At 26.1% G+C, this 144,179-nt stretch overlaps 2 protein-coding genes, 22 non-coding genes and 1 pseudogene across 24 annotated transcripts in view; 11 read left to right on the plus strand and 14 right to left on the minus strand.

Annotated features, from left to right (window-relative positions):
• The first annotated feature begins 4,106 nt into the window (after positions 1–4,106).
• On the plus strand, positions 4,107–4,270 carry LOC145837332 (U1 spliceosomal RNA). The gene has a single exon (XR_014369968.1). It is a non-coding gene; the product is annotated as a U1 spliceosomal RNA (small nuclear RNA).
• A 521-nt stretch (positions 4,271–4,791) lies between these two features.
• Positions 4,792–4,956, plus strand: LOC145837354 (U1 spliceosomal RNA). Its single transcript, XR_014369989.1, has one exon. It is a non-coding gene; the product is annotated as a U1 spliceosomal RNA (small nuclear RNA).
• Positions 4,957–5,986: 1,030 nt separating this feature from the next.
• On the plus strand, positions 5,987–6,150 carry LOC145837303 (U1 spliceosomal RNA). The gene has a single exon (XR_014369942.1). It is a non-coding gene; the product is annotated as a U1 spliceosomal RNA (small nuclear RNA).
• A 1,418-nt stretch (positions 6,151–7,568) lies between these two features.
• On the minus strand, positions 7,569–7,732 carry LOC145837376 (U1 spliceosomal RNA). Its single transcript, XR_014370009.1, has one exon. It is a non-coding gene; the product is annotated as a U1 spliceosomal RNA (small nuclear RNA).
• A 1,951-nt stretch (positions 7,733–9,683) lies between these two features.
• LOC145837377 (U1 spliceosomal RNA) lies at positions 9,684–9,847 on the minus strand. The gene has a single exon (XR_014370010.1). It is a non-coding gene; the product is annotated as a U1 spliceosomal RNA (small nuclear RNA).
• A 1,501-nt stretch (positions 9,848–11,348) lies between these two features.
• On the plus strand, positions 11,349–11,514 carry LOC145837374 (U1 spliceosomal RNA). Its single transcript, XR_014370007.1, has one exon. It is a non-coding gene; the product is annotated as a U1 spliceosomal RNA (small nuclear RNA).
• Positions 11,515–12,666: 1,152 nt separating this feature from the next.
• LOC145837372 (U1 spliceosomal RNA) lies at positions 12,667–12,831 on the minus strand. Its single transcript, XR_014370005.1, has one exon. It is a non-coding gene; the product is annotated as a U1 spliceosomal RNA (small nuclear RNA).
• A 2,197-nt stretch (positions 12,832–15,028) lies between these two features.
• LOC145837363 (U1 spliceosomal RNA) lies at positions 15,029–15,192 on the minus strand. The gene has a single exon (XR_014369997.1). It is a non-coding gene; the product is annotated as a U1 spliceosomal RNA (small nuclear RNA).
• A 1,513-nt stretch (positions 15,193–16,705) lies between these two features.
• LOC145837302 (U1 spliceosomal RNA) lies at positions 16,706–16,869 on the plus strand. Its single transcript, XR_014369941.1, has one exon. It is a non-coding gene; the product is annotated as a U1 spliceosomal RNA (small nuclear RNA).
• An 863-nt stretch (positions 16,870–17,732) lies between these two features.
• LOC145837359 (U1 spliceosomal RNA) lies at positions 17,733–17,896 on the plus strand. Its single transcript, XR_014369993.1, has one exon. It is a non-coding gene; the product is annotated as a U1 spliceosomal RNA (small nuclear RNA).
• Positions 17,897–19,284: 1,388 nt separating this feature from the next.
• Positions 19,285–19,449, minus strand: LOC145837367 (U1 spliceosomal RNA). Its single transcript, XR_014370001.1, has one exon. It is a non-coding gene; the product is annotated as a U1 spliceosomal RNA (small nuclear RNA).
• A 1,517-nt stretch (positions 19,450–20,966) lies between these two features.
• Positions 20,967–21,130, minus strand: LOC145837366 (U1 spliceosomal RNA). The gene has a single exon (XR_014370000.1). It is a non-coding gene; the product is annotated as a U1 spliceosomal RNA (small nuclear RNA).
• A 1,275-nt stretch (positions 21,131–22,405) lies between these two features.
• On the plus strand, positions 22,406–22,569 carry LOC145837378 (U1 spliceosomal RNA). Its single transcript, XR_014370011.1, has one exon. It is a non-coding gene; the product is annotated as a U1 spliceosomal RNA (small nuclear RNA).
• An 878-nt stretch (positions 22,570–23,447) lies between these two features.
• Positions 23,448–23,611, plus strand: LOC145837370 (U1 spliceosomal RNA). Its single transcript, XR_014370004.1, has one exon. It is a non-coding gene; the product is annotated as a U1 spliceosomal RNA (small nuclear RNA).
• A 1,384-nt stretch (positions 23,612–24,995) lies between these two features.
• LOC145837353 (U1 spliceosomal RNA) lies at positions 24,996–25,160 on the minus strand. The gene has a single exon (XR_014369988.1). It is a non-coding gene; the product is annotated as a U1 spliceosomal RNA (small nuclear RNA).
• Positions 25,161–26,709: 1,549 nt separating this feature from the next.
• On the minus strand, positions 26,710–26,873 carry LOC145837365 (U1 spliceosomal RNA). Its single transcript, XR_014369999.1, has one exon. It is a non-coding gene; the product is annotated as a U1 spliceosomal RNA (small nuclear RNA).
• A 39,088-nt stretch (positions 26,874–65,961) lies between these two features.
• LOC145837358 (U1 spliceosomal RNA) lies at positions 65,962–66,126 on the minus strand. The gene has a single exon (XR_014369992.1). It is a non-coding gene; the product is annotated as a U1 spliceosomal RNA (small nuclear RNA).
• Positions 66,127–87,504: 21,378 nt separating this feature from the next.
• Positions 87,505–87,669, plus strand: LOC145837357 (U1 spliceosomal RNA). The gene has a single exon (XR_014369991.1). It is a non-coding gene; the product is annotated as a U1 spliceosomal RNA (small nuclear RNA).
• Positions 87,670–89,181: 1,512 nt separating this feature from the next.
• On the minus strand, positions 89,182–89,345 carry LOC145837348 (U1 spliceosomal RNA). Its single transcript, XR_014369983.1, has one exon. It is a non-coding gene; the product is annotated as a U1 spliceosomal RNA (small nuclear RNA).
• Positions 89,346–93,846: 4,501 nt separating this feature from the next.
• On the minus strand, positions 93,847–94,010 carry LOC145837356 (U1 spliceosomal RNA). The gene has a single exon (XR_014369990.1). It is a non-coding gene; the product is annotated as a U1 spliceosomal RNA (small nuclear RNA).
• Positions 94,011–101,271: 7,261 nt separating this feature from the next.
• Positions 101,272–101,425, plus strand: LOC145837301 (U1 spliceosomal RNA; annotated as a pseudogene).
• A 1,379-nt stretch (positions 101,426–102,804) lies between these two features.
• Positions 102,805–102,968, minus strand: LOC145837350 (U1 spliceosomal RNA). Its single transcript, XR_014369985.1, has one exon. It is a non-coding gene; the product is annotated as a U1 spliceosomal RNA (small nuclear RNA).
• Positions 102,969–107,430: 4,462 nt separating this feature from the next.
• LOC145837333 (U1 spliceosomal RNA) lies at positions 107,431–107,594 on the minus strand. Its single transcript, XR_014369969.1, has one exon. It is a non-coding gene; the product is annotated as a U1 spliceosomal RNA (small nuclear RNA).
• Positions 107,595–117,503: 9,909 nt separating this feature from the next.
• On the plus strand, positions 117,504–124,955 carry LOC145836057 (neuroguidin-like). Its single transcript, XM_082943851.1, has 8 exons — positions 117,504–117,551; positions 117,624–117,705; positions 119,441–119,667; positions 120,287–120,383; positions 122,399–122,519; positions 122,899–122,993; positions 123,380–123,512; positions 124,178–124,955. Exons 2-8 carry the CDS (start codon positions 117,686–117,688, stop codon positions 124,388–124,390), a joined length of 906 nt encoding a protein of 301 aa, XP_082799977.1. The 5' UTR covers positions 117,504–117,551; positions 117,624–117,685; the 3' UTR covers positions 124,391–124,955.
• A 17,709-nt stretch (positions 124,956–142,664) lies between these two features.
• The window catches only part of LOC145835473 (tRNA-dihydrouridine(20) synthase [NAD(P)+]-like), a 12,633-nt gene continuing 11,118 nt past the window's right edge, over positions 142,665–144,179 (minus strand). Inside the window, exons 12-13 of the mRNA XM_082943082.1 lie at positions 143,647–143,720; positions 142,665–142,856 (exon numbers count right to left, since the gene is read on the minus strand). Coding sequence (XP_082799208.1) covers positions 142,748–142,856; positions 143,647–143,720 — 183 coding nt within the window. The 3' untranslated portion in view covers positions 142,665–142,747. The remainder of the gene's footprint in view (positions 142,857–143,646; positions 143,721–144,179) is intronic.

The following is a 144,179-nucleotide window of genomic DNA, read 5'->3' on the forward strand; positions in this document are numbered from 1 at the left end:
GTTTAATCCTTTCCAAATAATCTATTTAAGTCCCTTTTTTAATTTCAAAAATAACTTTGAATTTTGTTAAGATGTAATAAATACCTAGTAGATAAGATGTAAACTCTATAAAAATACTTTTTAGCCTCTAAATTTTATAAATTACAGTTATATCAAATAAATTTATTAAATATTTAGAAGTGCTTTTATAAAAGTAAAAATAAAATTAAAGGATTCTTTGAAACTAATTGTTCAAAATTTCAGGATATTCATAATATAGTTCAAATTTCTTGAAACTTCAATGATATTTATTCTTACAAATATTGAAACTTATGATGTTTGGCTGCCCTGTATACTTAATTATAATTTTAATAACAATTGTGAAACAAAATGTTTCAGCAAGTAAAAAAGAGTCATTTGGGAAATTAGTAAAAATAAATTGTTTTATATTACAGGGATGCCACTCTTCGAGTCAAAAAATCATCTCTGAGTTTCCTGAGTTTTTATCAAATCCTTAATTTTTTTTATTAAAAAATTACCATGTTAATTCTAAGAATATTAAAGAACTTGGCGCAAAAGGCTAAAAAATTTTAAAATAAACACTTAAAAATGAATAAAATTAACTTTTTGAACAAAATATTGAAACTGGATTAACTAAATCTCATTCTAGATCTAGAAAAACTTTCCCTGAGATTTTTTAAAAAATCTTAAAATTTCTCTGAAATCTTTACCAAACCCAAAACTCCCCTGAGTTTCCCTGAGTTAAAAATGAGAGAATCAAAATTCCCTGAAATTTTCTAGAACTTAAAAATTCCCTGAGTTTCCCTGAATTCTCTGAGTTCCCTGAGTGTGTAGCAACCCTGATATTAACTCAAAAATTTGTTTCATATAAGATTTTTACTAAATTTTTACAGTAAAAATAAATCATCTTTTAGATTTTATTACTAGAAATTTCTTTCTTTCATTCTATTATTTTTCATTGAAAATTTGCATATAATTATTTCAAAAATTTAAAAAATACTTTAATTAAATTGCTAATTTAAACTTTTTTATTAAGATAACCAAATAATTTATAAGTAAAGTTGTAAAATAGTTAATTAATTCAAATTAGTTACGTAAAACTTAAAATTATTCAAATTAAAAAAAAAATTGGACAAATAGCTAGAAAGATAAACAATTTACTAAGCTTCATATTTTTTATGGTAAAAAAAAATCAGTCTAAAACTCAACCCCTTGCAACAATAATCCTTTTTTGGGGAAAAGCAAGTGTGCTACACCATGTGTTACTTTAAGTGCCCCATTAATATTAAATTTTGATTTTCCAAAATAAAATAAACAAAAATCTATCTTTAAAACGAAAAAAAAAAACCAGATTACTCAGGCAAGCATTATCTGTAAAAGATGTAAACTAAATATTTGCAGCTGAAAATTTATATTCATAAGAAACACCAACAAACCAAAACAAGAACTCTGAGGTATCCTAACATTCAAATTTTACTCTCAAATATATAAATACTTAAATACATAGTTTCACAAATTATTTGTTTTTTCAAACTATTAATTCAAAAGTTTTTTATTTAAACTGCATAACTATGTCTTAAACCACAAATATTAAACCTGCTGCAAATTTAATTTATGATTTAAACTCTTTGAATTTATGAAAATTATCTAATAAAACTAGTTTTTGTTTAATTAAAATATCTTAGATTTTAATTTGTTATTTAAAACAACTTTATAACAAAAAAAAAGCAATCATATATGCAATGAAAGTAATGAAATGAAAGAATTAAAAAGGATTGAATTCCCTAACTTTTTTTATCATGTGGAAATTTACTTATTTTGAAAACTTTTCTTAAAAAGCAGATACTTAATTTGTTAAACAATATCTAAGTTGTATTACCTTTTAGAAAACAACTAATTGTAATGTATTATCAAAAAACCAGATGAAAAAATATGCATATGAAACAATTAAACATTTTATTGACTTATCTGGTCTTGAACTACTTCATATATAATTTTATAAAACTGCATATTAACATTTACAATGTAATTCTTTAAAGAAAATTGTGACTGTACATTCAACAGGGAAAAAACCTAATCAAACACTATTTGCAGGTAGCTTTATTAATGTATTTAAAGCTGGGGTCGGCAGCTTTATGTAACTCGCGGGCCAATTTTCCTAGAAAATAAATGCTCATGGGCATCGTTATTTAAACAAACCTTTTAAAGCGGTAAATTATTTAAAAAATTCTATAAATAAATACAAAAATGTCATATAAGATGAAAAATATGATAGTTTGAGCGATATTAGAGCACTACTAAAGAGTGTTTATTGAATTAAGAGCCTAACTGTAAGTTTTCATCACAAAATATTTTATTTTTATTGTTTTTAAAATGTATATTTCTGGCTGAAAAGGAGCAGATTTTGACTTCGAGGACCGCATTTCTCCCGCGGGCCGCAGTTTGCCGACCCTTGAATTAATGCAATGTTTTGAAATCTTTTGGGATAATAACCAACTAAATGTCTGTTTAAAATATAGATTCTATAAATTTAATAAAAAACTTTAAGTAAACTTCGGATGTGAATCTTTATGCACAAACTTTTCCTTGTCTTTATATAATTATTGGATAATAAGAAAAAACAAAAACTTACTCATAAATGTTTAAAAAATTTCTGCTTGTATCTTATATTGTTTATTGAACGATAAAAAAAAAGCTCTAAAATTTTGATCTAAGGATCTGGTGAACAAAGTGACTCTTGGGTTATCGATCGTACACCAAGAATTCACGTTTTTCTAACGACCGGAAGCTTTCCTATGGTAGTTTTCTAATGTGGAAGCAATTTTTTTATATAGCTGATAGATAGACGGTTTATAATGTTTTCAGATTAAAACTAAATAATTTAGTTTTTACTTTTTATTAGAAAACAAAATTACCACTTCTTATATTACAAATAGTAAGTTTAAACTGTTGTATAGATAAAAACTAACTAGTTTAGACTTTAGATATCAGCATAAGGTAAGTTAAATTTAAGATAAATTGTAAGTCATATATATATTGAAAAAACTAAAGGTAAGCATAACATACTTAAAAATGAACTAAATCTAATCAACAAATATATGTTTTCTTATACATTTTATAAAATTTTAACTTACCGATGGTTTGTACTGATGGTAAAAACTTAAAAAATATGTTATAAGTTTTTACGTAATTTGTCTACTTATTTACTGCAAGTTTTAACTTTTAACTTTTACTGATTCTTGATTGTTTTAAATAAAACGTATGCTGTTTCTACCTGGTTATAAATAAACTTATAAAATATAGATTCTTTATAGAAAATGCTGCAGTTATGCTAAAAATTTTCGAAAAGGTCATTCTGATTTGAATATTTGCTGAGTCAGTTTTTTTTTTAAAGTTTTCATTTTAGTTTATTTTAGATTTATACCACTATCCCTAACCCACTTTACCAAGATGTATTAAAAATCAATCAAAATGCATAGTTTTAACAAATAAAAATAAAAATAACACAAAAGGCTGCTTTTTTTTGATAATCAACAAATATACAAACAAGACTGACCTTTAAGTATACTAGTCAGAGTTGTAATTTTACAGTCTAGAGAAAGTATAACTATGTAAATCCACGTATAATTTTAAGTTTACAGATTGGTACATTTTTATTCAAAGTGTTCCTAGCTAGTAATAAAACTGTTACATTCATGTTAAACGAAAATAAAATATAACAATATTTTTACTTAATTTTTAAGTTTATTTTAAGCTAAAAACATTAAAATTAAAAATCAAAAAAAAAACTTTCAACCACATGTAGCGATTAAAATAATTTGTTTTAGCAAAGCTTTTATGCTAAAAAACTTAGAACTAGTAAATAGAAAACTTTTGTATTTTATTTCTATAAACTTACCTACTAAATAATAAATAACATAAAAGAGTAACTAACAACGTTTAAGCCAATCTGTAAGCTTTATAGAAACAAGGTGAATAATCAAAATTCAACGAGCTTCAAAAAGCTCTCTCTCTTGAATTCTCTTACATTATGACGTCACAATACATCTGAAACTAGTTGCTACTTCATGTCTGTTGGTTGGATAGCAGCTAATTTCTTAATAGTTAAACTTACCTGACGGGAGTCTTAACAGCGATCAGGCAGGCTGTTGACTCAGGGCGAGGTTTCATCATTGCACATTGGTGGAACTGACCTCTGCGATTGTTCCAAATGTGAACAACTCGGCCGTACAATTTCTCCCATGGGGAACTTGCGTTCGCGCAGTCCCCTCTAACACTCACAGAAGAAAAAATACATATATTACGTTGTATTTTTTGTATTATTACATGAGTTCTAAGGTGATCAACTGTAAAAATGCAACTGAGTTTTTCAATTTAAAGCACAAACTAAAAAAATATAAATTAAATTATTTGTTTTTTTTCTAAAGATTTTTTTAAGTACCACTGTTACCCCTACCCCTTACCATTGGTCGGTAACTTTGTTTTTTTCTTCTTATTTTTTATTTTGTTTTGTTAATTTTTTTATTTACTAATATTGTTACCCTTAACCCTGGTTAATAATGTTTATATCAACATTTTTTACTTTTTGTTTTTACTATCGTGTAAAAATAACCCATCAAACAAAAATTTTCATTGGTGCATATTTGACTTTTTGTGCACACTTGACCCGTACCCGTAAAAAAAATATCTTCTCTCATTTCTTTTTTCTCTTATTATGACGTCACAATAACGCACACAGAAACAGTATATTGCACTGTTTTGATTGGTATCAGACTGTTCAACTCTTTCATTAAACTAACCTGACGGGGGTCTTAACAGCGATCAGGCAGGCTGTTGACCCAGGGTGAGGTATCATCTTTGCACACTGATGAACACTGACCTCTGCGATTACTCAAAATTGAGTAAGTCGGCCGTGTCATTTTTCACCTGGGGAAGATGCGTTCGCGCACTCCCCTAAACATGTTATACAGAACTCTACCGAACTATTTTTGAACCAATTAACAAAATAAATAAAACGTATGATAGAACTATGATATTTTGGGTAGCGTAGAAAACCTGCAGTTAATTTTGCAAAAAACCTGCAAATGCCGAGTTATCAAAATTATTGTAAGAAGCAATACCAGTGTAAGAGAATTTAAAAAAGAGAGCTTTTTAAAGCTCGTTGCATTTGAATTATATACCTTTTATGTAAAAAAATAATAAATTGACTTAAAATCTTGTTATAAATTTCTATAAATAATCCTCAAAATATTTTTACGTAAAAGTTTTTCTAAATAAGAAATTAATTAAAAAAAAGCTTTTTCATTAGATCTTAATTTTTCTTTTATTTTATTTTTTAATCAATATTCTTTATAGTTTTTTACAGAAATATCAGTGCTTATATATAAATACTTTAAGTAAGCAATTTTCAAATTTTGTACAGCAATACTAGAAAAAATATCCTTATTTCGTTTTATTTAAAGTTTTATATTTTTGATTGTTTATAAAATTCTAATGTTAGAACTTTAAAAAAAATTTTAAGAGCTTTTTCAGAAAATTTAAGGTTTATAAAAATTGTAGAATAAAACTTTAGTAAGTTCATAATTTTCATAGAAAAATTATGATTAAAATATTGCGGTCAATACATTTGTACTGAAAAATTTTTACAAAAATGACTACATCTCTAAAACTAATAAAAGTTTATGACTCTTAAAAAACTTACTCTAAAAAAAAATGTCGAACTTTAAATAAATGTCGACAACGTACAGTACGCCAAAACTACTCTTAAAAATTTGTAGTGTTGTATAAGTTTATACATTTAAAAAGTAAAAGAGATTAAACGTTGAATGATTAAATTTTAAACTAACATCTAAACTCTTACATAGTATTAATTTTATCTAAATGCGACAAGCTTATCTCATTTGGATTAATTTACATTATAATGTCACAAAACATTTCAAGCAACTTCATGTCTATTAGCTGGGTAGCAGCTGATGGCTGTAAAGTTAAACTTACTTGACGAGAGTCTTAACAGCGATCAGGCAAGCTGTTGACCCAGGGCGAGGTTTCATCATTGCACATTGGTGGAACTGACCTCTGAATTTGTTTTGAATGTGAACAACTCGGTCATGAAATTTCTCCCGCGGGGATCTTGCGTCCGCACGGTCCCTTATAAAATTAATTGAAGTGTAGGTGTCAAATATGCTAGAATAGTCACTTTAGCGCAGGTTAAAATCTTTTTTTACGAGTACATTATTAAATTCATTTATAATATCTTGTTACCCCTTACCCTTGGTCGGTAACGTGAGTTTACTTCTTTTTTTTTTAACTGTTACCATTTACCCTTGGTCTGTATTTTTTCTTACTATGTTTTTATTTAGTTTTTAACGATATTTAATTCTTATTAATCGTTTTGGGTTTTACTATTGTTTTTACCCCTAAATCTTACCCTTTTTTCAATTATCTTTTCGTTTTAATTTTACTCTATTTATTTATTTACTGTTTTGCGAAAATGACCTTTAAGGCAAAAGTGACCCCTCGTGCAAAAGTAACCCTTCATGCATATTGACCTTTCGTGCAAAAGTTTCTTCGTGCACAATTGACTCTTCCTTAATATTGAAAAAAGATAATATACAATGTATATTAATAATAAACTATATTGATTACCTTTATTTTTTAGTCTAAAACTTCATAACTAGCTTTAGATTTTTAAAACACATGAACTCAATACAAACCTACGTAGCAATTGAAAGACAAAGAATTTTTCTTGTGAAAACATTTAATTTTTCATGAAAATACTTTAAGTTAGTAATTAGTAAATGTTCTGCAGTTAGTACTACTAACTTAGCAGTAATATTATAACCGTTATTAAGTTTAATAATAAAAATGATCTTTTGACTACATATATTCTTTATATTAATAAAGAATGTTTATTGAACGACAAATAAAATAAAGCGCTCAAAGCAACTGGTTTTACGACCTGGTTTACGAAGAAATCTTTCGATTATCAGGTTTTACTTTACTTTAATACAGCTTAACGTTTTGTCCAATACTATTAGTCTATTATCTCTTTCTATTAATCAGCTTAAATTAAGCTTGTATAATCATACACTATCGTGTATTGGTTCGCAATGGATATTTAGATATTATTCCAAGTTTTTTGCACATTCTTGTTCGAAATTACCTATATATTTACATTACTGTTATCTTAAAAAAAAAAATTTGAAATTTTTGTATTGTTATCTCGACAAAAAGTGTTTTATTTATGCAATAGATATTTTAATTGCGAGATTTAATTTTTATTGATGGCTAAAAAAACAGGTTAGCTTAAAAAAACATGCAAATGCCTAGTCAGCATTCATGTTTTTTAAAAAAAAAGTCAAAATTTCTTACTTTCTTTAGCTTTTTATTTGTTTGGGTAAAGTGGGTTAAGGATAAGAATACAGATAAAAAAAGATCAATTTCAACATTTTGCTGACTAAGCATTTGCAGGTTTTTAAAGCTACCAAAAACATCGTAGTTTTCTTATATGGTTTTCTTAAGTATTTAATTAGTTCATATACGTTTTACAATATTTTCAGTTTAATTTTAGAGGAGAGCGCTAACGCATCGTCCCCCTGTGAAAAATGACACGGCCAACTTATTAAATTTTGAGTAATTGCAGAGGTCAGTATTCACTAATGTGCAATGATGAAACCTCACCCTGGGTCAACAGCCTGCCTGATCGCTGTCAAGACCCCCGTCAGGTTAGTTAAAAAAAAAGTTTAACTGTCTGATACCAATCAAAACAGTGCAGTATACTGTTTTAGTGTGCGCAATTGTGACGTCACAATAAGTGAAGTTATTAGAAAAATGAGAGTGAGCAAAGTTTTATACAATACATTAATACAACTTAAAATATCATTATCATACTAGTAAGCAATAAAAATTAATAACTGTTGCTGCTTATTCAATCGTGTTTTATTCTGTTTGTTTTATTTTAGTTAAAAACTTCAGGCTAAATATTCTCCTTAAAAATTAGAAGAAAATGTCAAACCATATATTCTGGCAACTCTAGTCACTAACTTCGCTTTATTTGTAATTTATTTCATGCATAATTGACAATAAATTTTATTTGTAAACCTTTTGTGACTTGATATTTAAAACAGAATTTTTTTAAGCTTTTCTAAGTTAAATTGACTGCTACGTTTTGGCGATTTAATCTTTTTTCTTGTTTAACAAACATTATTACGTATCTTTAAATATATTTGATAAGTATGTATAGATAATTATAACTATTATGTATTTTTATATTCTTAATCCTGGCAAATTAAACTTATTAAATTTGTGAAAAATAAAAACATTTCAAATGGTACAAAATTATTTAATCTTTTTTAACTCATTTTCAACGGATTTTGCTTAAACAAAAGGTCAAATCATGAATAAGAAATAACAAATATATTTGTAGCAATTCCATAAATTAATACTAATTTTTAATTTCCGAGATTTGACTCAGTCATTATAACTAAGTATTTTAAAGACTCATGTTTTTTATTAGTTCACAAAATCGCACTTATTGTTTTTTTTATATAGGTTTTAAAAATTAATTCTGAAAACTATTATAAATACACTATTTAAAACAGAGGTCGTCAGTTATTTGGTGATCGATGACTAAGTTTCTAAAATAAAAATACTGGTAAGAAATAGTTGATTGTTTTGTAAAACAATATTAAAGTATATAGAACAAGTTTTAGAGTTTCTCTTAAATTCTATAAATATATATTAAAAAATTTCCTTAGATATTTTTTATGCTCTTTAATTCAAACTCAAGAATATCTATTGTTAGTCTAAGCAAGGGTTTCCCTAACTTTTTTCAAATGGTCCTCTTTCAAGAAAATAAAAAAGCTTTGGCCTCCTTGTACCATGATTACTCAAAAACTACTATAAAAACACCTAAGACTTTTTTTTGTTTTGCATTTCATCAGCAACTCCAGAATATCTAGTGTAAGTTTCATATTACGACCTCACACCCGGTGATGGCTCCTATACTGCTCATGGCCCCCTGAACATCTGCCATGGTCCCAAAGGGAGCCACTTTACCCACTTTGGTAAACCCTGGTTTAGGCGAAACGGTGTTACCATATTATTAAACAAATTTTTATAAATTAAGCTATCCACTGTTTAAGTATTATACTTAATCTACTTTATTTGTGTAAGTACCTTTTTTATTTTCAATTTGCTGTTTTACCTTTGATGAGCCGCATTCCATTTAAATGAAAACTTGCTTTTGGGCCACACTTTTACCTTGCTGCAGTTACTGGTCCAAGATATAAATATTGAGAAAAAATAAATCATATACAAAAATAAAAGTAATTGTCTTTTTAAATAAGCTAAAATATATATTTTTTTTTATTATATTTTTAGTTTGTAATTTTCATTAGTGGAAACAGAGTGTTTAAAACAGTGCGTACTAGTTTAAAAAATATAAAATTAGGTTTTATTCTACTTACATGATTTTATTTTGCTTTACAAATAAAATGAAAATATTCTAAGCACAACAAAAATAAGTTTTCTACGACATTTTTATTACAAAGTATTCTAGTGATTTAAATTATTTTGCACTATTGCTTACGAGTGATTTAACTTTTTAGTACGTCTTTTAATTAAAATATTCTTATTATTTTAAATGTACTCTTTAACTTTATCACTATTTTAACTTCTAAAAGAGGAGACTGCGCGAACGCAAGTTCTCCGTTGAAAAAATTGTAGGGCCGAGTTGTTCTCATTTGGAACAATCGCAGAGGTCAGTTTTACCAATATGCAATGATGAAACTTCGCCCTGAGTTAACAGCCTGCCTGATCGCTGTTAAGACTCCCGTCAAGTAAAATTAACTGTAAAGAATTTAGCACTTATTCAACCAATAGACATCTGGTTCTAATTTGTTTTAGATTTTTGTGACATCATAGTGTAAGAGAGTTCAAATGAAAAAGCTTTTTGAAGCTTTTTTTTATATGTATAAACTTTGAAATCTTATTTAGAACTAAAACATAATTTATATTTCAAAAACTCAAAAAAATTTTATGTAGATTTACATTTAAAAAACATAATGTATCATAAAAATACAAAACATGTTTTTTAGCATAAAAGTCCTCATTAAACAAAATATTCTTGGTGGCTAGATGAGGTTATTGTTTTTATAAACGAGCGAGTAACAGACCGGAAATTTCTGTTTTGCAATTCAGACAAAGTCAATTATTTTTATAATTACAGTTGGTCATATAACCTAATGTTGTAATGTAACTAACCTTTCAGAATTTTTTATAATTTAGTCATAAATTATTTGCTTAATTTGTATTAGTTAAACTTAAAAACTTATATTTAAAGTGTTTGTCTTTAGATATTTAAATTTCTTTTGAATGCTGTTCAAAAATATTTTCATCATAGAAGTTTGTCTTTCATAAAACAATATAGTTGAAAACTAAACGAAAGTTCGTAGAGTATTGGAGTGAGTATACTATAACTACCAAAAAGATAGTAGAATTGACTATAAATTACAAATCATATATATTTTGCCAAGTCACTGGTTATAAAAAATTTATTATATAAATTTTTTAAACTTAATGTTATTTTATTTTTTGTTCAATAGTGATTAGGCCAATACAGATGAAATTTTCGTTATTTTATTAAAGATAAAGCATTAAAACATTTAAAAAGATGGCTACTATTATTGAACCCAATTAAGGACATGAAGGTAAGTATATTTTAGATGAATAGACATTTTGAGTTACATGAAAGTTAAAGTTTTAGTTTAGGTTGGTCAAATTTTTTAATTAGTAAGTTAAATTGAACGGAAAAGTTTTAAGCAAGCCAGAGATTAATAAAAAAAATTAGAATTGTTTGAAAAATTTTCTTTTTTTGAAAACCGTTTTAAATAAATATTTGCAATGAACAAATTATAATAATTCATTATATAAAAGCTCAAGTTATTTCAAATCCTAAAGGTGTTATCTACATAAAATATAATTAACGATACGCTTACTTTTTAAGTCGATTTTAGACTGCAAAATACAAACTTACAAAAAATGATTAGTTGCATTTTTTATGTTTTTAAAATAAACTTAATGATAAAAATAATAAAATATTGTAGAATAATTTTTAGGAGTTTATTTTTATAAGTTTATGCATTTAAAAAGCAAAAGGGAATAAATGTTAAATGGTTAAACTTTAAAACTAACAAATAAACTATTACAAAGTAATAAATATGTAAATGCGTCAAGCTTTAAAAAGCTCTTTCTTTTGGATTATATTACATTACGGTGTCTTTATACATCTATAACAATTTAGAAATTCAGGCCTGTTGGTTGGATAGCAGCTGGTTGCTGGAAACTTTAAACTTACCTGACGGGAGTCTTAACAGCGATCAGGCAGGCTGTTGACTCAGGGCGAGGTTTCATCATTGCACATTGCTGGAATTGACCTCTGCGATTGTTCCAAATGTGAACAACTCGGTCGTACAATTTTCTCCCACTGAGAACTTGCATTCGCACAGTCCCCTTCATGACTCTTTAAAGTGTTTGTGTTTAACATGCATGAAGGTTTACTATTGCACAGGTTGAATACATTTTAATACATTTATTAATTATCTATTTTTACTAAAACACTGTTACCCCTTACCCTTGGTCTGTAACTTGATTTTACTTCTTCTTTTATTTTTTTTTTCATTAACTGTTACCCATGGTCTGTAATTTTTCTTACTATGTTTTTTTTGTTTTTAACAAAATTTATTCTTAATCATAGTATTGGTTTTTTACTGTCGTTTTTACCCCTAAATACTTCCCTTTTGTCAATGGTTTTTTTTTGTTTTTACTTTACTATATTTTTTACTCTATTGCAGAAATGGTCTTCGTGCAAAAGTGATTCCTCGTACAAAAAGTTTCTTCGTGCACATTTGACCCTTCCTTAAAATCAAAGAAGATAAAATAAAATGTATAACAATATTTAACTTTATTGATTAGTTATATTATTTAAATTATTAATGAATGTTTATTGAACGACAAATAAAGCGCTCAAAACAATTGGTCTTGTGACCTGGTTTACGAAAAAATCTTTCAGTTATCTAGTTTCACATAACTTGAATACAGTTTAACGTCTTATACAGGACTATTAACATATTATCTCATTCTATTAATCAGCTTGTATTGAGCTTGTATAATCATAGACTATGGTGTTTTTGTTCACATTGGATTTTTAGTTTAGCCTGGTTATTCCAAGTTTTTTGCACATTCTTGTTTGTATTTACTTAAATTTTTACATTACTGTTATCTTTGAAAACAAAAATTTTGAAACTTTTATATCGTTATCTCGACGAAATGGGATTTTCTTTATGCAATAGATATATTAATTGCGAAATTTAGTTTTTATTGATGGCTTAAAAACAGGTTAGCTTATAAAACATGCAAATTCTAGTCAGCATTCTTTTATTTTCCTGTTTTAAAAAAAATAGTCAAATTTTTTTATTTTCTTCTATTTGTTTGGGTAAGGTGGGTTAAGGATAAGGTACAGATTAAAATTAAATCAATTTCAAAATTTTGCTGACTAAGCATTTGCAGGTTTTTCAAGCTACCAAAAACATCATAAATTTCTTATATAGTTTTTTGCAAGTGGTCAATCAGTTTTGAATTTTTTTTCTTAATTTTGTGTTTAAAATTTGGGGAAGAGCGCGAACGCATCTTCCCCAGGTGAAAAATTGTGCGGCCGAGTTGCTCACATTTCGAACAATCGCAAAGGTCAGTTTCATCGATGTGCAATGATGATATCTCGCCCTGGGTCAACAGCCTGCCTGATCGCTGCCAAGACCCCCGTCTAATTGGTTTAATAAAAGTGTTGAACTGTCTGATACCAATCAAAACAGTGCAGTATACTGTTTCTGTGTGCGCTATTGTGACGTTATAATAAGAGAAAGTTTAAAAAAAAGGAAAGAAAAATAAAGTTTTATACAATAAATTAATATAACTTTAAAGGTCATTATCATACAAGTCAGCAATAGAAATCTACTACTTGTTACTGTTTTTCTAACCGTGTTCTATTCTGTTTGCCTTAATTGAATCAAAAATTTCAGGCTTAGTATCCTCCTAAAATAATTAGGAGAAAATGTCAAAACGAAATGCTTTCTAGCATTTCTAGTCACTATCTTCGCTTTATTTGTAATTTCTTTCATGAATAGTAGACCAACAAAATCGGCGAAAGTCTGCAGAACAAGTCCGGACTTTCGTTTGCCGTGAGACAAGCTCAAATTTAACAAAAGGGTTGATCATGCCAATTCGATCATCAGACCACAAGTTTCGGTAGACTGAGACCGGTCTCAGTCTACCGAAACTTGTGGTCTGATGATCGAATTGGCATGATCAACCCTTTTATGAATAGTAGACAATAAACTTTTATTTGTAAACCTTTTGTGATTTAATATTTAAAACAGGAGTTTTATAAGCTTTCTAAATTAGTTTGACTGCTACGTTTTTTATTTTAAACTTTGTTAATGTTTATTAAACATTATTCCGTAACTTAAAATATATTTGATAAGTAGGTGGTAACAACACTAACTATTATGTTTTGTTGTATTTTTAAACCTCGCGAAGTTATATTTATAAGTTTGTGAAAAATAAAAACATTTTAAATTGTACAAATGCATTTAAATTTTTCAACTCATTTTCAACAGAATTTGCTTAAACAAAAGGTTAAAGCATGATAAAAATAGAACAAATACTTTTTGGAGCAATCTGTAAATTAATACTAATTTTTAATTTTCGAGATTTGACACAGACATTATTACTAAGTATTTTAATACCTTTTTTTTTTGGTTCACAAGTTCGCATTTATTGATTTCCTTATATATATTTTTGAAAGTTAGTTCTGGAAATTATTATAAATACACTATTTAAAATAGAGATCGCCATTTTTTGGGGATCAATGACTAAATTTCTAAAAATACTAGTAAGAAATAGTTGCTTGTTTTTTGAAACAATACCAAAGTATATAGCGAAAGTTTTGAGTTTTCACTTAAATTTCTGTTAATATATTTATAAACATTTCCTAAGAGACCTATTTTATGCTTTTTATCATCCGAAGAATATCTATTGTTAGTTTAGGCGAAACGGTGTTGCCATATAATTTAACAAGTTTGTATAAATTAAGCTATACATTATATAAAAATAAGTTTAGCATAATACTTTATCTACATTATATACTTATTTGTTTAAGTACCTTTTTTATTTTTAAGTTGCTGTTTTACCTTTGATTAGCCGCATTCCATTCAAAATAGAAACATGCTCTTGGGCCGCGATTTTACTCTTTACGGGTCGCAGTTGCCGACCACTGATTTAAAATATAGATCTTTAAATATTAAGAAAAAACTTAAATTGTAAACGATAATAAAAGTGATTTTATGGTAAGCTAAAAAAAATTTACTTTTAGTATTTTATTTTAACTTAACTAGTTCTAAATTACCTAGAACTATATAAAATGAGAACGAAGTTATAGTATGCATTTAAATTTAAGGAAAGAAGTGATGTGGCCTTAAAAGTAAATTAAGATTTTCATATTCATTATTGGCAACGGTGTAATTAAAAAAAGTTCTTACTAGTTTAAAGTTTTAAAGTTTAGTTTTTTATTCTACGTACATGATTTTACTTTGTTATACCGATTTAAAAAAGTTCTTTAAATGCAACAAAAATAAGTTCTCAAGGACAGTTTTATTACAAAGTAACCACTTACTTATCACTATTGCTTACAGTAATTTAACTTTTTAGTAAGTTTTTGTTTCTAGGATATAAAACTTAGCTTTATCACTAGTTTAACTTCTCAATGATACTAAAGAGGGGACTGCAGTTCTCTCTTTAGTATCATTGAGAAGTTAAACTAATGATAAAGTTTTGAATTTTCACTTAAATTTCTGTTAATATATTTATAAACACTTCCTAAGACCTATTTTATGCTCTTTATCATCCGAAGAATATCTATTGTTAGTTTAGGCGAAACGGTATTACCATATAATTGAACACTGGGCGTACACAAAGTCGACTGGGCGTACACAAGTTCCCCGTGTGAGAAATTGTACGGTCGAGTTGTTCACATTTGGAACAATCGCAGAGGTCAGTTCAACCAATGTGCAATGATGAAACCTCGCCCTGAGTCAACAGCCTGCCTGATCGCTGTTAAGACTTCCGTCAGGTAAGTTTAATTTTCCAGCAATCAGCTGCTATCAAAATAATAGACATTAAGTTCTAATTTGTTTTAGATGTATTGTGACATCATACTGTAAGATAATTCAGACAAAAAAGATTTTTAAAGTTTTTTTTATTTGCTAAGCTCTTAAATTTTACTGAGAATTAAAACCTAATTTTAATTTAAAACCTCAAAAAATTTCATGTACAATTATTATTATAAAACGTAATGTACCATATAAATACAAAACATGTTTTTAAGCATAAAAGTCCTTATGAAACAAAATATTCTTGGTGGCTACATGAGGTTATTGTTTTTAAAAACGAAGAAGTATCAGACCAGAAATTTCTGTTCTATGATTTAGACAAAATCAATTATTTTTATAATTACAGTTGGTCATATAACCTTAAGTTATAACTAGTTTATGAGACTTTTTAAAATTTAGTTTTAAATTATTATCTTTACTTTTAATAGTTTAATTTAAAAACTTTTTATAAAGTGTTTGTATACAGAAATTTAAATTTATTTTAAAAGCAGTTCAAAGTACTTTTACTTCAGAAGTTTATCTTTCAGAAAACAATAGAGTTGAAAACTACACAAAAGTTCCTACAGTATTGAGAGTTAGTACATTATAACTATCAAATAATTAGTAGAATTGTCGATAAATTACAAATCATATATATTTTGATAAGTCAATGGCTTCAAAAAATTTATTATATTAATTTTATAAAGTTAAAGTTAGTTTTTTTCTTTAATAGTGGTTAGGCCAATACAGATGAATTTTTTTGTTATTTTATTAAAGATAAAGTATTAAAACATTTAAAAAGATGGCTGCTATTATTAAACCCAATTAAGGACATAAAGGCAAGTTTATTTTAGAAAAATTAACATTTGTACATACACGAAAATTAAATTTTATAATTAGTAAGTTAAAATTGACCGAAAAAGATTTAGCAAGCCAGAAATTAAAAAAAAAATAGTGTGTGGCAAGTGTTTGAAAACTTTACTTTTTTTGAAAACTGTTTTAAAGAAAAAATTGCAATGACCATATTAATATAATTCATTATATAAAAGCTCAAGTTATTTCAAATTCAAAACGTGTTTTCAACATTAAATATAATAAACGATACGTTTACTTTTTAAGTCTATTTTAGACTGCAAAATACAAATTTACAAAAAAAGATTAGTTGCAAATTTTTTTTTTGTTTTTCGAATAAAATTAATGCTGGAAAAAATAAATATTTTGTAAAATACAATTTTTATGAGTTTATTTTTTAAAAGTTTATACATTTAAAAAGTAAAAAGGAATAAATGTTAAATGATTAAACTTTAAACTAACATATAAACTCTTACACACTGTAATTATAATAATATTACTTAAACACTAAGTAATAAATTTATGTAAATGCGACAAGCTTCAAAAAGCTCTTTCTTTTGGATCATATCATTTTATGACGTCACAATATATCTGAAACAAACTAGAACTTCATGTATGTTGGTTCGGAAGCAGCTGATTACTCTTAAATACAAATTACCTGACGGGAGTCTTAACAGCGATCGAGAGGCTGTTGACTCAGGGCGAGGTTTCATCATTTCACATTGATGAAACTAACCTTTGCGATTGTTCCATATGTGAACAACTTGGTCGAACAATTTCTCACACGGGGAATATGAGTTCGAGCACTTCCCTCGTTTAAAGTTAAACTAGTGATCAAGTTAAAAAGTCCGTTTAAAGTCAAAAGAATTAAATACAAAAGCGTACTAAAAAGTTCAATCTCTTGTAAGCAATAGTGATAAGTAAGTGGTTACTTTGTAATAAAAATGTCGTTAAAATTTATTCTTTTGTGCTTAGAATATTCTTATTTTATTTGTAAAACAAAATAAAGTTATGTAAGTAGAGTAGAAACTAATTTTAAAATATTTAAACTGGTAATCACTGTTTAAAACACACTGTTTACACTAATGAAAATTACAATCTACTATTAGTGACAATTTGATATTGATATTGTTTTATGAAAGACAAACTTCTATTGTATAAGTATTTTTGAACAGCTTTCAAAAGAAATTTAAATATGGAAATATAAACACTTTACATATAATTTTTAAGTTTTACTATAAGTTAAGCAAATGATATATGATTAAACTTTTTTTTAATCTCAAAAATTAGTTATAGCTTTAGGTTATATGACCAACTGTAATTATATAAATAATTGATTTTGTCTAAATCATAGAACAGAAACTATCGGTCTGATACTTGTTCTTTTTTAAAAACAATAACCTCATATAGCCACTAAAATTATTTTGTTTCATCAGGACTTTTATGCTAAAAAATGTTTTGTAGTTTTATAATACAGTACTTTTTTAAACATAATCGTGCATAAACTTTTCTTGAGTTTTTGAAATTTAAATTATGTTTTGTTTACACAAATGGATAAAAGCTTTAAAAAGCTTTTTCTTTTGAATTATCTTACACTATGATGTCACAATACATCTAAAACAAATTAGAACTACATGTCTATTGGTTGAATAACTGCTAAGTGCTTTAAATTTAATCAAAATTAACAGACGGGAGTCTTAACAGCGATCAGGCAGGCTGTTGACTCAGGGCGAGGTTTCATCATTGCACATTTGTGGAACTGACCTCTGCGATTGTTCCAAATGTGAACAACTCGGCCGTACAATTTTTCACACGGGGAACATGCGATCGCGCGGTCCCCTCTATAACTCTTTGAAGTGTATGTGTCTAATATGCTTGAGATTCAATATTGCACAGCTTGAATACATTTTAATACATTTATTAATTATCTATTTTTACTATCACTGTTACCCCTTACCCTTGGTCTGTAACTTTATTTTACTTGATTTTTAATTATTTTTTTTAACTGTTACCCTTGGTCTGTATTTTTTTCATACTATGTTATTATTTTGTTGTTAGCAATATTTTATTCTCTTTGATCGTACTGTTTTTTATTATCGTTTTTACCCCTATATCTTACCCTTGTTTCAATGATTTTTTCGTTTTTATTTTACTCTATTTATTTATTCTTTTGGAAAAATAACCCCCTGTGCAAAAGTAACCCTTCATGCATATTTGACCCTTCGTGAAAAAGTTTTTTCGTGCACAATTGAATCTTCCTTAATAATAGAAAAGATAATATATTATCTCTATTAATATTGAACTTTATTGTTTACCTTTATCTTTTTAGTCTAAAACTTCACAACTAATTTAAGATTGTTAAAGCACATGAACTCAATAAAAACCTACGTAGCATTTGAAAGACAAAGAGTTTTTCATAAAAATACTTTTTTTTTTTTAAGAAAATACTTTAAGTTAGTAATTAGTAAATGATCTGCAGTTAGTGCTACTAACTTAGTAGTAATATTATAACCTTTATTAAGATTAATATTAAAATAATCTTTCGATATTCCATACAATCTTTAAACTAATATTGAATATTTATTGAACGACAAAAAAAGCGCTCAAAGCAATTGGTCTTACGTCCTGGCTTACAAAAAATTTTTCGGTTATCGAGTTTTACATCACATGGTAACAGTTTATCGTCTTGTCTAGGACTATTAATATATTACCTCTTTCTATTAATTAGCTTAAATTAAGCTTGTATAATCATACACTATCGTATTTTTTTAACATTTGATTTTTAGTTAAGCCCGGTTATTCAATGTTTTTTGCGCATTCATTTTTGTATCTACTTATATTTTTACATCACTGTTATATTTCAAAACAACAATTTTAAATTTTTTGTATTGTTATCTCGACAAAATCTAATTATTTTTATGGAATAGATACATTAATTGCGAGATTTAATTTTTGTTGATGGCTAGAAAACAGATTAGCTTAAAAAAACCTGCAAATGCTGAGTCAGAATTCTTTCTTTTTTCATGTAAAAAAATAATCAGAAGTTATTTTATTTAATTTTTTCAATGTTTGGGTAAGGTGGTTTAAGGATAAGGTTAAAGTTAAAAATTCTATTTCAAAAATTTGCTGACTAAGCATTCGCAGGTTTTTCAAGCTACTAAAAACATCATAGTTTTCTTAAGTTTTACATTAATTTATAAACGTTTTTGAGTATTTTCAGTTTAAATTTTAGGGGACAGCGCAAACGCATCGCCCCACTGTGAAAATTGACACGGCCGACTTACTTAATTTTGAGTAATCGCAGAGGTCATTGTTCATCAGTGTGCAATGATGAAACCTCACTCTGGGTCAACAGCCTGCCTGATCTCTGTTAAGACCCCCGTCAGGTTAGTTTATTAAAAGAGTTGAACAGTCTGATACCAATCAAAACAGTGCAGTATACTGTTTCTGTGTGAGCTATCAAGGCGTTATGATAAGTGAAGTTATTAAAAAAATAAGAAAAACTAGAGTTGTATACATTACATTAAAATAACTTGAAAGGTCGTTAGTATACTAGTAAGCAATAATAAATAACAATTATTGCTGCTTATTCAATCGTTTTTTATTCTTTTTGCCTCATTTTAGCAAAACATTTCAGGCTTAGTATTCTCCTAAAAATATTAGGAGAAAATGTCAAAACGAAATGCTTTCTGGCAACTGTAGTCACTAACTTCGCTTTATAATTAATTTATTTCATGCACAGTTGACAATATAGTTTTATTTAAAAACCTTTTGTGACTTATTTTATATCACAGGATTTTTTTAAGCCTTTTTTAGTTAATTTGACTGCTACGTTTTGGAGATTTAAACTTTGTTCATGTTTATTAAACATTATTCTGTATCTTAAAATATTCTTGATAGGTAGGTAGTGAAAATCCTAACTATTATGTATTTTTTAATCCTTAATCCTTGCAAATTAAACTTATCAGACTTGTTGAAAATAAAAACATTTCAAATGGTACAAAGTTATTTAAAAATTTTCAAATCATTTTCAACGGATTTTGCCTCAATAAAAGGTTGTATGAAAAAAATAAAACAACAATCAATAAATTAATACTAATTTTTAACTTCCGAGAAATAACTCAGTCATTATAACTAAGTATTTTAAAAACTCATGTTCTTTTTAGTTCACAAAATCGCATTATTATATTTCTTATAAAGTATTTTGAAAGATAAATCTGAAAATTATAATAAATACACTATTTAAAACAGAGGTCGTCAGTTATTTGGTAATCAATGGCTAAATTATTTAAAAATAAGTTTAGCATTATACTTTATCTACTTAATAAATTTAATTGTGTAATTACTTTTTTTTTCAAGTTGATGTTTTACCTTTGATGAGCCGCATTCCATTTAAATAAAAACATGCTCTTGGGCCAAACTTCTACCCTGCCGCAGTTGCCGATCCTAGATATAAATATTAAGAAAAAACTTAAATCCTTTACAAAAATAAAAGCGATTGTCTTTTTAAATAAACTAAAATATATTTACTTTTAGTGTTTTATTTAAACTTTATTAGTTTTAAATTAACAGTAGCTATATAAAATGAGAATGATGTTATATTATGTATCAAAATGTCACCAATAGTAGATTGTAATTTTCCTTGTTGGAAACAGTGCATACCGGTTTAAAAATTGTAAAGTTATTTTTTATTCTAATTAAACGATTTTATTTTGCTTTACAAATAAAACAAAATTATTCTAAGCACAATAAAAATAAGTTTTCAACGACGTTTTTATTACAAAGTAACCACTTGCTTAACAGTATTGCTTACAGGTAACTTAACTTTTTAGTACGTTTTTGTATTTAAAAGTATTATTATTTTTCTTAAAATGTACTCTTTAAATTTATCACTAGTTTAACTTCTAGAAGAGGGGACTGCGCGAACGCAAGTTCCCCGTGTGAAAAATTGTACGGCCGAGTTGTTCACATTTGGAACAATCGCAGAGGTCAGTTCCACCAATGTGCAATGATGAAACTTCGCCCTGTGTCAACAGCCTGCCTGATTGCTGTTAAGACTCCCGTTAGGTAGACTAAATTTTTAAGCAATTAGCTGCTTCCTAAACAACAGACATGAAGTTCTAACTTGTTTTAGATATATTGTGACATAATAGTGTAAGATAATTCAATTGAAAAGCTTTTTAAAGTTTTTTTTATTTGTATAAACTTTGAAGTCTTATTTAGAAATAAAACATAATTTAATTTTCAAAAACTCAAGAATAAGTTTTGTACAATTATGTTTAAAATGCAATGTATTATAAAATACAAAACATTTTTTTGAGCATAAAAGTCCTGACGAAACAAAATAACCTTGGTGTCTATATGAGATTATTGTTTTTTTAAACGAACATGTATCATACCGGAAATTTCTGTTCTACAATTTACACAAAGTAAATTATTTTTGTAATAACAGTTAGCCTAATAACCTTATGTTATAAGTAACTTTTGAGATAAAAAAAAAAAGTTTTAAATTATTTGATTAACTTATAGTAGTTAAACTTGAAAACTTTTTGCTAAGTGCTTGTGTTTCGATATTTTAATTTGTTTTGAATGCTGTTCAAAAATACTTCTATCTTTGAAGTTTATCTTTCATAAAACAAAAGAGTTGAAAACTAAACGAAAGTTCGTAGAGTATTGAGAGTGAGCACATTATAACTAACAAATAGATATTTGAATTGTCGATAAATTACAAATCATAAATATTTTGATAAGTCACTAGCTTAAAAAAAATTATTATAGTAATTACAGTGAAATTTACAGTGAAAGTTAAACAAATATTGAAAAATTTACTTTTTTTGCAAACTGTTTTAAAGAAAAAAACTGCAATGACCATATCAATATAATTCATTATATAAAAGCTCAAATTATTTCAAATTCAAAACGTGTTTTCCACATTATAAATAATAAACGATACGTTTACTTTTTAAGTCTATTTTAGACTGCAAAATACAAATTTAAAAAAAAGATTAGTTGCATTTTTTTATATTTTAAAATAAACTTAATGCTAGAAAAAAATTAGACAATATTTTGTAAAGTACAACTTTTATGAGTTTATTATTTAAAAGTTTATACATTTAAAAAGTAAAAGGGAATAAATGTTAAATGATTAAACTTTAAACTAACATATAAACTCTTACACACTGTAATTATAATAATATTACTAAAACACTAAGTAATAAATTTATGTAAATGCGACAAGCTTTAAAAAGCTATTCCTTTAGGATTATATCACTTTATGACGTCACAATACATCTGAAACAAACTAGAACTTCATATATGTTGGTTCGGAAGCAGCTGATTACTCTCAAATACAAATTACCTGACGGGAGTCTTAACAGCGATCGAGAGGCTGTTGACTCAGGGCGAGGTTTCATCATTGCACATTTGTGGAACTGACCTCTGCGATTGTTCCAAATGTGAACAACTCTTTTGTACAATTTCTCTTACCGGGAAAATGCGTTCGCGCAGACCCATCTTTCAAAAGTTAAACTAGCGTTATAGTTAAAAAGTCCATTTAAAGTAAAAAAGAATTAAATACAAAAGCGTACTAAAAAGTTCAATCTCTTGTAAGCAATAGTGATAAGTAATGATGAAACTATTTTAATTGGTTACTTTGTAATAGAAATTTCGTTGAAACTTGTTTTTATTTTGCTTAGAATAATTTTATTTTATTTGTAAAGCAAAACAAAATCATTTAATTAGAATAAAAACTAACTTTATAATTTTAAACTGGTATGCATTGTTTCCAATAATTAAAATTACAATCTACTATTGGTGACAATTTGATATTGAAATTGTTTTATGAAAGACAAACTTCTATTGTAAGGGTACTTTTGAACAGCATTCAAAACAAATTTAAATATCGAAATTCAAGCACTTAACAAAAAGTTTTTAAGTTTAACTATTATAAGTTAAGCAAATAATTTATAACTTAATTTTTAAAAAATCTATAAAGTTAGTTATAATATAAGGTTATATGACCAAATATAGTTATAAAAAAAATTAATTTTGCCTAAATTTTAAAACAGAAATTTCCGGTCTGATACTTGTTCTTTTTTAAAAACAATAACCTCATGTAGCCACCAAGAATATTTTGTTTCATCAGGACATTTATGCTAAAAAATGTTATGTAAATTTTTGATACATTACTTTTTTAAACATAATCGTACATAATGTTTTCTTGAGTTTTTTAAATTTAAACTATTTTTAATTCTAAATAAGATTTCAAAGTTTTTACAAATAAAAAGCTTTTTTATTTGAATTATTGTACACTATGATGTCACAATACATCTAAAACAAACTAGAACCACATGTCTATCGGTTGAGTAACCGCTAAGTGCTTTAAATTCAGTCAAAATCAACAGACGGGAGTCTTAACAGCGATCAAGCAGGCTGTTGACTCAGGGCGAGGTTTCATCATTGCACATTAATGAAACTGACCTCTGCGATTGTTCCAAATGTGAACAACTCGGCCGTACAATTTTTCTCACGGGGAACTTGCTTCGCGCAGTTCCCTCTTTGAAGTTTATGTGTCAAATATGCGGGAAGGTTCAATTTTGCACAGCTTTAATAAATTTAAAACATTTGTTAATTATACTATCACTGTTTCTCCTTACCCTTGGTCGGTAACTTGATTTTACTTCTTCTTTTATTTTTTTTTTAACAGTTAGGCTTGGTCTGTATTTTTTTCTAGCTATATACTTTTTGTTTTTAACAATATCTTATTCTTATTGATCGTATTGTTTTTTACTATCGTTTTTACCCCTAAATCTTATTCTTTTTATAATATTTTTTTTTATTATACTCTATTTAAATACTGTTTTGCAAAAATGTCCCTTCGAGCTAAAGTGACCCCTCATGTAAAAGTATCCCTTCATGCACATTTGACCCTTCGTGCAAAAGTTTCTTCGTGCACAATAGACTCTTCCTTAATATTGAAGATAAAATATAATGTATATTTATAATGAACTTTGTTAATTAACTTTATTTTATTTAGTCTAAAACTTCATAACTAACTTTAGATTGTTAAAGCACATGAACTCAATACAAACCTACGTAGCAATTGAAAGACAAATAAATTTTTCATTAAGAAAAAAAATTCAAGAAAATATTTAAAGTTAGTAATTATTAAATGATCTGCAGTTAGTAGTAATATTAAAACCATTATTAAGTTTAATAACAAAAATAATCTTTTGATTTTCAATGTATTATTTAAATTAATAATGAATGTTTAATGAACGAGAAATAAAGCGCTCAAAACAATAGGTCTTATGACCTGGTTTACGAAAAAGTCTTTCGGTTATCGAGTTTTGCATCACTTGAATACACTTTAACGTGTTGTGCAGGACTATTAATCTATTATCTCTTTCTATTAATCAGCTTATATTAAGCTTGTATAATCATATACTATCGTGTTTTTGTTTACTTTGGATTTTTATTTTAGCCCGGTTATTCCAAGTTTTTTGCACATTCTTGTTTGTATTTATTTATGTTTTTAAATTACTGTTAGTTTTGAAAACAAACATTTTGAAATTTTTGTATTGTTATCTCGATGAAGTGTGATTTCTTTATGCATTAGATATATTAATTGCGAGACTTAATTTTTATTGATGGCTAAAAAACAGGTTAGCTAAAAAAAACCTACAAATGCTGAGTCAGCATTCTTTTTATTTCATGCTTTTAAAAATAATAGTCAAACATTTTTATTTTCTTTAACTTTTTAATTGTTTGGGTAAGGTGGGTTAATGACAAGGGTACAGATAGAAAAAAATAAGTTCAATATTTTGCTGACTAAGCATTTGCAGGTTTTTTAAGCTATCAAAAATATCATAGCTTTCTTATATGATTTTCTTAAGTTTTTAATTAGTTAATAAACGTTTTATAACATTTTCAGCTTAATTTTAGGGGATAGCGCGAACGCATCTTCCCCTTGTGAAAAATGACACGGCCGACTTACCCAATTTTGAGTAATCGCAGAGGTCAGTTGTCATCAGTGTGCAATGATGAAACCTCTCCCTGGGTCAACAGCCTGCCTGATCGCTGTTAAGACCCCCGTCAGGTTAGTTTAATAAAGAGTTGAACAATCTGATTCTAATCAAAACAGTGCAGCATACTGTTTTTGTTTGCGCTATTGTGACGTCACAATAAGTGAAGTTATTAAAAAAATGAGAGTATGAAAAGTTTTATACAATACATTAATATAACTTAAAATATCATTATCATACTAGTAAGCAATAAAAATTAACAATTGTTGCTGCTTATTCAATCGAGTTTTATTCTGTTTGCTTTATTAATTTCATGCTAAGTGTTCTCCTAAAAAATTAGGAGCAAATGTAAAAACAAAATGGTTTCTGGCAACTCTAGTCACTAACTTCGCTTTATTATTATTTTATTTCATGCAAAGTTGACAATAAATTTTTATTTAAAATTATTTTGTGATTTAATATTTATAACAGAAGTTTTTTAAGCTTTTCTTAGTTAATTTGACTGCTACGTTTTGAGGTTTTAAACTTTTTTTCTTGTTTATAAAACATTATATAATGTATTTGATAAGTAGGTAGTGATAACACTAAATATTATGTATACTTTAATCCTTAATCCTGACAAACTAAACTTATTAAATTTGTATTGTTACATTTTATAAAACATGTTATGCTTTGTAACATTTCAAATGGTACAAAAATATTTAAACATTTTCAACTCATTTTCAACGGAAATTGCTTAAACAAAAGATTAAAGTATGAAAAAGTAATAACCAATATTTTTTGTAGCAATCAATAACTTAATACTCATATTTAACTTCCTAGACTTAATTCAGTTATTATAACTAAGTATTTTAAAAACTCATGTATTTTTTAGTTCACAAAATCGCATTTATTGTTTTTCTTATATAGTTTTTGAAAGTTAAATCTGAAAGTTATCATAAATACACTATTTTAAACAGAGGTCGTCAGTTATTTGGTGATCAATGGCTAAATTATTAGAAATAAGTTTAGTATAATACTTTATCTACTCTAAATACTTATTTGTGTAAGTACTTTTTCGTTTTCTAGTTGCTGTTTTACCTTTGATGAGCCGCATTCCATTTAAATAAAACCATACTCTTGGGCCACACTTCTACCCTGCCGCAGTTGCCGATCCTAGATATAAATATCTAAAATAAACTTAAATCCTTTACAAAAATAATAGTGATTGTCTTTTTAAATAAGCTAAAATGTATTTACTTTTAGTATTTTATTTAAACTTAATTAGTTTTAAATAAACAAGAGCTATATAAAATAAGAATGATGTTATATTATGTATCAAATTGTCACCAATAGTAGATTGTAGTTTTTATTATTTGAAACAGTGTGTTTAAACATTGCTACCAGTTTAAAAATTCTAAAGTTAGTTTTTATTCTACTTACATGATTTTATTTTGCTTTACTAATGTAATAGAATTATTCAAATACAACAAAAATAAGTTTTCAAAGACATTATCATTACAAAGTAACCACTTGCTTAACACTATTGCTTACAGGTAATCTAACCTTTTAGAACGATTTTGTATTTAAAAATATTCTTTTTTTACTTTAAATGTACTCTTTAGATTTATAATTAGTTTAACTTCTAAAAGAGGGGACTGCGCGGACGCAAGATCCCCGTGGGAGAAATTGTACGGCCGAGTTGTTCACATTTGGAACAATCGCAGAGGTTAGTTTCATCAATGTGCAATGATGAAACTTCGCCCTGAGTCAACAGCCTGCCTGATCGCTGTTAAGACTCCCGTTAGAACAGAAAACTAACTGTAAAGAATTTAGATGTTATTCAACCAATTGACATCTAGTTCTAAATTGTTTTAGATGTGTTTTGACATCATGATGTAAGATAATTCAAATGAAAAAGTTTTTTGAAGCCCTTTTTATTTGTATAAACTTTGAAATCTTATTTAGAATCAAAACATAATTTTAATTTCAAAAACTCATAAAAATTTTATGTAGAATTATGTTTAAAATACGTAATTTATCATAAAAATACAAAACATGTTTTTTGGCGTAAAAGTTATTGTGAAACAAAATAGACGTGTGGCTACATGAGGTTATTGTTTTTATAAACGATCAAGTATCAGGCTGGAAATTTTGTTTTACAATTTAGACAAAATCTATTATTTTTATAATTATAGTTGGTCATATAACCTTATATTATAACTAACTTTTGAGATTTTTTATAATTTAGTTTAAAATTATTTGCTTAACTTATAACAGTTTAACTTAAAAACTTATATGTAAAGTGTTTGTATTTCGATATTTATTTTTTTTTTAAAGCAGTTCAAAAGTACTACTATCTTTGAAGTTTATCTTTCATAAAAAAATAGAGTTGAAAACTAAACGAAAGTTCCTAGAGTATTAAGAGTGAGTACATTATAATTAACAAATAGATAGTAGAATTTTCGATAAATTAAAAATTATAAATATTTTGATAAGTCACTAGCTGTAACAAAACTATAGTGAACAACTCGGCCGCACAATTTTTCACCTGGGGAAGATGCGTTCGCGCTCTTCCCCAAATTTTAAATAGAAAATTAAGAAACTGATTGACCACTTCCAAAAAACAATATAAGAAATTTATGATGTTTTTGGTAGCTTTAAAAACCTGCAAATGCTTAGTCAGCAAAATTTTGAAATTGTTTTTTTTTTAATCCGTACCTTATCCTTAACCCACCTTACCCAAACAAATAAAAAATAAATTAAAAAAAAAACTTTTGATTATTGTTTTAAGATCAAGAAAAAAAAGAATGCTTACTCAGCATTTGCAGGTTTTTTTTAAGCTAACCTGTTTTTTAGCCATCAACAAAAATTAAATCTCAAAATTAATATATCTATTGCATAAAGAAAACCACCTTTCGTCGAGATATTTATTATTAAGCTTAATAACTATTATATTATTACTACTAAGTTAGTAGTTCTAACTGCAGATCATTTACTAACTACTAACTTTAAGTATTTTTTTGGAAAAAAATTGTATTTTAATGAAAAACTCTTTGTCTTTCAATTGCTATGTAGGTTTGTATTGAGTTCATGTGCTTTGCTTTAACAATCTATAGTTAGTTTTGAATTTTGAGACTGTAAAATAATAAAACTAACCAATAAAGTTCATTATTGACATACATTTTATTTTATCTTCTTTGATGTTAAGGAAGGGTCAAATGTGCATGAAGAAACTTTTGTACGAGGGACCACTTTTGCACGAAGAGCATTTCTAAAAAAGAGTAAAAAAATAGAGTAAACTGAAAACAAAAAAATCATCAAATAAAGGGAAGAATTTTTGTCAACGAAGGGACATTTTTGCACAAAGAGACATTTTTGCACAAAAACATTTTTCCTCGGTTCAAAGATTTTTTTTTTTCACTGTTTCCCCTAACCCTTACCTTCAGTGGGTAACTTAACTTTTTGAACTTTTCGTTTTCTATTAATTTATTTTTTTGCTTTTTGTTATACTTAAAAAAAATTTTTACTCCCGTCCAAAAACAAAAGTGACCCTCCGTGCAAACGTCCCTTCGTGCAAATGTATCTTCGTGCATATTTGACCTGTTCTCATGAATGACCTCTAATCGGAGGATAATATTAGTTAAAATTCAAGAAAATTTGTTTGACGAATACATGTAACACAATGCAAATTTATACCTATTATTTAGGAAATTATGAAATCAATTTTTAGTCTCAGGTCAATTCATTTAGTCATTATGACATCACGAAAAGTCGTTTTTACTTTATTACCATTGTTTTAAAAAAGTGGTATCACTTATGCTAATAAAAGTTTGTACACCTACTAATGATGACCCGCATAGAATTACTTATAACTTATGAGTCGATCGTTTAAGTAATCACTATTTCATTAATTAAATTAATAAAACTAACAAACATTAAATTTAACACGATTCGGTTTTTCTGAAAAAAAAGGGCTCTAAAAAATACCACAAGTCATTATGGTAATCACTTAACTCTATAGGTAAATGATAAAAAAATAGTTAATAGAAACGTATATAATTTTATAAAGTGTACAAAACATTTTAAATTAGTTAAAGTTAAATTTATTTAGACATATAATTAAAACAAAACATAAAATGTCGAAAAATCTATAAATATCTAATAAGAACCCAAAAACCAACTAACCTAAAGTATTACACTAAGTAATCATAAAATTTTATACAGAATTTTTATATAAACATTTATTATTAACTTTGTTAAGTTACAACGTATCATAAAAAAAACTATTAAAGATTGCAAACTACTTAGTGTAACATACTAATACTACTTAGTTACTTTGCATATATACTATTATAGTTATTTAGTCGGATTTTATACATTTTCCTAAATATTACCGGTATTTATACAAACAACCACAAAACTAGTAAACATTTTTGGTGAAGACTTCTCAAAAAATTAACTGAAAAACATTGTATCAGTAGCATGCAATAAAAAATTTTGAGCCAACTCGATTCACATAAAATGTGACAATCTATAATCTTAAAAAAAAAGTGTTCTAGTTTTTTTTTTAATGAAAAGTAAGTTAAGAGAATCTTAAAAAAACTAAGCAACCTATATTAATTCATAACACATACCTATATTTCCAAGTCAAATTAAAAAAGAGTTTTTAGAAATCCAGTTTAGGAAACTTGTTAACATAATCTAAATTGTGTTGTTCCACAAAGAGATTCTTTTGACCATTTTTCTGTATCTACATCGTAACACCAAACTGCTGTTCTATTTATTGAAAATATAACAATTTTGTTCCCCAGAGGTTCAGCTCCACTATGGTTGCCAAAAAGGTGTTCACTATTGATAGCTACAAATTTATTAGAAGTTGAATCATAAACCTCAACGATATTTTCATATCCTCCAATGGCAAACAATTTGTTTTTTATAGCAATTAATCTGTGACCAAAAGTTATTTTTCTCATACTTGGCATATATGACCATTCATCAGATATGTGGTCATATGACTCAACAGTGTTTAAATTAGTATTAAGACCCCGTCCACCAGCAACAACTATTCTTCCTTCAAATGCCGTACAAGCTGCATTTAATCTTACTTCTTTCATGTTTGCTGCATGTGTTGTTATTTGTATCAAGATATCTGCAAGTTGACATTCGTTTATGCTGTAAGTAACCACCAAAAAAATATATTTTATCAATAAAGCCACAAGCGCAATAACATTCATAGTCATCAAGCATTTTTCCTACGGATTCCAGGGAATCATTTACAATTGAGTACTTTTCAACCTTATTAAATCTACGAAACTTTTCATAAAGACAGTTGAACAAATATATATATGACCTTTTAAATAAATTACTGGCGTGCAACCGTGATCGAGACAACGATTGTTTGTCAATGAGGAAACTTTTTTAGATGCTATTAAACTTTTCCCATCTATTTTATTGACAAAACTCAGATTAAGTTCAGTCGACACGAAATCACTTTCACAAAATAAAATGTCAAAGTCGTTATGCATACAATATCTAGTACTAACCTCTATTGTACTTTTATGACTTTGTTTGATTGTAAAACTTTTTTATTTCGAATTAAAACTTCTTTTATTACTCCCTGACATTCTTCGGCAAGAACAACATAAAGAATTAGACAAGAATCACAAGAATTTGTAAACAACACTTTAAAGCATAATTAGACAATAAAGAGAGTCGGACTGTTTTTAATAGCTCTTTTGAATACTTCTGTCTTTCGTTATACTTATAGCTTATCCAAGCATCCGCAGCAATTGATAATTTGATTTATTAGTTTATGTTGTGCAGTATTTTATCATCTTTTCGTGTCGCAATTTCATTGTAAATATTATCATTATCACAGATTCGAACTAAGTTTAGATTAGTATAAGTAACTGATTTATTAAACCTTTAGTAAATAGTAAGTAATTCATATTAGTTTATTTAAGTCACTATAATTTAAGCGTTATCTTGGGGCATCTACTATACAAGTTAAAACGCACGTTGCGTTATAAATCAGGCCCATAATATTGTATAAGTAGAGGCCCTAGTAGAGGTTAGCGACAAAAGTACAAAAGTACATGTATGTTAAAGTTATCTTTCAGGAGTACAAAATGAATAATAAAAACTGAGAAAGCAGGGTCTTTTTAAAGCTAAGAAATTGAAAAAAAAATTCGTGCAAAAGTATACGTTTCTGTAGATTTGCAGTACCGTACCAAGCTACGTGCCTGAAATGGTGTAATTGAAAATTAATTTGCAAATTTTGTTTTAATTACTAATCCTTTTTTTTTTGCTTTTTACATATTACTTACCTATTTTATGAACAACTCATATTTCTTATTTACGTGAATAAAACAAATTGGGATAAATATTTAAGTCAATTTTAGTCTTTTCAATTTTTGGCGTAGTATATAAATAAAGAGCAAAAATTTAAGTCTGCAGCAAGAATTCTATATTTGTGTGACTTACACCACAACTCATAATCAATTGATAAATTAACGTGAACAAAAAGTTAGTGTTTTTTGGTCTTCTCAAAATTTTATCAAACTAAATTTCGCTTAAAGAGCTTGTCAGTGTATTATCTAAAACATTCTTAAAAGTGTGTAAAAGTCGTGGAAATCAAATTGCAAAGTCTATTATGTTATTAAATATTAAACAAACATTAACTAAATTAAGAGTTTTAGCCGACGTTAAATTATGTAAATCCATTAAAAACATCGAAAGGTGTTTTAAAAATAGATATGAATTTTATTACCCTTAAATATATTGCTAAAATTTAAGCTAAGATTTGTCTGTTAATTTGAGTATTCTAAACTTTAAGTTTAAATTGAAATAACTACTTGAAATTCCCGTGTCACAATTGTGTTATTATTTTTAATAAACGATCGTAAAATAATAACTTAAACAGAATTACAATAGTTCATTAATATTCTTTAGATTAAACTTATTTAACCTTTTATTACCATCACTTAAAGAACAAACTAAGTTTATTAAGTGTTTGAAATAATTTTAATTAAGAGTACGGCCAAATATGGCAGTAGAAAGCAAAAAACAATGTTCTATAAAAAAGTCTGACTTTATCACTTTGAAAATGTGATAATACTAATTCAATATATTATAAAAAATAATAATACTCTTTTAAACCAATTAAAAAAAATATTCAAAGCCATTGACAGTTAACAATCAAGAGTTTTATTTTTGAATTTTTATTTAAAACTGTAAGATAATATAAAAAAAGTGTTTTAAATTTTATTGCAGTTAAATTACTTTAGTTGTAGAAACATATTTTTTAATTAGAAAAATGTTCAGTTATTAACTTCTAAAATTTCAAAAAATCAAATTCTAGGATACAAGAACATTATCTTGTATCGTGGGATAATAATTTTTATAATATTAAATTCTTATTATCTTTGAAGAAAAACAAAATTCTGTTGATGGAAGATAAAAAATAGGGTTTTCAAAAGTTTTACAGACAAAATTAATATCAAAAATATTTGACCTCTTTACTATTTATCCCAAATCCAAAACATTTTTAATTCCTCAAATCAAACGTAACCACTGCTGCATTGAACGTTGTTTTCAATTGTTTGCTAATTTAAAATCATTTTTGGAGCTAGATTGTAAGAGTTTTGCGAAAATTTCATCGATTAGTAATTTAAACACTGATTCAGAAGTTTTTAACGCAATATTACTGTGGTCGAGTCATATAAATGAACGCAGTAAATACGCAGTAAAACTTTCTTTAAGGTTTGTCGATCGTTATAATTATCTGGTTTAGAATATGTCAAAGACATGTACTCGTGTTTTATTGACGATTTAATTTGTATTAATAATATAATTTAACAAATAAGTAAAACCCTTCAACCTAACAGTTTAAAAAATATAACTAGACATAGTAATCAGAGCAGTTGTAACTATATTGTTTGTGGAGGTAAAGGTGTAGTGAAGAAACAAGTTGTATGTGAGGTGTTAAGTGTTAAATTAATTATAACTTAAAATAAAAAAAGGCTTATCAAAATAGAATAAATTTTAGAGCATTTTACATTCAAAACGAAATTAATTCATTCGGTGGGTAGAATAATAATTTCATAGGTTATGTCTATTGACAATAGTCCAAGTTTCACAATTATTCGGAAACTATAACTCGTTATTGTGGTAAACAGTTTGACTTTTGTGCGTGTTCCTTTATAGGGAATATTTACTTTTTAGAAAGATTTATTCGAAATCAAGCCACAGTCACTTGTACTGAGATCAAACTAACCGATCATACTTGGAATGAAATTTTTGAAACGAAAGAAGCTAGAGATGACTTATCATGTGCAGTGTTTAAAAATAGAATGGTCCTGAAGGATACATAAAAAATAGATCTTAGACATAGTGTAGGCTAAAGATGATAAAAATTATAAATGATCATATAACTAATAAACGGACACTTATGCCTAACATGATTAAAGGGAGGTAACAATCTAATTATTGGCTATTAAAAACAAGTTGTTTGAAGTTGATTTAAGTTGGCAGAGTTTAACTTTTGGTAAACTTGGTTTACTAAAACCTCAGAAAAATACTTTGTATAAAATCTATAACTCCTAGTTGAATTTCTTACTACTATTAATAAATTCTATGTGTTTTATGAAAAGGAAAGAAACTTTTTGCTTTACGATGTTGAAAAATATGATTGGTCAGAAGAATAATGCATAGTGATAAATAGTCTGAAAGAATTTTTTGTGCTAGAGCTCCTAAATTTTAAGTGTTTATTAAAAACTATATGATGATTTTGTTTTGTGTATAAGTAAAAATAACTGTTTAAATTTGTTTTAATCAAATAAATGTATTATAAACAAGCTTAGAAATTAGCTTTAAATACATTTTTGATTATCTTGTTTCTATTTAATAGCAAACGACAAAAAGAAAAATTGAGTAAATAGTATATGTAAGACATATGAATTTAATTTTTCAAAGTTGTTTACTAATAAATCAATACAATGAAAAATTCGTTGCTCTAAACAGTTTTGTAGCTCTAAATTCAAGGACAAAATAAATAAAAATACCTGACTACTTTTTTTTAAACAAAAATTGTAAATTAAGTTTTATTATTTTATAAAGAAGTAAAAACAGAAAGTATTTGTTAAACAGACTGGAATTCGAAATATTTTTTCAATTTAAGTTTGCAAATGGTAATGGAAACAACCGTATGTGGGCTAGAGAGCATTGGAGCAGATGCTCAACCTAAACAATTAAAAAGAATTTCAAAGTACTATAAAACTTTAAATTTCTTTTTTACTAGCGATTTGTAGCAATTGTTTTATTTTTATCTTACTAAACGTTTTTGAAAGTATAAAATTAAGGGTTTTTTAAGCACTTGTAAATTTTCTGCGCCCCTTTAACAAACCGCCCAACTTAAATTGTTATAAATTGAACGTTTTAGTTTTTGTCTTGAAGTTACATGTGAAATATCATTTTGCTCAAAAATATGCGCATATTTTGTACAGGTAACTGCTTTTTCAGATAAAACCAAAACTATTAGCTAATTAACACTAAACTGAAGTTTTATGTAGGTTCACTTCAGACATGATCTATATTTTATTATAAAACACCAAACTTAGTATAAAAAAAATTGTTGGTTTATCAAATACAAAATAAATAAAAAAATACAAAAAAAATTTATTTATTTTCATAAAATTTTTTGCCATTTTAGTTAACATCTACATATGAAGTTTTTGTCCTTGATAAAATATTATAAATTTACTAATTAGATTATGAGGTTATTGCATATTATAATAGGACACGTTTGAGTTATTGCAGCAATCTAAAATTATCTAACAAATAAAATTTTAATCTTTTCAGACCTTCCATGACATTGTCATTCTATTATAGGTGTAGTGCTATTTTTTAACATTCGTATAAATCTTTAAAACTTCTTACTAAATTATTTTCGTAAAGTAAGAACTAAAGTTGATTTGTATTAGTTCAAGCTTGTGGACTAAATTATAAATAAGATAATTTTATACAAGCAATTTTGTGAATACGTCCCTAATTGTGAATTTAAAACAACTTTCTTGTGCAGTAAAGTGTTTTTTGTTTAGGTGATTTTTCTTTAAAAAACAATATTTATTGAAGAATAGTGTACAATTACCAAATGTATTATTAACAATAATAATAAGTTTTAGGTTTTAAACAGAAAATTTCTTCGTCGATATTTTTCTGTATTCTTTCTTAATTGTTAATGTTAACTATTAACTTCTTTATAAATTTATTCAGCTGTTTTTCAAATAAATAATCTGCATTTTTTTTTATAAAAGGGTATAGAACTACACAATACAATACGATTAAAATATTAAGTATTGAACAAGTAAATATTTTCATGAAATTAACCTATGTCGTTTGTTAATCATAAACGTTCTGTATTCTTTTAAATATTTTCTTATTATATACTTTTTGAATAAAAACAGTAAATATTTTTAATACTTATATACATAATTATTTACCGACTTATATAAATATTAAGTACTTATATACGATGCAGATATAAAAAAACAAGTAGTACACAGTTTTTACATAACATTGGTCTTTTTTATTAGTAGATTGTGATGTTTTTTTATTATTTAGAAGAATTATATTGTAGTATTTATTGTCTATTAAATCAAGTATACTGTATAATCATACTAGCCAACATTGATAACAGTTATTTTCAAACCGACTTTAAGCTTTAAGTAAAATTTTTAAACCTTAAAATTTTACTTTAAAAATAAAGCAACTATTTGAGTTAACCTTAGATGGCTAGATTAATAAAATACTGTCAGAATTAACAAATCATTCAGTTCTTAAAAAAGTAGTAATGCTTTGTCAGGAACGAAAGTTAGTATACATACTAGAAAGTAATACTGTTATCTGAGTCTTGAAACTAAAATAAACTACGTCACAACCACATTTTTCAGACTAAATTTAGCTTCATAAAAGTTCTTACTATGAAACTCCGGTCTAAAGTAAGTCGGAAACTATGTTGTGTGAAACATAATACCTAATAAAACTAGGCAGACTACTTAATTTTGATTAAACAGTGTTTAGTTATTATATATTGTACAAATGTACTATATTCCAAAGAGGTATATACCAATGTTTCATTTGTTATATAAGTAAAAAATCTAGAGCAAAGCGGCGGATGAAGACAGAAAATTTCTAACCGGATAAGAAGATTTTCTTTTGGGTGAACAAGTAGGACAAAAGAGCTCAACAGATATTGCGTACATAAGGAGACGATGATTGTTTATTAAATGCTTATTTTTAAGAACTTTATGAACGACAGTGTCATGTAATAAAAAGAAATCGATAAGCTCCTTGAGCTCATATGTTGGCTCATTATTTTAATTTGTTTAACAAAAAAATATTTAAAAGTATGTACGATCTAAATGATGTTATTAATGTAACTAAGTGTTTTTATCGTACTCTTTATACGTTTGTGAAAGCAATTTTTCAAATATATTTTATTAATACCAAATAAATAATTAGGGCCGGGCAAAGCTTTAGGACTTATTTAAACTAAAATCCGGATATTATCTTAAAATTAGGATCCGGCCCTAACCAAGAAATTAATTTTAGGTTATTTTATAAAAAAGAGAAAACAATTAAGTTTTATACATAAATCAATATATTTTCAAAAATTAAATTTCAAACCGTTAAAACATTTTTTTTTCGAATTCTAAGCTATTAACATATTTCATATGTAAAGAAATGTTCAAAGTTTATAAAATTCTTTAACTTTAGCAAAAAATTTCAAAAAGAAAGCTTTATCCAGTTTTTAAAACTTTTTTTTTACCAAATTTTAGCTATTTTTAAACACGCGTATCCCTCAATATCTTTCGTTGCATTAAAAGGCATTTCAGACCATTCAGATGTTTCCAAATCATAAACAGCCAACTTTGCTGAGCCGCCTCTGAAGATCATTAGTTTGCTTGCAATCGCGAAAGCTTTTTTCATATCATAATCTCCAAAAACTTTTACTGATGATAGTGATTTGAGAACAGTAAACCTTCTACTAAAGCTGTCAAATACCTCACAAGTTGATGTCTTCCCTCCTAACACGTACAAGCTGTTTCTCACTGCAACTAGAGCGTGACCACTTCTTTCATGGACCATATCCGGCATGTAAGACCAAGTGTTAGTCACGTGATCATACGCTTCAATGGTTTTTGAGTTATAACTTTGAAATGTGCGTCCACCAGAAACAACAACTCTTCCTTCAAAAACCGCACAAGCAGAATTCATTCTTGCCTCATTCATTTGTTTAAAGAATGCGGTTTTGTGATTAACTGTATCAAGATGGAAACAAGACTTAAATATTCCAATTCTAATATTAAAGCCTCCAACAAAAAAAATTTTGCTCAAAAAAGAACAAACCTGAAAGTAACTTATGTGAATATTTATAAGTATTTCAACAAATTTCCAAGTTTTTGTGATAAAATTATACTTCCGGACAATTATGGAATTTTCGTTTTTATCTAAAACGTCATTTTTCGTGGCTATTAAGTAAAACTCGTTTTTAACATTAACCACATTGATATAATCACACTTAGGGAATTGAGTTAAAAACTTGAACTTATCAAAGTTTCTTCCATCAACTAGCGTCACGTTACAATCAGTAAGGTTTGTTTTTACGTTAAGACCCCCACAAACCAGTATGTTGCAATTCGCTAGAGAGCAATATCTGTTCTTGTAATACAAAGACGATCTGTCATTGTAAAAGTCTTTTTTATCTTGTAGAAACATCTCAACCTGTTCTACACATTTTTTGTTTACTTCAAGCGCAGAAGAAGAACTCGTGGTGTGATATCCACGCAGAACATTGGTCGTAACATGACCGGGTAGTAACGGAAAGCGCACCGTCAACAAAAGATCTTCAGCAAGCTCACTGCGATTTCCATAATCGTAACTCAACCATTCAATCGCTGAGTTCATTACTTCTAGCTCTGAGTCGATGTACAACTCGGAGCTAGACAGAATTCTTTTCACAAGTGCAAAATCTAGTTGTAAAAAGCTTTTAGTTCTACTGACCGTCGAGAAGTAGCTTACAATGTAGCAGTACGTTTCTTTGTTAATCTTTCGTAAATTAAACACTTTTGATAACTTATAGTACAATACTACATTTTGTAAAGTGATTTTTGGATTAATAAGTTGTGCATATTGTTTTTCGTTTACTTCTTTTAAATAAATTTTATTGTTTTTAAGAGCTGAAACAGTTTTTTCATTGTCTTTTAATTCGTTACCTATAAAAATTATAATGAAGTCAAAAAAAAAATTATATTCGAAGTAAAATACATAAAGAGCTTAAAAAAATTTAAATTTTGTATTTGCATGAAAATATATAAATAAATTTATTTTTAATTTTTTGTATAAAACAACAAAATTAAAAAAAAAATTAAGGTAAACTCTAGACTTATTAAAGTCAAACTTTATGAAGTTAATTTTTAAACTTTTTTTCAATTGTAATTATACAAGATTGTAAAAATCAAAAAGTATTTGACTTATTTGTAGGAATCTATGGCTGTTTAAAAGTTTTACTAATTACATTATGCATAAAAAAGACTTAAAAAACGAACAATTTAGGGTGAGAAATAAAAACATAAAAAGTAAAATAACTATATAATATCATTCCCTGTTTTAACAGCCGTACCAAAAACTTTATAAACTATCTTTTTAATCAGTACCCTTATCAGTTTAAAAAATTTTTAAACTAGGTACTATATTTTTTAATACAATTGTCCTTGACCGACTTTATTATAAAACTATTAAACTTACATCAGATATAAAAAACAATAAAAGCTTAAACAAGTAAAACAATGTGCAAAAATAAAATTAAAAATCTTAAGCTTTTGTTGCTTGTTAACCGCTTAGTTTAAAACCAATAATTAACTTCTGATTTTCTAATATTAGACAAATAAGATATACCTTGTATTGAGATCTAGATAAAATGACTAAACTAATTGTTTTGTAAAGGTAATTCTAGCAAATGAAGTAACCTTTTTATTTTATTTTGTTTGCAATATAATATATAAGTTAAGAACCTATTAAAAATTTTTAATATCGTTCAACTAGACGTTTTATTAAATTAATTTTTAACTAGACTTTTATTTTCAGTGAGAGCTAAGTTTATTCGATTGTTTTTCTTTCTATTAATTTTATGGAATAATTGTTTTAATTTGTTACTATACTAATTACAAAGTAGTTTGCATAGCTTGATACCTGAACAATTTTATGATAGCTGAAATAATAAAATTATTACTTATATAGTAACGACATCCATAAGATCTTGTAAGACTACAAAATATAACTTTTATATTTAAATTTCGCAATTTGATTTTCCGAACTTGAAAATGCTAAAGTATTCAAAATCTTCATAACCTTCAGTTAGATTGCCATTGCATATTACAGTATTTTAAAACTTAAACAAAAGAAAAATGTTAAACCTCCGACAAATATAAAAATTATTTCTCACCTTGTTTTAACAAGTTCTTCAATTTCTTAAATACATACATTCCAATTTGTTTAAAAGTATTTTTTCTGCTCAAGCTCTTAATTTTGGCTGAATTTTTGCAAACTGCAATAAAGTTATAAACATCCTGTTTTACATTTTTAACTTCAGTGAACTTATCATCTATTACACTTTTGTTGGTTTTTAAATGAAGATTTTGGGAACTCTTTCTTGTATGCATGTTTTTATGCAACATTAGTTTAACTAGTAGCTGAAATATTTTAGTTTTTGATTTTAAGGTTAAAGTAAACATGAATGTTAAAAAACCACTTAAACACGTGTAAAAAAAGACCTTAAATAAAAGCTAAAGTTTACTTTATTTACAAAATCATGCTTAATAAAACTACAAATAAACGCTTTCTTAACAATAGTTAAATAATGTTCAAATCATCTTTAAACATTTATAAACTTATTTAAATGTTTTAAACACATTTTAGTGTTTAACAGTTAAAATATTAACAATAAAGTTGAACCAGCTTTATTTATATTGAGAGACACACTTCTCAATTAAAATTAACAGTTTTTTTATATTGTTATAAAGAAAAATCTAACTTGTAATTAAAAGTTTTATTATAATTACATTTTAAACTTTCATTACAGGTCAGGTATAATAGCAGACGTGTATTGTAAAGCAGCATGGTAAATTTTAATAACTTTTAACTAATTTAACTTAATCTTAAACACAAACTTTAATAGTTTAAGCATTGCTAAGTGCAACAAGGCAAAAACCTAAGCTAGTAACTAAAACATACGTATGCTTTAAACTGATATTTTTCGTTAAACATCCAATTTGCACTAATATAGTTTAAGTAATCAGTAATAATGAACATCGAAGTTGGTTTTTGTTTTGAGTTAAATGACATAGTTTTTTTTTTAAATCCATAGATTTCTTTATTTAGTAATTTTAAAATAAATTTAAAAACCAATCAAGATACATTAAAACTTGAAGCCATTTTAATACACTCTTTTTTCAATTTATAGAAAAAACTGAGTTACTTTAGTAATAAAAACCAAAAGGTATACACATTTTATTTAATATAAAATAAACCAACAAACTAAAAATACTGATTATAATTTTGAAACAACTTTTTCAAAAAATACTTAAGCTAACACTAAAATTAAAAACAAAACATTAAATGTTATAAATCAAACCTGTTCATCAAATAAATTAGCAAAAATCCATGTAATAAACCAATTCAGAATTACTAGTCATCATAGGTTAGTTAGTAAAAATAGTGTCTATAATTATTGTATAAAAAATATAATCAACTTCTAATTAACTATCAATAGATATATAAATGTTTGCAACAAAACTTAAGTGAACAAAAGGTTTAAGTACAGCGCTTATACACTTATCCGAACATTTTGCACGAAGACACTTCTGCACGAGCAGATAATTATGCACGGGTTTAATTTTTTGTTTTCACTTACACTTTTACCCATAACCCTTACCCTCGGTCGGTAGAATTTTTGTTAATTAATTTTTTTATTTGTAATACTTAATTTTTTTTTTACATAATGTTAATTAGTAATTTTTTATCTTACTGTCACTGTTACTTCTAACCCTAGGTCAGTAATTTTTTTATGATGTTTTATTAATTTATCCTTTTGTTTTTTTTCTGTTGTTTTTTAAATATTTTTTATTTCTTTTTTTACTCTCGTGCAAAAATGTAACTCGTGCAAAATTGATGCTTGGTCCAAAATTGTCTTCGTGCAATTTAGTAACCTCGTGCAATTTTGTCTTCGTGTAATTTTGACCCGTTCCCATAATTTCTAGCTTTGGTTGCATAAAGTTTTAGCTGTAAAAAAAAAGAAATATTTTTTAACGAAAGTTAAGTTGTTAAAATCATGTAAAAAAAAAAATTAACAAAATTACGTCAAATTTATTTAAAAAAGTAAAATTTTGATATATACTTTTTAGATTCAAATTATAAGATATTTATTTATCAAATAACATAAGTTTTTCATATAAAACTTATATTCAGGGTTTCCAAATGTTTTCGGCAAATTTTCTCCATGTTTTTAAAATTACACATTTTTGGGTCTATTTCTAGTTTAAAGTTTAGTATCAGGTAAAATACTGTGTTAAACAGTATAAAAACATTAAAAACATATTGTAAAGCTACTTCAAATGCGTTTTATGTTAAAAACGATTGATTATAACAAAAGTTTTTATTTATATGATAGATTTTTTGTGTCAAATAAAGATTTTCTACTTAAATTTCAAAACTCCAGGATTTTCCAGATTTTTTTTCAAAATTTCTCAAATTCCAGGTTTTTTCAAGTTTCTAAGTTATTTGGCAACCCTGATTATATGTAAAAATAGATATCAAAACATAATAATTATTAAAAAAAATATTGTGAAAAACTTGTTATTATTCAATAAAAAAAAATCACTAGTAAAAATAAAAAAGTATTAACTTTTCGTTTAACTTATGATCAAAACAAATCCATTTCATAGCGCTAACATAACCTGGAAAGAAATATAAATCAAAAAATAAAACTGCTATATCTTATAAATCTATGTTATATTTTATAAATTTGTAAACTACTCCAATTTTTTTTTTAAACAATACATGTTCAAAAATACAAAAAATCTCATATTTTTTTTAAACAACAATGCTGATAAAAAAAAAAAAATTGTAATCATGTTTTAAAACAAGTTAAAACAAACTTCATTATTTGCACAGTTCTCGGGTAACAGCATATTTAAGTAGCTTTTTCTTGAAGTATCTTATCTGGATTTTGTTTGTAACAAACTGACGCAAACAGTAAAAAAGAGCATCAAAATCTTTCTAGCATAAAATTCTGTAAAATAAAATAAAAATCTGAAAAACTGTGGTGGGGCCATATTTGATATCCTGAAAATAATGAACAGTTTCTGCAACATTTGGAATTAGCAGACTTTGTTAATAACTTAGAGAGTCAAAGGTACTTCTTAATGGGTGAATTAACTTTGAAATAGTGTTTTCATCGTTTTCATCTCAGAAAAACTCAATTTTTAAGTTAGTTTAAAACTAAATTTATTAAAAACCACACATAGTGTACCAAAATTACAGTAGTAAAACAAAACAAACTTAAAACTAATTTTAAAAATTTAAAGCTAACTAAATATACAAAAAATATTAATTTAGTTTTTTTTTTTGTTAACCACCTTAAAACTTGTAAATATAAATTTAAATTGTTCTTCGCAATCCCAATCTCTCTCCAATACCTAATTTATTTATAAGCTTAAGGGTAACTCAAGTATCCATATGGCACTAAGTACTCTAATGTTCTCTCATCCTCACAGCAATATTATCAATATTAGTAAAACCAGAACTCACAAATCTATTTCTATCACCTTTATCAAATAATAATCATGGAAAACAATATAAAGAATGATCCACCCTATTTGTACAAAGAAAATCTTTTTTTCCTTAATAATTTTTTCTTGAAACTTTTTATATATTTTACCATAACTTGAAGACTGTTAACTTTACTGAATTATTGGTGCTGGCCTTTACATTACTTTACTTTCAGTTTTTCTTGCTTACTTAACCTGTCAAAAATTTAGTCCTTTTAGTTCCTCAACCGTCATTGTTTCTGGAAAATAAAATTCTTTTTTTTTCTACAATCTATCTAAAATGTTAATGGTAACTAATTTGATATTTCATTATGATGTTGTTTGAAACTTTGTAAACATGGTCTTAATTATCATTTAAAGTACATTTTATTAGTTAAAAAAATAAGAAGTCTAGCTATTATTTACCAGTTGATATCATTCTAAAGTTTAGTTTAGTATACTTAATCTAAATTGACTAAACTATAGTCTAAAACTCTGAGATAATTAACAATGTAAAAAAAACTAAACAGACTTCATCTCTAAAACTAATCAATTTTTATCTTTTTAATATGCATTTCATATATTTAAACTTTTAGCCTTGAAACAAAGCTACATTAAAAAAAATAGTACCCCATTATTGCCATTAAGTGTCACTTTAAATGAAATTTTTACATGAGCCAACTAAAACTACACTATCAAATTATTAAAACTCTAAAATTAGCTCTTATGGGTTTAAATATATCTAAATACACAGGGTTGCCATGCCACTCTCTGAGTAAAAAAGTTTGTTCTGAGTGACTAAAAATTAACTTTCCAAAATAAAAAAATATACAGTTCTACTATGAAATTGATTTGAAATGACAAAGTATTGAAACTAGAACAACTAAATCTTATTCAAAATCTAGAAAAAATCGGTTCTGAGATCATTAAAAACCCTAAAAATGTCCAGAGATTTTCATAGAAAAAACAAAATTATCCTGAGTCAGCCTGACAATAAAAAAGTTCTGATTATCCTAGAGTTATCCAAGTACTTTGAGTGTGTGGCAACAATATATAATAAAAATCCTTAACCAAGCTAAAATATGTATTAAAAGCTTTATATATACAATTATAAATTCTAGGAAGCCAGTTTCAAATTATTGAAAAGAAAAATATATTAAGAAAAAGTTGTAATAAACCATATCAAAAACTATATTATAAAGTTTTTCAGTTTGTCTTTTATGTTGCAAGTTACTTGTCTTATTGTGTCCTTGTTATATTTCATATATTCTAATAAAGGTATATATACTCAAATCTTCTCGGTAAAACTCCAAAAAATTATAGCATCACTGTTTGAAATGTTTTTAAATTTTTGTATAATTTTCAAGCACAGGGATTCAATCATGCAACAATCAACTCAGATATGTTTGATGTAAATCAAAAGTTGATGCTTTTTTATTAGTTTATTTTTAACCCCACATACTTTAAAATTCAACTTGTTGCACATTTTCCTTTTGTCTTTGTTTGAATTTTTGTGAAAGAAAAATGAAATCTTCCAAAAAATATTATTTGCTGAATGAGTCAACACAAACACTTCAAAAGTACAAGAACCTCTCTCACTTTTTTTTCTTATTCTCTCACATTAAAAGAGAAAGTTTCAGACTTCAAAATATTTTTTTTACAATACTTTTACTTTTTGTATTGGAAACCTGATATTATCTAGTTGTATAAAAATTGGGAGCCGATCATTTCTAACCCGCTATCATTTCTAACCCGATCACTTCTAACCCGATCATTTCTAACTCGATCACTTCTAACTCGATCATTTCTAACCCGATCACTTCTAACACGATCACTTCTAACCCGATCACTTCTAACCCGATCACTTCTAACCCGATCACTTCTAACTCGATCATTTCTAAGCCGATCATTTCTAACCCGATCACTTCTAACCCGATCACTTCTAACACGATCATTTCTAACCCGATCACTTCTAACCCGATCATTTCTAACACGATCACTTCTAACCCGATCACTTCTAACCCGATCATTTCTAACAAGATCACTTCTAACCCGATTATTTCTAACCCAGTTTATCCCGATCATTTCTAACCCGATCATTTCTAACCCGATCATTTCTAACCCGATCATTTCTAACCCGATCACTTCTAACCCGATCACTTCTAACCTGATAACTTCTAGCCTGATCGTTTCTGGTCCGATCGTTTCCAACCTATTTTACTTGTTTGTTAACATTTATTTGTTTTAAGGATTTAATTATAAACCAACAATTCATAATAAAGTGATTAAACTAATTTAATATGTTTCAATTTCTATTTTTTTTAAACATAATGATTTAATGTGTTACGTAAAAAATATTTTTTGTATAGTTTGTTATTTTAGTACAAACTTAACGTAATATTAATTTTCATTGTTAACCTCATTTTTTGAGTTGTATAAACGAATCTATTAACTTATATTTATAATTCATACTTAATGATCGCTAAATAATCTAAAGTTTTTGTGTTTTTGGAAATCTGTAGGACAATAACTTTTAAAAGATATCAAGAAAAGTATTGATAAAGTTTTTACTATTAATCGTGTAGAATTATTTTTGCAATTTTAAATTTTTAAAACTTTTAAAATTTTATTAAAAATGTAGATTTATTTTGCTCTATATACTACATATTTTTAAAGAATTATAAAAAATTAAAATAACAAGTTTTCTACACTTAACTTTTATATTTAAGTTTATTATATAATATTTCTTATTTAATCTTTATATATAATTTACTATTGGCTAAAAGAAAAAAAAAAAAATTAATTTCTAGTAAATGACAGAGTATACTTATAAAAAAATTAAACTTTTACCTCTACTTTTTACTTTGTGTTAAACAGTATACACTTTCGTTTTAAGAACTTATAATTTAATGATGATAGTTTTAAATTAAATTACTATACTAATTTCGATTACTAAATTTTAACTGTATTACTAAGTTTCATATATAATCATACTAATACTATTAAAAAATGTTTTTTCGTTTAAATTTGCCCTAAATTTGAATGCAACTTGCCAATCTGGTCCCCATACTTAGAATTTATACTAACCATATAAAATCTCTTCAAAAAAAGTAAAGAATAGTCTTTAACCTCTGTAATGCTCATTATATTTCTTACATTGACGACTATCAAAACTTAAAATTTAATCTTTAGAATTCAGAAGACTTATACTTTTCCTAATGCTTTTAAAACTAAAAACTACAGTTAATTTATAATTAATTTTTAAAGCCTATTAAAATAATTAATTATCACGAAAATAAATCGAAAAATGCATGCAGTCATAAATATCTTTCAGTTGAAATGTGGACTTAGCTTTTAAACAAAACTAATTTTCACATAAAGTTGAACAAATTTGATTAAAGCTTACTTGATTAAAATAAGATAATTTATATTAGAAACTATCAGTAATTTAACAAATTTTATACTTATGAACCATTGATTTAATATGTAGGATTTTGTTCATTCTACAATTTGATTTTATTATAATGGCCTTTCCTATGTAAATAATAAATCATTTTCTAATGTTTCCGATAAATGTTTATTTGAGCTGTATTATTAATGTGCTTTGGACTTAAGGTTTTAAACTTAGTAGTTAGTCAATGTATTTAAATTTTTCGATTATGCTTTGGCAAAGCTACAAAAAAAATTAAAAAAAAAAACAATGAAATACCAAACGGTTGCACAAATGTGCAGAACCTAACTCTAAAAATTAGGATGTGAAAATCTAGTAGATGTATAAACAAGAAGAAGTTTTATTCATAAGTTTTTGTAGTTTGCTTGAATTCTTACACTGTAGTATAATCTAAATGAATTTTACAAAAGTAACCTATTCAGACTATTTTGCTGATTGCTGAACTAAAATCATAGAAGAAATTTACTAAATTGTCTAAATATGTATTGCTGAATTTTGCAGAGAAGATTGTTTGTTGAAAAGAAATTGAAGTTAATTCTAAAATGAAAGATTGTGCAGCTCACAGTATGCTGAAAACGGGGATCAAGAGGCCATTGACATAAAAATGTCATAAAAAGCAGTATAATACAATTTAAAGTTACAATTAGTGTTACAATATGACTAATGTTTGTGTTTATTTAGAAAATAGTTAAAATTTTTATTTCTCATAAAACTTTAAAGAAAGAAACTTAAAAAAAAGAAAATAATAATTGGCCACCTCAAGAGAGTCACATTTACTTCCATTTTAGTTTAAATATGAATGAATTTTCAATATCAAGCCGGGTGAAACTATACTCTAAATACAGTTTTTGGACCACCCAATCATATGAACATTTTATGTTTAATATATTTTTTTTAGAGAAAAAAAAATATAAAAACTAATTATAATAATTCTTTTATAGAAATATTATCTTATAGTATTTACTCTAAACTTTCAAAGAAGAGTCAATGTTATATTTTGTAGAAAAAAAAAATTTTAACTCCCTATGGCCTTAAAAAATGAATAGCTTGGTCATAAGCTTGTTTTTTTTTTCAAACTGTTGAAATAGTATTTTTTCTACTAATGCATAATTCACTTTCTGAAAATATGAGGTCAATTTATTTAAAAAAAAACTAAGAAGACATAATTTTAGTAATTTTCTTTATAGTTTAGAGGAAATCACCAATAAAAAATTGTTCTTCTACATTTCAATAAAACTTTTTATACAAAAAAATTTATTACAAAATATAATTAGTATTTTTTATTCTGTGAAAATCATCTTATGGTATTTAGTTATCTTGTGGTATATAATTTTAGCTATCATAAATATATTTAAATCTAATATTGAAAATAGAAAAATTGGATAATGGGTTCAAAATGCATAAGGGTGGTTCCAAATTTATGAAAAACTTAGTACTTACCTTGTGACTCAAAAAGTTAAAGTCTAAATATATTGTTTCTTTGAAAGTTGTTTTTTTTTTCAAAAAGTCAGTAGAGGAATCACATTAGCTCTGCTGATATAAAACAGGGCTAATTGAAATTTCCTAACTGAAATTTTAAGATACTAATTATAAAGTATAAGTTTTTCTACTTTAGTTAGACTCTTCCCAGTATTTTTTTTGATTCTTGTGATAAGTCAGAATGTAAGCGTTTACAACAGTGTTTTTAAAGAAAACAAAGTTATAAAAAGTACAATCCTGAGTCTCCATGATTTAAAAAAAAAAACTTTCAAAAAATCTTTTCTGATAATAAAAATAACATTAATAAAAGCTACCTTTTTGAATTTTACACTAAGATTATACCTTTTTTAAACAAAATAAAAGACATTAAGACTACTTAAGTAAATAACTTTCAAATAAAAAACTTGAGTTAATTTCAAAAAATATCTTTCACCAAAAAATTTATTAAAATATGAAAATACTACTAACATTTTACTTTCCAAAAAATTCTACTGACAAAAAAAAAGCTTCCTTGAAAATTTAAACTACAAATTTTGCCTGTTTTGAACGACAAAAATAAAACCATTTAATTAATTACAATCAATAATTTAATTTTCTTACAATAAAAAACTTTTTTGGTATACACCTTAAGCTTTTAAAATGGTATAGATATTAAATAAATATATTTTATAAATAATGAGAACTTCAACTAAACAAATGGACTTAAAACACTATAACATTCTTATTATTATCACATTCTTAGATTAGGCTAACATAAATTTTATTCATTTATGTGCTGTTAAGTTTGTCACCATTACTTTTGTCTATTATTTCAAATTTTATAAAACTTTACTGTTTCACTCAAAAGTTTTATGTTATATTATAATGGTTAGTTCTTAACATCAATTTATACGGTTGAATGATTTTATCTCATTTAAAAAAACTATCTTTCGTGCTCAGTAGAGCGAAGGATCTGTTGGCTAAACGCCAAGCCACCCTAACTTCAGTACTACAAAACTTTAAATTTGCCAAAATAGTAAAAAAAAAAACTATCTCAATAACTAAAACATATGCTAAGCTACCATGTTTTGACTAATACTAACTGTTCTCATTATTCTTGAAGCTTAAATGATCTGTATACAAAAGTAAGTGAATCTATACACATTAAGAACCTTCTAGAACATACAAAATGATCTTTTTTGTCATAGTGAAAAACCAGTGATAGGATATTATATCAAAATTTTTAACAGAAATATCGCTTGTAAATACCTAAAAAAATAGTTATATTCCACATGATAGATTTGTCTGTAAGTTTGTATATAGAATCCTTGTCATTTTTACTAAATTAAAAAAAAAAAATTATGTTGGTTGTACGGTGGTGAATTGAGAAAATTAACCCTAAATTGCCAGAAAATCATCAATGAATTTTCGACGAGAATAGAAGATTTTTTAATGAGAAATAATGTACTTTTACATTTAAATATTTAAAGAGTTTTGACTTTTTTCAATTAACACTAAAACAAAGAAATGAAAAAAATTAAAAAAAGTATTTGTATAAAACCTTTTAAGGTGTTTTTTAACAGTAGATGTAGACCTTAATTTTGACAAAAATTTAAGCATTTTTCGAGTCTTTTTTAAACTTAAAAAAAGCTAACTTTGGCTACATTAAAGCTTACATAACTTTTAGTATACTTTAAGCAGAACAGAAATAAACCAAGTTTTTAAAAGACTAAACCCCGCTCTAAACAATTAAATAAAAATCTTGCTTTAACTGTTTAATTGCAAAAATAGTCAATGGCCACTTGCCAGCCCACTGTGCAGCTGTGTTTTATTTTATTGGAGCTTACTGATCGTTGAACGAGTTGATATTTAAATTGTTTATTATAAAATTAAAACTAAGTTTGTTAAAAATTTCTCCTTCTAATCATAAATAAGTTAATTAGTCTTATACTAAGTGTTGATTTTTTTTGCTGTTAGTCTAAAAAAAATAAAACTGTAGTTTTAGATTTTAAGATATATAAATTTTTGTCTCTTCGTTATGTGCTATTTAGTTAAAGCTGCCCAAATTTTTATTTATGTGTGGGTCTAGCGTAGGAAAAAAAAAACTTCCAATAACAATAAACATCGAAAATCGAATTTTTTTAAAGCTATCTAAACATTGAGTTTTACTTTAAACAAAATAAACTAAATTTCGATAAAAAAAACAACTTTGTTGAGATTATTTTGTTTTTAAAACAAATCTTTACTTTATTGCAATAACACATAAACATATTAATACAGATCGACCTAGTAACAGTCGGGTTAGAAACGATCAAATTAGAAATGATCGGGTTAGAAATGATCGGGTTAGAAAAGATCGGGTTAGAAATGATAGGCTTAAATCGGGTTAGAAGTGATCGGGTTAGAAGTGATCAGGTAAGAAATGATCGGGTTAGAAGTGATCGGGTTAGAAATGATCGGGTTAGAAGTGATCGGGTTAGAAATGATTGTGTTAGAAGTGATCGGGTTAGAAGTGATCGGGTTAGAAGTGATCGTGTTAGAAATGATCGGGTTAGAAGTGATCAGGTTAGAAATGATCGGGTTAGAAGTGATCGGGTTAGAAATGATCGGGTTAGAAGTGATCGGGTTAGAAGTGATCGGGTTAGAAGTGATCGGGTTAGAAATGATCGGGTTAGAAGTGATTGGGTTAGAAATGATCGGGTTAGAAATGATCGGGTTAGAAGTGATCGGGTTAGAAATGATCGGGTTAGAAATGATAGCGAGTTAGAAATGATAGTAAACCATAAAAATTAGATGTTTAAAATTTGTATAATTTTTACGACACTAAAAGTGCTATTGAGTAGTCATATGTCAAAATTGTCTCTCTACGGTGCTAAGAAAGTATAAATGATTGTTATAGGCTGAGAAAGGAGCCACATTTATAGCTATATACATTTAAAAAATTATTATGTATGTTTTTACAACACACAGCAGTCTTATGCTACTCTTCAAATAAAAGTTTTATTAAAAAGTTTTTTTTTTCTAACTATTTTCTAAAGAATTTTTAAAGTTATAGTTTAAGACTAAGATTACTTAATTATAAATAAATAGTTTAAATTACATTATAAAAATATTAAAGAATACGGATAATTTAATTTAAACTATATATTTTGCTCAATAGACCATTTAAGGTAAAAAAATAAAATAGTTAGTTTATACTTAAACTAAATTCACAAAAGTTTGTAATTTTTTAAATTAGTTTGTGCTAAATTTGTTTCTTCATTTTTATCTTTGATTACACTCTTTATTTTCTTAAAAGCATACGATTTATCATATAAAGATTTATACTAGCAAAAATCCTTGAACAAGTTAATGTTAAATAACTTTATGGGCAAAAATTCTGGACATATTCCAAAACAAAAACTTTTTTCATTTAAATATACACCAAGTGTTTTCTGGTTTACTGAGCAAAGATTTTTAAGTTTTTATAAAAAGATTTGTTTGTAGAACCAAAATACATTTACGATAAGTAAAGTTTAAAATAAATTTTTATATTATCATATCATAGTAAAACAAATGTTTAAGCACTGCTTTGGTTTATTACCTGGTTTCGGTGAGCTTTAGCTGACCTTGTAAAATAAATTCAAAACAATAAATAACATTTAGACATTGGTAGTAATGTGAATCTGAACTCATTGATGCGTAAAAAAATAAATAAACATTAACTATTCAAAGTTTAATGAAAAATGCATAATTAGGTGAACTAAATATTGGTATTAATTAATAAACAAAAATAAAATAAAATAAAAAAAATTAAAAAAAACTAAATGCAATATTAACGAAAACACAACAAATTCTTAACAAAATACTAAAAAAAAGAACTAACAGATGATTAAAATGCTATTAATATTAAATTATTAGGTTTTAGATTCATTCCAATAAAATATTAAAAACTTGTTTCTGTGTCTGCAAGAACTCATTACTTCTGATCTTTTATTAATACAATTCTTATCTGCTTGAAGGATCTTTAATGCTTCTTTCAAGCATAACCTGCACGTTTCTACTCTAGGTCTTGATTCATATTCTTTTTCTAGTATTGTCCAAGTCAATTCAAAATTTTTATTTTCGTTCTTCAATGTGTGGATGTATTTTGATAGTTCAGTTGCTTGTTTGTATTGCTTATAATTTCTATCTTCTGGGTTGCTATTTGTTGTTGTTCTGTGGGTTGCCACCAGACATGTTAAAAAGCTCTGCTTTGTTTACTCGAGCGTGAAATTACTAACTTAAAACAAACCAAAGTTTATACGCTTCATTGCTGAATTACCATAGTAACTATTAGCATTTTACCAACTCTGGTTGCCACTCTTTTTTTGAATTGGTTGGCGCTTAGACCAATATATGATTTGGTTGCATTGTCAGTTTTTACTGTGGCCTGGTATATGAAATTTTTTGCTCTACAGTTACCGCCTTTATATTATCATATCATAATTAAATGCAAACTTAAAGTTCAAACTTTTAATTTTCGATTGTCAGTTGCTTTGATTTATCTATGTACTTTCAAACAGTATTAATTTTTTTTATCGTTTAATTTTTTATTTACCAAATTATTCTAATTGCATTTGCAAAGAAATAAAGTCGGACTTTTTTATAGAACATTGTTTGTTGCTTTCTACTGCCATATTTGGCCGTACTCTTTATTAAAATTATCTCAAACACTTAATAAACTTAGTTTGTTCTTTAGGTTATGATGATGATAGGTTAAATAAGTTTACTCTAAAAAATGTTGATGAACTATTATAATTATGTCAAACTTATTAGTTTATGATCGTTTAATAGAAAAATAACACAATTATAACACGGGAATGTCAATTTAATACTTCAGTTTAAACTTAAAATTTTGGATATTTGATTTAATAGACAAATATCAAGCTTATGTGATATATTTTGAGGTAATAAAATTCATACCTATTTTTAAAACACCTTTTGATGTTTTTAATTAATTTACATAAGTTAACGTTAGTTAAAACTCTTAATTTAATTAATGTTTGTTTAATATCATAACAGACTTAGCAATTTGCTTTCCATGAATTTATAAGTATATTTTTTTAGAATGTTTTATACAATGCACTTACAAGCTTTTTAAATCAAACTTAATTTGATAAAACTTTTGATAAAATAAATAAAAACTAACTTTTTGTTCACGTTAGTTTATCAATTGATCATAGGTTGTGGTCTAAATCAGTGCTTCTGAACCTTTTTCTAGTGGCGGAACCCTTTTCAAAAGTTCAACTTTTCCGCGGAACCCCTAATTTATTTTTACATAATATGTTTAATATATTATTTCATGCAAAAAACAAAAGAATTTCAGTGAAAAACGAGTTTTTTAGCAAAACTATATCATTGTTAGAAATCATACCAATTGTAACAGTATTAAGTCGAGTCAAACTCAAAGTGCGCCAGAGGCAATAGGTATTTTATGATTCTATAATAAATAAACGAAAACAAACATGATTAATCGCAACGTCATAAAAATCTTTTCTTGCATAATAAAAACAAAATGAGAGCTACAAACAATAACGAAATTAAGATGAACCTAATCGAATTCACAGATTATTGTAATAAACGGGTAAGATGCCTAACGAAAAATAAATAAATAACATTTAGTGCGAAACTTGAACTTGTCTTTTAGTAACAAGCATGTCAATGCGCGGCTGGATTTTGGATAGACTGAGACGGAGACTGGCAGATAAGGTTGGAGTCAGCATACAGTTCCTTTGCTTCGTTTTAATGTTTGTTACATGCGAATGCCGGACTCGTAAAGATAAGTGGTGGTGAATTGTTAAAGAAATTTTACTGCACGCTTTGCTAAGACGGGGTACTCTGAAATTGCACATATCCAAAAATCTAAAAGCTCTTTCCCTTTGAAACTCTATCTTAAATTGCTATCTTCAGATAGTTGCAGCAGTTCGCTTTTTGTATCTGTAGGAAGATTTACCATTTCTGAAGCAATATCACACATAAAAGTGCTCAAAATCCATAAATTTCGAACATCTTCAGGAAAATAATCTTGAAACTTTATAGACAAAAGATCAAGGTTGTTGTATATTTTGTCAGAGAAGTTGAATTCCATGCATTTTTCATGGGCCTCATCAAACCGGTGAAACATTGCAAAATTACTATTGCTAACCTTTTTCTATCTAAAGTTAATTTTATTTTTAAACGCCTCAATCTTGTCTGTCATGACAAAAATGGAATATTGCTTCCCTTGCATGCTTAAGTTCAAAGCGTTCAATTGTTCGAAAATATCAGTGAGATAAGCTAGCCTGGCCAAAAAAAAAAACATCATCTTTAAATTCTGAGCCTTCATCATTAAGAAAGGTAAACAATTTAATACTTAAATAACAAACTTTAAAACTTGTTATCATCTAAATTTATAAAATTATTTCAAACTCAATTTCTGTTAAAATTTTAAAGACCTGGCCACAACTTTTAAAAATTAGAGTATTTTTTTTTCATGTAAGTCTAAAAAACTATTTCAATTTCAATTTCTGTTAAAATTTTATAGGCCTGGCTAGATTTGTTTTTTAATTATAGTAGCATTTTTCAAGTAAAAAATAAGCTTTTATACATATTGAATTTTGAATCAAGGTAATAGACATCTTTTTAAACACTTTTAAAGCATTTGAAACAATATAATATACCAGAAATAGTTTCTGATAAAGATTTCTATTAAGTTTTATTGTGTAAACATTTAAAATTTGTTTTGATTGCTCCTACACCAGTATTTTCATGACTTCACTAAAAATAAAAATTCAAAAAATTTGCAAAAATAGCAACTAGGAATATATATTAATAATGTATACCCATTAAAAGTCCTACAGCTAGATACACACTAAGCAGATCAATGAATGCTATTATTATATATGTTTTCCATTTTACGTGTTCCATTTTTTTTGAAGTTTTATGATTTATGCTTTTTTTCTTTAAATTTCTTTTTTAAATTTCGAAAGGCTTCGCGGAACCCCTGAAAGGCGTTGCGGAACCCTAGGGTTCCGCGGAACCCCATTTCAGAAGCACTGGTCTAAATCACACAAATATTGAATTCTTGCTGCAGAGTTGAGACTTAAATGTTTACTCTCTATTGATATTATTGGACACTACGCTAAAACTTGAAAACATATTTTTATGATGTTAAATATTTACCATTCATTTGTTTTATTAACTTAAATAAAAAATATGAGTTGTTCAAAGTAAAAAATATAAGATATAAAAACAAAGAAAAAAAAGCAAAACTGTGATTATTTATTAATATAGAACTTGCGACTTTATTTTTATTTATACCATTCCAAGCAAATATCTTGGTACGATTCTTCAAATCTGCAGAAACATATACTTTTGCTCGAAAAAATTTTTTTTATTCATTTCTTCAGCTAAAAAAGACCCTGCTTTCTTAAGTTTAAGTATTCATTAATACTTAGCCTTGTACTCCTGAGAGATACTTTCGACAGATATGTACTTTTAGCACTTTTAGTGTTGTAAAATTTTAAGAGTTAAATACATCTAAACTGCATAAATTTACCTTATACTAGATTTTATTTATCAAAACGCTATGCATTATTCTTATAATTTTAAATTAGAGAGAATAAGAAAAAATAAAAGGAGAAATTCTTTGTATATGTGTCCTCCACAGGCCTTGGAACACTCTCTTCAGAGAGTTTTTGTGTTGACTCGACCAGATATTGACTCATTTTTGGAAAAATACATAATTTTATTGTCACTAAAGAATAAAAAAAAAAGCAATATATGCAACAACTTTACTTTTAAAGTAGATGACGTTTAAAGTTAATTAACAAAAAACATAAACTTTTGATTTAAGTCAATTAACTCTCTGAATTGAGTGTTGCAAGGTCTAAGCCTGTGGAGGACACATATACAAAGAATGAAAAACATTCCAAACATAAATGATAACATTTTTTGAAATTTTATCAAAAATACTTTATTATAACAACATTTGTTTGAATTATAAAGGCAGAAAAGATATATTTTAAACAGGACAAACAGTTTCGACATGAATGAAAAATTAAAAAACATTAAAATTAATATTATTTTGGCTTGAGATAAATTATAGTTTCTTTATATAGTAGTTAAAATTTAATTTCTTGTTTTAAACTTGTTATAAAAATGTTATATTTGTTTAGTTTAAGTTTCAAATACAGTTATTAGCTTGTTTGAAACATTTATACTGTACAGGATTGCCTTAAACTCAAGGCACTGAGGATAACTCAACATATTTTGAAGTTTATAAAAATTTAAAGACAGTTCAGGATAACTTTAGGATATTTTTAATTTCATTTTAAACTTAGGCTGAATGAGGATAGTTTTGTTACTATTTTTTTTCAATGGAAAGTCAGCTTAGTTTTAGGTATTTTAATAATCTCAGAAAGTATTTTTCTATATTTTTGATGAGACTTAGTTGGTTAATTTCAATATATTTTTATTTTATACCTAATTTGGTTGAAGAACTTGGTTTTTGTTAGTTTTAAAAATTATAAAAACTTTATACAAGATTTCAGAAAACTCAGGATGATTTAGGGCAGTTTAAGGTCACACAGGTAACCTTTTAGATATATTAAACCTCAGAGATAATTTTAGAGTATCAAGTTTGGTAGTGTAGTTTTAGTTGGTTTATGTAAAATCTAAATTTAAGTTACACATAATGGCCATTAAAGGGTACGAAATATTCATAAAGGCTCAAGTTTTAAAATAATTAAAGCCTTCTAAGTAAGTAGATATTCTAATTATTGTTTGAGATATAGTCTATTTTTGTTTTCATTTTTAATTTGTCCTTGGCTAATGAAAAGGTTCTAGTAGGAAAGGAAAACTTTCCGTAAAAGAATTGATTTTTTTCTTTTACGAAAATAATGAGAATAATTTATTTTTACAAAGGATAAAATACTCTCTTATAGCTATTTTTTTTGTAAGTGCTAGATTTTATGTTAAAGAAAATTCAAGAAAAAATTCCTGGAAATGGTGTTGGCGAGACTGTACAGCTGATGTTAAAAGTTTTTTAACTTAAAGTTTTATATAATTTGTAGACAATCAATTTGTTATCTATGCATATGATTTATAATATAAGTTTTTTAGAGTTTTGTTTCTACTCATAACTTCAAAAATTTTCCAGATCTCAGTTTTTTCATCTTTTTTTTTTATAAAATTTTAAGGTAGTTTACATACTTGCTAATATAGCTCCTTGAGTATGGTATTATTAGATAACTGAGCAAATAACTAATTTTGTTTCAGATTGTACTTTTTTTACAAACATTATTGTTTAAAATAGAGATATATTTTTGTACTTTATATTTTTTATAAATTTCAAAAGATATGTATTTGTCTCAGTTTTTTCATATTAGATTTAAAACTTTTAGAGTGGTTTAAAAATTATAAAAGTTTTAATTTATATTTTTTGGTTACTTACATGCATTTTTGCGTTTAAAATTTGGTTAGTTACTGTATTTTTATATATAATGAAAATATTTTTTGTTCATATAATAAATACTTTTAAAGTTTAAAGTTGTTAGTCTTAAACAATTTAGTTGTAAATTTTGCATTAAGATACATCAGTATAGTTTTCTAATTAATGTTTATTTCCAGGTTAAGTTAAAACTTGTAAAATGTTTTTTTTTTTTTATTGAAAATTGGAAAGAGAACCTTTTTCAAACAAAAACAAGCATATACATTTAATATTAAATGGTAATAAATATTTCAAAAATTTTTTTTAATAATTTCTTTGTTTTGATGTTTTTACCTATAATTTGAACGTGAAAAACTTTTGCTTAGTGTAATACAAAATTAAACAAAGACATTTTTGAAAATATTTTAATCTTACTTTTTATGGTTTTCTAATGTTAATTTTATTTATTTTTAGGACTTATAAAAAATTAGTTTAAGTTAAAAAATGTTTGATTATTTTTTACAGCAAAAATTCAATGCAAGCAAAGTTAGATATAAAATTTAAAAAGACATGTAATCTTCATATTTTTTCATATTATTTTTGATCATAGTAAACTAATTGTATATCTGAAAAACCTTTTTTTAATGAAAATTTCAAGTTTAATAAAATATTATAAATTATAGAATATTATTAGATGTTTTAAAGTTTCATTTTGTGTAATTCTTTTGTTTTTTAATACAGTCCTTAAAGTGAATAATGTTTATATAATAAAAGCAATAAATTTGGCAAATAACTTCTGAATTGTGTAAATTATAATAAAAAATATCAACCTTAAGCCTACTAAACTTGTTTTTAGAACTAAACTGTGATTTTCTTATACTTATTTTTGATGAAAGTTTAATGGGTTTACAGAAATGGCAACTTATAAAGAATCATAGGGGTGTAGAGCAACATAAATTGCTTTGTAAACATCTATTACTCATACTTCAACATTCCATTTTTTTTTTAAGTTTTAATACTTATAAACTTCATTATAAAATACCAAAACATTAGAAGCAGTTTAAACTTCTCTTTTCCCACTCTTATCATCACGCGTCACTTCAAACGTTTTAATTTTTTCGCACATTTGTAATTTTTTCAAGGTAGCTATGTCCCTGCATTATTTTAATCATACTTGCTAAATTCAATTGATAGTTCAAATATTCACAATATCAAGGGTGGTTATAGGCAACAAATCATGTTATAAGTTATTCCAAGCAGTTCGCACCAGACATGTTAAAAAGCTCTGCTTTGTTTACTCAAGCGTGAAAATATTAACTTAAAACAAACCAAAAATAAAACACTTCATTGCTGAATTACCATAGTAACTGTTAGCATTTTAACATCTCTGGTTCGCACCTTTTTGTATCAGCCATATTAGTATGTAAATATTGTCAAATATTCTTATTTTGTTTACAATCAACAAAAAATTAGTCTCAGTTTACCGAAAGCAGTGATCTGATGATCGAATTGGTATGATCAACTCTTACGTTAAACTTTAGTTTGTTTACAAGTTTCGCCAAACTTTTACATAAAAAACTAATAAAATAAATACACAATACGAAGTATTTCAAGAAAATTAGTTGTTTTGTTATATAAATATATATATATAACTGTTCAAAATATTGGTTTAATCGTTTGCTAACAAAAGATCCTAGTGAAATACCTTCACTTGAATATAGATAAAACATATGTTTCTGTGTGTTAATGAATCAACACACTTCAACTGGGTTGTTAAATGGGAAGGAGAACTCCAATTTAACCACCCAGTTGAAGTGTGTTAATTCATTAACACACAGAAACATATGTTGGTACAATAAAGGAAGATTAATGTACAATTTGTTTTATATATATATATATATCTATAATTCTATATATACATATATATACATAATTAAGTTACTTAACTTGATAAATCAAATATTTCACACTGAGCCCACCTTAAGGGCTTTATTAATAAAAAGGTTTATTTCAAAGGACTCGAGTTTCAACATCAAAGGAAAATCGAGTCTTTTGAATTTTACATCTTAAAAAAAAACCTTTATATTTTTACTATAGCAATTACTACATAGTTTTCTTTGAAGAAAAAAATAACTACAGATAAAAGTATTTTAAGCAATACTTTGAATTTATCAAAAGTTTAAAATGTTGTTTAATTAGCTCAATTAATAAACAATCGTAACATTTGATATTTACCAAGGCTGTGTTTTACAAAACATTTATGAGCTTTTTAACTTATACTACAGTTAAAAAAAAAACTTGTTTTAAGTTGAACCTTTGTTTCAGTTCACTAGTTATGGGTAATATATTATCAATATTCTACAAAAACAAAACTGGTAGAAAAATAAAAGGTCTTTTAGAGAACTCAAATGATTCTTATATGTCTTGTACTAAGAGAAATGCGACATTAATATTTTGTCAGAAGCATGCTTCAACAAGTTGTAAAGACGAAGTTTTTGAAACGTTCAATGAAGTAGCGCAATCAGGTAATATGTTGTTCTTTGTTGATACTAGTATGAATATTAAAAAAAACAGTATCTTCAAATAACTTTTTTCATAAACGCAAATAAATACTATTAACTGATTGATTATCAAATACAAAAAAAAATTGTATGAACTTTTGTTTAGAAAACTTAACTAAACTTTCATATAACTAAGAAATTTATTATGATAATTTTACAAAAAATCTTAATACATATTGTAGCTAAATTGCCGAAAGAAATCAACAAACTAGTTGCAGCTTTGAAGTTCAACCAGATAAAGCTGAACAGAGATGTAGAAATGAAAATATACAATCACATAAAGACCCTAATAACTCTACAAAATGTTGAAACCTACTATCATCTGTCAAAACTTTTCAGTCTGAATAATCTTTCAAAAGAAACAAAAGCTTACATTCATTGCTGGTTTACAACATTTGCTAAAACTAAAAACTTCCTAGAGTTAGATATTAAATTAGTCAAGGAGGTTCTACTAAGCTCCAATCTTCATATTACTTCAGAAATTGAAGTGTTTAATGCTGCGGATGCTTGGATAAGATACAGACTTATTGAAAGAAGCAAATATGCAATAGAGATTTTAAAAACAGTCCGACTCTCTTTATTGTCTATAAATGCTTTAAAGTATTGTTTACAACTTGATTCTTCATTTAAAATGGTCGAAGAATGTCAGGGAGTAATAAAAGAAGTTTTAAATCAAAAAGAAAAACGTTTCACAAACAAACAAAGTCCTAAATATACAAAAGAGGTCAGTACTAGATATTGTAAGCATAACGACTTTGATATTTTATTTTGTGGAAGTGATTTCGTGTCGATTGAACTTAATCTGAGTTTCGTCGATAAAATAGATGGAAGAAATTTAATAAGATCTAAAAAAGTTCCCTCATTGACAAAAAATCGTGGTTTTGGTCAAGATTGTACGCCAGTAATTTATTTAAAAGGTCATATCTATTTGTTTGACTGTCTTTATGAAGAGTTCAGTAACATTAAGCAGGTTGAAAAGTATTCAATTGTAAATGATTCCCTGGAATCCGTAGGAAAAATGCTTGATGACTATGAATGTTATTGCGCTTGTGGCTTTATTGATAAAATATATTTTTTTGGTGGTTACTTACAGCATAAACGAACGTCAACTTGCAGATATTTTGATACAAATGACAACACATGGGGAAATGCAGCAAGTATGAAAGAAGTAAGATTAAATGCAGCTTGTACAGCATTTGAAGGAAGAATAGTTGTTGCTGGTGGACGGGGTCTTAATACTAATTTAAACACTGTTGAGTCATATGACCACATTTCTGATGAATGGTCATATATGCCAAGTATGATAAAAATGAATTTTCGTCACAGTTTAATTGCTATAAAAAACAAATTGTTTGCAATTGGAGGATATGATAATTTTGTCGAGGTTTATGACTCAAATTCTGATAAATTCGTTGCTGTCAATAATGAACACCTACCCAAGCTTTTTGGCTTTTATGCTGGAGCCATGCCTCTGGGGAACAAAGTTGTTATATTTTTTAAAGATGTAACATCAGTTTGGTGTTACGATGTAGATACAGAAGAATGGTCAAAAGAATCTTTTTGTGGAACAACAGATGATTTAAATTATTTCACCAAGTTTCCCAAACTAGGTTTATAAAACTCTTTTTAATGTGACCTCGAAGTATCATCTCATTATTAGCAGCGGCAATGTATTAAGATCTTAAATAGATTGCTCAGTTTTTTTTTTTCTCTTAAGTTATTTTTCTCTTAAAATTATTCCTTAGTTAATTTTTTATAATGTTTATAGATTGTCACATTTTATGTGGGTTTATTTGGCTCAAAATTTTAAATGTATGCTATAGGAACAGTATTTTTCCAGTTAATTACTTCAAAATATCTTCACCAAAAATTTTACTATTTTTATAGTGTTTTGTATGAATAGGAGTAATACTAATTAAAATAAATGAAAATTATAAAGTTACTATAAAAGGTTAGAACTAGTATGTTTAAATAAGTAGTTAGTTATTTTTTGTAGCTATTTTATTTACAAGACATTGTAACTCAACAAAGTTTTTATAGTTTTAAATTTAGTTGTTACTAAATGTAAAGGATTTATATAAACTTTTATCGATGCTTAATGTAATACTTTAGATTAGTTGTTTTTTGAGCTTGTATAACACGTTAATAGATTTTCTTCAATTTATACACCGTTAATAATTCTATGTTTTAATAAACTCAAATTTTACTTATTTAAATATTTTTTGTTCATTTTATTAAGCTATAAATGTTTTCTTTTTAAATGTATTTTGTTTCTACCATTTGCTTTGATTGCCATGGTAACGCGTGGTATTTTTGGTTTCGGGTGAGGAAAAAATAATAATTCAGTTAACCAAATTGTATTAATACTTTTTTTTTGTGATGTCATGATTACTTAATAGATTGACTTAATACTAAAAGTTTATTTTCATAAGTTTATTAATAACATGTATACAAGTTTACATTGTTTTACATGCAGTAAGTTTGTTAAACTAATGTTTTATGTTTTCAACTAAACTATAAATACGGCCTTTAAAGGTTAAATGATGCATGGACCCCTTATAGCATGTAGCACAATTTAGACGTAATTTAATTAATAAATAGATAGAACTGATATTTATTTGTTAAAAATACTTCTTTGTTGTAAATATTTTAATGTATAGGAAAACAATACAAGTTTTAAAACAACTTGATAAAAAAAAGCTTTTAAAGGTACAATACGGAATAAAGTAAGATAAGTCACTATAAGTGTTCTAAATTAAAGTAAATCAAAATGATTTATTTTACAGAGTCAACATAGGGAAGAAATAAATCAAAATATATTAGAAACAAAATTTTAAGATTTACAGAAACTTAAAAATTTTAATAATATGTAAATAACAAAACAAGTACTATAAAAATGTAATAGATAAAAACATTAGTAATTGTAGTTTAATTGAAAACAAATTTTTCAACTCTATAAAAAGTATTTTTAACGACTAAAAGTCATATAATTCAAAAGCTTAACTTTGAGAATCGTAATTTAATTAAAAGCGACTATAACTACAATTTGCAAGAATGTCCCAAAATTAGAGAACAGAGCTTCTTGTATTGGTACAGTAATCGGTACTAACACAAAATGTCCAAAAACAAAGTTAACGCTAATACGTTCTTCACTCAAGTTGGAAAATTTAAATTGTAATACAAATAAATTTTTACGTAAATCAATAATGCTTTAAACGTAGAATAAAAAAGATTTTTTATGAAAAACGATTTCAAAAAAAAAAACCTATAAGTTTTTATAGAAAAAAATCTTGACTTTTATTTTTTGTAAACAAATGTTTTAGATGATTAAGTTTTTAAAACGGCATTTAATTTATATCCCTTAATCAATACTATATAGTTATCTTATTGCTTATTATTTTAAACAAAGGGAAACATAGTTAAAGACTTGCATAGAAACAAGTGGACTCAATTTTCATTTAATTGTTAAACATTTAATTTTTGATTTTATTCTTTGTTTATCATTCAAAAAGATGTTAAGTAGCTTTCCAACAGCTAAAACAAAGCAGTATTTTGTACTAGTTATTGTTTTGTTTAGTTGCAAAAAAAATATTTCTCGAATATCTATTAAGTTTTTCAATTTGAGTCACAAATATAAAACAAAATATTGACTAAAACTTAATTAAAAAAACTGTAAAGATTAAACTTGTTGTTAAATTTAAAGTTCGTTGTAACTATGCCATATTTTAGCAACTTATAAAAATCATTCTACTTATTTTTTATCTTTTAACGAGTAATACTACTTTAAAAGTAAAGCAACATCTACTAAGAACGTTTTTTGGTCAGTTATAGTATTAGTTGACACTTTTATTTATATACTTTAGATGTTCAACTTAAGTTTACAACCCTACTTTATGCCTAAATTTAAATTAACTTCAAGAGGTGTGATAATGTATTGTTTGTTTTTAGAAGTATTTTTATTTTCAATATAAATTTATGAGTTTACGATATTATTTATAGTAAACTAAGAGTAATTTTTGTAAAGTTTTTCCAAATAATTAATTACTGAAAGCAAAGACTTTTGACTATTAACTAATAGTAAAAAAACAGAGGAAACAAACTCAAAAAAAAATATCTATATCTCTTTTCGGTTCCATAATTCGAGTAGAGAGCAAACTTTTTTTTTTCAAAATAACAGTAACAAAGTAATGTTAAAGTATTCCAAAAACTAACAAAAGGAATAAAAAAGTAATTACTGTTAATTATATGATATTTATACTATACAATTATGACTTTTTGTGAAACTAAACGTTTTTAATTTAGGTTGTAGTATGTAGTTGAAAATTATAAATGAAGTTGTGTAACAGGATATCAAGTTGCACTTGATTAATGTTTAGAATTGATGGAAAGTTATGAGCTTAAATCATTGTTCAATCAAGCAGTTAAGTGAAAGCGCGCAAGGTCAAGTTTTCTACTGATGCATGTTTAATATACTTAACAAAAGGAGAAAATAAAATGAAGACAAGAAATTACTGATGTAATGTTGCAAATAGTTAAGAACGCTGCTATATAAAGCAGCCACAGAAAGTAGTGAGGGATCCTAGCCACAGCCTGCTGCAGTAAAAATGTTGTTCATGTTGAATAGACACTTATATTGTTTTCTTCTGTTATTTAAAGTTATTGTTTAACAATGTTACTTTTTATATTGAGTTTTATTTAAATCTTAAGTAGTTGAATTTTGTTTTCTTTTATACATTCTTAAAGTATATTCCTGTTAGATTGATTCGTGTGTAAAGTTTTGACTACATTTAAAGTAGTTTCTAAAGTATGATGTTATTTACCACACATGTTTTTGGTGTTAAAACTTTATTCCGACTAACGGTGTTTCATTGCTCTCAAACAAATTTAAGAACAGATCTACGAGTCTTAAAAATCACTAAGAACTTGTTTTGAGATTCCGTAAATCTATTCTTAAGCTTATTTGATCTCTAGGATTTACGCCTTTTAGTGTTACATCTTATGATGTTAACTATATTTTTATTAGTGTTTACAATTGTTCTTAAATACAACATGTTCATTCATTGTCATGCCTAGTTTTATACAGAATAGCCCTAAGTATTTATGAGTGTCATTGTTTAGTATATATTAAGTTTATTATTTAAGTAACCTACATATATAGGTTACGGTTGCAAAAATTTTTCGTACTTTGTTCTTTTGCTGTACTTTAAAAAAAACTTTAAGTTAATATGCAGTAAGTAATACTAAGTTAGTAATAATCTTAAACAAATTTGTATAGCTTAATTTAATATTTTACTGAACGAAAAATTGTCTATTGTCGGAATATTTTTCTTTTTGTGCTATTAAGATTAAAAAAAACGTAAAAAATATCTTCTAATTATACTTCTTTAACGGTGTTTTTTTGCTTAGCATTCATAAAAATCTGCTTAGCTAACTTCGAAACTTTTGTAATGTTTATTTGAGTAAATAAATAAAAAATATTACATATTTTCTGCATTTTTTTTTTCAGTTAAAAAATAATACTGAAACTGTTGCGTTTCTTACATTAACTAAATACAAACTGTTATTATGCATATTTTTCTATATGAGTTTTTTTTTTCTATACTATAGTAAAATCATGTTTTGTTTCGTAAATACAGTTAAAATTCAATTTTTTTAGTTAGTTTAATTAATTGTAAATTATATGTAACTACCATGTTGTATTGATTTTTTTAATTTTTTTTTTCAATATTGATCTTAGGTGTTGAAATTCTAAACAGTTTTTCAAATAGGTGTCTCCAAAAAAATTTTCTGTTAAAATAGGTAGTTTAATGTATACCGATAATTTCAGAGGGCTAAGAAACTGTGTAGTTTTTTGGACAAATGATATCTGATGAACCCTTAAGAAAAAAATAGTTATAAGGTCAATCTAGGTATATTAAAAAAATTGTAATTTGTGGTAATTTTATTGATAGTAGTTTCTTTTTTTTTTTCTAACATATATTTTATTAGTGAACGTTTTAATTAGTACGCAGTACTCGAAAATTATTAGCTTAAAACAATAGTTCTAGAGTATGGAAAATTTTATATCAATTGTAAACTTCTGTACACAAATACCGCGCTTCGCCATTGTAATTGGGTAAAGCTCAGTATTATCAGATTAGGGGAGAGCGCGAACGCATCTACCCCTTGTGAAAAATGACACGCCCGACTTACTCAATTTTGAGTAATCGCAGAGGTCAGTTATCATCAGTGTGCAATGATGAAACCTCTCCCTGGGTCAACAGCCTGCCTGATCGCTGTTAAGACCCCCGTCAGGTTAGTTTACTAATTTAATCAACACCTGCTATCCAACCAACTGAATAGAAGTACTCAGTTGTTATAGATGTATTGTGACGTCACAATACAAGAGATTTGAAATAAGAGCTTTTTAGAGCTCGTTGTATTTAAATTAATTACTTCTTAAGATTGGCTTTAAAAATTTTATGTGATATACTTTTTATTTACTTAATTTTTTGTTTATCTTTTAAAGTTTTGTTTTCCAAAAAAAAAACTTTAATGAAACAAACTTAGTTTCAATTATTATTATGATTTCTATCACTATGAGTGTGATTGGAAATGGGTCAGAAAAGCACGGGCGTCACTTTAGCACAGAATGACATATAGCGTTGAGTGACACTTTAGCACGGGTATACACTTCAGCACGGAATGACACTTAAGCACAAAGTAACATTTTAGCACGGCATCACTTTAGCAGAGACTTACACTTTAGCATGAACTGACTATATTATTAAAAGTTTACTTATTCATTTTTTAAATACATATAGATTGGAACATCGCAATACAAAATTATGTTAAGTTTCTCTTATTTCTACATCTACGTGTGTCGCAACTTTTAATACGTATGTAAGTGTTATATTATCTTATGTAGACTACTACAAAGGGTAAATAAACTTAACTCACAATTTTTTCTATCTGTTTAGATTTGTTGTTCTTTTAAAATTTTTAGAAACAGCATAATTAAAAGTTGAAAGTTTAAAAAATTTTAAGGCTCACGTTTGCACTTTTTAGTTTTTTAGGCTTAAGAGATGTAAAAAAGTTGAACATCATTTAGACGTACAGTCTAAAAAATCTAATAACATAAAATTACTGACTTTTCAAAATATTTTATGACTGAAGAAGTTTGCTAAATACGAATTTATAAATAAACAAAACTTAATTTGTTCAGTCTACTTACTAAATTAAAAACTATTTTAAGACAAAGATACAATAAAGAAACTTTAGACATTTCTGGCTGTGAACTGAAATAAAAGAATAAGAAATCACTTAAACTATTTTGTTAAATGTTTTAATTTTATTTCTTTTGTACAAACTATTTTCTTGCTAAAGTTGTAGTCCTAGGTCTGTGGTAGGAACTACTTTTTATAGGGGGAAGTACCCTTTTTTGTTGTAACGCTTAGAGCGTTTAGCTCTTAAGGCTTTTACTGAATTTACTTTACTTATTAGGTTTAACGTAATCATTATTAGATATGTAATAAACTTAATATATATAATTTCTTTGATGAATTGAGTTTATTGAAAAATTGATATTATTATGATGACTAGAAATTAGAAATATAAAGCAGCTAATATATCAGTAGAATAAAACTGCGAAAATAAACACTACAAATAAACACCAAATTCTACAAATAAAAGTGTTCTTAAAGCGTTTGAATGTCACAATCTTAAATACAAAAATAGGTTTTACTAGTAACTCAGAGTCTTAAATTGTTATGTGCTTCTTGCACGATCTTATGGCTAAACTAAGTACAATGTAATACAGTTCTGCAAATAAACATCAAAATCTTATAAAATGAAAATCATAAAAAAGTTCCTAAATTCAATTAGTGTCTTAAAGTTGGTGTGCACTCCGGACGTTCTTATGGCTGAACTGAGCGCAATAACAAACATTGTTAAAGTTTTATTGTGTGATTTGATAAACAATCGTCTAACGCCCCCTAGTGGTCATTTAAAAATAACAAAATGTACATTTTTTTACATTTTCTTTCCTAACAGTCCTCTACTGAAGCTGTTTGGGGGGCTTTGCAACATTTTTAAGTGTTTCTAGTAAATATAAAAGCATACTTTTTGAATGTTAATTTTCAGAACTGTACAAAATCGTTAAATAATAATACAATCGTTTTCAAGTTAAATGCGGTTATTTTAAGTATTTATACAATATTGAAAAGTAGATAATACTTTAATAACAATTTAAAGATAAATTTAAATTTTAGTTTAGTATAAGCATGTAAATCATTCAAAGCTTCTATTCTAGTGCACTTATTCTTAGCTAGTTTAATTTATGTTAATTTAAAAAGTTTAAACTAAGAGTCGACAATTTTTTATAAGTGTTCTTTCCATCGGCGGGCGTCAGATGCTGCTTTTTCTGCCTGTCTCTCCAATCTAACCACTTAAAGAAGCTAAGCATATCTGACCGTTGGCTACCTCTCTTCAACTCGGTTTGATCTTCTTGTAACATCAGCTATAAATACAGCTATACAAAAGTTTTTGTTATTTATATAATAGCTATATATAATATAGGTGTATAATAGCTACCAATGACTTAATATCTCAGAAACATTGCTTCGACATCTCAATCATCTGATGACGTCTGTTGTGTTTTCTACATTAGGTTGTGCACAAGAGCAAGTATTTGTGTCTATCGTACAAAACAATATCTTGCTTGCTAGCATTGTTAAGAGACAATTTGTAAATTTTTTTACAATTTTTATGACTAACATATAACATAATCATTTTTTTTCCAACAGTTTTGCTTGCTCAACCACTAATTAAAAATAATCAAATACAAAAGTTTTTGTTATTTATATACAAGGCAAGCAATAAAAGAACATTAATATAGATATCGATAAAAATGTTAATTGTTAATATTTCAAAAGTCGTTTGAGTCAATTTGGAAAAAAAAAAGTATTATAATTTTTTCAATTTCTAATAGCTAACAGCTTTGCTCATAAACAACGTTATTACAATTTTAATTGTCAAAAAAATAAAGTTATTAAAAGTTAACAAAGTCTTTTTTTTATAACATGATACAGTAAACCTCTTAAACGTTTGCTTAAAACAAACAATTTTAATAAAAACAAGACATAAAAAAAATATGTGAAAGCAATTAAAATTACTACTGTGGAAAACTTAATAATTTTAATCTCCATGCATAATGCAACATAAACAACTTTTATTTTATTGTAAATCGCAAGTTTTTTCATGCTTTCCGTAAAACTTTGCTACTAGTTAAGTTTAATTACCCGAGTTTAGAGTACGTGATTTTTAAATACATAATACGATTTAAAATACGTAATTTTACTATTATTCTAAAGATTGAAATTTTAAATAATCAACATTATAAAATACCTAAAACATGGTTGGTGTAAGTAAAGTTAGAAAAAGTAAAAAGCGAAAAAATTACAATTGAAAAAAAATCTTCTTTGTTTTTTTGATGTGTAAACAACTATACAACTTGCATTAAAAAAAAAATGAAAATTATAAAGTTGAACTTTTTTTGTACAAAAATTTCATAACGTACTCAGCGACCAACGAAAACATTCGTAGCTTTTCAAACTTAGATGAGTTAAAAAGTTGTTTTTTTTTTCATGGGATGTTTTTATTCTTCAATTCAGTCAGCTAAAGTTATAAAATGTTCACTAAATATTTGAAACTTACATGCTACAAATGAAAAACATGCACTGATTACTGAACTAACATATGACAGTAACTGAATTGATTGATATACTAAACGTTTACAGCTTAAAATATTTTTTTTAAATGAAAACAAATTTTTATACGTTTCGAATAAAAACTATGCATTTATAGAAAACAAAAAAGTTTCTTTATTGTTGACGTTTGAATTACTCCATACTATAAACTTCTCACCTTAAAAGTATTTCCACCTTAGGAAGAAAGCACTAAAAAAAGTAACGTGCATTCAAATAAGTTTAAGAGCAAACCACGAAAATTTTGTAAAAAGAGCTTATAAACAATTATAACTTACAAAGCTCATACATATGTTTAAAAATATTTACGTAATTTTAAAAAGTAAGTTAGAATAAACTTATTAAATACCAAAGCAATATCTTGCATCTGGTTTCGTATAGCACTTTTTTTCTTTGCATTTAATATGTCAAAACATTAATACTTTAACTTTTATTAAAACTTTTTTTTCTTTGTGAAAAATGTTTTCAAAGCTTTATTATATTATATGAAAATTGCTAGACGTTTTCACAAAAGTTTTTTTTTGTTCTGTAGTGCACGATACTGGTCAGGTATCATTTCATAAAAATGGATAAGACTTAAAGTTTGCCGAACACCTATTTTGATCAAGTCATATGTATCATAAGTATAGTTTTTAAAGAACACTTTTACTAGTTGAGTAAACATAACTTACTTCTTTTCTTAACTCAACAATTTTTTTTTCCTGAATTCGCCAAAAAATCTTTCCTATAATTAATTATATATTAATGGCGAAAACTAAAAAATGCCTTACTTACTATAAAATATTTTTTAAATGGTTCTTTCTTTTCACTTCTTATAAAAATAATCATAAGACAAAATAAGTGTTGCAGAGTTTCTATCATGGCTTCTATTTTGTACCTGTAATCAACTAAGACTTCCTCATACGAAATGATCGTTTTTGCTATTTCTCTTGCAAGCAATGTCTTACGCTTCAAAAAAGAAAAACAATTAGAAATAAATTATATGACTCTAACGATTCAATTACTAATGTAGTATACTTTTAATTTGAAACACTATTGTTTTAAGTATCAATTGGTTACGTAAAACATGTTTTGCTTTGTAACTATAATCTCATTTATGTTTTACAAACCCATGAATAAAGTTTATCAGAAATGATGTTGAGAAGTTCAGTGTTCCAGTTTCCGTTCTAAATTTTTACATTACAACATATACTTTACATTTTATACAAAAAGTTTTTTTTTTTGAATAAAGAACAAAAGTTTTTATGTTTCAATACAAAAATAAATTTTTCAAACTAAGGTAAAAATTAAAGTCTTACATAGTATTTTTTCGAAAATTCAGACTTGTAGATTGAAGTCGCCTGTTTTAGTATAACAAAACTGTAAAACTTTTTTTCTTAATAACCGTTACTAATGTACACTTTAGTATATATATGTTCTTCTGTTTTGATTTAGTAAATACTTTTAAAACTATTTTTATAAGACTCATAAATCCTCTCAAATTAAAGATCGAGTTTAACTTAATTGCAATAAAAAACAAAAACACTTATATGGCGACAAAATTCAATAAAATATAAAATTAAAGGTTACAATTTATATTTATATGGCTTTTATTGTTTTTTAAATACTAAAAAACAAAGCTATATTTAAATAAAAGTTAATAATAAAACTTATTTTAAACACTTTAAACCGCTATATAATTTAAACGCAATCTTTTTGCTTTGAAAATATTTTTATAAAGTACTGTAATTTTTCCATCGGTTTGTGTTTCTGCATAATTTGATTGTTTGTTTGATAAATTATCGGGTTTCAAAACAATTTCATCAATTTTGTTCGAACTGGTGTTCTCTGACACTCTTTTAACAGTTGCATTTATTTGTGAATCTTCATCCTTTATATTTCTGACACACATCTAAAACAAAAGTAAACGTTTTTTCAATTAGTCATGAACTGAGACGAAATTCAGTCATACTTTAATAAGACGTTAATTAATTGTTTTATGTAAAAGAACAGGTGATCACAACAACTACAATATTGTTTATTTATAAGGTTTTGGGTTATTTAACCGCTTATAAGTGTTTGTTGAAAATTTGTTGTCGTGTATTGAAAAATATTTTAAAAGTATTTATCACAAATTTTAAGATCATCAGTCGTCAAATAACTTTTTTTAAATATTTTTTTTTACAACACTTAATGCACTATGTAGACACAAATTTAGTAATTGATGCAACCTTAGAAAAAAATCAGTTCAATGTGTATACTAAAATCGTATATGAATTTCTAAATCCTTAATGCTTATACAGATGCAGCAACCTATTATTTTAAAACTAGCAACTTTGAATGTTGTTTTAACCTGAAGATTCAAAACACAAACCTTTGTTTTGTAGGCAACCACAACAAGAGCTGCAATTAAGACAGAAACAACTGACAACATAACAGCAAGGGTCACGCTTAAACACTTGCTCTCTTTCTTTTTACACAAAGTGTTGGCGCGAACGGACTCTAACATGCTGAACTTCTGAGGTTTCACCGGCTCGTTTTCAAGCGAGCTTACAATATAAAAGCCGGTTACTTTGCTGGTAAAGTTTGTAGAGTGTTTAATAAACAGCATGTTTTTATTAACTAAAGTATTACGACATTGCTTGATGAAAATGCCCACAGCTCCGCTATTGAACACACCTTCTTCTGCCACAGTTGCTTGCTCACGTTGGCATGTAAGAAGGTCTTCAGCATATGAGTTTGTTTTCTGAGTTACCAGGAAATAACCGTAATTTTCGTGAGTGAAACCAACACAGTTGTCTTCCTTTATTTTTAATTTTATTATTACTTAAGCTATTTAAGTTAAGCAACAGTTTAATCCATTTTATACAACTAGCTATAGAATTTTCTACTGTTTATCATAGTTGCAGCATTTTTTAATTTATTTTGCAGCAACTGAGAATGATAATAAAAAAAGTTTACTTATCTTAATATTTAATTCAAAGACTTTTTGCTTATTTATTATAAGCTTTTGTCGTAGGTAAAATGCTGATTACCTGCAAAGAAACTCATTCCAATAATCAAAAATGCATACAAATTTTTTCTTTTCAGTAAAAGCATCTTCCTAAGTAAGTTAAATTTACTGGTAGCACAGCCAATTTTTTCTTGTAAGTTAAATAAACTGTCAAAAATATTGTACACTTTGTTAAATAAAGATATTTTATTAGTAGTTTTGTTTAAAGTTCCTCTAGTTTATATGGAACATTGAGACAATATAAAACAATCAAATTTCAAAAACAATTTTATGAATGGAAACAGGGTGAAGGGTTAATTTCGTACTAGTTTAGCTCTTGTGGTTTACAAATGTTTTGCTGTTGAATAACAGAGTTGTTACAGTTTTTGTTTTTTATTTTACTCAAAATTAACTTAATAAGGTTAATAAAAATTTTTTTTTGCAACACCAGTTAAAATTTAGTTTTAGGTAAACTTATTTACTTCAAGAACATGAAAATAAAAATTGTTGATTTTATCTATAAAACTACTTCTAATGTTGGATAAATAATTTTCTATTTATGCAATTATTAGAATTGTATAGTTTTTTATTAGAATACTTATTTATAGATGAAACTTTTTAAGATAAATAGTTATTCGCTACTAAAATTCAATCAGTTAACTAGTACTAAAGCTTTTTTTATAGAAAAAGTTATGTTTTTTAAGCTAGGATTAACTTTTTGTAAAGCACTTAATTGTTAACAAAAACAAACAAATTTATTGTAAATTTAAACTATAACATTTAACTTTTTATTTTTATTTTATAAGGTTTGTGCTAAAACAACTTTAACCTAAAAATTTGCTTATAGACGAACAAGAAATTCACTTAATAAACTTTAAAATCAGACTTTAAATTTGTATAACTTAAGCAGTAACATGTTTTTTGTATTCATGACTAATAGTTAATTATGTTTTTGTTTTGTACAAAAATGTTGAACAGTTGTTTAATACTTAATGTGTAAGTTAAAACTAAATCGAAAATAACTTTGCATAGATTACCAATTCTGAATGCGTCTTTTTTTCTGAAATATTAAACTTCGTTTCTGAATTGTACGTGTTTCTGATAAAATAAGAAATTGCAAACAAAAGCTCTATTTATTTATGCTTTTTATAAATAAATTAACTTAAAATTGTTCAAAATTTTTACTAAAAACTGCATTCTACACCTCAACTTAACATTATTTAAGTAAAGTAAAACTTGTATTTTTGAATTATAATGTTCGCATGGTAAATTGATTTATTAAAATTTTTACTTTTGTTTCCTTTTTTTAATAATCGTTTTATTGTAGCTCATACATGATGTGACTTGTAATAAAAATAAACAAGGTTTGAAAAAACACAAAAACATTAAGTTTCAAATTATAAACGTGTTCTAGATATAAAAAAGCTTTCTATTGTTTCTTACAAGCAGTTTGTAATTTTAAAGTTTGTAAAACTTTTTGTTCAGTACTATCTAAATAACTAGTTTTAATAAGCAGTCAACATTAAATTAAGTAATATCGACTATAAGAGAAGCATCTAATTAAAAAAATATTTAAGCTCAAAAATAGCTTATAAAACTAAAAGGAATTTTCAAATAAAAGCTTATTAAAGTTTGTATCTTATTAATAAAAGTTATGACTTATACACTAAACACAAAATAAAATGAACTAATATCAACACACAAGTCTGGAACTATAAAACTAAACATATATTTTGTAAACTGAACATATATAGCAACTTATGTTTGTGAAATATATTTCAAATGTTTTTTAAATATTTATCAATCGAATAATAGGCAATAACTTAAATTTTTTATGATTATTCTTGGTAAAAGAATTTTAGAAAACAACAATGTTACAGAAACAACAAATGCAGTTACAAAGTTTAAGTTTTTCAAGTTTAAGTATTCCAGTAGTAGGCTGTAAGTATACGTTGAAAAATATTTTTCATATTTAAAATACAAGTTTTAGTTTTTTTAAACTGTACTACCTAAATACCATCTTAAAATTAAAATCAAAAAAAGACTACTTCATTTAAAGTTGTTTTAAATAGTTGTTGATTTTAAGCTATAAAGAAAACAAGTAAAAACTTTAGTCAACGCTTTAATATACGAACTAAGTTTAAATTTAACTAAATTATGTTATTACTACTTTAATCTTGTTCTAGTGATATTTAAGTTTTTATGAACATTAAAAAATAAACATTTAAAACTTTTAATTAAGTATTATTAAACTCATTTAGTTTCTACAATGGAAGTTAATATTTACATTATTTCAAACTATGAAAATTTTAGTTTAAATTAATTAATCAGTCAGTATATATATAAATTTTTTAACTTAAAATATATAACTGTTGTATGAAACATTATTTCATTTTTCACTAATAAGTAATAACATCTCTATTTGTTACATATTTTTTGTAGAATTTAGTTATAATTGTGCTTGTAGTAAAAAACTAAACTGTATATCAAAAAAAGGTTGTTAGTGATATACTACTACTTAACATATTAAAAAAAAAAGTTTTATGGTTATATTCAAAAAAAAATGTCTTTATTTGCCTAAATTTATACTAATTTTATTATGTATGACTAGTAAGTATTAGGTTTATAGATATTTTTTTGTCACAAAAACTCTACAAAGCGGTAAATTTAAGTTCTAAGTAGCTTTTTTAATAATTGTAATACAGTATTCATTAGAATAAACTATACTTATCTTAAAGTTTAATTAAATTAATTAATTTAGATTTAATTTTTATCAATTTTATCTACTTTTAAGACTTTTTAAAAACTTTACAAGTCTAAGTTTGTTATTTTTTGGAAATAAAAAATTGTACCGTTCTAATAAAATTTATTGTTTTATGTTAAGTTAAAAGTTATAAACATAAAAGTATAGAAGTATAATCTCAGGTTATTAATATTTTTAGTTTAAGTAACTGCATGTTTTTTTCTAAAAGTTATTTTGAATTAAAGTATTTATGTTTCTAAGTAGTGTGTAGCTCGATAATTAAAAGTTTTTTGTTATATTTAGGTTTTTCAATTAGTTCGGTTTAAAAGAAAAAGTTTTTATAGTTTACTTTTTTAAGTAATAATTAAGTTTAAAATTTTCTAATTCATTTCTAAGATTTTAGGTGCTAAATAAAAAAAGTTAAAAAATAATAACTTTACAGTCTTCTTAATTTATCATATTAGAAGTTTTTGTGTCCTTTTAGTTTAGTACTGCAATGAATAAACATCTGAACCTATAGGCAGTAAATAATTAATACTTACGAAACAAGTTAAACCAAACTAAAGTTATCTAAAAAGTTTAAAATTTAATGTTTGTTAAGTTTTTGTCCTTTGATTTTAATGCAGTACAAGCTTTTCTATAAACGTTCATTAAAACAGTTTTTACTTGATATAAAACATTATTATTATTTAAAATTTTACTTAATTAAACCTATATCAAATACACTTTTTTCATTTTGACAAAAGTCATATACAATAAATTAAAGTTTTTTCTTGTGTTAACAAATAAATTCTTCTGAGTTACTTGTTCAGTTCATTTCAAACTCATTTACATATTGAATGCTTTTAAGCTCTCAATATTTGTCTTTTTATTTGCTTATAACTTTTATACCAAACAACTCTAAAAAGGTATCAATATCATAAAACATTTTTGATTTTATAAATATGTTTGCATTTTAATTAAGTGAAAGTAACATAAAAATTTTGCTAAACCCATTTAGTTTCTATAATGAAGGTTAATATTTACTTTATTTTAACTGAATTTTTACATTTAAACTAGAATACTTGATTTATAAAAACAAATATACTTCACGTAAAGAAATGTTTGGCATAAAATATTTGTACTTAATTTTATTATAGAACGTACTTTGAATAAAAAAATTTGAGGGAGCATGGAACCATTTTTACTCAATTTGTTTACAAACATGTTTTTTTCAACATTTTGATCTCTTCTTTCAAAATATCGACGTTTGTCTTCAAACGCTTGTTTTGGCTTCTTAGTTTTCTGATAACGAACAAAAGGAAGCAAGTCGAAGCTGAGACGCAAAACCCTCCAAGTTGCCACGAAACAGCTGGCTGACTCGCATTTTCACTAACAACTGCTTCGCTTTTCACAGACTCGTTTTCACCAGAGTCTACTTTGTTCGCTGCGCAGTCACCTTCTTTTTCAGCCGGGTCCAGACAGATGAACCTGAGGTTCCAATCGCTGCAATCCTTGCGCCTTGCGAGCACGCTCATGCGATTTTCAATTCCGTTCACGGGAGTCCACAACGTGGAGTAACAGCTGTTCTTCATTTCGGTGATCCAGTACATTTTGCTGTGCAGGGTTTCGTTCCACGCCGCCCCGTTAGAAAAGACCCTGTAGACTTCGTTTCCGCAAAATTTGTTGTTTAGCCCGACATGATAGCTAGCACTCCAATCGTTCGGAGTTGAAAAAATTCCGCACCTTTGGTCGGCAACTTTTTGCAGGGCCCTTCTGTCTTCCATGTTTGCTATCGGTGCCAATATCTGGCCAAGACCGCGACAAAACTTTTCAGCTTTGCAGCTGGTCAATTTCTGGGTATGAAAAGTAAAAGTACCGGTTTTGGTGGTAACACTGTTGGCACATGTCTTGTCTACTTCCACAACCATTTTGTTTAAGTTATGTCTGTGCAAAACTTTCAAACATTAAAACTTTAAATTGTTATATTGTTGCTGTTTGACTTATGTAGTTTGGCTTTCTTGAAGATTAAATTTTTGTTAGTAATTTTACTTTTGAATAATTTATTGTGTTATTAAATCAACGCTGTCTAATATAACAAGCTTGCACCATAAACAACTATCGGTCAAAAATAGTAAGTAATACTTAATAAAAATACTTAAATCTTAATACTTAATTAAATAAAGATTTTTGAAAAGTTTTTGGTATATGAATTTGTGAGAGTTTAAGCATTAAAATAGTTTTTTGATTCACAAATAAATATTAAAAAACTATTTTGTTGTCAAAGAAATTTACGACCTATATTAAAACAAAGTATTGTAAATTATTTTGTTAATTCTATAATATCATATAATATAAACACTTTACATTTCGGTAACTTTTGTAATTTCAGAATTTAAAAAAATCAATTTTAGTTTGTAAATAATAATTTTATAAAGTATTTATATAAAATAATCTATATATCACAAGTTGACCAAAATATTGTCCTAATTTATTGTATACTAAGTATAACAAAAGTGCTTTTATACAAATAAGCATAGATCTCTAATAAAATCTTGTTTACAAAACACTTTTGTGTCGTTATTCTTATAAAAAAAACATAAGAGTATTATAAATTAATATTTCTTTAGAAGTAATACTTTCAAAAAAATAGTTTCATTTTGATCAAAGTTAAAAACACCAAAAAAAATAAAATCTTTTTTTTTGGACTCCCACTTTTATCTGTTAAATGATAAAAACAAGTTTTGGGACACTTTTTGATTCTTAATATTGTTTTTTATGTAGTACTAAAAAAAGAAAAACAACAAGTTATGAAAATTATTAAAATTTGAAACTGTTAATATATAGAACAAAAATTAAATATTTCAAGAAATTCTTTTTTATTTATCTAAACATATAATAATTTTTACTTAAAAAGAGTAGTTTGTTTGTAATAGTTATTTATATCACAGCTTCTTTTATTTTTACAAATACAAAATATCTAACACATGAGAAGAAACCTTGCATGATCTCTTTATTAACGTTAATATTATACAGACAAATACAACCCTTTTTAAACTTTTTACTCAAAAATGCAAATAATATAGTTTTAAATTAGTGCTTTTTACAAAGTACTTTTAAATTGATTTAACTTATCAAAAAGAATGATGATAGTACTTGTTTAAGAATATTTTTTTGTTGCACTGAAGTTAACTTAATTAATTAAAATAAATAAGTTTTATGAACAATTTATAATTACTTCAGTTTCATTTATAAGTTAATCAAAAAGCCTTTTTAAAATGTTTTTTTAGTTACAAACTGTAGTTAAATTATTTTAAATTCTAAACTTTACCAATGCAATTCTGTTATTTAGAAAGGTAATTTTTTTAATGTCATTTTATCAAAATTATTCAAACTATGTTTTGTTGTTTAAAGAAAATGATATTAACAGTATTCAAGTAGTTTAATAGAAAAGAATTGTCATACTTAATTTAACTTGTCTCTAGTTTTTACAAGCATTGTATATTCTAAAACCTCTTTTTTTGACTTTTTTTGTAATAAAGCTGTTTTACAAACTAATTTTTAAGTTTAAACTTTTGTTATGAATTATTTTAGCTTATTCAAGATAGTAATTTATATTGCAATACCATACAATTTAATTTAAAAGCTAGATCGTTCAAAGGCAATTTACAAGTTTTTTGATCAGTTTTCAAACTCTCGTATTTAAGTTATAAATATAAAATAATCATAATGTAATTTTTTTAAACACTTTTATTAAATAAGTCTTCATCTAGTAAGTGTAATTTGACTAGTGATGTACCGGACTCACTATCCGGGTCCGGGTCCGGCCGGATATTGCCATTTTTGTCTGATATCCGGATCCGGCCGGACTCTAATTTGAAAAAAAAGTCCGGGTCCGGTTCCGGCCGGATTGTAATTTGAAAAAAAAGTCCGGGTCAGGTTCCGGCCGGATTCTAATTTGAAAAAAAAGTCCGGGTCAGGTTCCGGCCGGATTCTAATTTGAAAAAAAAAGTCCAGATCCGGGTCCGGCCGGATCCTAACAGAGATCCGGCCGGACCCGGATCTAGTTAGTAAAACAAAGCATACTGAAAAGTATTTTTCAAAAACAAACCCTGTGTAAATTAATAAGAGTCATTTTCGTCAGTTAAAATTAAACACCTACCGTGATTGGCTCATTTTGTACACGTGACTAATTTACATTTGTTTACATTTAGACTATGAAATAAACATTTCATGAAATGCAACTCTTTACATATGTTGTAAAATTGAAAACTTTGGAATGAATACTTGCATTATTTATTGTTTAAAGTTGAGCTCAGAGAATATTTAGAGTTAATACGGTTGAATGTACGAGCCAATGAGAATCATATGACGAAATATTTCAAACTAAATACTGATGCAACAAAACATCAGAACATGACAGGCAGTTTATATGTAAGCAGTTAGTTAGTTTGGTGTGTAGCTTGATGCAACAAGATATCTTGAACGTTTTTGTGAATGCTTATTGTAAGTAGTGTTTTGTTTTAAAAGTAAATATTTTCAACAGGTGTTTAATTGTTTAAATATTTAAGCCAGGTTTATAATTTAATAGTTTATTAAAAGTTTTACAGTTTCTTGTTTACTAAAAGTTTTATTTAATTTTTAGTTTTTTGTTTTAATTCTTTTGATATAGATTTAAATAGCTTCCAGTTTTTAAAGTGTTACCAAAGTAATTAATAATTTTGTATATACTAGTATTTCTTGTTGTGTTTTATATAAAAGATTCATCACTCAAAACTGTCGTGTCTGATTATAGAAAGTAGTCTCAGTTAGAATTTAGTATTTGTTAGATATTAATTAAATAAGGTAGGATTTAATTATGATGGGTAGTACTAATAAGTTAAGTGTATCACAATCAGTCCACAACTTTACTACCAAATTGTCAACCTTTGCTAGCTCTTCTACTGATTATTAGATTAAAGTAATTTTTTCAGTTTTTAAAAACTTCATTCTGACTCAAGCTTGTTTATACTCACTCTAGCTAGTTTTATTGACTTAAACAGCGGCAACCCTGCTAGTTTGAAAATTTTTGGGAATTTTAGTAAATCTTGGACTGCCTCAGGCTAGTTTAGTTTTTTATAAAAACTCAGGCTTGTTTTCTTTCAGATTTTGAATGAGTTTGAGCTGATACAGTTTTCAATATTTTGTAATTTTCTAGTGTATTTTGTTCAGAACTTGATTTCAGATTTTTAATTGTAAATAACACCTAAATTTGTAAACCTTGTGGCTAGCTGTTCTACTTATTATTAGATTAAAGTTTTTTTTCAGTTTTTAAAAACCTCATTCTGACTCAGGCTAGTTTATTCTAGTGATGTCAGGGACTCGCTATCCGGGTCCGGGTCCGGCCGGATATTGCCATTTTTGTCTGATATCCGGATCCGGCCGGATTCTAATTTGGAAAAAAAGTGCGGATCCGGTTCCGGCCGGACTCTTATTTGAAAAAAAAAGTCCGGATCCGGTTCCGGCCGGATTCTAATTTGAAAAAAAAGTCCGGATCCGGTTCCGGCCGGATTCTAATTTGAAAAAAAAGTCCGGATCCTGGTCCGGCCGGACCCGAAATTGTGGGTCCGGTACATCACTAAATTTGACATGTTTTATAAATGTTAAAAAATTATGAATTACAATATTTTAAAACAAAAAAACTGTGCAATAAAAAGTATTTTGTTCAAAAATTGGTTTGTTTTCATATATGAATACTTAGTAATAAACAAGAAATCTGAATAAACTTTAAAAACAAGGTTTGTAAAATATATATTGTTTTTAATTAAAACAAATTGGTGTGTATTAAGTCAACCTAAATAACAATTATGACTTAATTTGATAAACACTATACAAAATATGATACTTTATAGTTTGTTTAATCTAAATGTATTTCACACTTACCTTTATTTGTTTAAAGTTATATGATTTATCAAAAATAAATAGTAGAGCACTTTTTGCTCAAAACTCTATTTTGTTGGCTTCTTTATAAAACAAAACTACTTAGATTGGATGTTTTTAGATTTCAACTTATTCATTAATATTTTAAAAACAAATAAACGCTTATAAGAAATATACTTAAAGCACAAAAAATGTTTTTTAAAGCATTGAATAATTTATTTTATAAACTTTGCTTGTCCTACAGTACTTTCATTTTTAATTTATATAATCAATGGTTGAAAGTAATATTAAAATTTGTACTTAATTGATTATTGAACATTTTATATGAAAAATGTTCTATAGGATACCATAACTACGAACAAAATTATAATGCAGTGTAGCTTATCGTTTTATTTCAAAGCCTATAAATAAGCTACATATATTATTGCTTTAGCATGGAAGTTAACACAGAACAATTTTATGTTGCTTTTGATTTGTTAGAATTTTTAGCCAGTTGCTTAAGAAACATTTAAATAAAGGACATAAAAACATTGATAACATTATTTTAACTTAAATATAACATATATAAAACTTTAAACTGAAATTCATATAAATATTAATAAAAAAACATTTGAAATTCTAAAAACTTAGTTTATAATTTAAGAATACTAGTATTAATTTTTTTTTAGACTTGAAAGCTTTTCATAGAATTTAAAACAGTACCTAAATTAAAAAGGTATTTGTAAAAATTGCTTAATTTTATTAATTTTCATTTGAATTGTTTACATTGATTTTTTACTTATTCAGTTTTTTTTTGTTTATCATTAAAGATAGTAACTTTTTAATAATTTCTTAGTTTATTCTTTCTAAAAATAATAAAATTTTAATAAGTAAAAACAATTATACGCGTATGGTACAAAAATGCTTTTCTGAAAAGAGTGAAATTTTTTTTAAGTTTTTGAGTTTTTTTAAGTTTTCTTATAATCTAAATATTTGAAAAACACAGCGCTTTAAAAATGATAAAAAGTTGACCTTTCAACAAACCTGTTTTTGTAAACATGTTTGTAAACTTTAACTTTCTTATGTGTTTTACAATTCCTTAAAAAAAATTAACTAAAAAGTCAATTGAAGTTTTCAAAAACACTTATATATACAACAAAAAACTTTAGAAAAATAAACTTTTGTTTTATCAGTGAAATGAAACTAATCATGATAATTCTAAATTAAGTTTGTTGATGTCTTAGATAAAAAGTGCTATTTTACGCATTTATCATACTTACTTCAATCAGAACTATTTCAGGTTGTAAAATATTAAAAAAGTACTTGTGCGAAAAAAAACTGAGAATTGATATAGCTTGCTAGCTAATGATACAATCGCTTTAAAGATATGAAACTAAACTTTTCAGAGATTAGTGGTTCACGCGTCCTATAAGTATTTTTAAAAAGTAAATTATTGTTAAAGTTATAAGTTTAAAAGTAAAAACTTATATAAAAAACGTAACGTTAAGTGTAAAAAAAAATATAGTTTTTTGTTCTTCCTGTTGTAACCAATATTTTTTAATTTTAATAGTTTAAATGTAAAAAGTTAAGTATAAATTTACAGTCCTCAAGAGACTCCATTTAAATGATTCTATTGTTGCCCTTTGGGTTATAAAACTAGCAGAATTAACACTTAAAACCGATTTATCATTTGTAGAGCAAAACTTATTGAAAAACTCTTAAACTTATTTTTAGATCCAGTGGTTAATTTTTTACTTAAGTCATTGTGTAATTTAAAGTTTATACAATAAAAATAACAACTTTTTATTTTTTACTTTTTTTTTTCAGTAAATTATTTATAAAAATTTTCTATTTCAGCGTAAAAAATTACTGCAACAGTTTTCACAGCTTAACAACTGCCAGTTAGGTTCTTAATTTGGATCGACTATATTCTAAAGCAGGGGTCGGCAGGCATATTGTAATCGTCAGACAAATTTGGATAATAAAAACATGCGGGCCACAGTTATAGTTTTTATTTTTACTCTTCATAACAGACGTGAAACACCTAGTGTAAGTTTCGAATTGCCTAAGACCTTTTTTTTACTCTTCATAAAAAACAAACTGCACTGTTTCAAATTATTGATGCTGACCGCAGCTGTTTAAAGTAAAACCATGCTCGCGGGCAACAGTTTGCTCACCCTGTATTTAGTAACATAAAAGTTATAATATAATAATTGAAACTGTTATTATAACAATAGCATCATCTCATTTATATTTAAATTTCAATACGAACATGATAGCCGGTTAAGCAGCTTTGTATTTAAATTTTAATATGAACATGATAGCCGGTTGAGGAGCTTTATATTTACAGCATAGAAAATAATTGCAAAACTTATAACTTATATAAAAAAATATCTGTAAAAACATAAAAATTGTCCGTGAGTGCCCGTTAAGTTGTAAACATTTAATATTTAAAGTTAAAAACTAACTTGGAACATTTAAATAACTTTATTTTACGCTTTTTTACTGTCTTAAAATTAGATAAGGCTGATTATTAAATTAAGTTAACAAACGTTTTTAACATAGAAAAAAGTATCACAGATATTAAACAAAACTTTATAAATCAATTAAGTAATGCTTCAATGTTAATTTTCTAAAACACCAAAATTAATTTTTACATCAATTTCATGTCTATGATACAAAATATCTTGTTTTAAAGATTTATAAAATTCAAATACACAGATAACAAAAAATATTTGAACAAGATAATCAATTCCGTTTTAAAAGAGATATAAAAAATAAAAGATAGAAATAAAAGAATAGAAAGAAAACAAGATCATGAAAAATAACACAAATTTTCTAAACCCAAAAGACTTTATTTGCTAAAAGTTGACAATCTTTTCAGGCAAAATGCGAGAATAACCAAATATAGAGTAAAAGGAAATTTTAAAAGTAAACAAGTTCTTCAACGACGCTGATTTTTTAAACTTCTTCAACTTAAACTACAAAAAGAAACTCAAAAAACACCCACCATGTTTTTACTCTCCCTGCAGAAGAAGCTTGTTTACTTTGCAAAATTCTTTCCTAAAACGACGCTGACTTGAAAGAAAACATGAAGAGTTTAAAAATTCGCAACACATTAGTTGAAGAAAATATTTTCACAACAACGGTGATATCTTCAGCAACCGAGTCTCAAAAAATACAGCTGACCTTAATTGACCTTAATGCGTGAACGGATGGTAACAAAATAAATATCAACAGGACTTTTTTTTCAGAAGGCAAGTATAAGATTCTGGAAAAGAGGTTCGAGGTTTGCAGGAATGTTGAGACTGTTTATTTTAGAATATAAAAAAAAGATGAAGATTTTAACTTGAAGCATAGTTGGAAGAAAAAATTGGCGCAGAAAACTCTGAATAATTAGCAAAAGTCAAAGAAGACAAAAAGCTACTTTTCAAACAAAGTAAAAAGATAGGTTCAATTAAGATACCGAAAAGTATGTGGGCAACTAACACGATTTGGTAAAAATACAGTACTGGGAATACTTTGTCTAATAAAGCTAAAGATAAAAACTACAAAGCTTCGGTGAAAAACGAAAATTTATATGTAGATAAAGAAGGCAATGTATGTAAGTAATTGGTTTATATTTTTGAGTTTTTTGAATCAATTTAACCAAAAAACTTTGAATAAAGTTTCTTTAATTAAAAATATATTAAGTAATTTGCCAAAAAGCAAACTAGTCGACAACAGTTTTTTTAAGAAAGTTGAATGTTGTCAATTAAAAGGTAGCAAGACAACAACTGACAAATATATCACAAAACCAGGAGAGAGAAGAAAAATAACAGTATGAAAGTTTTGTTAGACATTAAGTCGACTTCTTACCAATTAGAAGAAATAAAGAAAAATAAGTTGAAACATTTTCTAGAGAGTTCGTTATATCAGTTGCGTTAGCTGCATAAATTTTTACAGTTATTTTTTATGTTTGTCTCTCGTGTTTGAAGATACTTACTTTTCTTTTGAACTTTGTTTAGTACTTTATAACAAGTCATTGTTTTTCCGCTAGTTTATCAAACAAACTCTCTTCAAAATAGTTCAAATTAACAGTCAAAGCTGAAAACGAAGATGAAAATTGTCAAATTCAGAAAAAAAGAGACATACTTGTAGCTGATCGCTGCAGCTTAGGTGAAAACTCAGCAAGTTGAAGTTTTGTAATAAAAATTCAGAATCTAGAAAATTAACTAACTGATAAATACTCTAATATCGAAACAACTCTTTGTGATGTTGAAAGCTCCAAACAAATTTTAGCTTATAGTTATCTTAACAGCACAGACTCAGTAGAATTTACATCTGATACTTAAAAGTTTAAAAAGAATGTATTTAGTAAAACTGACACCGTTCCAAAAAAACTTTGAAAGTTACGAAATGGTCGAAAATAGGGTTCACCTCTCAGCTGTGAAGGTGAAGTCGGAAAACAAAACGTCTTTGCAAGAGCCAGTAAAAACATAAGACATTTAAATATAATAAGTAGATTTTCATCATTACCTTTGCGTGCTGTCAACCTTTATAGCTTGTGTTTAAAAACAGACAAATCATTTTTACACAGTATAACAGACTCATTTATTGGATCAGAATCATTACACCTGGTTTGTTAAATGCTAAGAAATGTTAAACATGGGGACGTGTCAAATATGCACGAATATATTTTTGCACAAATGGTAAGTTTTGCACCAAGACACTTTTGCACGAAGGGTCAATTTTGCACGAGTGACAAGTTTGCACAAGAGAAAAAAATAAAATATAAATCTAATAAAATTTCGACCAAGCGTAACGGTTAGGTTTAACAGTGATAATATAAAAAAGTGCTACTACAGAAAGAAACAATTATAATAAAATTTACCGATCAAGGATTAGGGCTAACACTGATAGTTTGAAGAAAATGAATAAATAAAAGGAAAAATAAGTAAAAACAAAATACTAAGAAAAAAAAAGTTAACAACCAAGGGAAAGGGTTTCGGGTAAGAGTTATTGAAGAAAAATAATAATAAAGTTTCAACCTGTGCAAAAGTGTTTTTGTGCAAAAATTTCCCTCTGTGCATTTTTGACACCTACCAGTTCCATACTGTTTCAGAAAAAATATATATAATAATTGAAACCAGATATGTATAAAAACTGAATATGTAGTAGCTGCCCTGTGTTTTGAAACTTTGGATATTTTTCAGAAAATGGGAAGTTTCTTGTTTTAATAGGCTAAATGTACTACATTTGTTATTAATTTATTTTCTTTGAAGAATTCCGTACTTTAAAGAGGTATTTGAACTAAACAACCTTTGTAAAAAAACTACAAATTAATAAGCTTGTTTTAAAACAAAGTTTCACTTACCAATAAAACTATTTGACATTACTTACAACTAATTGACTAACTTGTAATTTTAAATCTTGTTCATTAAATCATCTGAAATCACTAATTTTTTATAACATCACACTACAAAGTTTTTATGAATGACTGTATTGCCAAAAATGTTTGATAATTGTGTTTTATTGTTATTAGTAAAATATACTTTAATATATCTAAAAAATTTTAGGAGATATGGTTAATTTGTTAAAACAAGTTTTAAAAGTTCATAGTATCGAAGTTTCATCCTAACATTAAAAAAAAAAAGTTTATTAAAAAAAAAAAAAATTTAATAACTTGCTGTTTTTTAATTCAAGCGTATATTAAATTGAATTTGTATATTTTTACTATTCATTAAATTTCAAATGTATTAGTATGATAACTTCGTAGAGTAGCTATTAAAATGATTGTATTTTTTCAATTTACTAAAACGAAATTTACATTAGAAATAATTTACTAAAAATGTAAATTTTAATAGTTATAACTTAAACTTGACTAAAAAATTTAAAGTACGGCAGTTTTTAACAGAAAAACTATTAAAGTCGACACCATATTTTTTAATATCACAGCGTTATTGTTTGAGCAAAACTTTCCTAGTCAGTAAAAAAAATGAAAATAAAAATTAGTTGTTACTTTGAAGTCTATGTTAAATTACATAATTCAAGTTTACAATAAAAGCTTTACACAAAAAACTAACTTAAAAGATAATTTGACTGTTAGTTTGTTTCGCTAAAAAATGTTATCTATTATTTTTTGTAAAATACAAAAATATTTAACAAGAAAGTAAACATTAATTAAATAAATAAATATATCAAGCAACAATTTTTAAAGCCAATTTATAAGTAGTGATCACTTATATATGTAATTAATTCAAAAATCTCTCATTTCAAATCTCTTGTAGTGTGACGTCATAATATATCTATAACAACTGAGCAATTCTATCCAATTGTTTGTGTAGCAGGTGTTGGCTGATAGCATAAACTAACCTGACGGGGGTCTTAACAGCGATCATGCAGGTTGTTGACCCAGGGTGAGGTGTCATCATTGCACACTGATGATTACTGACCTCTGCAATTACTCAAAATTGAGTAAGTCGGCCGTGTCATTTTTCACAGGGGGAAGATGCGTTCGCGCTCTCCCCTAATCTGATAACATTGAGTACTATCTAAAAACAATGGCGAAGCGTGGTACTTGTGTGCAGAAATTGAAAATCATAATAAAAATTTACGTACTGTAAATCTATTGCTTTAAGCTAATATGTTTTTCAAGTACTGCAGTTACAACAAAGCGTTCATTAATAAAGTATTTGCTAAAAAAATATAAACGAAAATACTCCTAGTAAAGTTACCACAAGTTTCAATTATTTCTAAACATACCTAACTTGAGCTTATAACTATTTTTTTCTTAATTGTCAAAAATTCATCAGAATTAATTTCACGAAAAAACTACCAACCTACCTAGCCCCCTAAAATTATCGTTAATTGGTAGTATAAGTTTTTGATGACAACTGTTTGAAAAGCAGTTAGAAGCTTAAAACTTCAACATCTAAGATTAATTTTAAAAAATAACTGAAAAAGTCAATACAAGATAGTAGTTACATAAAGTCTTCAGTTAATTTAAAAACTAAACTAGTATTGTTTCTTACTTTATTTTACAAAATGAAATATAACTTCATTTAAATTTAGTAAAAATGATTACCTATATAGAAAAATATGCATAAGAATAGTTTATATTTATTAAATGAAAGAACGCAAAAGTTTCAGTACTATTTTATTAACTAAAAAACCTTAGAAAAAATGTAGTAAACTGTTTTATTAACTTTAGAAAACATAACAAAAGTTTTGTAGCTAGCTAAATTAGTATTATTGACGCTGAAAAAACACCGTTGAAATAAGTATGACTATAAAATAGTTTTTCAAGTTTATTTAATATTACTAACACAAAAAGAAAAACATAAATACAATACAATTTTTTTGTAAAGTAAAATATTAAACTAAATAAATAAATATAGGATTACTACTAAGTTAGTAGTACTAACTGCATATGTTTTACTAATTATTAGCTTTGAGTAATTTTTTATAATAAAAAATGTACAGCCATAGAACAATATTCAAAATACTTTATTCTTTTTTTTTTACCTACAAAATAACAACAGAATTAAAATTTTCAGTTCCATACTAAGTTAAAACTATATGAAATTAATGTTAAATAATTTAGAGGATAAATTTTAAATTAGTTCTGCAGTTTTAGGCTGAAAGAGTATCTTAGAAATTATAACAGTTTTAGATGGGTAGGAGTCAAATATGCAAGAAGACGCTATTGTACGAGGGGTCAATTTTGCACGGGTTGAATTATTATTTTAATTTTTTTTTTTTAATTTTTTTTTTACTATAAGTGTTACCCCTAACCCTTACCCTCGGTCGATAACTTCCTTTTATAATTTATTTTTTATCTATTTATTATAAATTTTTTTATAATAGTTTTAATTAGTAATTTTTTAATCATTATTTTAATTATCACTGTTACTCCTAGCCCTCACCCTCGGTCGGTTACTTTATTTTTTTGCTCTCGTGCAAAAGTCTCTTGGTCCAAATTTGACCCTTTCCCATTTTAGATGATGTGTACTTAATCAATAGTTTACCGTCTATTAGAGGGAGGGGACTGCGCGAACGCAAGTTCCCCGTGTGAGAAATTGTAGGGCCGAGTTGTTCACATTTGGAACAATCGCAGAGGTCAGTTCCACCAATGTGCAATGATGAAACCTCGCCCTGAGTCAACAGCCTGCCTGATCGCTGTTAAGTCTCCCGTCAGGTAAGTTTAGTTTTCCAGCAATCAGCTGCTACCCAGCCAACAGACATGAAGTTCTAATTTGTTTTAGATGTATTGTGACGTCATAGTGTGAGAGTTCAAATGAGAGAGAATTTTAAAGCTTGTTGGATTCGACCTAATCACCTTCTTAGTTAAAACTTTACAAGTTGGTTTTAATATTTATTTTTTTATTTTTACAACTTATTAATATAATTATAAGTTAATAAAAAAAAAACTTTTGTTTGATATAAGCATAAAATTTTATAAGAAACAAAATAACATAAATAGCTACACAAGGTTGAAGTAAAACTTTGCTTTAATTAAATTAGTTTATTTTTCTAAATTAACGTTCATTGTTTTTAAAGACTTAGAAGTGAAGTATATTGTTTTTTAATAACTCTTTTTTTATATTTACTTATATAACTGTAGCTATTTTTATACTAGCTAGGAATGATTTTGATAAATAGCAAACTGTACTCTTATAATCATAATTTGGTTTGGTTTCCATAGTTTTACTTTTACAAACTGTTTTGTTTTTCAAAAAAAAATATTCTAAAATGAATAATTAAAAAAACAATATTTACGTTAAATGTAAAGCTATTATGAGTCAATTAAAATCAAAAATCGAAATATGCAGTGAAGAAGTAGAAAAATTACACAATAAATTAAAGAATTATTCAAAAACCATTTTAAGTGGAAATAATAAACATAGCAAATGTTTTATTTTTTAATTAGATTTAAACATCTATTTAATAGCTAAGTTTTTTTTTTGCTTTCATTTCTAAAGCACTTAATTTATTTTTTGGTTAAAACTAAAACTAAAATCATACTGTCAATTAGTAGACTAGGTGTCAAAAATGCAAGAAGTAACACTTTTGCACGGCCAAACTTTTGAATGAGGAGTCATTTTTGCACGTGTAGGTGTCAAGGAACACTTTTGCACAAAAACACTTTTGCATGAGGGTTCAATTTTGCTGGAATGGCTCACTTTTGCACGAAGACACTTATGTACGAGGGGACACTTTTGCACGAGCGTCACTTTAGCACGAGGTGACACTTTTGCACGGCGTCAATTTTACACGAATAGACACTTTTGCACGGTCGTCAATTTTGCATACAGGGTCACTTTTGCATGGCGTCACTTTTTCACAACGACATTTTTACACGTCAAAACTTTTGTAAGAAGTTACATTTGCTAGGCGACATTTTTGCAAAGCGTCACTTTTGCACGGCGTTATATTTTTACGGATATACTTAAGAACTGCGAAATTTTTAAACAATCAGTCAATTTTGAACAGAACTTCACTTTTGCACGCTTCTAAATTTTATTTTCTTTATAAAAATTTAAACAAACTATTTTTTTTTGTCAACTTAAATGAAATTCGCTTCAAACGCAAGTTGTTTTTAATGAATAAACTTTGGTAGTTTTTTAATGAAATCTTAATGTAAAGTTTTTATGAATTTGTTCTTTCAAGAATTTATTTTACAAACTAAGTTTCGGTCAAAGACCTCGTCAGTGCTTAAATAGCGTTCTTAAAAAAATTATTTTTTTTGACGTTTTACATAGAACAATTCATTAATTCATATATATAATCTTAATTTAAATTAACTAGATGAATACAAATTTTGTCGTTTTAAATAAAAACAATTTTGAATGCTTTAAATAAAAATAACCTGAATCTCGTTAACTTTCAAACAGAAAGATAAACTTAATTTAGCAAGGCTTTAAAACACGAGTCTTGAGTATTAATTTTTACTTATATTCTCTTGATGTTAAAATTAGCATTATATAGTTGTTAAACAAATATTTTAAATTGATTTTAATTTTAAACAAATGTTAAATTGAAAAAAAAGATTTAGTTTATGAAGTGTAAAGGTATTTCAGATTTTACTTGATGTTTATTTTTTAGTTTATTTTTATCAACCGTTGATATAATTTTAAGATTTAGCTTAGTTTATAGTTCAATTTTATTAGCAGCACCTTTACTCTACTTATGATGAGTTGTTTTTCAATGTTGTTAATGATTATTTATCCGGCCAGTCTATTGTTAATGTCCTTGGAGCGTTTGGTTTTTATTTTTGTTGTTAGTCAATGCATTTAAATTTTTGTAGATGATCGTACTGCATCAAAGCGTAAATAAGTATAAGTTTGTGGTTAAAATTTTGCTTTTTATGATAACCTATAAATTTTATATCAAATTATGTTTTTATCTTTGTTTTAATAAATAAACTATTTGTGTTAAATTTATTTTTACTTTATGTGTCTTTCAGTTTAAGTAGTCTAGGTTTTGATGCCTAGGTCCATCATATGGACAATAAACTTGTAACCGTATATTAAAATATATAAAAAGACATAGTGGTTGATTAATATATTAAAGTTCAAAATAAACTAGAACAATTACTTACACTTAAAGTAGTTTTTATTCTAATTTCTAAATAAACTAAATTTTTTGTCCCTTGTATGAACCTAATATATAATAATATTTTATTTTATCTTTTCGTTAGTTTGTTTCTAATATTAACTTTTACTGTTTAACTTTTCAATCTTTCATTTTTTATCTTTAATATAAGTATGTTATTAAGTTTTAGTTTTCAGTTTCTTATTATGTTACAGATTTGGTACTACCTAAAAAACTTTTTATTAAAATGCAAAATTGATGTTCCGCGCGAAAAAGTCAGCGTGCCAAAATGTCGCTGTGCAAAAATTTCATCGTAAAAATGTGACGTTGTTCAAAAGTATCGTAGTGTAACATACTGCCATAGAAAAATTGTCATCGTGAAAAAATGTCACCGTGCAAAAGTTACCCTCCGTACAAAATTGACGCCGTGCAAAAGCGACCCCTCGTACAAAAGAGTCGCCGTGCTAAAGTGTTTCCTCGTGCAAAAGTGACCCTCCGTGCAAAAGAGACGCTGTGCAAAATTGTCCCCTCGTGCAAAAATTGTCGTCCTCAAGGGCCTGTGGTAGGAACTACCTTTAATTGGGGGAAGTCCCCTTTTTTGTGCGAAACACTTTGAGCGTTTAGCTCTTAAGGCTTTTACTGAATTTACCTTACTCATTAGGTTTAATTTACTAATTAACAAGTATGTAATAAACTTATTATAAATAATTTCTTCAATGAAGTGAATTTATTTAATATGTTTTTTAATGTAAATGAAAGTAGAAGTGATAAAGCAGCTAATACATCAGTAGAACAAAACTGCGAATATAAACACAACAAGTAAACACCAAATTCTACAAATTAAAATGTCTTAATAATGGTCTCAAAGTGTTTAAAAGTCACAATCTTAAATACAAATAGGTCTTACTGATAATACTACTAATAATACAGAGTCTTAACATATGTCGTGCTTCATGCACAATGATGGCTAAACTAAGCACAATATAATACGATAATGCAAATAAACATCAAGATCTTCTAAAATGAAAATAATAAAAAAGTTTTTATAATCAAATCGTGGCCTCTCGCACGATCTTATGGCTTAACTAAGCGTAAAAACAATCATTGTAAAAGTTTTATTGTGTGATGGTTTGATAAACAATCGTCTAATGCCCCCTGGCGGTCATTTATAAACAACAAAATATACATTTTGTTACAAAGTGACGCTGTGCAAAAGTGTCCCCTCGTACTAAAGTGACGCTCGTGCAAAAAAGTCGCCGTGCAAAATTGTCCCCTTGTGCAAAAGTGACACTCGTGCAAAAGTGTCCCCTTGTGCAAAAGTGACGCTCGTGCAAAAGTGACACCCACCCCGATTTCGCACACGGGTTGAAACCTTTTTATTTTATTTATATTAGTTTTTTTTCTAAAATCACTGTTACCCCTAACCCTTGGCCAGTTTTTATTTTTCTCATTAGTTTTTTCTATTTATATTTTCTATTTTGTTTTTTTTTACTACCACTGTTACTCCTACACCTTACCCTTGGTCGATTTTTAACATTTTAATTTAATTTAACTTTTGTATACTGTTACACCGAACCCTTTCCCATGGTCGATAAATTTTATTTATTGTTTTTTTAATTATTAAAATTTATTTTTAATTCTCGTGCAAAATCAACCTTAGTGTTAATGTTTATTGTTGCAAAAGTGAGCCCTCGTAAAAAATGACTCTTTGTGCAAAAAGGAAAGTTCATTTTGTGCAAAAGAAACCGACCCTTCATGCATATTTGACCCATCTCCTTTTTGCAGAGGTTTAAAATTTTTTTTGTTATCTTTTTTATTATTTCTAACTACCACTATACCTCTAACCCATAGTCGGTAATTTATTTTGTCTTCTTTTTTCGTTTTTTAAGTAATAATTTTTTTTTCTACCTTTACACTTGTTTGTTTTTTTTTTTGTTCTTGTAAATTATTGATTTTTTTACTCTCATTGTTCCTTCTAATCCTTAATAAATAATATTAATTTTACTCACATCTTGTGTAAAATTAAACTGTTTTTGCAAAAGGGAATCCTCGTACAAAAAGGTTTTTAAGCAAAACTGATCCTTCTCTTATTTGGCACATAGTTGTTTGTTGGAGGGGACTGCGCGAACGCAAGTTCCCCGTGTGAGAAATTGTACGGCCGAGTTGTTCACATTTGGAACAATCGCAGTGGTCAGTTCCACCAATGTGCAATGATGAAACCTCGCCCTGAGTCAACAGCCTGCCTGATCGCTGTTAAGACTCTTGTAAGGTAAGTTTAATTTTCCAGCAATCAGCTGCTACCCACCCAACAGACATGAAGTTCTAATTTGTTTTAGATGTATTGTGACGTTATAATGTGAGAGTTCAAATGAGAGAGCATTTAAAAGCTTGTTTGATTCGACCTAATTACCTTCTTTGTAGAAATTTTATAAGTTAACTTTAATTTTAGTTATTTAAAATATTTTATTTATAATTCAACACATAAAGTTAAAAAACAAAATTTTAGAAATTTCTGTATTATACAAAACCAAATATTAATTTTTAGTATATAACTCTAAATAAAACAGAATTGTACTACAATGTCTGTATTAGTTTACATTGTTGTTGTTTTATTTTTTGTTTAATTATTTATTTAAAATTAGTGTTCTTTAGTTTATAAAAGGTTTACAAGATAAGTTTATTGATTATTTTTAAATTCTAATTTTTGACTAATTGAGATAAATAGATTTAATTACAGCTGGTAAAATTTTATACAAACTGCAAACTGTAATATAATAGTTACACGTCGATTTCCTCAGTTTTACTTTCTTATAACGGTTGAACTGACAATTTTTAATGTAAGTATTATATTATATAAGTTTATTTCAGAACTTGTAATTAAAATAAAATAGAACATAAGTTTCTGTGAAACAGCTATTTGTCAATTAAAAATTAGCAATCAAAGGATGCACTAAAAATTAAACAAAACTAAAACTAAAATATTTAAAACATCTTATAAGTGGGCTCAGTGAAAAAATTAAAGCTTTGCTTGTTATTTAAACTTAACTATTTTAACATATAAACATCCATTCATTTATTATATAGCTAAAATTTGTGCTAAACTTAACCTTGTTTTATATCTACAACATTTAAAATTTATTTTCTATATTATAACCGGTAATAATCTTTAGCGACTTTATTTATTAAAGATAAAGTAGGAACTAAAATGTGTAATTGCAAACTATATTATGTAACAAAACGTCTATTAGTTGAAAACGGGAATAATTTTTCTATCTAGGATCAAAAAGGAAGCTTTTGCCTGTTAGGCGAACCCTATACTAGCTAAACAGAAACATAAATAACTTAAATTAATTATTTTTTTTTCTTGTACTCCGATAATGCAAAAAATTAAGGAAGACTTTGATCATAAAGAATCAAGTCTGAAACATATGTAATATGTTAGTTTTTTTATAGAGAAAAATGTATAAACATATTGACCACAAGCAAGTTGTACATAGTTGACTGAATGATTTTGCAACTTACTTTAAAACTTATAAAATATTCAAATTTAAAACACCTTTTATCAACTAGATTTGCTTTGGAACGAGGCGTACCTAGCCTTTTTTCAATGGGGTAGCATATTTTTGTTTAATATTAGAGTACTTTCTTTAGTACTTTTTAATGATACACTTTTAAAAGTTACAAAACTGTTTAATACATAACTGTCTAAATTTTTTTAAGGCAGATAAAATTTTTAATCTTAGAATAAATTTAGAATAGTACTAGTAAAACACAGTGAATGCACAATTTTAATAATTAATTCCGTTATTTTATACTAAGTTATAAATTAAGGTATAAATAAGTCCTATTACTATTGACAATGGGAGAAAATTTGTTTTAAATTGTGATGCTAACATGCAAAAAATTTTATACATAAGAAACCAAAAACAAAGAGCTAATAAGTTTAGTAATTAACTTGTCTTAATAGTATAAGAAACATGTCCAATTACTCATTAGTGAAGGAGTTAATTTATTTATTTAAACTTGAAAGCTTTTTATAGAATTTAAAACAGTACCTAAATTAAAAAAGTATTTGTAAAAATTGCTTAGTTTTATTAATTTTCATTTAAATTGTTTACCCTGAATTTTTACTTATTCAGTTTTTTGTTTATAATTAAAGATAGTAACTTTTTTAATAATTTCTAAGTTTATTCATTCTAAAAATAATAAAAATTTACTAACTTAAAACAATTATAAGTGAATGGTACAAAAACGCGTAAAAGAAAAAGTAAATATAATTTTTTTTAACTTTATATTATTAAAGGTTTAAAACTTCTTATAAACTAAAGATTTGAAAACCACATCGCTTTAAATGATACAAAGTTGACATTTCAACGAACCTGTTTTTGTAAACATGTTTTTAAACTTTAATTTTCTTTTCTATTATACAATTCCTTAAAAAAATTCAACTAAAAGGTCAATTGAAGTTTTCAAAAACACTTTTATATATAACAAAAAACTTTAGAAAAATAAACTTTTGTTTTATCAGTGAAATAAAACTGATCATGATAATTTTAAATTAAGTTTGTTGATGTTTTAGATAAAAAGTGCTATTTTACGCATTTATCATACTTACTGGAATCAAAACTAATTCAGGTTGTGAAACATTAAAAAAGTACTTGTTCAAAAAAAAACAAACTGAGAATTGATATAGCTTGCTCGTACAATTGCTATAAAGATATGAATTTAAAGTTTTTCTACCAATAATTGCATTGATAAATCTTTTATCCCAATTAAGCACGATTAGTGGTCACCGCGTCTAATAAGTATTTTTTGAAAGTAAGTTATTGTTAAAGGTATAAATTTAAAATTAAAAACTTATATAAAAAACGTAACGTCAAGTGTAAAAAAAGTTTTATAACTTTTTTTTCTTCCTTTTGTAACCAATATTTTTTAAATCAATTGTTTAAATGTAAAGTGTTAAGTATAAATTTACGGTCCCAGTAGATTCCACTTTGTTACCCTTTAGGTTATATAATTAGCAGAGTTAACACTTAAAATGTTCTATCATTCGTAGAGCAGAACTTATTGAATCACCTTTAATCTTATTTTTAGATCCAGTGGTTATTTTTTTTACTTCTTTCATTGTGTAATTTAAAGTTTATACAATTAAAATAAACAATTTTTTTTTTTAATAAATTACTTGTATTTTTTTTAACGCATTTTTTATTTTAGCGCAAAATTTTACTGCAACAGTTTTTTAACAACTGTTAGTTAAGTTTTTAATTTAGCTTAACTATACTCTAAAGCAGGGGTCGGCAGACATTTGTAATCGTCGGACAAATTTGGATAATAAAAATATGCGGGCCACAGCTGTAGTTTAAATTTTTACTCTTCATAACAGACGTGAAACACCTATTGTAAGTTTCAAACTGCCTGAGACCTTTTTTTTACTCTTCATAAAAAACAAACTGTACTATTACAAATTATTGTCGCTGACCGCAGCTATTTAAAGTGAAACCATGCTCGCGGGCAACAGTTTGCTCACCCTGTATTTAGTAACATAAAAGTTATAATATAATAATTGAAGGTGTTATTTTAACAATAGTATCATCTCATTTGTATTTAAAAATACGAACATGATAGCCGGTTGAGGAGCTTTATATTTACAGCATAGAAAATAATTGCAAAACTTATAACTTATATAAAAAATATCTGTAAAAAACATAAAAATTGTCCGTGAGAGTTAAGTTGTAAACATTTAACATTTAAAGTTAAAAACTAACTTGTAACATTTAAATAGCTTTATTTTACGCTTTTTAACTGTCTTAAAATTAGATAAGGCTGATGATTAAATTAAGTTAATAAACGTTATAAACATAGAAAAAAGTATCACAGATACTAAAAAAGACTTTATAAATCAATTAAGTAATGCTTCAATGTTAATTTTCTAAAACACCAAAATTAATTAATACGTCAATTTTATGTCTATGATACAAAATATCTTGTTTTAAAGATTTATAAAACTCAAATACACAGATAATAAAAATGATTTGAACAAGATAATCAATTCCGTTTTAAAAGAGATATAAAAAAATTAAAGAATAGAAATAAAAGAATAGAAAGAAAACAAAGTCATGAAAAAGAACACAAATTTTCTAAACCCAAAAGACTTTATTTGCTAAAAGTTAACAATCTTTTCAGGCAAAATGCGAGAATAACCAAACATAGAGTAAAAGGAAATTTTAAAAGTCAACGAGTTTTTCAATGACGCTGATTTAATAGACTACTTCAACTTAAACTACAAAAGAAGCTCAAAAAAACCACCATTTTTTTCTCTCCCGACAGAAGAAGCTTGTTTACTTTGCAAAATTCTTTCCAAAGAAGACGTTGACTCGAAAGAAACCATGAAGAGTTTAAAAATTCCCACCACATTAGTTGAAGAAAATATTTTCACAACAACGGTGATATCTTCAGCAACCGAGTCTCAAAAAATACAGCTGACCTTAATTGACCTTAATGCGTGAACGGATGGTAACAAAATAAATATCAACAGGACTTTTTTTTCAGAGGTCAAGTATAAGATTCGGGAAAAGAGGTTCGAGGTTTGCAGGAATGTTGAGACTGTTTTTTTTTAAGAAAAAAAATGAAGATTTTAACTTGAAGCATCGTTGGAAGAAAAAATTGGCGCAGAAAACTCTGAATATTTAAAAAAAACAAAGAAGACAAAAAGCTACTTTTCAAGCAAAGTAAAAAGATAGGTTCAATTAAGATACCAAAAAGTATGTGGGCAACTAACACGATTTGTTAAAAAACAATGCTAGGAATACTTTGTCTAATAAAGCTGTAGATGAAAACTGCAAAGATTTGGTGAAAAACGAAAATTTATATGTAGATAAAGAAGGCAATGTATGTGAAGTAATTGATTTATATTTTTAAGTTTTTTGAATCAATTAATCAAAAAAAAAATTGAATAAAGTTTCTAATCAATAGCTGACAAATATGTCACAAAACCAGAAGAGAGAATAAAAAATAATCTAGTGGAAGCTTTGTTAGACATTAAGTCGACTTTTTACCAATCAGAAGAAATAAAGAAGAATAAGTTGAAATACTTGCAAGAGAATTTGTTATATCAGTTGCGTTAGCTGTATAAACTTTACAGTTATTTTTTATGTTTGTCTCTCGTGTTTTAAGATACTTCCTTAAACTTTTCTTTTGAAGTTTAATTAGTACTGTATAACAAGTCATTGTTTTCCGCTAGTTTATCAAACAAACTCTTTTAAAAATAGTTCAAATTAACTGTCAAAGCTGAAAACGACGATGAAAATTGTAAAATTCAGACAAAAAGTGACATTTTGTAGCTGATCGCTGCAGCTCAAGTGAAAACTCAGCAAGTTGAAGTTTTGTAATGAAAACCAGAATCTAGAAAACAAACTAACTGATAAAGACTCTAATATAGAAACTATGCTTTGTGATGTTGAAAGCTCCAAACTAATTTTTGCTTATAGTAATCTTAACAGCACAGACTCAGTAGAGTCTACATCTGATACTGAAAAGTTAAAGAAAAAAGTATTGAGCAAAATTGACAACGTTCCAAAAAAACTTTGAAAGTTACGAAACGGTCGAACAGAGTTCACCTCTCAGTTGTGAAGGTGAAGTCGGAAAAAAAACGTCTTTGCAAGAACCAGTAAAAAAATAAGACATTTAAAAATATTCAGCAGATTTTAATCATTACCTTTGCGTGCTGTCAACCTTTGTAGCTTGTGTTTAGAAACAGACACGTCATTTTTACACAGTATAACAAACTCATTTATTGGATTTATAATTTCAATCTATGTATAACAATCATTATACCTGCTTTGTTAAATGCTAAGAAATGTTAAACAAGGGGACGTGTCAAATATGCACGAAGACATTTTTGTACAAATGGTAAATTTTGCACCAAGAAACTTTTGCACGAAGGGTCAATTTTGCACGGGTGACAAATTTGCACAAGAGAAAAAATATATATAAATCTAATAAAATTTCGACCAAGCGTAACGGTTAGGTGTAACAGTAATATTATAAAAAAGTACTACTACAGAAAGAAATAATTATAATAAAATTTACCGATCAAGGATTAGGGCTAACACTGATAATTTAAAGAAAATTAATTATTGAAAACATAAAAACAGAATACTAAGAAAAAAAAAGTTAAAAACTAAGGGAAAGGGTTGGGGGTAAGAGTTTTTGAAAAAAATAACAATGAAGTTTCAACCCGTGCAAAAGTGTTTCTGTGCAAAAATGTCCTCTATGCATTTTTGACACCTACCAGTTCCACACTGTTTCAGAAAAAAAAATCATAATTGAAACCAGATATGTATAAAACCTGAATATGTATTAGCTGCCCTGTGTTTTGAAACTTCGGATATTTTTCAGAAAATGGGAAGTTTCTTGTTTTAATAGCCTAAATGTACTATACTTGTTTTTTTTTTCTTTGAAGAATTCCGTAGTTTAAAGAGATATTTTAATTAAAAATGACCTTTGTAAAAAAGCTACAAACTAATAAGCTTGTTTTATAATAAAGTTTCACTTACCAATAAAACTATTTAACATTACTTACAACTAATTAGCTAATTTGTAATTTTATATCTTGTTCATTAAATCATCTGAAATAACTAATTTTTTTATAACATAACAGTACAAAGTTTTTATGAATAACTGTATTGCCAAAAATACTTGATAATTGTATTTTATTGTTATAAATAAAATGTACTTTAATATATCTAAAAATTTTTTAGGAGATATTGTTAATTTGTTAAAATAAGTTTTAAAAGTTCATAGTATCGAAGTTTCATCCGAAACATTAAAAAAAAGAAATTTTTGTACAAAAAATTCCTTTTAATAATAACTTGCTGTTTTTTAATTCAAGCGTATATTGAATTGAATTTGTAAATTTTTATTATTCATTAAATTTCAAATTTATTGGTATGAAAACTTCGTAGAGTGGCTATTAAAATGATTGTATCTTTCAACGAACTAAAACGAAATTTGCATTAGAAATAATTTAATAAAAAATTTAACTTTAATATTTATAACATAAACTGGACTAAAACATTTAAAACACGGCAGTTTTTAAGACAGCAACTATTACTTTTTTTAATATCACAACTTGATTGTTTGAGCGAAATTTTCCTAGACAATAAAAAAAATTATAAAAAAATATAGTTGTTACTTTGAAGTCTATGTTAAATTACATAATTCAAGTTTACAATAAAAGCTTTACACAAAAAACTAACTTAAAAGATAATTTGACTGTTAGTTTGTTTCGCTAAAAAATGTTATCTATTATTTTTTGTAAAATACAAAAATATTTAACAAGAAAGTAAACATTAATTAAATAAATAAATATATCAAGCAACAATTTTTAAAGCCAATTTATAAGTAGTGATCACTTATATATGTAATTAATTCAAAAATCTCTCATTTCAAATCTCTTGTAGTGTGACGTCATAATATATCTATAACAACTGAGCAATTCTATCCAATTGTTTGTGTAGCAGGTGTTGGCTGATAGCATAAACTAACCTGACGGGGGTCTTAACAGCGATCATGCAGGTTGTTGACCCAGGGTGAGGTGTCATCATTGCACACTGATGATTACTGACCTCAAAATTGAGTAAGTCGGCCGTGTCATTTTTCACAGGGGGAAGATGCGTTCGCGCTCTCCCCTAATCTGATAACATTGAGTACTATCTAAAAACAATGGCGAAGCGTGGTACTTGTGTACAGGAATTGAAAATCATAATAAAAATTTACGTACTGTAAATCTATTGCTTTGAGCTAATGATTTTCAAGTACTGCAGTTACAACTAAACGTTCATTAATAAAGTATTTGCTAAAAATAAAAACAAAAATTCTCCTAGTAAATTTACCACAAGTTTCAATTATTTCTAAACATACCTAACTTGTGCTTATAACTATATTTTTCTTAATTGTCAAAAATTCATCAGAATTAATTTCACGAAAAAACTACCAACCTACCTAGCCCCCTGAAATTATCGTTAATTGGTAGTATAAGTTTTTGATGACAACTGTTTGAAAAGCAGTTAGGAGCCTAAAAGTTCAACATCTAAGATTAATTTTGAAAAATAACTGAAAAAGTCAGTACAAGATAGTAGTTACATAAAGTCTTCAGTTAATTTTAAAATAAACTAGTATTGGTTCTTACTTTATTTTACAAAATGAAATATAACTTTATTTAAATTTAGTAAAAATGATTACCTATATATAATAATATGCATAAGAATAGTTTATATTTATTAAATGAAACAACGCAAAAGTTTCAGTACTATTTTATTAACTAAAAAACCTTAGAAAAAATGCAATAAACTATGTTATTAACTTTAGAAAACATAGCAAAAGTTTTGTAGCTAGCTAAATTAGTATTATTGACGCTGAAAAAACACCGTTGAAATAAGTATGACTATAAAATAGTTTTTCAGTTTTATTTAATATTAATAACACAAAAAGAAAAACATAAATACAATACAACTTTTTTGTAAAGTAAAATATTAAACTAAATTAATAAATATAGGATTACTACTAAGTTAGTAGTACTAACTGCATATGTTTTACTAATTATTAGCTTTAAGTGATTTTTTATAATAAAAAATGTACAGCCATAGAACAATATACAAAAAACTTTATTCATAATTTTTTACCTACAAAATAACAACAGAATTAAAATTTTCAGTTCCATACAAAGTTAAAACTATATGAAATTAATGTAAAATAATTTAGAGGTAAAATTTTTAAGTTAGTTCTGCAGTTTTAGGCTGAAAGAGTATCTTAGAAATTATAACAGTTTTAGATGGATATGAGTCAAGTATGCACGAAGACACTATTGTACAAGGGGTCAATTTTGCACGGGTTGAATTCTTATTTTAGTTTTTTTAATTTTTTTTTTACTATTAGTGTTACCCCTAACCCTCACCCTCGGTCGGTAACTTTTTTTTTTTTGCTCTCGTGCAAAAGTCTCTTGGTCCAAATTTGACCCTTTCCCATTTTAGATGATGTGTACTTAATCAATAGTTTAACGTCTATTAGAGGGAGGGGACTGCGCGAACGCATGTTCCCCATGGGAGAAATTGTACGGCCGAGTTGTTCACATTTGGAACAATCGCAGAGGTCAGTTCCACCAATGTGCAATGATGAAACCTCGCCCTGAGTCAACAGCATGCCTAATAGCTGTTAAGTCTCCCGTCAGGTAAGTTTAATTATCCAGCAATCAGCTGCTACCCAACCAACAGACATGAAGTTCTAATTTGTTTTAGATGTATTGTGACGTCATAGTGTGAGAGTTCAAATGAGAGAGAATTTTAAAGCTTGTTGGATTCGACCTAATCACCTTCTTAGTTAAAACTTTACAAGTTGGTTTTAATTTTTGTTTTTTTATTGTTACACCTTATTAATATAATTATAAGTTAAAAAAAAAAAACTTTTGTTTTTTATAAGCACAAAATTTTAAAAGAAACAAAATAACATAAATGGCTACACAAGGTTAAAGTAAAACTTTGCTTTAATTAAATTAGTTTATTTTTCTAAATTAACGTTCATTGTTTTTAAAGACTTAGAAGTGAGCTATATTGTTTTTTAATAACTCTTTTTTATATTTACTTATATAACTGTAGCTATTTTTATACTGGCTAGGAATGATTTTGATATATATCAAACTGTACTCTTATAATCATAATTTGGTTTGGTTTCCATAGTTTTACTTTTACCAACTGTTTTTTTTTTCAAAGAAAAATATTCTAAAATGAATATTTAAAAAACATTATTTACGTTAAATGTAAAGCTATTAATAGTCAATTAAAATCAAAAATCGAAATATGCAGTGAAGAAGTAGAAAAATTACACAATAAATTAAAGAATTATTCAAAAACCATTTTAAGTGGAAATAATAAACATAGCAAATGTTTTATTTTTTAATTAGATTTAAACATCTATTTAATAGCTAAGTTTTTTTTTGCTTTCATTTCTACAGCACTTTTTTTATTTTTTGGTTAAAACTAAAACTAAAATTATACTGTCAATTAGTAGACTAGGTATCAAAAATGCAAGAAGTGATACTTTTGCACGGCCAAACTTTTGAATGAGGAGTCATTTTTGCACGTGTAGGTGTCAAGGAACACTTTTGCACAAAAACACTTTTGCATGAGGGTTCAATTTTGCTGGAATGGCTCACTTTTGCACGAGCGTCACTTTTGCACGAAGACACTTATGTACGAGGGGACACTTTTGCACGAACGTCACTTTAGCACGAGGTGACACTTTTGCACGGTCGTCAATTTTGCATACAGGGTCACTTTTGCATGGCGTCACTTTTTCACAACGACAATTTTTACACGTCAAAACTTTTGTAAGAAGTTACATTTGCTAGGCGACATTTTTGCAAAGCGTCACTTTTGCACGGCGTTATATTTTTACGGATATACTTAAGAACTGCGAAATTTTTAAACGATCAGTCAATTTTGAACAGAATTTCACTTTTGCACGCTTCTAAATTTTATTTTATTTATAAAAATTTAAACAAACCATTTTTTTTGTCAACTTAAATGAAATTCGCTTTAAACGCAAGTTATTTTTAATGAATAAACTTTGGTAGTTTTTTAATGAAATCTTAATGTAAAGTTTTTATGAATTTGTTCTTTCAAGAATTTATTTTACAAACTAAGTTTCGGTCAAAGACCTCGTCAGTGCTTAAAAAGCGTTCTTAAATAATTTTTTTTTTTTGACGTTTTACATAGAACAATATAATAACGTATCACAATTCATTAATTCATATATATAATCTTAATTTAAATTAGCTAGATGAATACAAATTTTGTCGTTTTAAATAAAAACAATTTTGAATGCTTTAAATAAAAATAACCTGAATCTCGTTATCTTTTAAACAGAAAGATAAACTTAATTTAGCAAGGCTTTAAAACACGAACCTTGAGTATTAATTTTTACTTATATTCTCTTGATGTTAAAATTAGCATTATATAGTTGTTAAACAAATATTTTAAATTGATTTTAATTTTAAACAAATGTTAAATTGAAAAAAAAAATAGTTTATGAAGTGTAAAGGTATTTCAGATTTACTTGATGTTTATTTTTTAGTTTATTTTTATCAACCGGTGATATAATTTTAAGATTTAGCTTAGTTTATAGTTCAATTTTATTAGCAGCACCTTTACTCTACTTATGATGAGTTGTTTTTCAATGTTGTTAATGATTATTTATCCGGCCAGTCTATTGTTAATGTCCTTGGAGCGTTTGGTTTTTATTTTTGTTGTTAGTCAATGCATTTAAATTTTTGATGTTGATCGTACTGCATCAAAGCGTAAATAAGTATAAGTTTGTGGTTAAAATTTTGCTTTTTATGATAACCTATAAATTTTATATCAAATTATGTTTTTATCTTTGTTTTAACAATTAAACTATTTGTGTTAAATTTATTTTTTCTTTATGTGTTTTTCAGTTTAAGTAGTCTAGGTTTTGATGCCTAGGTCCATCGTATGGACAATAAACTTGTAACCGTATATTAAAATATATAAAATGACATAGTGGTTGATTAATATATTAAAGTTCAAAATAAAATAGAACAATTACTTACACTTAAAGTAGTTTTTATTCTAGTTTCTAAATAAACTAAATTTTTTGTCCCTGGTATAAACCTAATATATAATAATATTTTATTTTATCTTTTCGTTAGTTTCTTTCTAATATTAACTTATACTGTTTAACTTTTCAATCTTTCATTTTTTATCTTTAATATAAGTGTGTTATTAAATTTTAGTTTTTAGTTTCTTATTATGTTACAGATTTGGTACTAGCTAAAAAACTTTTTACCAAAATGCAAAATTGATGTTCCGCGCGAAAAAGTCAGCGTGCCAAAATGTCGCTGTGCAAAAATTTCATCGTAAAAATGTGACGTTGTACAAAAGTATCGTTGGGTAACAATACTGCCATAGAAAAATTGTCATCGTGAAAAAATGTCACCGTGCAAAAGTGTCTCCTCTTGCAAAAATGATGCCGTGAAAAAATGACTCCTCGTGCAAAAGTTACCCTCCGTACAAAAGTGACGCCGTGCAAAAGCGACCCCTCGTACAAAAGAGTCGCCGTGCTAAAGTGTTTCCTCGTGCAAAAGTGACCCTCCGTGCAAAAGTGTCCCCTCGTGCAAAAATTGTAGTCCTCAAGGGCCTGTGGTAGGAACTACCTTTAATTGGGGGAAATCCCCTTTTTTGTGCTAAACACTTTGAGAGTTTAGCTCTTAAGGCTTTTACTGAATTTACCTTACTCATTAGGCTTAACTTACTAATTAACAAGTATGTAATAAACTTATTATAGATAATTTCTTCAATGAAGTGAATTTATTTAATATGTTTTTTTAATGTAAATGAAAGTAGAAGTGATAAAGCAGCTAATACATCAGTAGAACAAAACTGCGAATATAAACACAACAATTAAAATAGGTCTTACTGATAATACTACTAATAATACAGAGTCTTAACATATGTCGTGCTTCATGCACAATGATGGCTAAACTAAGCACAATATAATACGATAATGCAAATAAACATCAAGATCTTCTAAAATGAAAATGATAAAAAAGTTTTTATAATCAAATCGTGGCCTCTCGCACGATCTTATGGCTTAACTGAGCGTAAAAACAATCATTGTAAAAGTTTTATTGTGTGATGGTTTGAAAAACAATCGTCTAATGCCCCCTGGCGGTCATTTATAAACAACAAAATATACATTTTGTTACAAAGTGACGCTGTGCAAAAGTGTCCCCTCGTACTAAAGTGACGCTCGTGCAAAAAAGTCGCCGTGCAAAACTGTCCCCTTGTGCAAAAGTGACACTCGTGCAAAAGTGTCCCCTTGTGCAAAAGTGACGCTCGTGCAAAAGTGACACCCACCCCGATTTCGCACACGGGTTGAAACCTTTTTATTTTATTTATATTAGTTTTTTTTTTCTAAAATCACTGTTACCCCTAACCCTTGGCCAGTTTTTATTTTTCTCATTAGTTTTTTCTGTTTATTTTTTCTATTTTGTTATTTTTGATCTACCACTGTTACTCCTACACCTTACCCTTGGTCGTTTTTTAACACTTTAATTTAATTTAACTTTTGTATACTGTTACACCAAACCCTTTCCTATGGTCGATAAATTTTATTTATTGTTTTTTTAATTATTAAAATTTATTTTTAATTCTCGTGCAAAATCAACCTTAGTGTAAATGTTTATTATTGCAAAAGTGAGCCCTCGTACAAATTGACCCTTTGTGCAAAAAGGAAAGTTCATTTTGTGCAAAAGAAACCGACCCTTCATGCATATTTGACCCATCTCCTTTTTGAACAAGTTTAAACTTTTTTTTGTTTTCTTTTTTATTATTTCTAACTACCACTATACCTCTGACCCATAGTCGGTAATTTATTTTATCTTCTTTTTTCGTTTTTTAACTAATATTTTTTTTTTCTACCTTTACACTTGTTTGTTTTTTTTTTGTTCTTGTAAATTATTGATTTTTTTACTCTCACTGTTCCTCCTAATCCTTAATAAATAATATTAATTTTACTCACATCTTGTGTAAAATTAAACTGTTTTTGCAAAAGGGAATCCTCGTACAAAATGTTTTTAAGCAAAACTGATCCTTCTCTTATTTGGCACATAGTTGTTTGTTGGAGGGGACTGCGCGAACGCAAGTTCCCCGTGTGAGAAATTGTACGGCCGAGTTGTTCACATTTGGAACAATCGCAGAGGTCAGTTCCACCAATGTGCAATGATGAAACCTCGCCCTGAGTCAACAGCCTGCCTGATCGCTGTTAAGACTCCCGTCAGGTAAGTTTAATTTTCCAGCAATCAGCTGCTATCCATCCAACAGACATAAAGTTCTAATTTGTTTTAGATGTATTGTGACGTCATAGTGTGAGAGTTCAAATGAGAGAGAATTTTAAAGCTTGTTGGATTCGACCTAATTATCTCTTTGTAGAAATTTTATAAGTTAACTTTAATTTTAGTCATTTAATATATACTATATATAATTCAACACATAAAATAAAAAACAAAATTTTAAGAATTTCTGTATTATACAAAATCAAAAGCTATTTTTTAGTATATAATTCTAAATAAAACAGAATTGTACTACAATGTCTGTATTAGTTTACATTGTTGTTGTTTTATTTTTTGTTTAATTATTTATTTAAAATTAGTGTTCTTTAGTTTATAAAAGGTTTACAAGATAAGTTTATTGATTATTTTTAAATTCTAATTTTTGACTAATTGAGATAAATAGATTTAATTACAGCTGGTAAAATTTTATACAAACTGCAAACTGTAATATAATAGTTACATGTCGATTTCCTCAGTTTTACTTCCTTATAGCTGTTGAACTGACAATTTTTAATGTCAGTATTATATCATATAAGTTTATTTCAGAACTTGAAATTAAAATAGAACATAAGTTTCTGTGAAACAGCTATTTGTCAACTAAAAATTAGCATTCAAAGGATGCACTAAAACTTAAACAAAACTAAAAACAAAAGATTTAAAAGATCTTTTAAGTGGGCTCAGTGAAAAAAACTAAAAGTTTGTTTGTTAATTAAATTTAACTGTGTTTATTGTATAAACATCTATTTATTTTATTAAATAGCTATAATTTGTGCTAAACTTAACCTTGTTTTCATTTCTACAACACTTGAAACTTATTTTTCATAAAATAACTAGTACTAATCTTAAGCGATTTTATTTATTATAGATAAAGTTAGAACCAAAATATGTAATTGCAAATTATATTATCTAACAAATCGTCTATCAGTTGAAAACAGAAATATTTTTTCTATCCAGGATCAAAAAGGAAACTTTTGCTTGTTAGGCAAACCCTATACTAGCTACACAGAATCATAAACAACTTTTATGAATTAAATTTTTATTTTTCTTATGCTCCGATAATGCAAAAAAGTTAAGGAAGGCTTTGATCATAAAGAATCAAGTCCGAAACATATGTGATATGTTTGTTTTTTTATCAAAAAAAAATATATAAATAATGACCACAAACAATTACAGTAACCTCTCGCATCTTTACGCACTCGTGACTTTACGCACTCTCGTTTAGTTACGCATTTTAGAATTCTAAAATTCAAAAAATAAAAATTTTAATTTTTTTAATATTGCTCAAATTAGGTTTATTGTATATTTTTAACTTGAAATATGTTTCTAAATGCTAACTCACCTCTCTTTATCTTTAGACGTTGTAAACTTATGTTCTTTGACTAATTGATGAACATTTAGTTATACCTCAGTATATCAGAAATTTGTTAACAATAAGAGATTAAATTAAGGTTTATCCTTATGTGGGCAAATGTCAAATTAAAAAAAGTTGTAGTAACATAAACTATTTTTATTAAACATTTTTCTTATATCTTATATATTCTTGTTTAAAAGAAGAAATCCATTAAAGCATCAAATGCATATTTTAAAGACTATAGAAACAGATTTTAATATAGACATCACACCATTTATTAATTGTAAACAAATGCATAATTATGCTAAGTACAATATAATATAAATGTTAAGTATCAAATAAGTCACATATAAATAAATATTAAAATAAAATCTACTTGTTATTAAAATTATTAAAATTTTTCTACAAGTATTATTATTTCATATAAATTTAAATCCTTTTTTTTTGTTAGATGTATAGTTTTATATTTTGTTTTCATACTTGTCAATAAATTATACAAATTTTAAAAAGTGGTAAATTCCCCAGTCTGCTTTTAACTAGAAGCAATATTAAAAAACAGCCATAATAGTAAGTATATTTGGTACCTCTCGTATCTTTACGATCTCTTATATCTTTACGCACTTTTTCTGTGGACACAATGTGCGTAAATAAGCGAGAGGTTACTGTAGTTGTACATAAATGACTGAATGATTTCGCAACTTACTTTAAAACTTTTAAAATATTCTAATTTAAAACACCTTTTATCAACTAGATTTGCTTTGGAACGAGGCGTACCTAGCCTTTTTTCAATGGGGTAGCATATTTTTGTTTAATATTAGAGTACTTTCTTTAGTACTTTTTAATGTTACACTTTTAAAAGTTACAGCACTGTTTAATACATAACTGTCTGAATTTTTTTAAGGTTAATAAAATGTTTAATATTTGAATACCTTTAGAATAGTACTAGTAAAACAGAGTGAATGCACAATTTTAATAATTAATTTCGTTATTTTATATTAAGTTATAAATTAAGATATAAACCTAAGTCCTATTACTATTGATAATGTGATAATTTTGTTTTAAATTGTGAAGTTAACATACAAAAACTTTTATACATAAGAAATCAAAAACAAAGAACTAATAAATTTACTAACTAACTTGTCTTAATAGTAAAAAAAAACATGTCTAATTACTCGTTAGTAAAGAAGATAGTTAAAAATTTTAGCTTAAATTAGTTAAGCTAAAAATCAACTTGGATCAAAAATAACTTACAGCTTAAAAAACATTTTGGCACCTACCAATAACAATTATTTTACAACTTAATAAAAAAATATTGTAAAACTACTGTTTTTCTAGTGTTATAAAATTGAAAACAGTATGTGAATTGATCTATGGTTTCCTATTTAAAAAGGAACTCCTTAGAGGTATAAAATGATTAAAAGTTTGTTCTTAATAGAACTTTTGATCGGATAGCTCTGAATTAAAAGTTTTGTTTTCTAAATGTGTTCCGTTCGTAACTAAAAATTTTTTATATAGTTTTATTTTTCGAGAAAAACGTTTATAAAACTTGTTATTTTTGTAGAAGTTTTTAAATACTTATAAACTTAATTTTAATTGATATATAATTAACATACAAATTTGACTTTTTAGTAAACTTTTCAAAAATAAAATTATACTCAATCTCCTTATTTTTATTACAGACAGTTTAAATAATAAAACAGTATTTTTAATTATTTCTTTAACATAAAATATAGTTGAGTATAAATTTTATCTTATTTTAAAACTGTAAACTCAATAGAAGCAATTATTTATGTTTATATTATGTTCTCACAATTTCGAGCAATTATATTTGAAAGAATTGTCATTTTTAATTCATTTAAATTGAAACCACTTCTTTAGTTTTAACATTAGAAATTTAGCTGCTTGAATTTAATTCCATACTAGTTTTTTGTGTAGTTAGTTAGTTTTACTTTTGTCTAACTTTTATGTTTGTTTAATAAGTTACTATAATCTGTATTTATTTTACAGATTAAAATGTACACTGTGCCTTTAGAGTACACCTTGTGAAAAAATTACTGTACTTTTTAATTCACAGAAAAAACATTATTTTTAATCTTTTATACAATTTGAAGACTTGCATGCATAAAGAAAACTGTAATTACAAAAAAAAAAAACGTTTTTAGTTTTTACTATAAAAACAATCTAAACAAACAAAAAGTATTATGTACGCATAATTTTTATAGCTATTTAATATTTTACACACCCGTTTTAACAAAAACTAAAGTTTCATATGTTACTTAAAATTAACTTAAACTATTTTCATCATTTTGACAGAAAATTTTAGCCCGTACTTTTTTTTTCGAATTTATAGTAGTTTTTAAATATATTTAGATTTTTAAATTATATGATAGCCTTTTTATAATTAATACAATTTTTATTAAAGTTATCTGTCTTAAATAAGTAACATTAAATTACAAATCCTGTAGACCGTTGGTTATTTTTAAACATTTGAAGTTAGTTTTTAAACAACTTAATTTATCTTATTTTAGTCATCATCATGTTTAGCTTTTTTTCAAAAGTAAAATATTTTCGTTAAATAAATTCATTCATCAAAAGTCAACTCCTGAGTTCTGAACCCTGACATTGTTTGTAAATTCTATATTTAGTTTTGAAGTTCTATGGAACTACATAACTCATATATATTTTTAAGACTTAACATTAAGCTTTTATTTAACTTCACAATATAATTTTCTGAAAAAAAAGATCATCATAGCAAGTTTGGGAGGCAATTGAATATATTTACGTTATTCTTCAAAGCAAGTAACTTAGGTTTGATAAAACAAAGCTTGTTATTACTGAAAAAGGCAAATGCCTTTAAAAACTGTTCCAATTTAAAAATTTGCCTTCGTACGGCAACTGGCGAAGATGGGCGTCAAGCTTCATCACAACAGAATCCGCAATGACCATCACAGCAGAATCCGTTGTGACGTAACAATCTGTCGTACGACCACGTGACTTCCTCAATCGCTTCTATGTAGCGATCCACATCATTTTGCAGCTTTTACAATGTCTGAAAACTATCTGGAATCTAGAACAATCAAAATTGTACTCAAAACCTTTTTTTAAATAACTCAAGTTTTTTAAGTTCTAAATATATTTTAATGAAATTCATTTTTACCCATTTTTAGAGGTTTTTTAAGGAGTGCAAGAGTTATTGATTTAAATACATTTTTTACTTAGCTTGCAATAAAAATTAATCAGATATTTTTACAAACCCGCAATATAACAAAATTATTTACAAAGAATAAGTATAACTGTAATGATTTTCATTACTACTTGATTTTTACTGGTTTTCTGTAAATTTTTTCCAGGTTTTCTAAAGTTAAAGTTTTCTTTTTGTTTCTATTTAACAAGAACTAAACTTAAGTCATAACTGAAATATTACTTTATTTTTTGTTTTATAACAAACAGAACTGTAAACATTATAGCAAACTTTTACTGTACATAAAAGTTCTTTTTTATTTAACTTTTAGTTTTTATCTAGAATTCAACTTTTTCGGTAAAATGGCAATTTGTAGCTATATGTCCGTTATGCCAAAATTAAAACTTTGGTTTTCAAGCAGAAGTTTCAATTTGTTACTGTTTTAATTTTACTATTCAAAAGTTGTTTACAAAATGTATGGTGTCAGGCTCGACAACCAAAATGTGAAACCTTCACACCAACCCATTGGACATAGTTGTGAGCGTTCACACTTCACAACTTTCTTTCTTATTTGAAAAGAAGTGTAAAGCTAGGTCAGTCAACCTAAGTTTGTGGCAACCTTGACATACTTAATTATGGTGGAAAAAATAAATAGTTAACATAACAACTTAATGCACACAATTTATCGAATTGAGTGTAAATAAGTTGTTATTACGACAACGACAATCATTCTAAAATACCGGAAAATTTAAATCATCATTCTCGACATAAAAATTTCAAAACACAACAATTTATTTGTTTTTTGTTCTTTAACAATATTTTTACGGAATTTTCAATAGGTAAATGATAAAGCTAAAATGAATATTTTTATTTTTGAGTTTGTTACCACTAGGTTAGTGCTTGAGCCCATAGAAATAGTGGGACATTTTGACTTTTTTGAGTTCTTGCAGAATATCTCAAAAAAAATTAATTATCTACAAATATTATAATATTTTTTAACCAACTAACATTATTTATCAGTCTCTTTGTTTTCTAAATAAACTTAATAATCTTTGAGACATAGGCATTTTTTGTTTTTTTTGACAGTTTAGGTCTAAAATAAAGTTGTTCTTTCTATTCAAAATAAATAAAAAAAATTTAAATTTACTGACTAAAAATTTGAACTTTATTAAATATCAAAAAAATTGATTATTCTTTTTAAGTATGATGTGAGAAGTAAGAAACATTTAAATACCCTTTTGTGGTTTCCTATAATTTTTTAAATCTTAACCTTACCCCTAACAGTACACACTTACTTTAAAATATAACAAAAAAGATTTAAAAAAAAATTAGTAGTTAAAATTAAAAGTAGTATGAAAATAAAAAAAAAGCAAGCTCAAAACATATGCAAATTTCACTTTTTTGAAGCTACTCTTTTTAAAAATGACAGATTTAAAAATCCTCTGTAAAAACTCCCATAAATTCATTTGATGAACGTTTTTGGGGCCAAATGTTAAATAAGTTAAAAACTTTTTTTTTAAACTAAAATTTAATGAAAAGCTTTTACACCTGTTTAGCTGTTTATCATTATTATTGACTAAATATCGACTTTGTGTTCCTTTTGTGGAATGTATTTTCACAGTTGGATTTTGTAAATGAGACTACCGTAGAAAAAATAGCTAAAACTAAAACCATACTGTCACTAGTAATCATATAATTTCATTAAAGGTACCAGTAACCTAATTTTATAACGGAGACTTTTTATTAATAAACTATAGATTTTTTAAATTTCAATAGAACTATTAAAATAAGCTAGTATTGAAAATAAATGTTTTACAATTCATACATACACTGAAAACTGTTTTTTTTACCTTTGTGTTTATTTTCTACTGTGACTTAAAATACTTAAATTAAAATTTTTTGAATGTTGAATACTTATTGTCATGATTTTTGATCAGAAAAAGTATGTAAGTATGAGAATAAAATAATTCAGTTTGGAAAATTTATGAATTGATTTAATGAACCATTTTAGTTTAAAGGATAAATCATAGATACATCAAAGTAAAATAATTATCAATTTTTTCATTTAAATTATTGTTTTCATTGTTTGTAATACTTAACTAATAGTTTTTACAAATCAGCTGATATTGTATTTCAGCTAATAATGTTATATCACATAGTTGTAATGATATTTTATTGTTTTCAGTTAATCATTTTAACCACATTGTTACAGTTAAATTGTTTTTCAAAGCTCCCAGGTTAGATTTTTTTAGTTATTTAAAGTTATATTTTCATTAATACTTACAATTTGATATATATATATATAAATCAGTTTAAGGGCATAGGGGTATCCACCTTGATTTTTACAAGTTGATCTTATTTTATAGAGTTTTATCTGAGCTATCAGACATTTTTAACCGCTTGAAAAAACTCAAAGTAATTTTTGAGATATGAGCAGTCAAAGTTGGTGATCTCAATAGGTTCTTAATGGAAGGAGCAAACTAAAAACGTGAAAAAACACCATTTCACTAAAAATCTACCTCCTCCTTCATTTTTTTAAGAAATCTTCTTCAAAATTTCACAAAAAGTGTAGTATTAAATTTTAAAAAGATTGAGTGCAGGAATTTTTTTAATTTTGAAAAGTAAAATTTTTGTTCAAAAATACCACCTATTTTTTTTGTTTTTTTTATCTAAAATTTTTATTTTTTATTTCTATTAAAATTTCAACATTCAAAGTCTTCTAAACTATAAAAGGAATGTTTCCTAAAAATTTGAGGTCTCTATCTCAAAAAATGAAGGAGAAGATAGGTTTTTAGTGATTTTATAAACTTCTGAGAAAATTGACCTGAAAAACTTGTGGTCCATATGTTTGTATCGGAAACTTTTTTATAAAAAGTACAATATCTCAAAAGTTAAATAATATTTTTTAATTCTTTAAAAACTGGCTTGTAGTTTGTACTTTAAGCTTTCATATGAGATCCAATGTTATTTTCAGTAAAAAAAAATGTGGGACCCCCCCTAAGTCCTTAAACTATTTACCACCATGAATTTTACACACTTTATTTTGTGCATCATACTAATGTTAAAGTTAGTTATTTAATTTGGAAACTACTAAATTTTGTAATTATTTTTTAAGTTAAAAGGTATTAAGTATAAATTAAGAGCACACTGACAAGTATGTTGAAATATGCTTTGGTTTAACCTTTTCATAATTTCATTGTTGAAGCTTAAAATTTGATCATGTCATTTCAACTGTCAACCAAACACAACATTCCTAAAATTTTCATTTGAATCTTTTCTGTTAACATTTTCATTTTGCTATACATTTAAATATCTTCATATTTGAAAAAGTGTTAGTAAAAAATTTTGATGACAGTTAGAGTAATAAAAATTCAAATTTTACTATGATAAACTTTGAAGTATATAACTGTGCTATTGAAATATTTCCTTCAAATTATATATTTTTTTTTTGACTTGCCATAAATTTTGCAATTAAAAAAAAAGTTTGATTCCCCTTGATGACATTTATAAAATCTCAGATACACCTGTTAGACAATAATTTTACTTTGTTTAGTATTGGACTAATTTTTAATGATGTATACATATTAAGTTTTTGAAAGAGTATCTTAGTTTAAGAATTATACTCTTATAACCAAAACAATTTAAATAAAAGATTTCACCAGTTATAAAAGTTAACATTTATATAGAAATAAATAGTTATAATATCAAGTTTTTTTTTGCAATATTGTGTAAGCACACAAAAGGTTTGAATTTTTAGCAAATATCAGGGTTGCCACACACTCAGGAAATTCAGGGAAACTCGGAATTTTCAAGTTGTAGAAATCTCAGGGAGTTTTGATTCTCTTTTTTTAACTCAGGGCAGTTTTGGTTTTTTCTAAAAATTTCAGGGAAATTTTAAGATTTTTAAAAAAATCTCAGGGAATGAGATTTAGTTAATCCTGTTTCAATATTTTGTTCAAAAAAGTTAATTTTATTTATTTTTAAGTGCTTATTTAGAAATTTTTTAGCCTTGCAGCAAGTTCTTCAATATTCCTAGAATTAAAATGGTAATGTTTTAATAAATAAAACTTTTTTTAAAGATTTGAAAAAAATACTTAGGGAAACTCAGGGGAGTTTAATGTTACTCAGGGAAGATTTTTTGACTAAAAGAGTGGCAACCCTGAAATATATTAATTTTGTTTAGTGATATATTTTTTATAACTAACTTTTTATACATATTTTTTGTTAAGTCATGCATTTACAAATAAAAAATTGTATTTCCATTGAAATTATCTAATATAATTTTGTTGTTTGTTTGTTGTTGTACTTACTTAGTTTAAGTCTAGCACAATAGTTTTTATATTGTTTATTACACTGATAATTGTAAACTTTTGAAATTAAGATTAAGTCTTCTAAGGCAAAAAATAAAGCCTATGAAAATCTTCCTTAATTATTTTCTGAAATTGTTGTGGGAGTCCTGTATATATTTACTGAGAAAACTAAACTATTAATAATTAAAAAAAATAGAACAGTAAGTCACTGACAAAAATTTTGTTCACATGTTTGATATATTTTGTTTAACTTCCAATAAAAGGTTCCCGGTTTGCCAGATTTCCCTAGATTTTTGCAATTTTCTTGAAAAATCTCTAGGTTTTATTTTTTTTTTTGTTCAATTCTGAATTTTTTTTGATAATATATATATTTTTTTGTTTAATAAATTTAATGTTTATTTTAGGCATTTACTTTTTTTTCCAAGGTTTAGTTGTCTTTATAGCTGTATGAGATATTATGACAAAGTTTATTAATAAGTAAAAAAATAAGTGAAAAAGTAAAACAAAACTAATTATTCATACATTTGGCTGCTTTTTTTACATAAAAGTTTTTTTTCTGCACATTTACTTAAAGATAGTTGTCGGAAAAGGGGAATTTTTTTTTTTAATTTTAAAATAATTTCAACTTATTTTTTTGACCACTCAGGCTATTTATTTTCATCAAGTAGTGGCAACTTTGTAGTATATTTTTATCTTTAAAGATATTTTAAAGAGTTGCCTATCAGTTCATCATATAGTTAATTTAGTTTTAAACATTAATGTTATATATTTTGTAAGCCTTAAAGATTTTTGCTATTCACAGTTGCTAAAAGTCCTGCAGTTTGAATACTTTATTAAAAGAAAAATTAGTCTATATTAATTTTAGAAACATTTAGAAGTTAAACTTATAAAACTATTAACTCTTTAAATTAAACTTACTATTTTTAATGCAATAGATACAAGTTTTTTCATGTTTATTTTTGAGCTTATTTTTAAAACTTCTTTTCTGATTCAAATAAACATAGTTATTTATTAATAAGCTTGATAAAATAAAAAATACTTACAAAAAGAACTAGTTCAAAATCAATAAAAAGTGAGGATTGTTTTTGGTTATATTAATATTTTTTGAATATAAAAAATATTTATGATAAAATTTTTTTATCAGGTGTATAATTTTTTGAATTCAGTATAAGATATTACTGACTTAACTCTACAGCAACAAATAAAATGTCTTCAGATGATAATAAGTAAGTTTTTTTTTTGTATTTTATATTTCAAAAATAAGTTGTTATGAAAGCAAATGTTTTTAAAACTTTATTTGTTTTGTCTATAAACTCTGACTTTTAAAAAACTAGAATGACTATTTTTTTTTTTAATGTAAACTGCTATTTATATCTAAGTTGATCTTAAGTAAAAGGCTCAGTTTTGTTGTTTACAAATTAGATCTTAAGTTTTTGACTGATGATAAGCTGCTATATACTTCTACAGCTTAAAACAAATTTAAGTAGTTTAGAAGTTTAAGGGAAAAAATTGGTAAAGTCATTATATGAAAACTGCATTTTGTGGAAAAATTTATTTCACTTAAATATTTTTTCTTCTAAATAATCAACCTTCTTAAAAATTTTATGAATAGTTCTTAACTAAGTTATAACTTGTTGTATATAAGTAATTGAAATTTTATTGACAGATATTAATTTGAAAAACAATCAAAGTATTTTGAGAAAAAAAAACGTTAATAAGATTTGTTCATAGATTCATAAGTTGTTAATTTTAATCCCAAGGCTCAAAAATATTTTTAGTTAATCATATTGTCTCAAATTATAAAGTGTTTGACTTAAAGTTAAAAAGAACTATGAAAGAAATAAGTAATTTGTAAACTTTTGTCAATATTTGATTATAAAACATGCTCTTTAACTTGTACAGAAAATACTTCATTAAAATTAATTATTCATCAAAAGTTAAACAAAAGTTAAGTTGTTACACAATGAACTTATTATTTTATACTTTTTATATAGCCATTTTAACAAAATACTGAATTCCTTATGGCTATAAAACTTAAAAATGCTGTAAGTTAACTTAATCTTAAATAAACTTAACATGTATTATACATTTTATGCACCTAGTTTATCAAACTATGTTCATTTTTGAAATATATATAAATACTTGAATATATTTTTTTTAAATAAAATAAATTTAGTTTAAAACTTAATTATTATCTTTTTATATACAACAAGTTTAGCTGAACATATTTGAAGTTAAAGGTATGCTTTTTAAACCATAAAAGTTTTTTATTTATTATTTTTATTTTTAAATACTCTATTGTAGTTGTTAAATCTTGTTTTACTTTAGAGTTATGTTGCTGATAGTGACTTTGGCACTTAACCTAATATATAAAGTTTTAACAGTTTATAGTACAGAAAATAGAGTTTGAAAAGTATAGATGTTATAGCTAATTAGATTCCAGATAGCAAACACCAAATTTTCTGAAATATTTTGTTTGTTAAACTGTTGAGTTTTTTTTTTTTATAAACTACATATTTTAGTTAAATTGTTGTAACCTTGAATGTTATTTAGTAAAATACTCAAGTTTTGTTTTTAACAGTGTGTATCAGTCGTATTATTTTTTTTTCAACTCCTGCATACCACACATAAAATAAATGCTTGGCTTTTAAAATATAGTTTAGTTCCAAATAATCTAAAAATTAATTATCTAAAAATAAAAAAATCACAAAACTTAGTTTTCAATGTACAATATTACTATTGCCACTATCATACTAAAAAATAATTGGTTAATTTATAATTTACTTTTTCTTATATATTATAATGCCCACTTTGTGAAACCTTGCTCTAAATAGAAAAGCTTGCAAAAGATCTGAAAGTTAACAGTTTTAAAATTAATTTTCAAACCGTTTTATATCTAAAATGCAATGTTAACAAATTAAACTACAAATAAATATAATAGACAACTATTTTCCTACCCAGGCTGCCCCAGGAAGTAATCGACAAGGAAGTGCCCGTCTTCCACAGGACCAAGCTCTCACTTGGAAAGAAGATGGACGACATCATCAGGGAACTGGAGCAGTGTTTGGAAGATATGGAATCAAGCGGGTGGGACAACTCGCACGGCAACAGCTTGTTGGACGTCAAAAACCACCATTTGTCACAATATTTGATTGATCTCGCCGACATCATCAAGTGCAGGGTGACAGGTGAGAGTTATAAGCCCTTTTTTTTTCAACACTTTTGTTTTCTTTTTGTACATTATATCAGACTTTTATGTTGGTTTGTGTCAGGTGTTGGCAAGTTGCAACATTTAGTGCCAACTACCTTGATATAATTTTGTTTTCATAAATTTGTTTAAATCTTTAGTGTTATCTTTAAAAAATAATCTATTTCGTAATTTTTTTTTAAAATAATATTAAAGATTCTGTTTATTAAGCACATAAAATTGTTCCCTTTTCGACCTGACTACCTCTGGTTTATGTACAAAATATCCTGGTTTCTCACATTTAAGTTACATAAAGATAAGAATATGTATAACAAAGCTAAAATTTTTTTTTTACTTTAAGTTTTAAAATTATTGTTTTTGGTCTTCGTGCAAACGTTTTGTATTAAAACGAATTCAATTCTGCACATATATCAATGTATTTCAATTATTAGAAATATGTTAGTAGTTTATTTGTATCTTAATTTAATCAATACAAATAAGTTATTTTTTTAATGAAAAATTCTGATACATTTTCTCATATAGTTGTTCAAATGAATAAAGAAGTTTTACGAATATATCATTTTAAAACTATTTTTTTAATAGTTTATTTAATTACAAAGGCCAGAGCATTCGAGGAAACGGCACAGTTGAAAGATTGGTTGAATCGAGAACTGTCCTGGAGAAAATAAAGCCACTTGAAAAGAAGATTCAGTACAGGTTTTATTTTCGGCATGTATTGATTTTTATATTCATTCCATCTCTGTTGCTTGCAATTAAAAATATTTCGGTATGAGTATTGACTGAAAAGTCTGCATTTACTGCTTACCTGGTTTATTATATTGTTTCTTAATCCGTATATAGAAAATTTTGGGAGTTAAAGAAATAAGATGTTTTACTTAAAATTTAAGTAACTAGTTACTAATTTTAGTTATTAGTGTACGGAGGAGGTAAATAACTTTTTTCACAATTTGATCTTATCTTGTTGTGAATTAACTAAGCTACGAGTTGCTTTTTACAGATTTTTAAAATTAAAAATAAATTTTGAGATATGGCCGGTGAAAGTTGGAGACTACAATAAGCTCTATATGGGAGGCGCATACTAAAACGGCAAATCATTAAAAATATATCTTTTCCTACGTTTTTTGAGTAAATTACATCAAATTTTTAGAAAATATTCCTTGCAATATGATAATAATAATTAAATATTTTTGTTTATTTTTGTCTTAAAGTTTTAATTTTTTTTAATTTGTTCCAACAGAACTCTTTAACTATTGCAAGGTTTATTTCTTAAAGTTTGAGGTAATTATCTCAAAAGATGTAGAAGAAGATAGATTTTTAAGGAAAGTCTTATTTTGATGTTTTAGTTTGCCCCTCCCATATAGGTCCTATTGTAGTCTCCAACTTTCACCAGCGATATCTCAAAAATTGTTTGAACTTTTCAAATATGCAAAAAGCAACTTGAAGATTATTTAAAACACAAAACAAGATCAAAAAAAAAAATTACTTCCTCCTCTATGTCCTTAAGTTTTCTTCTTGCATAAAAATTTAATGCACAAAGTAATGTCTTCTATTCACAAACAATTTGTTTCGAAATTCAATTGCTAAAGTTGCGTAATCTACAAATATTTGTTTATAAGAGCTTAAAATTACCAATTTAAATGTTAACATTTTTTTAACTTGGTTTGGTAGATTTTTAGCTAAAAATATATTAAGCAGAAGAAAATTTAGGCTTTTTTGTAAAAATAAAACAAATAAGCACTGGTTCTACCTATTTTATGTTTTTTTGTTCATTTATATTGTATATCTTTTTCTAACTTTTAAGCAATTTTTAAATGCAATGGGCCCAAAAAATTAATTTTAGTAAATATGGCCCATTACTCATAAAAGGCTGCCAACAAGTTATTTTCCTGTAAAGTTTTAGTTACATTTATGTATTCACAGGGAATCGCTCAGTTCCCACCCGATAAAATCCGAGAACAATTTACTGACCAAGGGTAAGGGTTAAGGGTTACAGTGACAGTAAATAATAAATAGTAAATAAAAAATAAAATAAATAAAGAAAAAAAAATAGGTTAGAATAGATCGCAGGTTGGAAATGTAAGTATACCCATTTGCACATTAAGTTTATTTTTAATTAATTTTATCAAAACTTTATACAAAATCATTTCTAAAATGTACGGCCCATTAATTTGATTTTTGACTTTTTTTCAGCTTATAATCTTAGTTTATATTTCAACTTTTATTTAATTTCTTCTGAGTCTTAAACTACCTTAAATAGCTTTATTGTTTTAGTTAATCAATTTTTTTTTGGTATCAATTAATTGATCACAGATAAGATCAGTATAGGTCAGAATAAGTTATAATTGTACTTGTTATTGTTACTTAATTACTAATGAATACTTAAAATAAGTTTTATTATCAAAAATCATTGGATTATGCAATATTTACAATTATTTTAATTTTGTTTATTGGAATATGTTATCAATTAAGTTTAAAACAGTTTTACTTATTGGGTTTTATTTAACAATATGTATAATTCGCTTTACTTTGGCCACATAAAACTGAGAATTGTATACAAGATGAAATTAAAACAACAAAACATCAATTAAGTAAATTTTTACAAACTTTATTATTATTGTCAAAATATTAGTTAAAACTGAGACTGAATTATTTTATTAAACGCTAGATAAACTAAGTTCACATATATATTTTTTCAAACATCTCCCACACAGTTTGGACCAGATTCTTATGGATAGAGCTGACACTGAAGGTAATAATGAAGAAGACCCCAACTCATTCGCTCCAAACCTCAACAATCTTGCTTCTGATAATGAACATGATGATGATGATGAGGTTTGAATTTTATTTGTATATGAAAAAAGCTTGATGTTCAATTTAATTTTATATGCTGATCATAATGACAAGGTTCTATATTAATTTTGTGTAGTTTGAACAAGATAAAGATAAGTTTTACATTATTTTTGTTAAGAGTTTTAAAAATATGATGTGTGTTTTAGTATACAATTTAAATTTCAAAAGATGTTTTTTTTTAATTAGAAAACAAAGATATGTATATATACATATATTAACTTTCATTGATCATATTAGCTACTATCTTTATTAAATTAAGTTTGTAACCTGCTTATTTTTTCAGAATATCTAATTTTATAAGCTTTTTAATTTTTTCAATAACTTGTACTTTCGCACACTTTATTATTTTTTATTTTCACAGGATTCTGATTCAGATTTGGACGACGTTGTTACGTCACAATCTGGAAAATACGTGGCTCCTCACATCATTGAAACTAAAATGGAAACTGAAAGCAGGTAAGTAGTTTAAATGTGAAATTCTAATAACAAGTATAACTTGGGAGTAAATTAAAAGTTCATCGAAGAAAAAAGTTTATTAGTTGTCAATTGAATTGTTTAAATAAACGAACTAATATTAGTACTATAAATATTGTCTTAGTTTTAAAGTATTCTGGCAAGTTAGTCTTACGTATTGAAATAGTTTAATAATGTTTTAAGTTTTATCCCTAAACAATTTATGTATACAGTATTTGCATATACTAAAATTCAAACCTCGAACAAACACAGACGAAGCAGAATAACCAGTATATGCGTATATGTAAATCTTTTCACAAATATATAATGTATTGTGTCGTAATGTGATATAAATAATGTATATTAATACTTAAATTAATTCAACACAGAGCGAGAAGGCAGGAGAGAGAGAGAGTTAGGATGCTGCAGAAATCAGAAGTACTGAGGGATAACACTTACGATATGAGTGGCAGTGAACAGGAAGAAGTAGAAAACGATCCAGAGTTCGGCCACAAGAACAAGGTTTGTATAATATTAATAAAAGTTTACGATCTGTTGTAAAATTACTCTCTTAGCTATAGACCACAAATCCACAATTATCCCCTGGTATCCTTCGTATTTTACCTATAAAAAAAGTATAAACCTATAAAATTTGTATAATCAAATCACGCTGACCACAAGTGTGATAAACCAATAATGCAATTTAGACTTACCTAATTTCCAAAAAAAAATTAACTGACGGAATTTTTTGAAAACAAACATTTAAAAAAATAAAAAGCACTTGCAACAGGTGGACAAAATTCTTTCTTTAGGAACATTTTTTTGTATTTCTTTTAACAAACATTTTTTTCAAAAAAAAAACTTTTTACAAACATTCTTTTTGTATACAAAACTGTTTGAACAATTTTTTGTTGTAAAAAAAATTGTTTGAATAATTTTTTATTGTAAACAAAAATTTGTTGAAAAAATAAAAAAATCAACAGTTTTTTTTTGCAATCGTGACATTTTTTAACGTTTATTTTAATTAGAAACTGACAAACAGGAATTTCAAGAATTTTTATCACTTTGCATTTTATATTAACACTCATATTTTGCTAACAAACAAGTAAAGATAATTTCCTCTCCAAAAACTTGAATATATATTTTTTGCAAACAAAAAATTTACGAAACTTTCCACACAAACACAGGCGAAGAGGCAGCGCAAGGACAGGGAGGGGTACGAGGAATCGCACCACGTCCGCTTGCAGCTGACCAAGAAGGAGAAGTACAACGAGAGGAAGCGGAGGCAGGGCAACGACTTCGACCAGCTGACCAACTTCAAGTCGGATTTCCTCGCAGACGATCCGCTGGACGGCAAGAAGAAAAAGAGGAGTAGGGGAAAGAAGAGGCGGAGGAACTAGTTCGTGTTTGCACGGTTTAATTACAAGTTTTAGTGTTTGCTTCTTTATACAAGGAAAATGCATAAAAAAGCTTACTTATTACAATTACTTATAATATTTAGACCAATTTTAGTATAGTAAGTTTTTTTTTGTCAAGAACGTGTGGTTAAAGTAGCTAAGTACATTCTTACTTGTTAGGAAATTTTAAAATTACTTAACCAAATTTTTTTTGAATAAATAATTTATTATTTTAGACTCTGGAGCTTTTAGTATTTTTTTACGCTTGGTTATATATTGGTTTTTACAACACTTTAGAAAAAGTAAAAGCATTTTAGATTTACTCGGTTTTTAAAAAAACACAATTTCGTACAAAGTTAATTTTAGTTGTTAACTTAAAATTTACTTGAATTTTAGTGTTTTATTGTACAACTTTTTAATGGTAATCTTATATTAATAATAAGTGCGTTTATAAATTATCTAGGTCGAAACTAATTAGATTAGTTTTACCAAAACTAGGTTTTTTATTAATTGTATGAACACTTTTTGGTATTTTTTTAAGTTGTTAACTTCACTAATTAAACTTTAGCACAATTTGTTTACTGTTTAATTTACTTTATTTTCACCACAAAATAAAATAGTTTTACTTAAAATTATAAAACAAAAATATTAAGGTGAGATGTTTAAAAATAAGTTTTTGAGTTACACTTTTTAATTAGTTTTAACTATATGATCTTAAACATTGGAATAAAATTTCATTATTTCTATAAAACTCAGTAGTTTAAGTATATTTTAGTTATCTAGTTGTATCATTTAGAGCTAAGTAAAACTGATTATTAAACATAAGCTAGATTAATATTAAACTAAGAAGTTAATTTTCAGTATTTTGTTTTACAAATATTTATTTTCAAAAATTTTAGAAGTAAAAATGCTGTATAAATGTAAAACAGATAAGATAAATAAATTATTAATGTTTTCTGACAGATTTACAGTAAAACTTTATTAACTTTAACAACAAATACATTTAAGACAATATCCTTGAATATTAAACAGTTTCAATTAAATTTCAACAAATATTTTTGATATAAAAGTTATTATTTTAGGTGAATACTCTTTTTGTTATGTTTCCAACTTTCTTAGTAAAATGCCTCACTAGTTTTTTTAATGTTATTTTAATGATGATTAATATTATTGAATATTTAAATCAGTTTTTTTTATCTGCTCTAGCTCATAAAATTAGTCTAAACTTAAAACTGGTTAAGTATTTTATTTGCTTTATCTGCAATTATTCAACTCTGCACCTTAAAGAGCCTTTACTTGAATAAAAAACGAAATTTTTAGTTAAACATTTATTTTACGAAATTAATGTTTAGAAATAACATTAAAGACATTTCTCTAAAAACAACCATTATAAGAAAAAGCAAATTTTGAAAGTTTTTAAAGATATAAACTTTTAGGTAAGCTACTTTAACAATGTCAGGGCTGCCACAAGGTCAGGAAAAACTTAAAAAAGATACAAATGTCAGGAAAAAATGGGTTTTTGAAAAAAAAGTCAGATAACGTCAGTTCAAATTTACAAAACTCCTTGTTTTACAAAGCCTTCATCTGGTAATAATTAATAAAATATCCTTTATTAAACTAAAAAAGTTTCTATTGATATGTTAAACAACTACCATACTTGAACAAGCCGTTTTGTATGCTTTTTAGTATTGATGATCTGTGGCTAGGACACTTCCATAGTGAAACTGTGATATATACACAAAAGTTTATCTTGCAGAATTTTAGAATCAGTTTTTTTTCTGTCTAAATAAATAATTAAGTTATTTTTAATTAAGCACTAGGTTTTGTGTAACAGGTTTATGTGTATACTTTACCTATTTATAATTTTTGCGAAGTTGTATAAATTTGAAAAATAAGTTATAAGAGAGGTATATGCCATGGTTGAAATTACTTATTTGCATTTTTTTTGTAGAATAACGTAAGTTTTAAAAATAGATAAGAGTAGATTTATATGTTACGAATTTTATACTAAATGACTTCATGGTTGCCACTCATCAAGCTGAGAAAAATTTCCTGACTTTTCCTGACTTTTTACCAAAATTTTCCTGACTTTTCTAAATCAAACTCTTAAATTAAACTTATTCTAAAATACATAATCTAACACTTTAAACTATATAAAGCTTCCAATCTAACTTTAATACAGGTTAAAAACAATAGTTTTTTGCTGAATTCTATCATCAAACTTCCAGTACATCACTTAAACCATCTGTATATGATTGATGTTTGTAATAAACAGCTCTATCAGCAAAATACTTGTATTATTACCTTATAAACACAGCTTGTCTGAAAAAAGAAACAATTTTTTAGCAAATCCTAGCATAAATGTATCTAAGATAAACAAACGACATATAAGGAACTTTTACAATTAAAACCTTGAATTAATAACGAACTTTCACAACTAAAATCCTAAAACAATAACAAATTTTCACAGTTGAAACCTTAAAACAATAAAGAACACAATTTTTTAGAATTTCCTAGTATAAATGTATCTAAATAAACGAAACGACATATAAGGAACTTTTACAATTAAAACCTTAAATCAATAAGTAACTTTCACAACTCAAACCTTAAAACAATAACGAACTTTTACAGTTAAATCATTAAAACAATAAAGAACTTAATCAAATACTGTTTTTTTAAATGTATGTACCAAAATTTATTTTCTCCGTTTTTTTATTAGCACTTCAACCTCTTCATCTAATACTAAATTAGTATAAAATTTGTGACAAATAAATATACTCTTATTTACTTTAAAAACTTGAATTACTCTACAAAAAATACAAATAATAAGTAAACTTAATCTTGGCATATACCTCTCTTATAACTTATTTTATAAATTTAAACAAATTTGTAAAATTATAAAGAGGTAAAGTATACACATTAACTTGTTACATAAAATACTAAACTAACTGCTTAGTTATAAAGAACTCAATTGTTTACTTAAACAAAAAACTCTTTGATTCTTAAATTATGCTAGATAAACTTTTGTGTATATATCACAGTTTCACTATGGAAGTGTCCTTGCTACAGATCATCAATACTAAAAAGCTTACAAAATCTGCTTGTTCAAGTAGGGTACTTGTTCAATATGTTAATAGAAAATTTTTGCAGTTTAATAAAGGATATTTTACTAATTTATACCAGCTGAAGGCATTCGAAATAAAATTAAATATTTTTGCAAATTTCTAGGAAAATTTTGGAAATTTTTCTGACTTTAAAGGACTTTTAATTAATTTTTACCACTTGAAGGCTTTGGGAAACAAGGAATTTTGTAAATTTAAACTGACAAAATCTGACTTTTTTTTTTAAATATCAAATTTCCTGACTTTTCCTGACTTTTTTTCAAAACCCACCATCTTTTCCTGACTTTTGTAATTTTTTCAAATTTTTCCTGACTTTTCCTGATTTCCTGACCGAGTGGCAACCCTGTAAGAGGTAATATTTTATAAAACAGATATATAGTTTAGAAAACATAAGTATTTTGCTGAAAGAGCTGTTTATTGCACAAATACATCAATCATAAACAGATGATTGAAGTGATGTAATGGAAGTTAGATGATTGAATTCAGCAAAAAAAAAACTGTTGTTTTAACCTGTATAAAATAAGATTGAAAGCTTTCTATTGTTTCATTATGTGTTTTAGAATAAGCTTAAATTAAGAGTTTGATTTCAAAAAGTCAGTAAAATTTAAAAAGTCTAAATAATAAATAAATTTTTCTCCGCTTGATCTGTGGCAACCCTGCAATGTACTATCAAAGTTGTAATTTTAATATTTGCTAGAAAAGCTCAAGCTTTTTCCTAAATTTCAGGCTATTTTTTACCTATAAAACTAATTTTTAAATATTTTTTTTGTAGAAACTTTAAGGTATTTAAATTTGATCACTTGAAAAAAAAAAGGTTATTATGATAAATATTTTTTCCCGTAAACTCAGGCAAGTTTTTGTTCGCTATGACTCGTAATTTGCCTTGAAAAGTGGCAACTTCATATTGTTTATTAATACCTACTAGAGGTGTGTTTTGACTGGTTTCCTATGAACCCCCTGAAAAAAAAAGAAAAAAAAGATACTTTGAATATGACTAAAAACGTAGTTTATTGACTTTGTTTTGGACATTTGATAAACTTTGAATAATGAATGTTAAATTTATAACACTGAAAGATTATAAGTTTCCGTAACAAAAAATGCTCGTTTTTGCCCAGTTGAAATCGATTTCAAAAAAAATTAGTCGTGACGTGGTATTAGTTAAAAATTTTTAAGTAGCATTTTTTTCTGGGAAACTTTTTACTAACATACTCTAAGTTCCCATTATAAATTGTTACTTAGTATATTTAACTTATGATTAAGTATTGTTTTTCAACTAGTAAGTACAATTTTACTCAAAAAAGTGTCCGATATAATCACTAAAGATTTATTTTACTTAGTTGATTGAAAATAATAATGTTGTGTTTATTATTCTGGCAGTTTATTCTTTTATCATTTAGTGGTATTTTAATTTTTTTATTTAACTTAATTTATTTTTGTATATCTGTCGGCCACAAAGTTGATTCTTGATTTTTTGAAATTTTCAACTCTGAGAGATTTCAAAATCATCATTATAATCCTTGCACCATCAGGCAAACATTTAATTATAATTTTAAAGATACTTTAATTGTATAAAAATAAACATTTTTTTAGTGAAATTTAAATTTTTCTAGATTAAATTACTTTAAAAGAAATTTATTATAAATTAATATATATGTCTAAAGAGTTCAAAATTTAAAAGAAAAATTTGTAAGAACTCCATCTATACTAACATTTAAATCAAAGTTTGTAAGTTCATAAGTTGATTTTGGTTCTTATAATTTTAATTTATATAAATTTTATAAAGTATAAAAAATAAATATAATATTTATCTATAACTACTTATATATTTTATTTCTAAGCAGAAAAAAAAACATTTTAAACAGTATTTCGGCTAAGTATTGCGTACTTAACTGGCAGTGCATACCTAAGAAATGCGTACCTAAGCGGCAAATTAAGAACAAAAAAAATTGTGAACCCCCTTTGAAAAAAGTCTAGACACGCCCCTGGTACCTACTATGTTTAAACAATATACTCTGAGTGAATATATTATTTATTTTATTCTTAAATTGCCATAAGTGCTCTGTACTTGATAAGCAAAGTATCTTTTAAACATAGCAACATAACTTTGATGAGTGCAGGGAAATATCCAACTCGATTGAAAGATGATTACTTGATTTTTTGTTATTTCGCGTCAAATAACCATTAATCTAAGAAATTTTTTTAAGAATATCAAATATATTATTATAACGCAATCGTTAAAAATCAGAACCCAACCAGATTAAACAAAAAACGCATAGGTTTAAAAGTGAAATAAAATCAGAATGAAACCTTTTGACATACTCCTAAAACATAGGTTATTGTTAAAATTAAAACAAAAGCATTAAAAACAAAAAAATAATAAACCGCTAGATTCTATAAAAAATACTCTAAGAACATCTAGTGTGGTTAAATGTGGTTTTTGTGAATTTTTAGTTGTTAGATGGACAGATCAATTTTTGTAATGCACAATACTACGTCATACTTTTTCTTAATTTTTTTATAACTTTTTCATCTTTGCTTAGTAAAGTGCTTGTTATTTAAAATTTAACAAGCTGATGATTCAGCTTTATGAAACATATGTACTAGCATTTTTCTAAATAACTTTTTAAAAGCCCTTCAAGTGGGCTCTGTAGAAGGTGTTCAAGTTTGAACAACCACCTTATTTTATATTATATATATAATATTTTAAATTAATACTAAATTAAGAATATTTTTTATAATTTTTTTTATTTATTAATTATATTAAGTTAATTTATCAACTTGAGAATAAAATTCTAAATCAAAACTTAAGAATTCAAGGTCAATGTGGCTGCACTGGTAGCTGTAAATATAATTTGAAAGGGGGCAATTGCCGTTCGGAGAACATCGTTTACAGGGCCACAGTTAACTCTGGCGTTGAGACGAGGTTATATGTCGGCTTGTGCTCGACTCAGTTTAGATTCAGGTATGCCAATCATAAAAAATCTTTTAGAGGCGGATATATGAAAATGACACTGAGCTTTCGAAGTATGTTTGTGGCTTAAAGCGCAGCGGTATTGACTTTGAAATATCCTGGGAAGTTATAAAAAGAGCACAGCCTATTGCTGACGGCAATAGCCCAATATGTAGGCTGTGTCTCAAAGAAGCAACAGCCGTTTTATATGCACTGAAAGACAAGAGATGCCTAAATAAAAGAAGCGAGTTTGTATCGTCTTGTAGACACATAAAAAATGGCTTTTAAAATTTAACAAGTTTTAATTCTATTTTTTATCTTAATTTTATTTTTATCTCTTTTAACTATCTTTCCAAAAATATAGTTACTCACTGAAATTTAATAATTTTTGCCAGTTTATTGTCGATTGGTAAATTAATTTTTGCACAAGCCGTTTTTCATGGTTTTTGATAGTTTCAAAATTACGGTATATTCTATTTATGCTAAATTTTTTTAACTTTCTTTTGTTTATTTTGTTTTGTGCTTTATTTTAAACTTGTTTTGAAGTTGATGAGTGCATAAGCACGAAACTTGAGTCCTTCAAGTTTTACATCTTGAAATAAACCTTTATATGTATATATGTGTGAAAATTTCTTAGCAAATTTGAAGATTATAACTTTCTAATTTAACGATAAAAATGTTTCCATTTTTAATTGAATGTTTTTTTATGGGTAGCTGCCAAACTTGCACGAGCGTACAAAATTGCACGAAGATACTTTCGCACGAAGACATTTTTGCACGGGTTGAATTTTATTTTTGTTTTATAATTTTTTAATTATTTTTATTTTGTTTTTTTTTAATAATGTTACCCCTAACCCTTACGCTCGGTTAGTAACTTATTTTATTTCTTTTTAATTTATTCATTTTTATTATTAGTTTATATTGTCAGTTATTTAAAATAATTTTGATTAATTAATTTTCATTATTTTTATTTTTACTATCACAGTAACCCCTAAACCTTACCCACGGTCAGTAACTTTTTTATTTTATTTATGTTTTATTAATTTATATATATTTTTTTGCTGTTTTTTTATATCTTGTTCAAAAATAACCCTCCGTTCAAAATTGTAACTCGTGAAAAATTGACCCTTTGCGTAAAGTTGTCTTCGTGAGTTTTTATCCCCTCGTACAATTTTATCTTCGTGCAATTTATTTCCTACGTGCAATTTAGTAACCTGATGCAATTTTGTCTTCGTGCAATTTTTACTCGTTCCCATTTTTTATATACAGTAAATATAAAAAGTCAAGAGTTGAAATAATAATGATCAAAATATATAAATAAACCATTTAAGTACCTTGTTTAAAAAATACTTTATTACTTTTTGTATATTGTTGTAAATAGTAAATAGTGACTTGAAACTGTATACAAATTATTTACTTAAAGAAATTAAGGTATAAAGATATTAACTTTTGCTTTTTTTTACCGCAGAAGAAATCAGGAGAATTAAGTAAATTGAAAGTGTCCATCAAAAACAATAAATTAAACTGTTGTTTATTGAACGATAAAAAAAGCGCTCAAAAAGTTTGGTCTAAGGACCTAGTGTACGAAGGAACCTTTCTGTTATCGAGTCGTACACCACATGCTTATAAAATTTCTTACGAGCTATTACACATAGTTTTTTTACAATTTATATATTTAAATCTTTAGTAATAAACAATCAGTTAAACGAAAAGAAAAATAATTACAAAAACAATAATTACGATATATAAATATGTCTTATGAAAAAGCATTTTATAAAATAGTTCTGAGAATGTTTTAGTATTTGAATATTAAATATTGCAATGTTGTGTTAACTTTTTATTTTTTTATTATTCATAATTTAGACAAAATTAGAGAATACTGGCAATGCACGTAAAGTTTAAAAATACCTACTTGAAATTTCATTGTCTTATATATAGAATTTAACTTAGTAATTGTAGTCAGTAGGTATTCTGAATTACTTATTATAGGTTTTGTAATATAATTACACTTGTTGTTAAACGAAATTGAGTTTAAAGTTTGTTAACACAACTTAGTTGGTAAATTTTTCTATAAATGTTAACTTTTCATGATTAAAATTTAAAAACTCAATGATCGATTTACAACACTAAAGCTATAATAAGTGGGAACGGGTCTAAATTGCGCGAAGACAAAATTGCACGAGGTTACTAAATTGCACGTGGGGACTAAATTGCACGAGTACGAAATTGCACGAGTGTACAAAAATGCACGAAGATACTTTTGCACGAAGACTAGTTTGCACGCGGGTACAAAATTGCACGAGGGGACAAAATTGCACGAAGACTATTTTGCACAGAAACTCAATTTTGCACGAGTTACAATTTTGCACGGAAGGTCAATTTTGCACGACAGACAGTTTTGCACGGAGAGTCAATTTTGCACGAAAAAATACTAACTTAAAATATATAAATAAAAAATATATTAAAACCTTTATATTTTATTAAAAAGAATAATAAGCATGTATAAGTGTAAGTATTTTTAATTTAGTTAGGTTTATATTAGTTTTATTTATTTTTTTTTTTAATTTGTTTAATTTTTTTTTATTGAAACTAAATTATTGTGATTAAAAACTAATATAAATTTGAAAAGTTTTTATTAAGAATAAAACTAGAATTTTAATATAAAAAAATATCCCTTATTAAAGAATAACATGTATTGATGTTAACTTAAATTAAACTAAAATTAAGCTAAACTTCAATATGAAATTTAAAATTGCACGAGCGTACAAAATTGCACGAGGGGACAAAATTGCACGAAGATGCTTTTGCACAGAAAAAAATGAGCATGCGAAATAGTGAGACAATTATATAAATTTAGAAAGGAGAAAATCCGTCTGATGAAATTTTTATTGTGCATAGTACAGAAAGTTCTGTTACGGCTGTGTACTTCCATAAATTATACTTAAAATTGTTTTTTTTGTTTTATATAAAAGTTTTAAACATAGTTTAATTATCATTATTTTCTATATGTCTAAACTTTATCTTAGTTGCATCACTATTGGCACGCATTTTACTCTAATTAGCTCTTTAGTTTCTCCTGCTCTGTTTTTTCTCTTTATCTAACCCAGACTTGCGAAAAAGCACTGCCAGAAGCAATTTTCTTCTTACGTTTTTAGAAGAAAAAGTAGATACAAGCTTTTGACTAAAATGAATCAAACAAAATAGTACAACAGCTACAATTAGTTAATTTCTATTTTTAAGAAAAAAAAAATAATAATATAAACAATACTCTTTTTGGTAATTATATTTTAGTTAAAAAGATTTGTCAAAATTTGAATTATAATTCATACAACTTTATAGTTTAAAATCGTTTGGGTAGAATCTTTTTTTTTTTTTATTAATACAATTTTTTTGATTGATTTTTGTTTATTATTTATTTTGAGTATTTTAGTTATTGTTATTTCTTTTAAATTTATTTAATTATTTCTTTAATTTACTTTTTTTATTAACTACATTAACTTTTGTTTTGGAGATTTATTTAATGTATTTATAATTTAATTTATTTGTTTTTAAATTATATAAATCTTATTTATATTATAATTTATTTTGAATTTATTTATTATTTAGTTATTTGATTTTTTAAATTCTGACTTTTTTTTATTATTTATTTTAATCTATTTAACATTTACTTTTTATTTTTTAATTACAAATATTATATTATCATTTTTATTATTTAGTTATTATATTTTTTTTATTATTATTTGATTTGTTAATTTTTACTTAATATACATTTACTTATTTTTTTAATTGATTTGTTATTTTTTACTTAAAATTTTTTACTAAGTTATTTTTTTCTTATTTTTTTATTATTTAGTTATTAAATTTTATAGATCTATTTTTTGTATTTTTTAAATACTATATAATTTTGTAATGTATTTTTCTATTATTTAGTTATTAAATTTTTTAATTCTCATTCTTTTATTTTTTAAATATTAAATAAATTTTTTCGTGCAAAAGAGTCTTCTCGTGCAATTTTGTCTACGCGCAACTTTGACCCGTCCCTGGAAGGTAACAAAATCCGTGCAAAACTGACCCTCCGTGCTAAAGTATCACTCGTGCAAAAATGACCCTTAGTGCAAAACTGTCTGCGTGCAAAATTGTCTGCTCGTGCAAAAATATACCCTCGTGCAAAAGTGTCTTCGTGCAAAAGTTAACCTTTGTGCAATTTTATCTTCGTGCAATTTTGCGCTCTCGTGCAAATTAGTCTTCGTGCAAAAGTATCTTCGTGCAATTTTGTGTTTTCGTGCAATTTTGTCCCCTCGTGCAATTTTGTACGCTCGCGCAATTTAGACAGCTACCCATAATAAGTACATAAATTAACAAGTAAAGTATTGTAAATTCTTATTCGTCTTTATAGTTATTAAACAAATAAAAAAAAATATAAAAAAATTGAATAATTATGATAAGTCGTTTAAAATATAATTAAAATGTTATTAAGTGCTTAATTTCAAATTTCTTTAAAACCTTATTTTTGTCTCAAATTAAATCTCCGTCATGTATATTTCACTTTAAAAAAATGTTACGATTTAATTTGAATTTGGTAAAAAAAAGAAACACAACAAAACTAAAATCCAAAAATAAGCAATACTTAATGATTTTAAAGAATACAAACCTTGTGATTTCGTATGCATGTGCAGCAAAAAGTATTATTATTTAACAGTTTTATTTATTTTTAATTAAAGTAATAAAACCAACACATACTTAAACGTAGTTACAAGAGTTGAGATGAATAAAAATAAGTAAATTTTTAGCTGTTTTTAATTTGTTAAAGTTATTTTTATTAAGTATATTTAAATAACTTTATATAATGCAGCGAAATAAAAATATATACAATATAGAAAATTTTAAACAAGCTTCTTTAAGTAAAATATTCTATTTACACTTAAAACAAATTTTGATAAGAGCAGATCGAAATTTTTTGTTTAAAATATTATAAATTACAAAATTCCAAACTGAATTAGTTGATAAGAATGCAACAGATATGTGAAAAGATTTGTCACTTAGAAAAGTTTCTTGGTAACCATTATATGTGGATATTTTCTGAGGAACTAACAACAAACAAACATTTTTATAAATTGTAAGAAATAAACTAAAAGTAAATGCAATAACCATAAGAATTAAAATGCAAGACATTCGTTTTTCTAAAAAAACGCCTTTTCTAGTACTTTTATTTAATGATAAAGATCTTTTATGACTTTTGTATAAACTACGCAAGGTCAAAAAAATAACAACCCATAACGAACAAAACAGAATAAACAAAATTGCTGCAGTTACGTTTTGGTTTAAAGATTCATTTTTAATTAGAAACTCCATTTTTACCGGCTGGAAAAAAATAGACCAGTAGGGCGATCTTCGTGATAAAATAAATGTAACAGTATTAGTTATAGCACTCAATATCCAAATAAAAACAGAAGCTATTTTTGCTATCTTAATGCTGTTTATTTGTTTGTATTTAAAAGGAAACGTCAACGCTACATATCTATCAATCGAAGCAAATAATAACGATATAAATGAAACTAAAAGTGTTACTGGTGTTACAAACATCAAAAAATAGTATACATAATTATGTAAGATGCCTAAACGAATAAAAATTAACTCCGTTATTAATTTGACATGGGATAGTTCATATTTAAAGGTTGTTAGGTTGCTTCTGTTTCTATTAATTTCTATGATGTTTTCAACTTTATTCATCTCTCTAAGGTATTCTGGACGAAAATACATCAGTTTGATGAAAAAAAATACAAAACAATTACATATAGAAACACCCCAGATAATATCGGAAACTGCAATAGAACATTTGTAAACATACTGACTATGACATAATTGTTTAGATTTACAAACAACAAAAAGTACAATAAAGTTTCCAACCACAGAAACTGTTCCAATCAATAAGTAGAATATGATCACTGCTACAATCGTTGTTTTCTGTCTGAAATTAGTTATTCTTAGGACTAAATGCTTATGCATCTTAATTACAACTTTATTTTTATTCTTTACTGTTACAAAAGTTTATACGTTTGTATTTTATTTGATAAATAAAAAAATATTTACTTTAGAATCTAATTCACTACAATAATTTTATAATTTTTTTGTTGTTAAATTTACCTTATATTAAAAAAAGCACTTCGAGAATTGTTGATAAGTTGGCTTGAATGGATGGTAAAATTTTGACGTGAAAATAACCACATTTCTAAATGATCGATTGTATATACATGCTCTTTTTTGTGTTCAATCTTGAAATAGAATTCACAAAACGAAATATACAGCCTTTTGTTTAGATTATTTTCAATTTCAGGTTTCGTTGTAGTACAAATTTCTTCGATGCCACAATGGTTTTCAGGAAATTTTAAGTCTATAACGTTTTTTAGTTTTGTCCTACTTCTGAGGTATCTTACAAAATGTTGTAAGGGCCACCTTTCGAATTCATGTTGCAGATAGAACTGATCCTTTGTCCAAAAAATCTGAGCAGTTTTGTTGTCGATGTCACAAGAACTTCCACATTCAATAATTAAAATTAAAATTATAGCAACAAACTTCATTTTAAATATTATGTATTTTTTACCTAAAAAATGTCAACACTTGTATTCAACATAACCCTATTAAAAACATCTACTTATATTCAAAATAATTTAACTTAAAACTAGTTGTGAAAGTTTTTCTGTCAGACTAATTAGAAATCAAAACTCACCAAACCTTTTAATATCCTAAAATTTCAAGTAAACACTTAATATTAATTTTACAGAATTGTTAAACTTTTTTTTCTAAATAAAATGTGTCAGTAGTTTATTTCATAAGATATTAAGTAAATAAGTTATTTGTTAATTTTATAATTTCTTTTACAGCTTTTATTAAGCAAGTTTTGTTGATAACAAAAAACATTCACTACAGTTAAAATCATTAACATTGTAGAATAATAAATGATAAAGTTTGTTCAAAAAATCTAAAATTGTCTTATACCAATGTTGAAGATACTGCTGAGAGATTATACATTTTTTTTCTTTTAAAGCATTTTAAACTTTTCATAAATATGTCTTAACATTTAAAGTTTAAAGTAGTTTTTAACTAACACCAAACATTTCTAAAACAAAATGTTATGTTTAAAGGTTGCAAAACTTTTAACTTATGATGAATAAGATTAACTTTAAACAAAGCGAGTTCTGATAATCAAAAAAACTTTAAAACGTGATTTCATTAAACCCTAAGAATGTCAAATTGTGTTAAAAAAACATTGCTTTATAAATATTTCTTAGAAGTTTATCTTATTTTTTTTTTTTTTTTAAATAAACAAATCCATTAAAAAGTGAAACTGTAAATACACTATTAATTAGTTTAATGTTGGTGTGCTAAGTTAAAAGATTTGCTTCATAAAATTTAAAATATTTTATATAAATGTAAAACTAAATGCTTTACGAAAAGTCATAAAAGAAATTGTATTGAATTTAGCACTTAATAGAGAATTTTTTCAAAGCATTTTTAATGTGTTCAAAATAAAGAATTGTTTAATTGAAAGATTTCTAAAAAAAGTAATACATTGAAGTATAAATTGAGTTTTGTTTTTGTAAAGGCTTTATTTTACCTTGTAGTAAACCTTAGTAGTGATTTAAAACGTAACAATTGGAAAATTAAAATTAGTAATTTAAACGTCAATAAATCATTATAGCAATATTTTGTTCTCAAATTGATAAAAAAGGTAAAGTTTATCTGACAAAAAATAAACGTGTTTTCTAGAAAGTTTGTATATTATCAATAGTTAAGCTGAAACATTATAATCTAAAACTTTAAATTGCGCTGAAAATATAAACATTTGTAAACTTCATTATTATATTATAATTTAAGGTTGTATTTTAATTAGTTTGAAACCATATTATAAACTAAACATGGTTTCTAGAAACGAAATGAAAAAGCTTACAAAATATTTAGAAATGTATGAAATATACTTTTGTAATTTTTTTTTATTTTAGTAAAAAAAAAACGCAATCAAGAAGCTTTTTTTAAAAGCATACTTGAAGATTTATAATTTATTATTGACGTTTTATAATTTAGAGATGAAACATATTTGCATTTTGATGTCAACATTAAATAATCAGCTTAACCCTATTCAAAACATCTAATTAGTTTTAGAATAATTTTACACGAGACAAGTTGTGATAATTTTTATGTCAAAATAATAAGAAATCATAACTTACTAAGTCTTTTTGTATGTACCTACATTTATTCACTACAAATTAATACTTAGTATTAATTTAAAAGTTTGTTAAACTAGTTTTCCAATTACTTGCTTTTATTTAGTTTTGCTTTTATTAAGCAAGTTTTGCTGGCATTAAAAAATATACACTATAATTAAAATGGTTAACAAATAGCATTTTTTCGTAACAGTTTTTTTCGTACACCAGATCTTAAAACCAAATATTTGAGCGATTTTTTATTCGTTCAATAAACAACATTGTAGAATAATAAATGACTAATTTTGTTCAAAAATATCTTACTTGTTTTATGCTAATGTTGAAGATACTACTGAAGAGATTATACAACTTATATAAAGCATATTACGTTTTTCAAATATATGTCTCAACATTTAAAGTTTAAATAAAAACTAATATCAAACACTTCTCAATTAAAATGTTATATTTAAAGGTTGTAAAACTTATAACTAACTTTAAACAAAACAAATTTTCTAAAACAAAAATATTAAAGTGTGATTGCATTAAATAAATCATTGCAGTTCACCAACAGATAAAGTTTATGTAACAAAATATCGAGAAAAAAAAAAGAGTGTTATCTAGAAAGTTTGTATGTCATCAATTGTAGAGCTTAAACATTATAATCTAAAACTATAAATTGCGTTTAAAAGATAAACTTTATCAAAATATATATTATATTTTAAGGTTCTATTTTAAGTAGTTTCAAATCATAATAAAAACTAAACATGGTTTCTAGAAACGAAATGAATAAGCTTAAAGAATATATAGATATGTTTGATATATACTTTTGAAAATTTCTTATTTATTTTTGTTTTACTAGAAAAAATCACGCAATCAAGAAACTTCTTTTATAAGCAGGCTTGAAGATTTTAATTTTGTAACTTGAAACATATTTGCATTTTGAAATGTTTCATATATGCTGATATATATTGACGTGTTTTTATTAGTGATCTACTGGATGAAAATATCCAGCCGGGTCCTAATTTGAAAATATTACCCAAACGCGGCCGGATATTATTTTGAAAGTGATATACGGATCCCACCGGATCAAAAAATTTTGGATCCGGTAGATCACTAAACAAAAAACGTTTATAAAGTAATTAGAATTATTTATTTCTGATAAGACTTGTATTAACCATAGCTAAATTACATTCGTGTTGCAAATAAAAATATGCTAATTTTTGATGTTCTAAATATAAAAGGCTGAGACTGAATGTTAGTATTTAGTAGGCACAAATAAAAAATTGTAAACTTTGAGTCAATTTTTGTTTTACAAATTTCTTTTTTGATTTAAAAACAAGCTAAACCATTTTTAAATATAGTTGTTAATAGAGAAATAAAGCATATAAATTGTCATTTAAAATTGTCATACAACTCAGAAGTCGGTAGCTTTTAGAATAATAATCAGAAAAATGTTTAATTAAGTAGAAAATTTCATTCGTGAGCCGTAGTAATTAAGCAAAAAATTAGTTAAAACAAGATGATTTTCCGACGACAAAGTTATACCAAAACAATTGTTCAATTAGACCATTGTTTCATCAGAATATTATTTTTATTTAGTTTTTAGGTACAAACTATTCTAGTTAAGATTAGTTCTGCACAACTTATTTAAACAAAAAACTTGCATGCCGAAATTTTTTGCTGAGTGAGGGATCAAGTTTGCGGTGAATAATTTTCAATTGCAGAGAAGTTTGTTTCAGAGCATGCATTTAAAGTACTATACTGCTCACAAAAACTTTGTCAGGTATAAAAAAAATCGGTAACTCACAGCTCCCACCCGATTTTTTTTTTTGATATCAATGTTACCCCTAACCCTTCACCTTGGTCAGTAGGCGGTTCTCGGACTTGATGGGGTGGGAATTGGAACTGAGCGTGTTTTTAAAAAATCGTATACATTTTACATCACCTTCCGCTTTGGTAGGGGGTGGGTGTTAGAAAAGCACTGAGTGCCAATTTAGCACGGAGTGACATTATTGCACGTAAAAATTTTGAATATTTTAAAATGTTCATTTAAATAATGTTTAATTATCTAAAATATTTAACTTAACAAACAAATAGTTGTGAAAATTAGTTCTGTTACCTTTAAAAATATCGTCTTATAAAATTATAAAGTTTTTACTATGGGCCTAAAATGAAGTTTTTAATCTTTATATATCTAACTTTTTATTTAAAACTTACGCTTTAAGTTTAGCCCTATTAAATTTAGTTAAGGCATTTAGAAAAAGTTTTAATAATCTTAGAGCTTGTATTTATTGCTAGCTTTATTAAAATGGTTTTGTGTCGGAAACTTTGAAGTAAAAGTATCAAAATATTTTCATCTAAAATTGAATAGTAAAACAAGTTAATAAAGTTTTTAAGTTTACTTTTTTTTTTTAGTTTTAACTAAAGCTTAAACTTGTAACCCATTTAAAGCATGTTACCTTTTAGTTTGCATAGATCGTTATTATATTTTTAAACAATACAGTACCTAAAGTGATGTAAGCAAAGAAAACTAAAATGAAAAATAAATTCTGTGCCAAAGTGTCACTCCGTGCTTTTCTGACCCGTTCCCTTGGTAGGGACTTTGAACTTAGCCAAAAAGTGCTATTGCGAACTTGATTGTGTACTGGTCAAAGGTTTTGTACATTAAGGATAATAATCTAAATGTTTTCAAAGTCACTAATACCGTCAAATTCCCCGCTAAAACCAAAGATAAACGATCAAAAATTTTTACCATTAAGGCTATAAAAGTGTTAAATAATTATTGAACCGTCTGTATATTAGTTTTTAGTTTCTTTACATTATTTGTTACTTCAAAATGTTAAGTTATTTAATAATTGTCTAAATGACTTAAGGAACTTTTGATAAGCAGACTCTTTGAAAGATTTTTGACTTTTAATACTTGTATTTTTTTAGAACATGAAAAAAATTATTATAATGTATAAAAATTTCATCATTCAAACTTTAAAATGACGGTTGCTAAAAAATGAATCAACCGAAATGCGGTGACGTGTTCAACTGATGCAAGTTAATGACGTGTGAAAATTCAGATAATTCTTACCGGTTACAGCCTTGTCTAAAGTTTGCAACTTATGAAACCAAAAAGAAGCCATCAGAAATACTAACAAAAACTCAACAATATTCTTAGCTGCGTAATATGTTTGTGAAAAATTTTAGTTCTAACTGTCTTTAAGTGTTTTCATTGTTTCACACATAGTTTTTACTTTAAATAGAATAAATTTTTTTTGAACAACAATTCTTCCTGAAAACTTTAATTAAAAATAACAAACTAAAACATTTCGTGATTAAACTATTTTTAATTACTGTATTTTTATAAAACTTAATACTTGTTTTGAAACTCTTTTAGTTTTACTTGCTTTGGAAATTTAGTTAGGTTGAAAAAAATAGATAACAAAAGCTAAAATGCACAATTTTTTTTAATGAACTTAATAGGACATGACAGACTTAAATCAGTCTACTAGTATTGATAAACAATTTATTTAACTTTATTGTCGTTGAACAACTTTCTGGTATTTATTTACTACTACTTTCTTTATAAGCTAGCTTTAAAAGATGATTCTATGAATAAAAGTGCCTATTGAATTTATTGTTGATGAATTTTTTTTCTAAGTTTAACTTGTGGTTTTAAAACTGTGTTTTGTTTGTTTTTACAATCAAAAAACTACAAAACATACGTCTACACTCTATAAACTGAAAACAATGTTATGTAATAGTTTTTCAATATTTATTGTTAAGTAGAACAAATGTTTCAGATAAACGCTTAGAAACTTTTAGTAAATTTTCGTACTTAAAATATTTTTTTTATTTAAAGTAATTAACTTTTCTATAAACCAATAAAATTAATTAAGAAAAATTTTATACATAAAATCTAAATCATTAAAAAAATACAGATTAAAAACTTTAAAAAAAGTAAAATTTCACTAATTCTCGCACAATATCAATAAACTTCCTCATAATTATAAATATTTATCTAAAAACTGCCTAGTTTAAAAACGCGGTGCATTAAAAACTAAATAAATAAATGTAAAATTTCCTAACTATTCTTCTACTAGTTCTTCTTGTACTTATCGCTTGTTATTTTCCTTCCATCGTGTAAACCGAGCGACCTGAGACTGACAACTGCTGCAGCTTGTTCCGCCATCTTTTTGTTCTTCTCCCTTTTATTCAATAATAAATCAAATTAACTACATACTTTTATAACTTTATAACTAATATAACTTTTATTCAAATACATATCAATTAATTTTATATGGTCTTCAACCTTTTCGAAAAATGAGCACACTTAAGTACTGGAAAATAACTTTGTGACGCTGCATTATGGAAACTGTAAATTGTTATTAAACAACATTATAAATTTTATGATTTGAGTGTCTTAATATAATATAAATAAAAATTACAGAACAGCTAATTTCTAAACTTTTTGTGGAAAACAATTTGTTGTACAAAACCCAACAGTAAAGAAAAATATGTTAGTTACATAATCCAACTAATTGCATCGAAACTGAGGGATTTAATACATTCATACTAATAGAAACACAACATTTAAATTGCTTAAATAAAGTTAATTGGATTCAATAAAAGTTTTAAAACTAGTATTTCTTTAGCTAAATTCGTAATAAATTTATTCTTTACTGCATATTTTTGTAATCAAAGTATAGTTACCAACAACTTGAAAAAATATATATATTGAAAACAAAATATGTTTATTTTAAAAAGAAAAAGTTTAGAAGTTCATTCATATTCTGAGTTTAGAATTGGTTCTATAAACCCAACGCCACTTAAACAAGTAAAAATACCATATTCACAGTGAAAATAATACGATTTAAGATGCCCGATAATTATTTTTTGATTTCACTATACCCTACAGTGCAATGTCACACTCAAACAGTCATGCCTTAATTACTAATAAATTTTAAACTATTATTCATAAACTAACTAACAACTCACCACATTGTCGATCTGTATTTTGTACCAGCGACCTGCACCACCGAGTTGAACCTTCTGTCTGAATTGCGACAAGACTGGTGAAACATATTGGTTTGCTTTATTAAAGTTTTTTTTGGTAATAATAGTATAAAAATATATAATTTAGTTCTGTAGCCAAAAAGTATAAAAAGCCAAGGCTACAAGCTTCTTAAAGTTTGAAAAAGGCATGTTTAGTTGGCAGTCTTCCTTTTTTTTAAACAATAGGGCAGCTTTGACCGTTGAGACAACTTTATTTATTTATTTTTAATACAAACATTAATAAAGTTTAAGAATGTAAACAAAATAAGGTTTAGTTGTTATATAATAGTATTTAAAGAAGAATAAAAACGTTTATAAGATATTACTAAGTTCTCCTTCAAAAGATTATTAGATAAACTAGTGGCTCTCAATATTCTTAAAATCTGGGCACAGTAAGTTGCTTGAAAACAGTTGTTTCAGATTAAATATTAAGATACACTGTTTTTAATTTTGTAAATATCTTAGTATACGAATAT

The sequence above is a fragment of the Thalia democratica genome, chromosome 5, assembly GCF_965202585.1.
Source record: "Thalia democratica chromosome 5, ktThaDemo2.hap1.1, whole genome shotgun sequence".
Taxonomy (NCBI): Eukaryota; Metazoa; Chordata; class Thaliacea; order Salpida; family Salpidae; genus Thalia; species Thalia democratica.

Excerpts from the sequence above, each read along its gene's own strand:
- LOC145836057 (XM_082943851.1), top strand. The coding sequence starts at position 117,686 with ATGTCTTCAGATGATAATAA. Across the intron at positions 122,994-123,379 it reads AAAATGGAAACTGAAAGCAG|AGCGAGAAGGCAGGAGAGAG; the intron begins GTAAGTAGTTTA and ends AATTCAACACAG. Across the intron at positions 123,513-124,177 it reads AGTTCGGCCACAAGAACAAG|GCGAAGAGGCAGCGCAAGGA; the intron begins GTTTGTATAATA and ends ACACAAACACAG.